Source organism: Chinchilla lanigera, unplaced genomic scaffold, assembly GCF_000276665.1.
Source record: "Chinchilla lanigera isolate Chin_1 unplaced genomic scaffold, ChiLan1.0 scaffold00079, whole genome shotgun sequence".
NCBI lineage: Eukaryota > Metazoa > Chordata > Mammalia > Rodentia > Chinchillidae > Chinchilla > Chinchilla lanigera.
Genome location: NW_004955480.1, coordinates 2,307,102 through 2,451,280, shown reverse-complemented (window position 1 = coordinate 2,451,280; position 144,179 = coordinate 2,307,102). Strand labels below are relative to the sequence as shown.

Below are 144,179 nucleotides of genomic sequence, written 5' to 3'. Positions count from 1 at the left end.
ACCTGTCTCAGTCTTTTTTCTGTTGCTATAATAAAGTGCTTGAGACTGGGTTTGTGAAGATAGACATTCACATTCTGGAGACCTAAGAGCATGCTGCCTACACTGCTGAGCTTCGGGGTTCATGCTGTGTCAACTTATGGTGGGGAAGCAGAAGACAAGCAGTTGTGTGCAGCACACACACTGAGGGGAGGCTGACTTGCTTTGCAATAACCCACATCCACCCAGTCCCATACTCCCATGAGATCTAACTCACTCCAGTAGGAAAAACAATTACTCTTTCTTAACTACCTAGTCACCTCTTAGAAGGACCACCTTTCAGCACCACTAAACTGGAACCAAATCTCAACCTTATTTTTGGTGGAGACAAACTATATTTAAACCTTAGACAAACAACAGTAATATGTTAAAGGAAAAAAAGTTGGATGTGGGTATATAAGAACTCTCTGTACTATTTTGTAACTTTTCTGTAAATGTACGACTATTTTTAAAGTATACATATATAGAGAGAGATGTACAAAATAAAAAAGAAATGAAAGGTGAAGATTGCAGTAGACTTTGAAGATTATCTAGTTGATCCAATTGCCAAGTGTGAGAATCTTCTCATCAACATCAGCTAAAAGGGTCATCCAGGTTAGATATGCTGGAATTACACTTTTGTCAGAGAACTCTCTGAGCCATCACAGCCCAATGAGGATATTTTTGGAGGATTTCTTAGACAACGCTCTTCCCTTTATTGAGACCAAATCTATCTCTCTGTGAGTTCAGTTTTACAGCTATTTCTTGGAGTTCTAGCAGACTGTGAGCTCCTCAAAGCTTGTGTTATTCTGTTTTTACTGTCTCAGCCCAAAATATACAAAATATAAAAGAAATCTAACTCTATGTGCTAGTCTTCTCAGGCTGCTGTAACAAAATACCACAGACTCGGTGGCTTAAACAACAGAAACATATTTTTTCACAGTTATGGAGGCCACAGTCCCAGATCAAGCTTCTGGCAGTCTGGGTTTCCTGAGGCCTCCCTCCCATAGATGCCTGCCTGTTGGTTCACATGTATTTCCTCGGGTTTTGCAAATCCCTGGAGTTCGTCCTCTTCATAGAAGGCTACCAGTCCTGTTCGAACTAGCACCTCACTCTTTTTTCTCATTTTACCTTAATAACCCCTTCAAAGTCCTTATTTCCAAATATAGTCACAGTGAGTTTTAAGACTTCCAAGTGAGTTTTGAGGGGACAGGGTACATTGCATTGATGTGCAAGGTTGAATTGTGCCTCGTGTTCTTATTGTGCCTGAGCTGGGATTCAAACACAGGTGTACTCACCACTGTTCACACTCCCACCAGCACCTGTAATATCTCACTGTAGTTTTCTGATGATTGAAGGTATTAATCCATAAAAGAGGAGTTATGAACTGAACCCTGTCTCCTCAAATGACTGATCCTAACAACTATGTCACTGTAGCTAATGTAGTACAATCAACAATAACAATAGTATCAAGCATTGTTGAGAAAATGACAAACTGTGGTGACTGTTAGTTGGTCACTTTTACAACCAGTATGGAGATTGGTGCAATCAGAATGGAGACTGCGCAAGATACTAAAACTAGACGTTCCATTTGACCCAGTTATTCCCCCTCTTGGTATCTTCCCAAAGAGTTGAAAGCATCATACCACAGTAATATATACCACACTCATGTGTATAGCACTACAATTTATAACAACTAAATCTTGGAAACTGCCTAGATGCCCATCAGTGGACAAACGTATAAGAAAAGTGCGGTTTTCATATAATCTGCCAAAATGTAGGATACACTTGAAACATTTTTAGGTAAGTGAATGCACCTTGAGACTATACTTTTAAGTGAAATAAATCAGACACATATGTTTAAATGGCACGTTGTTTGTCTTGTGTAAGAAACCAAAAGTTTAAGTAAAGACCGAAATGGATGCTAGATATTGGGAAGTAGTAAGAAAACATTCAAATGGGAAGGGGAACAAGTGAGGGGAGAGACGGGAGGGAAAGATAGGAAAAGGTAAAAAAGAGAATAGAAGGAAAAAATGGAAACAAAGCTTTTGTAAGAGAGGAGGGGAAAAAGGATTGAAGGGAATGAAGGAGAATGGGAGAAAAAAGGAGACATACCATGTACAGGTACAAATTCTCTGTGATTGATGTAATCATTATGTATACCAAAAGAGTACTGATAAAATTAATTTAAATAAAGAAAGAAAATATTAGTTACTCATCTGATAGCAGTCAGGGAAATTCACTTCCCCCTGGCCTGCTTCCTCAGGTTAAAACATGTGTAATAACAGCACCCATCTTATATGGTTGTTTTTAGGATTAAATATAAATTAATAAAACAGGACAACATATATTAGAAATGTTTGCTCATCTCGTGCAATACTTGCAGAACATGTCACTCTCAATCTGATTTTACTGCACTGCCCTTGGCTGACTGGGACAGGTGAAACTGTGGGAGGTGAAACTTCACAATGGAGGGGACTACCATGTACAGTATAGAGATGGCAGTAATAGTGATTAGATGATCAATGTAAGGGTTTAATATCACAGTTTGCATAAAGCACTAAATATCTAGCACACAATCAAGCATATTTTAGGAATGATAATGATGGTAATCACTCTTGATTCTTCTCTAGATGAAGAAATATTTACCTTTCTTCTTTGTCATGGTTTTCTTTTTTGTTTTTGTTTTTGTTTTTGTTTTTGTTTTCTTGTCATTTTGAGACAGGGTCTCCCTATGCAGTTCAGGCCAGCCTTGAGCTCACCTTGTAGCACAGGCTGGTCTTGAACTTGCAACAATCCTCCTGCCTCAGCCTTGGCATGATTTTCTTCCCCTCAACCTGAGCTATATGTTCTTAGAGTACCGTGATGCCTATCCAGTATCTATGCTCTTGAATTATGAAAAGCCTATTACTCCTGTGGGGTTGGAAACATACATTCTAATAATTGTGTTGAATAGCGCATTTATTCTTTTGGTACTCACATTACAATAAATTCATAGAAAGCTGCTAAGTAAAACTCCTGAGTCTTATTAACTCTATTTTTTTTTCCTTAGGAGATTTCTTCTGAGCCAAGTCTCATTACCACCTATTTTGGAAGACCAGTTTCCTGTAACAAAGGTCATAATTATTCATTCATTCATGTTAAATTTTACCTTATTAGCATGTGCATTTTTGGCTCAGCCTCTCTTCAAAGTGGTCACAAATCACCTCATTTCTCATTAATTAGCTGTTTAGGACTTTTCTCTAGATCCACTCAGGTTTTCTGATTTGTGTAGGGGAACAGCTGTGGCCTGGTGCCCTGGCTACACTGCATAAATCAGAATAAACAAAGACCAAACTGCATCTTCTCTGAGTGTTGGCATATACCACCCTCAAAGGAAAGGATAGGAGGTTTCTAAGGAACGGCAATGATTCTATCTCCCACTCCCCTCTCTGCTTCCCTCAGACAGGTCGTGAGACAGTTTCTCAACACCTCCTGCATTCCTGGAAAGGATAGGTCTTCCCACCCCACCGACCCCACACCCCAGAATACTGCTGTGGAAAATGCAGGAGTCTACATTTGGCTCCTCTGAAATAAGATATCTCGCAACTTGTGTTGTAAACATCCTTTCTTTTTATTTTCCTGCCATTATTTTTGGTGTCTGGGACAAAAACTTAGGAACTGGATATTTTAGCTTCTTTTTCTGTCCATATAAACAATAGGCAGCCCAAATCTAAAACTGGCTCAGTGTATCTTTTCTAGCCTGTCAGACAGGTGTTGCCTTATTTGCAAATCTGGAGCAAACTTGATTTCAGAAGAAGGCCTGGGAGGCCAAAAAATGTGCCCTTGAATGAGAATGTAAAGTGTAGCCAAAACTGCTGTGCAGATCCCAGGAAGTTGGGGATAAAAGAATGCTGAAGGTCTTCTGTGGAAAACGGCAGGTAATGAGCAAAGCCAGCCCAAATTGCCATAAGGGTGACAATTTGCAAGGCCATAGGGGTGGGGCTGCCCGAGTCCTTTGAAGCTCATATTTCATCACAAATTGCCCCAGGTACTGGACATGGAGCTATGAGATTTTAACCTCTGCTGGGTTTGGGTCTTGCTTTTGTTCAGTTCCTCCATATCTGAGCCTATGCCTTCCAAGGGAATTGGGATATTTATCCTGTATCATTGTATGTAGGAAGCAAGTAACTTTCTTTTTTATTTTTACAGAGACTCACAGTTAAGACTTTTCCCAGAGGCTAAGAGGAGACTTTGGACTTGGACTTTCTAGCAACGCTGGAACTATTAATAACTTTGGTGACCCTTAGAGATAGATGAAATGCATATTCTTCCTTGGAGCCAGCTAACCATGGACTGAACCCACTGAAAATGTGTACCAAAATGAACCTCTTCTTTAAGTTGTGGGTGTCAGGTGTTTTGTACCAGAAACAGGAAAGCTGACTGATTAAATAAGTGTGGTTGAGCTTGACACTTATGGAGGCTTCCCATTTTTAATCAGGAATTTACATAATTATGATACTTCAATTTGTTACTTAGAATTCCTCAATTGTTCCCAGTCATGTGATGTTTTATTTGTAATTTCCCTTAGCATCTCGAATCAGAATTATCTGTAGTCAAGAGGTTGTACATCATAGCAGCTGTTTGTTGCTAGATGCTCTCTAAACTTTTCATCCATTTTAGTTATAATCATTTCATTCATTTCACTTTATTCAAGTTAGCTAAGAAGATTTTACCTTCCATTACTTTACTACATGGATGATTTAACGTTAGAATTTCCCAGTCTCTTGTCTTCTGGAAAACTAGTTTACCTTGAGGCATTCATTCATCCATCCACTCATTCATTCAGACATGAAGTAATGTCTCACAAGGTCTACAAAAGAATAAGTAAACGGTTAGTACTTATTTAAGTTCTTATTGGTTCCTTTATATAATGAATCCTTTTGATCCTTACTGAAGCCTTAGCAGGTATGTTCCATTATCACTGTGTCCAGATAACAAATTATTAAAACTGCCCCCAAAAGTAAATAACTTCTAATTATCACAAGATGAACTGGTTATGATTTCAACAGTTCAGGGGTTCATGTCCAGTCATTTCAGTCTATGAAGTCAGGTAAGTTGTCCTAACAACCTCAACTGATATAAAAATGAAGAGTTTTCTCAATTCAGGGATAACCAAAAGCAGACCAGATTGTGCAAAGTATCAGGAGGAACAAATACAAAAGCAAGCAGATAAAGGAAGATAATGAGAAATTTATCCATGAGCAAAGCACATCATTCTTTTTTATAGCTTGAATTGTGTTCTCCAGTAAGATATTTCATTGTCCTGACCTGTGGTACTTGGGAATGAAACCTCATTTAGAAATGTAAAAAGGTCTTAGCAGATGAAATCAAGATAAAATTAGGCCATAATAGGTGAAGTAGGTCCCTAATCCAATATGTTATGTATCTTTTTGTTTGTTTGTTCATTTTCTTTTTTGAGACAGGTTCTCAGTTTCCCAGAGTAGCCTCAAATTCAGCCTCCTGCCTCAGCCTCCCAAATACCTGGGAATACAGGAATGAGTCATCAAGCTCATGAATACCTCCCTATTGAGGATCACCTTGTGTTGCAGAACTACAGAGCATAATTTAAACCTAACTTGACATGTCTCTCTTATAGTGCGCACATTTATCCACCAGCTGGAAACTTCCTTTAGCTCTTGGCCCAACATACCAATTGCCTTATGTACAGCAGAAGCTCAATGAACATTTCTTGACCAGAATTATTGATCAGAACTACTCCAGAGAAGAAGGAAAAGAATTTATGGACTCAATATTTGTATCCAAAATTTATTTTTTTAAAAAAACTTTAAATTTATTATTCAATAGCCCAATCTTTTTAGGCTGCTATTTTATGAAGTAAATTTTAAATGCCTTTTTACCATGAATCTTATGAAATGTAATTTAATGCACCCACTTAAAATTCTGCAGAGGAAACTTGTGTACCACCAACATGGATGGAGTGGATTGACACAAGTATTTCTTGTACTGAAGAATTTCAGGAACTGTGAGGATTCTACTAATGCAGACATACTTCTCTTGAGAATGGTTTTTCACTTTCTCATAAAATCGAAGAGTTTTAGTGGTACCTTAATTACTTTACACATCATTTCATATTGACTAAGGCTTATTCTTGAATTGCAAAGTTTTGGTAAGAAAAGTTACAGTGAAATTCAATAACTGGACTCTGTTAACATAGGGACACTTTTTTCACACACTTTCACCCTCTGTCCTCAAGGTCATGTTTATATCCCTGTTTTGCACCACCTGAATGTTCCTAGGGTGAGAAATTATTTCACTGTGATCCTTTGAAAAACAATTTCATGCATTCCAAGGCCATAAAAGTAATAATTTTTGCATTGCAGTATTTTTTATTTGCCTCATGAAGCAATGCCCATTTCTCTCTAAAATTAATCATTACTTATATGTACTACTTTTATTGAAATTCCCATTTGGGAGAATTATAATTTTGAACCTTTCTCTCTCTCTCTCATTAAAATATTAACTCTCTAAGGAAAGAATCATATTACACAACTCTGTCTTCATCATCTAAGGCGTATTTTAGCTGCTTTATTAACATTGCTTGAATTGAATTTAGGATACTTGTGCCATGGCTTTATTCCATGATGCATACAAACTGAAAATTTTAAGTATATTCTCAATGAAGAGAAATCACAAGTCAAAAATTACAAGAATTATAAAAAAGAAAAAAATCTTCCCCTGAAGAAAAAGGTCTATGAATTACAGTTATAAACGGAGTGCTACATCAGGGTTGTCTTTACAAGTCTTCACACCTCTCCAGATGGGTTATAAAATTGTGCAGAGAGGCTTCCCATACATACCTACTATAACTGCCTGATTTATTTAGCAAAGATCTGGCATGAAAAGGAAGGAACTGAAGTGGCACAAATGAACACAGATTGACCTTTTGCTTGTAGCTAATGTAGCACTCTTTTAAAAATGTAGGCTTGGCAGCTGTAACAAACAGAATTAAACAGTGGTTTAAACAAGACAGAAGTTTACTGTCCTCTCAGATAAGTCCAGAGTGGAAAGCTGGTCCAGGCTATGTAGGAAGCTGCATTCTACAAGACCATATGGAGAGTTCAGGTCCTTCTGGTTAGGGGTCTTGCCATCCCTTAATGTGTTGATTTCATGACCTCATTTTCAAAACTGGTTCACCACTCCAGGCTATCATTTCAGTTCCTAGTAGAGGAAAAAGAATATGTTTTAAAGAATATGTCCAATATCACTCCTACTCCTTCTGTTTATATCCTACTGGCTAGAAACTGTGAATATGATCTAGAGGAAGATATAAGTTTTGTTGAGCCCAAATTTACATAGGAAATCAGGGAAAAGGAGGAGAGAGACTCTTCAGAAAAAAGAAATTACAGAATTATACTTTACCATCACCATAACACAGTATCTAAGATAAGCAATTTATAAAAATGAGGTTTATTTTTTTATTTTTATTTTTTTGGTTTTTCTCCGGTACCAGGAACTGAACTCACGACCTTGCACTTGCCAGGCAGGCGCTTTTGCCGCTGAGCTAAATCCCCAGCCCCAAATGAGGTTTATTTTAGATCCCAGTTTTGAAGTTGCTAGCCCGTGATTGGTTGCTAGCCCATGATTGGTTGCTAGCCCATGACTGGCTGGATTTATGGTGAGGCAGCAAATCATAACCAGGACGTCCAAAAGAAGAAAAGGAAGAGGTGAGGACCCGTATTTCCCTTCAAGCACATGCTTCAGTAATCTACGTGCCTCCCACCAGGACTCACCTCATAAAGTTTCCAACATCTAATAATGTCACCCTGAGGAGTAATCCTTTAAACAAATGGAACTTTGAAGCATGTCCAAGATCCACCCTATCCTTATATATAAAGGGTAACATTTACCAAGGATGCTAGCTATGCCATTTGTCCTAGATCTCCCACCCAAGCCTGTGCTGTGCTGTTTGGACTTTCAATCTCTAAATCTATGAACTAAATAAATATTTTTCATAAGTAGCTTGCCTTACTTCCATTATAGTAAAGAAAATTTCACTAATACAATGATTTACCAAAACTTATATTTTACTGTTGATGGTTTGGAAAGTTTCTTTCAGCTTCTCAATCTTTTACTGGTAATGCCAGTATCCGGCACTTAATGAAACTGACATTCTGCAATCTCCAAAACACTTAACTTAAAATATAGATAAATTATCTGTAAATGTTTATGCTATATTCATACAAGAATTATGACCAGTTCTATTGCATGTGATTCTCAACAAAAGGAGAATAATGTGCATTGTGTTTAATAGTATACTTGACCTAAGTATGTGTTTGATTGATACAAACTTCCATTTTTATGAGGCATCAGTGAGAACTAAAGTGTTTATTCCCAACTTGATAATCTAAAAGAAATTCCACAATCTAGCTTCTGGCACTATACACACCAGATCTTTTGTTTCCTTTATTATCCACACACTTTCAGGGCGAAACATTATGAGACACATTGATGTTGAAGGTATCTCTACCCTAGCAGCTTTGTGCAGTACAGGGGTTAAGATAACAGAGAGGAAAGTAAAAGTAACCCTAGAAGGGACTCCTTTCTATATTGGGATGATGTTAAATAATTGAACTCTACAAAAATGTAAGTGCAATCACAAATGTTTATCTCATGATACTTAAATCTAGAACAAATGTGATAGATAATTGTGATGTGTCAATTTGACTCGAGGAACAAACACCTAGCAGATTAGTAAAACTCTCGGTGTGTCTGTGTATGATTAACATGCAGGCCACAAATTGAGGAAGACCTACCCCAGTTGCGGGTGGCACCAACCAATCTGCTTGTAGCCTAAAAAAAATAAAAAGGGAAAGAAGAAGGAAGTCTTCCCTTTTCTTCTTCAGGGAAGCTCCAGCCTTCAACTTTGGATGTTTGTCTCCATTTTCTTCAGGCTTCCAGCTCAGACTCTTCAACCTCCAATGCAGAACCCTTGGCTTCACAACACAGACTCACACCAGAGTTTGTGGTGAGCCCCAGGCCTTCAACCTCGGAAAGTATCCTCCTGTTCTCCATTGTACAGATGGCCATTTTGCAATCTTCTACTCCTGATTCATAGGCAACCATTGTAAGCCTGTCTAGGACTTAGTAGATCCTTTATACAACTACACATATACATATTTTTTACTACATATTTGATGTTAAATCTGTTCCTCTAGCAAACTCTAACAAATCAACTCATCTTTCTAAGCTGTCCTGGAAAGCTCGGCATATTATGGCCCATCTACTATAAGCAACACAAAGAAAATTCTGATATTTATTGACAAGCTGGAAGAGAAAAGGATAGCAGTCTTGAATACTGAGACTGCAGTCTCTGACAAAGTTTCAAGACTTATGACTAAAAAAAGGAGGAAAAGGAAATAAAATTTAAATTCAGATAAACATATTAGAAGATCCCTCCTAGGGCTTTGAAATTGGCTCTTAAAATGATCTCAGTGATTAAACATCTGTGTAAATCCCCTTCTGACATGCTCTTCCTATCAGCAAAGAAGAAAATATAGTTTCTACTTAAGGGACCATGGATCCTGTTAACCTCTCAGGGTTCTACTTCTAAAAGAAATAATGACATAAAGGGTACTAGTGAACAATTAGAAATCTAATTAGGACTCAGTAATCTCTAGCTTATCACTAATTAGCTCCTTTCAGTGTTATTCCCTGCCTTGACAGTGAAGAGTACAGAAAGTAGACAAATATTTACTGATGCTAAAGTTATATTCCCAAAACTTACATCATGATTATAGAAAAACTTATACTAACAACTTATTCTTTCCATGTTAGGGAAAGTTTACAAATTTCTAGCAATCTTGTTTCTGGAACCAAGTTTTGAACGAGCTCGGTCTCATATTCATGTAGGGAAAAAATCCCAAGTATGTCAAATAATATCTCTACCCCAATCTTTCCATAACAAACCCACATCTACACATTTTCTCTCCTTCAAAGTTATTTTATCAGTTAATTTCTGCCACATAGCAACCCCCCCCATTAATAGCTGGAGGTAAGTGGTCTAGGATGGTCTCACTCATATTTATTCAGTTATTGGAGACGAGTTAGTACAGCAAGGACCCCACCTGGAGCAGCTTACCTCTGGCTCACACTCTCTCTCACCCTTCATATACTGGACCATGCTTCATTCCAGGATGGACACGGTTCTCAAAGGAAGTAAGAATCAGTAAACACCACTGACAACTAACTTTAAAACTCCTTGCTTATGTCACATTTGCTAATGTCCCATTGGCCAAAGCAAGTCTTTTGGTTAGGCTTAAATTTAAGAGGTAAGAATAGACTTCCTCTTTTGATGGGAAAAGCTTCAAAATATTATGACTATCTTTATAATCTATGGTTACCCACCCCTCAGTCACATTTACTTCAAATCTGCTCATATGGAGAAAAGGTAGGCCCACATCCAAGCATTCCTAAGAAGTCCCATGCAAACATATCATCAGGCTGAAACCCATGTTATCATGATTTATATCAGGTCCATGTGTGAATGGGGCTACTTTATCCAGAGCAACAGGAGCAAATCTTCTTAGTCCAGAGATCCAAGGATCTAAAAAGATGAATGATCTATTCCCTTAAAGAAAAGTACATTGGTTAGGGGCTGGGGATTGAACTCAATGGCACAGCACCTACCCGGCAAGCACAAGGTCGTGAGTTTGATTCCTGGTACCGGAAAAAAAAACAACAAAAAAAGAAATGTACATAGGTGAGACAACAAGGGTAAATCACAAAAGGCAATCGCTCGAAGAGAGAAAAAGTGAAAGGTACATAGTATTCACTGCTGTACGTAAGCTCTGAGATTCAGCCAACAATATTTTGCCAGGGAGCAGGAAATTTCCTTTTGTGAGGCCTAGTGCTTCTCCCAGGGAGTGCTCTGTTCGACATCCAATGCACTTGTCTTCTCCATCTGCAATATCTTTTCAATAAAAATTGTTCCCTATTTACAGCTATATTTCTCAGCCTTCCCCTGACCATACAAAATTGATCCCAGAGGCCTTCTTTTCTTTCCAAGCATCCATTCCCTTTTAATTCAAGCTGCAGTGCTTAGGCTAATTTGCTTTTTTTATAAAAGTAAGTGAGAGTGTTTTGTGAAAATTATTTGGGCCCATCCCAAAAGTCGCATCTACAAATCCTTCAGATAAGCCTCTGGTTCAGGCCACAAGTCAAGTAATAGAACAACTGAACAGGGTAAAATCTGACTCTTGGCTGAACTTGTTTTTAATTCTTATTGCAGTTGCTTTTGGCTGACTGTGTCCATACTAGAGGTATCATGTGGAAGGTGGGTTTTGATACAGTCAAAGAAAATTCTAAGAAACTTCTACTGAGCTTTAATGTCAGGAATGGGAATAACAGGAAGCAGAATGTAGTAAACTTATTGGATTTTTTCACTTGTACTCATTTCTTGAGGGATTTTTCTTTTTTTCTTTACTTTATCCCAAAATATGGCCTTTTATACACATACCAATTGGTGGTCTAATGTCAAAAATCTGAAAAATTCTATAGTAAAAATAAAAATAAACCAAATCTCAAGCAAGCTTTCTTTGTTTTTTCTAAATGAATGAATAATTCCAAAATAATGTCTCCAAAGGCCTCTTTATGTAATGCTAAAACAAGGAGAGAGAAATTTATATCATTCCAAATCAGACAAATTGATCCAGAAAAGTTCAGTTTCCAAAAGTCATGTAAACCAAGAATTTATGATTCCTCAAGATAAAACTAAATTCAATATTTTTAAAAAAGTATAGAAAAGACATTACTAGGTACGTGGTCAATAAAAAATGTGCTAAATTGAGAAGCGACTAACATTATATACACTTTCAATGATGTTTCTTTGACCAATCTAATGGTATTTAATTATATAGTTTTGTTTTGCTAAATGGAAAGCATTCTTAAAATCTACTGAGGCCTCTGTTTCTAAATAGAACAGTAAATTGCTCATAATTACCTCCTCTAATTTGCAAAAGTGATAAAATTTTCATTTTATGAATAGGAAATATATTTTAAGCAATCTTTTATATATCTTGATTATTTCTGCAGGGAATTAATAAACCATGTTATAAGTTGTCTTAAAATGTAAAGGAGTGGGAGGATTTCATTTCCAACTGTGCTGAATAACTGAAATGACACTTGTCCACCCTTCCTAAGGAATGAGAAAAATGTATTAAACGATGCAAAACAACTGTTTTGAACATTGGGGAATATACATCAAAGAACTACAAAGCCTAAGAGAAGAGAGACAATCAAAATGGGTAATGAAATCATCCTGTTTTTCTACCTGCTGGCACTTTATAGACCGTGCTAGAAGAGTGAACATAACCACAGCATGGGAGTGCCAATAAGTTCCTGGGGTAGGGGGACCTTGGTTTCAGGGAAAATCTTCTGGGAGTTTCAGGAATCTGAGAGGGATCTGCTTCAGACTAACTGAACACAAAATTGTGGTGTGAAATTTCACAGATAGGGGAAAAAACTATTTGAGAACTACAAGTGGAATAATTCTCAGAGCTCATACAGTACTGAAAGACAGTTGAATTCTAACTAGTCAGGGTAGACATGGTGTGCTGCCAACTGAAAGTAGAGACATGAGACTCATCATTGCTAAGTAGTAGGCGCCAACTGAATATCCAGTAAAGACTACTCTAGACACATCTTTAAGAACAAACAATTCCACAAATAACTTGTCCACCTTTCAGAAAACAGCAGCAGTAGCAGCAGCAACAACAAACCATTAGTGCTCCTTTAAAAAGACAATAATATTCAAAACTCAGGAAATTAAAAATCACAATGGAGTGAGGAGTTCAGGACTTCACTGTTGCTGAGGATGACTGTTGTTCTTTTCGGGGGACCTCTGGTCCTTACTTTGAAGGTCACTTCAGCATTAAAAAAAAAAATTTATAGACTGAAAATCTGGAAAATGTGACCTGTTAGGTTGAAAAAATAAAAAATTTTAAAAGTAACATGATATATGATGGAATAAATATACAAAGACTTAAATGAATTGTTATAAACATGATCAGTACTGTTAAGATTTATATCTAATATCTTCTCCAAAATTCTCATGTGTTTTGTGATGGGACTGGATCATGGTGGCTCTGTACTCATCACTGCAGCCAAGTATGCTATTAGGAGATAGGGCTGAGTCAGCATAGGTATGTCACTGGGGGTATGACTTGGAAGGATATATCTCCCTCCCTGGGTCCTTCCTTCACTACTTCCTAGCTGCTATGGGCTGAGCGCCTTTTCTCTCTGTCACACCTCTCTCCTATCCTGTTCCTGCCTTGGAGCCAGTGAACCAAGGACTGAAACTGTGAACCAAAATAAATCTCTCCTTCTTTAAATTGGGGATTTGGGGGATTTTGTCCTAATAACAAGGAAGTAACTTATATTATCATACCAATGAAGTGAGATCATTGCTGTGACTATACCTGACATATGGATCAGAAAATTTTGGAAGTGATTTATCGGAGGAGTTTGGAAAGATGAGAGAAGTGCTAGACTGAGGTAAGCTGAGCTTGATGGGACAGTCAGGGCAGAGCTCAGAAGACCAGAATGCTGATAGAAATGCAAACACTAATGGCAAGGCTCAGGAGGTTTTAGTTGGGAACAAAAACTCCAATTGGCATTTGGACTAGAGGTTATGTGTGTTATGTGCTAGCAGAAAATCTGTCTATATTTTGTCCATGTCTTGTGACTATTTTGGGAGACTGAGATTAAGAGTTGTAGGCTAATGAATTTGGAGGAGAAATTTCAAGGCAGCCAAACATTTAGGGTGGTAGTGGCACTACTGGCTGCTTTTAATCAACTCTACAGTGAGAATCAGTGCAAATGGTAGAGCTCAAGGTATAAAAAATTTGGAATTTTACCAAAAAAGGAAGCACTTTTAAATTTGGGGGAAAGGAGAGAGTACAGTTGCTGAAAAGATTGGTGTTAAGAATAAGCCAGGTACTTTTGACCAAAACAAAAATAGTTTGAGGGAAGCTAGGGTTCAGTAAGACTCCACCCCTTTGCAGGCTCAAGGGTATAAAACTACCCAGATTTTAGAAGAAAGCCAGGGAGGCCAGTTAGTGTATCCCCAAAAGGACAGTGGGTAAACCTGTGGGAGGAAGCCAAAACCACAGTGGACACCACTGGGAGTTGGAGATGCCAAGAATATCTGCTAAGAGAAGCTACAGGCAGTGAGTGGAGCCATACCAAGAAAGAAGCCATCGTGGCTGCAATAGGATTTAATATTTGCTCTGCTGGGTTTTGCCATTTCTTTGATCCCATTCCTTTCTATTCTCCTACTTCTCCGTTTTGGAATGGTAATGTTTATTCTGTGCCATTGTATTTGGTAGAGTTTATTTTTTATTTTGAAAGAGGCTCACAGTTAAGAGCTTCCCTTGAGTTTCAGAGGAGACTTTGGACTTGGACTTTTAAGTATTTTTGGAACTGTTGAATTTTTGGTGACTCTTAGAAGTAGACTAAATTAATTTTGCATAATGAGATAGATATGAGCATTTAGAGAAAAGCACGTAAAGTTATGGTTTAGGTGCAAAATATTCCCCAAATTTCTATGTTTTGGAGGGTGAGTGGATCATGGAAACTGTACTCATCAGTGTATGAATCCACTGATATTTACAGCCAAATGTGCTATTAGAAAGTGGACCTGGTTGGTGGAGCACAGTCACTGGAGTTGTGACCTGGAAAGGTGTCTTTCAATCCTTAGCTCTGCTTTTCACTTTCTACCTTCTGGCTGCCATGAGTTCAGCAGCTTTTCCACAGTTCTGCTACTGCCTTGGAACTGAAACTGTGAGTCATAATAAACTTATTTTCCTTTAAATTCTGGGTTCTGGCACTTTGTCCCAGCAATGAGATAGTGACTAAAACATATATTTTACCTTAAAGAAAAATGTATGCCTACCATGGTAGATTAACTAATGGTCAGCTTGTAACACCCAGCTGAACTGAATCAGCATGATGGCGGGTGTGGAAAGCCCACCTGAGGGTTGTTGCACACAGCATAAAAAAGAAAACTGGAGGGGAAGATGGTGTGCTGTTGATTCTCCTGGAGAAGCTTGTCGCACTGGCTTTCCTCATATGACCTTGACTATTCTCATCGTCAGAGGAGTTCAGGACTTCACTGTTGCTGAGGATGACTGTTGTTCTTTTCGGGGGACCTCTGGTCCTTACTTTGAAGGTCACTTCAAGGCTCCAGTGCAAATTCCTCAGCCAGCTGGTGCAGACTTTCTAGCTTCCATCATTGACCTTTCAGTCTTCCCACTGCAGATCCTTGAAACAGATTTGCACGAGACATTGTCATGGTCTCTAGGCCTCAAGTTGGACTTGTGTGGGGTGGGGTGTGCACTGCTGTGAGCTTCAGGTCTTCAGCTGGACTCATGCAGGACATTGCCTTGGGATCCAGGCCCTCAGCTCAATTCTTTGGGTCTCTGGTGTGTAGACAGATTTCCCACACTCTTTTGCATTTGACTCTTTGGGTGAATATTATAAAATAATCCTATAAATTATGTGTCCTGTATTAAATCCTTTTCCTGTAAACCCTGACTACAACACATATGGTAGTAGAAAATATAGGAAATCACAAAATTAAGTCCTGAAAATGAAAACTATAATATTGGATTTAAAATAGTCTTTATAGGAAAAGGAAAGAACAAAAGAAGGAAAGAAGGAAGGAAGGAAGGAAGGGAGGGAGGGAGGAAGGAAGGAAGGAAGGAAGGAAGGAAGGAAGGAAGGAAGGAAGGAAGGAAGGAAGGAAAGAAGAAAAAGGAAATGAGGGAAGAAATCAAAAGAGGGAGGGAGAACATGAGGGGGAGGAAGGAAGCAAGCCAGTAAGCAAGCATAGATGAGGTAGGATACAATGTGGACATCTACTGAATGTAGTTATATATTGGGACATTCATCTGCTTAAGCTGCTGTAACAAAATATCAAACACTGGATGGATTAAAAGCCAGAAATGTACTTTCTCACAGTTCTGGAGGCTGGAAGTATGAGAGTGCCAGTACAGTTGGATTCCAGTGAGGGTTTTCTTTTTGGCTTGCATACTGCTGCCTCCTCACTGTGCCCTCAGATGGCCTTTACCCTGAGTGTACAAGGGAGAAACAGAGATCTTGCTCTTTATCTTCTCAGAAAGCCACCAATTCTATTGGATTTGAACTCCACTCTAATAAACACATTTGATTTTTCTTCCTAAACACCTTATTTCCAAATTCAGTTGCATGGAGGGTTATGGCCTGGGGTCCAGACGTTTAGCTGGGAGGTAGAAGACTTGCCTAGGTGCATGAGTCCCTGGGTTAAATTTTCAGCACTGCAAAAAATAGTAATAAGGAAAAGAACCCAATTCATTTCCATAGGAGGGATTCATTGCACCAATATTTCTAATTTTTTACATATTAGTAAGTCTAGTTTAATGTAAGAAGGCTATAAACTAGGTTCAATAACATTTTTTCCTATTCCCTTCCAGGTTAGTGAAGATACTACAGTTTAAAGCCTACAATCAAAACGCGGTGGGAGCCAGCTTCCCCGTTTCCACACCTTTCTTTCACATCCTTCTAAAGATGGGCTTAGCCTATATTGGGACTGACATGCTAGGGAAACAGGATTTATCTGAAAGAGAACAAGACAAAAAAAGTCTTCCTTGAATTGGAGCTGTCAGAAGCTGGATTTGAGCTGTCTGGGCCCTGCTCTTCTACAGTTCCCCTGACACAGATGAATGTACACGGTCATTTGAAACTCCTGCCCTAACAGGAAGTCACTCCAGCCTCTTCCTGCTGAGACACCTCTTTGCTCCTACAGAGGGCACTACTGGGTAGGCTCCATGAAAGTTCCTTGCCGGCTCACTTCTGTGAGGTCTATTTCTGGTCTATGGAAAGAACTCACACTTTTTCCTCCTCACATTCAGGACTTGGCTTGTGTCACAGCCCTCTTTGAAACAAGTGCATCAGCCTGTGTATTAGTTTTCCATCAGTTCACTAACAAACTTACTTTTTAATTTTGGAGATCAGATATTTGCAGTCAGTTTAATTGGACTAAAATATAATTAAACAAGTAACTTTACATTTTTTGATACAATTTTTCATGGTATTTTTACTCCTTTTTGTGGCCTGACAGTCATTGAATTGGCATCTCGGTTAACAGTGAAGCAAGAAGAATTCCAATCTAAAATCCTACACATAACTTGCTCACTAAAGTAGAAATATGAAATTATAAATGGATCTTCATGAATTGCTAAATGCTGGAAACATGTCTTCTATGTCATAACAGAATGTATTGAATGAATCAAGAAGAATTTCAGTATTCAAAGGTGAATATTAAGTTAATAACATTTTATAGAACACAAAATATTTTTAGGAGAATATTTCTGCTTTTCAGAATAGCTTTTCAGTTTGATACTGTTTCTATTTGAATTAAGAGCTATCATTAAGAGTGTTCATACAAAGAAGAAAAATTTTAGCTGGAAAGCAAATTTCACCTGCAAAATAATAAATGCAGATATATGACAATGGCATACTGTATTTTGCCTAAAGAAATGTATTTATTCATTCTTACATCCCTCTCTTGTAGTACAATGGTTAAGATCATGTATTTATCATCTACTCAATTATGAGGCAATAATTATATTCACATCATTAGTAGATATTTTTACTCAATGATGAGAACTAATTAGTGTTTATCCAAAAAAATAAATTACCACTTAATTATCACATTTAGAGTATTTGTTCCATCAAACATTGAAATCAGATATTTCTGAGAATACTCCAAAAAATATGATGGAGGTAATATTAGTCCATTGGCTTAAATTCTTCTTGGATGTAATTTAACAAATTAATCCTACTTTCACCTCCAAAAAAATGGGGATGAAGAATTCAATGTATGCACCAGAATCCACAGTAAAACATGCCGCAAGACTTTAGAAACTTTCTAAATTTAAACACTAAAATCATCTTGGGATTCTATTTATTGCTTCTGTTCATTCTGATTTCTTTTTTTTCACATGATTCTCTCTGGCTGCAGTTATATGGCAGGATATGTTACAGCAAAGTGATTCTAAGCATGATAGCTAACTCACTGTCAACTTGAGTAAGAAACACCCAACTGGATGTGCCTGACCCATCCCCCTACACCATGGGAAGACCAGCCAGTGTGCAAAGTACTGGGGACTTGGTGACCAGCTTGGCCAGAGGAACCTAGGTCCCTGATCCATACCTCTACACCATGGGAAGCACCAGGGACTTGGCAACTAGCTTGGCCAGAGGAATGTAGGTGTCTGACCCATGCCCCTACACTGCAAGAAGGACAGCCAGCATGGGAAGTACCTGGGACTTGGCAACCAAAGAGCTTGGCCAGAGGAACCCACGTATCTGACCCTTTTCCCATCATAGCAGGAAGTACCAGGGATCAGGCATCCAGCTCAGCCAGAGGAACCCAGGGTAAATCCACTCTACCAAGGGGAACACTTGGCATACAAACTCATAATTTATGATTGGTTCTGTTACATAACTATAGACTTTGCACCTATGCTCTAAAGTACAAAATACTTACCACAATTTGTCAATTTCTAAATTTTGCTTTATGCTATCATTATTGCTAATTGTACCACTGTAGCTAGGATGTCATAACTGTTGCAATCATTTGTTCTCTCTTGGGTAAAAATATTGGGAAGCTCTGGAGTAATAACCACACCACAGCTCCATACCTAAATACTGAGGACAGAGCCACACAAAAACCAATATCCCACTTTCAATTAATTGGGAAGGTAGGACCTTGGGACAGACACAAACCAAGAATCTCTGATACACAGAAGATATCCGTGAAGAACAGACTTCTTAGACAAGCTTTGATACTAGTGATATAGCTACCTACTACCAAAACTCACAAGGATCATCACAGAAAACAAAATAAAAATTTCTTTGGAAATAGAAAATGTCAAGACAAAGGAGAAAAACAATCGCAGACCTCCAACCCACCCAGAACAAGTCCAGGAGATATCCACATAGAAAAAACTGGAAGAGGGGCTGGGAATTTAGCTCAGCGGCACAGTGCCTGTCTGGCAAGCACAAGGTCATGAGTTCGATTCCCGGTACCAGAGAAAAAACAAAACAAAAAAAGAAAAAACGGGAATTCACATATCTGAAGTTTCTGAAATGATAGCAACTGAAGTAAAGAAACAATGCCAGGAGGCTATAGAGGAAATCAAATCAGAAATAATCTCTCAGATTAAAAAAAAGACAACAATAATAAAGTAATTGCTGAGCATATCTAAAGAAGACAGATATAAAAAATAGAGCAGCATACAAAAAGGATGGAAAACTTGAATAAACAATATAGGAGAGAATTAGAATGCATGAAACAGATTCAGAGAAATACCTAGGAAATTAAAAATTTCACTGAAACTTAGCAAAACCACTTGAAAAAAACTGAAGATACACTATCAGACCTTGAAGACAGCATTGCAGTTAGTGATCATGAAGGAAAAATCTCTTAAAAATGACAAGGACCCAGGAAATAAGAATTCAACAGCTGCAAGATGCGGCAACAAAAAACAATATAAGACTGATAGGTATCAAGGAAAGAGCAGGAGGCCACACAAATGACATAGAAACTATATGCAGATAATAGAGAATTTCCCAAGTATGGAAAAAGAATCTGACATACACTTGGTGAGGCACAGAACTCAAATTAACCATAAGCAAAATAAATCTACACCCAGACATACAATAATCAAGATCCCAGAAATTCAGCAAAAGACCAGAATATTAAAACCTGTTAAAGAAAAGAAAAAGATCACCTGTGAAGGAAAACCCATCATAATCATGGCAGATTTCTCAACACAAACCATCAAATCAAACTTTTAAATAATTGAATATCAATTATTAAATAATTTATTCAATTATTATTTATTTATTCAAATAATTTAATCAATTATTAAATAATTGAATATCAATTATTAAAACTTTTAAATAATTGAATATCACTCAGCTATAAAGATAGATAAACTCAAGACTTTTATAGGTAAAAGGTCACAACTAGAGACCATACTCATAAGTGAAATAAATCAGACCTGCACGTGCAAGCACCACATTGTCTCACTAATGTAAAACCTGAAAGAGCTAATAAAAACTCAGAGGTATGATAGACATTGTGAAATGATAGGAAAATGCTCATGGGTAAAGGGCAACTGGGATGTGGGAAAAGAAAAGGGAAAGAAGGAGAAATTTTGTATGTATGTATATACATGATAGTTAACATAATTGGTCTACTGTCTTCTATTTCTTTGCTGAAACTGTTAATGAGTCCTTGATTGATCAATATTGCATGTCTCTATTTGTTCTCATGAGAAATCACTCTGAAGATATCAATATGTAACAGAATAAGCATTGTTAATTTCCTACCACTTTGTTTGTAACTCTGTATTGTTTGTACTGTTCTTTTGCTACTTTGTAAAAGGTTGTCTGTCTGTTAATGTTTTCCTTTTATTTTTAAAATTAAAAAAAAAAAGAACTTGGAGTGAAGTATTTCAGGTCTGGAAAGAAAACAACTTCCAAATCAGACTGATGGACCCTGCAAAACTATCTTTCTTAATGAACAATAAAATACTTCCACAACAAAAGACAGAAGAAATTCCTGACAACAAAACCAACCCTATAAAGAGTACTGAAAGATATTCTAGAAAGATACAGAAAAAGACCACAATTCCAAGAACAACAATAGAAAAGAACTACCAAGCAGGGCAAACAATTAAACAGAGGGGGAAAGTAGGTAACCAATATCGGGAAAATACCATGACCAAGATAAGCCAGTACATAGCAGTAGTAACCATTAATGCAAATGGCCTCAATTCACCAATCAAAAGAAACAGACTGACAGAGTGGATCAAAAAACAAAATCCAACAATATACTGTATACAAGAAACACATTTAACTGAAGGAAATTCATAGACAGTCAAAGGATGGAAAACAATACCCCATTTGACAGGAACCCAGAAAAAAAACAAGGGGTAGCTATTCTGTTTGCAGACAATGTGAACTTCAAACCAACAATAATCCAAAGATACAAAGAAAGTCACTACATACTTAGGGGAAAACTGCAAGAGGAAGAGAGAGCAATCACAAATCTCTATGCACCAAATGTAGGAGGACACAACTATGTAAGACAAATTTTAACAGACAACAAAAATCAAATAAGCAATACCACAATTGTAACAGGTATTTAACACCCCATTGTCACAAAGAGATAGATTAACTAGACAAAAAATCAGCCAAGAAATAACAGAACTAAACAAAGCTTGTGAACAAATGGACTTAGTAGACCTTTACAGAGTCTTCCAGCCAACAAATTAGAATACACATTCTTCTCAGCTGCATACAGGAAGTTCTCTAAAATAGACCATATACTAGCACAAAGAACATGTTTAAGTAAGTGCAAAGAAACTGAAATTATCCCATGCATATTGTTGGGCCATAGTGCAATGAAATTGGAAATCATTGACAAAGGAAATTGCAAAAACTCCATATACACATGGACATTAAATAACAATCAATGGGTCACAGACAAAATTAAAGAAGAAATTAAACAATTCTTACAATCAAATGGAAATGCAGATACAATCTACTGGAACCTGTGGTACACAATCAAAGCAGTCCTCAGAGGGAAAATAATAGTGGTGAATTCCCACATCAGGAAAACAGAACAAGCACAAATAAGCAAACTTTTGCTACAGCTCAAGCTTCCAGAAAAGAGGAAGTCAAGCCCAATGCCCAAAGAAGGCAGGAAATTATAAAGATCAGAGCAGAAATTAATGCAATTGAGATTAAGAAAACAACACAAAGAATTAATGAAACAAAGAGTTGGTTCTTTGAAAAAATAAACAAAATTCATAAGCCCCTAGCCAGCCTTATCAAAAAAGGAAAGAAAACACAAATGCATGCAATAAGGAATGAAATGGGTGAAATCACTAGACATCCTGTAGAAATTCAGAAGATCTTCAATACCTACCTTAAAAGTCTTTACTTTCATAGGATGGAAAACATAGAAGAAATGGACAGTTTCCTAGATATATATGAATTTCCAAAACTGAATCAAGAAGATATAAAAATTCTGGATAACCCAAAACCAGTTAGTGAAACTGAAAATGTAATTAAAAACTTACCAACAAAAAAAAAAGCCCAGGTCCTCATGGATTTACAGCTGAATTCTACATGAAATTTAGTGAAGATTTAATGTCAGTACTCCTCAAACTCCTCAATAATATTGAAAGGGAAGCAATTTTCCCTAACTAATTTCTGGAGAAAAGTATTATCCTGATACCAAAACCAGAGAAAGACCGAACCAAAAAAGAACTACAGGTCAATCTCCCTAATGAACATAGATGCAAAAATTCTCAATAAAATACTAGCAAACAGAATGTAGCAAATCATCAAGAAGATTATACACCATGATTCATCCCAGGGATGCAGGGATGGTTCAACATATGCAAATCAATAAATGTAATACATCATCTCAACAGAGCCAAAGACAAAAACTACATGATCATCTCAATGGATGCCAATAAAGCTTTTGACAGTGTCCAACACTCACTCATGATAAACTCATTTAGATGCAGGTATGATGAAGGGGTACAAGAGAAACAACTATAACAGTTCATTCCAAAAGTGCTTGGGTAGAGCAGTGCTGAATACCTGAGACACTGTTCACATATGGCCATATAAATTCCATAGGGCATTGGAAGTACATATTTTCAAGATTTATTCAATTTGCTTCATTCAAGCCCAGAAGTGGTTCTTTACAAGAGTAGTTTTTATGTTGCTATCTTTGGTTATGGATAACCACAGAAGGATGTAAGAAGTCACCCACCAAATCTATGTAGTCATAAACTTGCAGAGGAGAGAAACTAGAATCCAGAGTGTAACTGATAAACTTCTCTCCTCTCTAACTTTCATGTGGATGGATTTATTCCTATAGCTGTAGCCTTTTAGAGGACTCAACATTTTGGTTGCAACTTATTACCTGTTTGGCTACCTTCTGTCTACTTCCTTTAGGGATAAGAGATAAGGACTTTAGTAAATGAAAAGAAAAAATCAGCAACTTCTAGGCCTGCTATGATGTCAGTTTGCCAATTTAAACCTGAATTCAGTAAAATTTATAGACATCGCATATAAATATCACTTATCAAACATGATTTGCATTTAATGTTAGGAACTTTAAATTGTACAGATTAAATTTATCTGATGGAAACTATTTCCTCTCATACTTTGCTTCTGTTGTTGATTACAGTAATTCTACACTTACAGGCATTTCTTCAGCTTTTCATAAAGCTAAACTATTTCTGGGATCATTTTATGTGAGAAGATTATCTAAATCACATCTTCAGACATAGTTAGAATTGTTCAGCAGAAAGATATTCTCAGTGTTTTGTCTACATTGAGGTAAATGTACGTTATGCAATGTATCCTCAAATGGGAGCACATTCAAGGATCTTTCCCACATGGAATTCACTTTGGAAATTTCCAGTAGCTTAAAGGAGAAAGAAAATAACTATCCAAATGGAGACTTATGCAAGGTAAGCAGTTAAAATGATCCTCACTAGAAGGGTAAAAGTTTTAAAAATACTCAATGCACCTTAGGGCAAACAGAAGTACCTAATATTGTCTTAAAAAATAAATGAAAAAGAAAATGACATAAAGGGGGTATTAGTCAGTTTTCTGCTGCTAGTAATGCAATACCACAGACTGAGTAAGTTTACAGAAGGGAGGTTATTTTGGCTCAGTTTTGGAAGTTTGAGGCCAGGGGCTGCATCTAGCAATGGCCTTTAGACTGGCAATGTCAAGGCAAGGGTGTTAACACACAGTAAGAGACAGGGATTGTGCATATGTCTCTCTTTTGGACTCCACTTCTTCTTACAAAGCCATGAGAATTTACTCATGGAGAGTCCCCACTAATGATTTTACCTAATCCTAATCGTCTCCCACTGTCCCCACCTTGAAATACCATAGATAGTTTAGGGTTCCACCCAGAAGGTGGACACAGTGGCACACGCCTGTGACCCCAGCAGTCATTGAGGCAGAACACTTGCAAGTTGGAGCCTATCCTGAGCAATTTAGCAAGATATGGTCTCCAAATAAAAAACTAAAAATGGCCTGATGTTGTAGCTCAACGTGATGGCTTGGATTCAATCTGCAGTATGGCTAGCTAAATAAATACATAAATACATAAATTCAACTTCTTAATACTTGACAATGGAGATTACATTTTAACATATGAATTCCTAGAGGAAATCACTGAAACCATATTCAAACCACAGCAAAGGGTATCTGTATACACTTTCCAAATTTTGGAGCTATTCAAGGGGGGGATGATATTACAGTCTGTGTTATTTTGAAATAGTGTTCAGAGAGAAATGGGAAATGTACAGCTCTAAATGTATCATTAGAAAAGAGAAATGATTAAAACCCCATTTTAAGAAGCTTGGCTCAGCCTCTGAGTCCTCAGGCTACTGTCCCACTCTAATGGGGGGTGGGAAATCCACTCATGTTCACAGAGATAGCTGCAGAGCTGGAAATTCAATTTCTCTATGGGGTTCTGGGTTCAGAGCTTAGTTTCAGCACTGATTAGTTATGTGATGTTGAACAAATCCCATTACTTCTCTGAGTCTCAGTTACCCAGTCTGTAAAAAAAGAAGGGGGTCAAAGTTATCTACCTCAAAGAACTACTGAGACCTCAGATGAGATGCTGTATGTGAAAACACTCTGTACGCTTGGTTCAAATGTGAAGTATTATTACGATTATTACAGCATTATTACTGGTGTTGTTACTGCTATTGTCGTTAACAATCTTGGGTGGATGGGCAGGTAGAATGTGAGAAAAATGTGTACATGGAACTGACCTGAGAAATCTAAGCACTTACTAAAAATGGGTCTTTTGTAAAGAATTTGAATGAAAGCATAGAATTGAGTCATTAGCTTCTGGGTTGAAGCCTCAATGTCCTGGTTTCCCCAGGCCTCCCATCAAGGACTCTGAAGGAGGGGAGGTTTGCAGGCTCTATGCGGAGACAGACTGAGCTCTGTGCTTTCCAACAGGTGGGGTTGGACATCTGTCTTTGCATGAAAATGTGTAAACAGAAGTGTCCCCTTCCCCCTAAAACAACGTAAACTCCAAAAACCATGGAAAAATGAACAGCAAAATGTCAGGGCTGGTTTCTTACAAAAATTAATGAAAGTAAGAAATCATTAATGGTACTGATTTTTTTTAAATGGAAAAAACATAGACTAGTATTATTAGGAATACAAAAAATGGTGACAGTAGTACACACCTTTAAAAGATGAGAGGATATTATGAAAAATTTATTATGAAGAACTTAATAACAATAAACTAAATTGATTAAAACCTATACCTTAAGAAAATAATACAGCTTACTACAACTTAATGATAAGATACAGAAAAGCTTTAACAGCAGTATTTATCAGAAAATTGAATCTTTAAGGAAAAAATATTCATGAAAAGAAACTTTAAACTCAGATGAGTTTACCTGCAAACTTCTAAATATTTAAAAATGATGTAATTCCAATCTTATGTAAACTCTATCAGAAGATAGGGAATGACTAAAGCATCACAATTCATTTTATGGAACCAGTACAATATTGATCTAAAACCTAATAAAGACATTAGAAATTTAAATGAAAAAATTACCCACAAATGTAGATGTAATAATCCAAAAAGAACATAAGCAAATTGAATAGAGATCTATAAGAAAGACAATATTGTACAACTAAATAGTTCCTCCAAAATCAGGAACAAGACAAAGGGTACCCCCTTGTATCACTTCCTATTGTACTAGAAATGTAGGGTTCCTTTACCATTTAAGTTACACTCATGGTCTTTACTACAGTAACAGAACAAAGGAGACATTTACTGTATTAGTGATCTTTCTGCCACTTTAACAAATACCTGAGGCAATCAACTTACAAAGGAAAAGGTTTATTTTGGCTCAATGTTAGACCTTCCAGCCCATGAGGAATTGGCCCCATTACTTTCAGAACTGTTACAAGGTTGGGGTGGGGCAGGAGCAAAGCTGCTCACCTCTGGCTGAGAAGTGAAAGAGAAAAAGAAAAAGAGGCCAGGGGATCCCTCAGCACTCAATGGACACTGCCAATCATGGGAAGTGTCTCAAAACCTCACCTCTTCTCCTTTCCACCAACTCAGGAGGGTGCCAAATGGGGCCAAGCTCCAATACTCAGGTCTTTGGGAGACATTCCAGATGCAAATTTAAGCATTCAATAAATACAAAGGTAGTCAATAAAATCCAAATTCCATTTATAGCAAAAACTCAGTAAAGTAAGGATAAGAAAACATTTTTAATTAACCTAAAAGGTGTACAAAATAACACTAAAGTTTAAAATGAGGAAAATGGATGCCTACTGATTAAATAATTCAATAAAATACAAGCAAAAACAAACACATGAAAACAATTTTTTAAAAAACCAGTATCACTTCAAAAGGAGTTCAAGCTTTGCACAGTGGCAGCATCATAGCCAATGAGGTTTATCCGAGGCACAATTATTGCTAATTAAAAGGAGTACACACCATAACCAAGTGGAATTGATTTCTAAATTCAAGATGGTTCAACTGATGTAAATCAGTGTAATATACCACTTAGAAGACACATCATTTAAATTGACACAGAAAAAGGTTTTGACATAATTCATCATCCTTTTTAACAAATATTTCAACAAAGTTATAGAAATTACTTCAACATACTAAAGATCACACATGAAACACTCACATCTAGTATCATACTAAATGGTAAAAAACTGAAAACTCTTCCTCTAAAATCAGGAAGAAGACAAAGTTGCCTGTTCTGTTTTCACCACTATTTTTTAACACAGTACTGGAAGCCCTAGCCAAAGCAAATTAGAAAGTAGGTAAATAATATAATAACAGGCATCAAAATTTAAAAAAAAAACTATGACATATTTCCTTTGACCATGACATGATCATGTATTGCAAAAACCATAAATATAATATTAAGCACACATACACACACATACATAGTCAGAACTACAACACAAAGAAATCAGTTTGATATAGGGGAAAGAAACTCCCAACCTGCTAGATATCTGGTATGAGTCCATGGTCTCTAAAATCAAAGAATGAATTTTAGAAAAAAGAAGGTTAAGGACAGAATATATTTATTGGGGGAAAGAGAGAGACAGAAGGGGTTTGAATGGGTTGCCAAGAAACCTGCTTTCTTTAGGGATTTTTATAGAGCAAATCCATGAACAAACCCAAGGTGGGAAAAATGGAAAGTCACAAGGTGGGACAAAACTATGGTCAACCGATAAGATTATAATTGCTTTGGTAAATTTGGTAAATTGGGATCAAATGGGGAAGTGAATCATATAGCAAGCAGGCATGAATATAGGACAGGGGCTTTCCTGTAGGGTGTTGGGTTAGCGGCTCTTCCTGGCTTTTTCAAGGTGATGGATACCTATTTAGAATAGCAATCCCTGATGTCCATCCCTAGGCAGGTATGTGGGTGCATTTATTTCATCTTTTGTGTTGAGGTCTGATCCACAGCAAAGATGCCTGTTTCTCCCATAGTTTCAAAGTATCTTGTCTTCCAGCTGGTTCCTTTGAGGATCTAGCCTCCAATATTTCTATCTAACTCAGCTGCCTACAACAAATTGAGAGACTGGGGTTCAACCCAGGACTCAGTAGGCAGCCAGCGAAGTCAGGCAAGGATGTTTTCAGTCCTCTGAGTCACCACCTAGACCTAGGGTCTCTGCAGTACAAAGCCTTGCTTGACAATTCTGTACATGTCTAAAGAAAATGCATGTGTATAGAACATATTTGAACATATACTAAAATCTGGGAATGTGTGCATGTTAAGCATATTGAAAATGATTCCAAGCATGGTGGCACACACCTATAATCCCAGCCATTAGGGAGGCTGAAGCAGGAGGACTGTAAATCCAGGTAAGTCTTGGCAAATTAGCAAAACTCTGTTTCCCAAACAGCAACCCACAAAAAAGGGGAAAGGGTGCACTGGGGATGCCTCGCATGTAGGAAGCCCTGGGTTGAATCTCCAGTACCAGCACCAAAAATTAAAAAGTCAATTGTGTTTCGGTACTGTAATGGTGAACAATTTAAAAATGAATTTGTAAATGCATTTCCAGTTACAATAACATCAAAAGGGAAGTGAAAAGATTTTTATACTGAAAGCTTAATACACAGATGAAAGAAACTAAAGATGACACAAATGGAAAGACTTCTTATGCTAATGAACTAGAAGAGTTAATATTAAGATCTCCCTAATACCCAAAATGATCCATGGATGTAATGTTTAACAATATCTCAATAGCATTTTTTTTCAGAAATAGAAAATTTCACCATAAAACACATATGGGATGTGTCGTAGTTACTCTCTCATTGCTGGGACAAAATGGATTATTTCAGTTCACAGTTTCAGCCTGTACTTTTTTGTTGTTGTTGTTTTGAGGCAGGGTCTCTCTATGCAGTTCAGGCTGGCCTTGAGCTCACTTTGTAGACCAGGCTGGCCTCGAACTTGCAATGATCCTCCTGCCTCAGCCTCCCAAATGCTGAGATTACAGGGGTGCGCCACCACACCTGGAAAGTTCACAGTTTCAGAGGTTTCAGACAAGAGTTGGCTGGCTCCAAGACAGGGCAGTACAGCAGGGCTGCATAGCAGAGGAGAAACAGTTCATGGTGTGGCAGGCAGGAGGCAGTAGCCTTCTTCCCACTTTCCCTTTATATTCCACACAGGCTGCAAACCTGTTGGCTGCTGCCACCCATACCTCGGGTGGGGATGGGGTCCTTCCCTCTTTGGTAAATCCATTCAATCACACCCAGAACTATGCTAATCCAATCAGTGGACTAATCCATTATTACACTTTCATGATTCAGTCACTCCCCGAAGCCCCACCTATGAACGTATAGGTGAACGTATAGATATAAGCCATAACAAAATTTCAAACAACCCCACACAGCCAAAACTATTGCTATGAGCTGAGTTATACTCCCCTACTATTCACATAGTAGTGCTGTAAGTCCTGTTACCTGTCTATGAGGATAAAACCTTTACAATGATGCCTTTAGGATGGGCCCTAGTATAATCTAAATGGTACTCTTATAAAAAGAGGAATTTGGACAGCTACAGAGAGCTTTCAGGAGAAACCAAGGCAGCTGACACCTGATACTGGATTTTTGGTCTCTAGAACCATGGAAAATAAATGGTTGCCTTTTGTTATGACAGCCATGGCATATTAATATAATAATCATAAAAAAGGATAAAGTTGTACATCTCACATTTTCCAATTTCTAAATTGCCTACAAAACAAAAATAATAGAGGGTGGTACTGGCATAAAGACAGACATAGAACCTCATTTCCTATTTCACTCAAACCATAAAAATTAAACTGAGGTGGATCATGGGGCTAAATAGGAGTGCTCAAACAATCTTCTAAAATAAAATATAAGAGAATATCTTTATAACTCTATGGTTGGCAATGATTTCTGAAATAGAAGACATACAGTGCTAATCATAAAATTCAAAAAATTGCTACACTGTCCTTGACCAGAGTTAAGACCTTTTATTCAAGAAAAGAGAATACTAGAATGACAAAGGCAAGACAGAAACTGGGAGAATACATAGGAAGACATATGACTGATAGATAGATAGATAGATAGATAGATAGACAGATAGATAGGTAAGTAGATAGATAGATGTTTTGTATGAGAATAAAGGCTGATAATCCAGTTTTTTAAACAAGTCTTGAACACCTACCTAACAAGGGAATACCTATCTAACCAGTAAGAATACACAAAGGTATACACTGCATTATTAGGGAGTAGGGAAATGAAAATTGTAACCCATCAGTTATCACTTTCACCTCTGACAGACAAACAGACAGCTAACATTGGTGAGGATATTGGGTACCCAGAACTCTCCCACATTGCTGGTGGGAGTGGTTTAATCATTTCAAGTAAATATATGCACAATATCAGTATATATCCAAGAAAAGTGAGTTCTTAAATCCACTGAAAGACCAATGTAAGTATGTTCAATAGAGGAAAATGGAAAGTATGATAGTCATACTATGATATACACAAGAATGCACAAAAGAGGCAGCCCTGTACACAAAATATGAATAAATCTCATAATATTGAATAAACACATTCAAAATTGACAAACAAAATTAATATATGTTAACAGAGATTAGAATCATGGTTAGCTCTGTGAGATACATTGACTAGAAGGGGTAAAAGGGAGCTTTGCTTTAGTGCTCCCAATATTACATATCTTCCTTTAGGTGGCACTTAAATGATTCTTTATACATATGATCGATCATTATACCATCTGTGTGATATTTGTATTTGTAACTATAAAGTTGCAAACAGTAAAAACCATTTAAAAACAGCTCCAAGGCAATCCATTGGCAATCCATGAATTACAGAGTACAAGTCAAACCTTCAGGAACTGGGATTAACCCCAGAACAGTCACACTAAGCTGAACACTTAAGCCTTTTACTTTTTAAAATCAATCATTCATTATTCTTTTGTTTGAAATAGGGTCTTGGCAAGACCCCATGCTCAGCCTACTGCTGCCAGCACAGGAACGAACCTGAGTCTGGGGAAACCTAGGGAGCCTTGGTAAACTGCCTGAGAGGGATGAGAAACCTAAGGAGCTTCGAAAATGAAAAAACAAAGGAGCAAAATGCAATCTCAGACCTCCACCCCTCCCAGAACAAATCTAGGAGACATTAACAAAGAAGAACTTGGAAGTCACACACTTGAAGTTTCTGAAATGATAGTAACTGAAGTAAAGAAACAACTACATCAGGCTATAGAAGAAATCAGATCAGAAATAATCTCTCAGTAGAAAAAAAGAAATGAAAACCATAATGAAAGAATTGCTCAGCATATCAAAAGAAAACATAGATAAAAAATAGAGGAGCCTGAAAAATGACGGAAACTTTAAATGAACAACATAGGAAAGAATTAGAATGCACAAAACAGAATCAAATATCCAGAATATCAGATATCCAGAAAATTAAAATTTTAAATTTGCCAGATTAAATCTGGCAAAACCCCTTCAAGAAAACTGAAGACAGATTTCAAGACCTTGAAGACAGAATTGCAGCTAGTGACCATGAAAGGAAAGATCTCTCAAAAGTAACAAGGACCCAGGAAATAACAAATCAGTAAGTGCAAGATGAGGCAAGGAAAAACAATATAAGACTGATAAGTGTCAACAAAAGAGCAGGAGGCAACATGAATGGCATAAAAAGACTATTTTCAAAAGTAATAGCACAAAATTTCCCAAGCATGGGAAAGGAATTTCACATACAGTAAAGTGAGGCATATAGAACTCCAATTAGCCATAACCAAAATAAGTCTACACCCAGACACATAATAATCAAGATCCCAGAAATTCAGCAAAAGAACAGAATATTAAAAGCTGTTAGAGAAAAGAAACAGATCACCTATAAAGGAAAACCAATCAGAATCACAGAAGATTTCTCAACACAAATCATCAAGTCAAGAAGAGCTTGGAGGGAAGTATTTCAGGTCTGGAAAGAAAACAACTTCCACACCAGACTGATGGACCCTGCAAAATTAATGTAGAAATAAGATATTTCCATGACAAAGAATAACTGAAGAAATTCATGACAACCACACCAATGCTACAAAAAAGAAAGGTATTCTAGAAAGACATAAAAAAGACCACAATTCCAAGAATAACAATAAAAAAAAAAAAAATCACCTAGCAGGCCAAGCAACTAAACAGAGGGGGAAAGTAGGGAACCAACATTGGGAAAATACCGAGGTAAGCCAATACATAGCAATAATAACCATTAAGGTAAATGGCCTCAATTCACCAACCAAAAGACTGGCAGAGTAGATCAAGAAACAAAATCCAACAATATGCTGTATACAAGATAAGCACTCAACTCAAAAGGAAATTCACAGACTGAAAGTCATAGGATAGAAAATAATACTCCTGGTGACAGGAACTCAGAAAATAGCAAAGGTAGCTATTCTGGTTGCAGACAAAGTGAACTTCAAACTAAGAACAATCAAATGACATAAAGAAGGCCACTACATACTTGTTAGGGGAAAACTGCAAGATGAAGAGGTAACAATCATAAATATATATGCAACAAATGTAGGAGCACACAACTATATAAACAAATTTTAACAGACATGAAAATCAAATAAGCAATAACACAATTGTAACAGAGGAGTTTAATAGCCCATTAGATAGATCAACTAGACAAAAAATCAGCAAAAAAATAACAGAACTCAACAAAACTTGTGAATAAGTGGATTTAGTGGACTTTAACAGAGTATTTCACCCAACATTAGAAAAAACATTATTCTCAGCTGCATATGGGACATTCTCTAAAAGAGACCATGTGCTAGCACATAGAACATGCTTCAGGAAGTGCAAAGGAATTGAAATTCTCCCATACATATTATTGGTCTATAGTGCAATGAAATTGGAAATTATTGACAAAAGAAATTGCAAAAACTCCATAAATTAAATAACACCCTCTGAACAATCAATGGGTCACAGATGAAATTAAGGAAGAAATTAAACAATATTTACAATGAAATGAAAATGCAAATATAATCTACCAGATCCTGTGGAACACAATGAAAGCAGTTCCCAGAGGGGAAATTATAGTGGTGAATTCCCACATCAGGAAAACAGAACAAGCACAAATAAACAACCTTCTGCTGCAGTTCAAGTTTCTAGAAAAAGAAGAGCAAGTCAAGCCCAAAGACCAAGAAGGAAGTAAATTATAAAGATCAGAGTACAAATTAACACAATAGAGACTAAGAGAACAATACAAACAATTAATGAATTAAAGAGTTGGTTTTTTGAAAAATAAATAAAGTTGATAAACACATGGCCAACCTTATCAAAAAAAGGGAAGAAAAAACTCAAGTCTATGCAATAAGGTATAAAAAGGGTGAAGTCACTATAGATCTTGTAAAAATCCAGAAGATAATCAATACTTCAAAAATTTTACACTCATTTCATTGAAAAATAAAGAAGAAATAGACAGATTCCTAGATACATATGAATTTCCAAAGCTGAACCAAGAAGATACAAAAATCTTGAATAACCCCGTATCTGTCATATGTCAACTGAAAACATAATGAAAAACCTACCAGCAAAATAAAGCCCAGGGCCTGATGGATTCACAGCTGAATCCTAAAAGAAATTTATAGGAGATTTAATGCCAATTTTTCACAAATTCTTTAATGAAATTTAAAGGGAAGGAATTCTCCCTATCTCACTCCTGGGAGCAAGTTGTACCCTGATACCAAAACCAGAGAAAGACTCAACCAAAAAAGACAATTACAGGACAATTTCCCTAATGAACACAGACACAAAAATCCCCAATAAAATACTAGCAGATAGAATGGAGCAAATCATCAAAAAGACTATACACTATGACCAGGTAGGATCCATCCCAGGATTGCAGGGATGGTTCAAATATATGCAAGTCAATAAATATAATACATCATATAAATAGAACCAAAGATAACAATCACATGATCATCCAATAGATGCAGAAAAAGTTTTTGATAAAGTCTAACACTCATTTATGGTAAAAACCCTACAGAAAATTGGAATATATGGAATTTACCTCAGTCTGATAAAAGCCATCTATGACAAACCAAAGGTCAATACTTTACTAAATGGACAAAAACTGAAAACTTTCACTCTAAAATTAGGAAGAAGACAAGGATGTCCACTGTCACACTCTAATTCAACATAGTTCTCAAAACATTAGCCAGAGCAGTTAGACAAGAGAGACAAATAAAAGGAGCAAGGATAGGAAAGGAAGAAGTGAAATTATCATTATTTGCAGATGACATGATACTCTACATGGAAGACACCACAAACTCCACCAAAAGATTCCTAAAATTAATAACCAAATTCAGTAACATAGCTATATACAAAATCAACACTCAAAAATCAATAGTGTTCCTATACACAAACAACAAAAACACTGAGAAAGAAATTAAGGAAACCAGATCTTGCACGGTAGCATCCAAAAAACTGAAGTACTTAGGAATCAATGTAACAAAAGAAGTAAAAGATCTATATGGTGAAAATTACAGTACTCTGAAAAGGACAGGAGAGGATTTAAGGAAATGGAAAGATATTATTTGCTCATGGATAAGAAGAACCAACATTGTGAAAATGGTCATACTCTCAAAACTGTTATAAATATTCAATGTAATCCTGATCAAAATACTAGTAGTATATCTCACAGATGTAGAGAAAACATTTCTAAAATTCATTTGGATCAGAAGTGACCCAAAGTAGTAAAAGCAATCCTGGGCAACAAAGGCAAGGCAGGAGGCATCACAATCTCTGATTTGATATTATACTACAAAGCTAGTGTGATAAAATCAGTGAGGTATTGGCAAAAAAACAGACCTGAGGATCAGTGGAGCAGACTGGAAGATGCAGACATAACTGCAAACACACTCAGCCACTTTATCTTTGACAAAAGGGCCAAACATGTTTACTGGAAGAAAGATAGCCTCTTTAATAAATGGTGCTGGAAAAACTGGCTCTCACATGCCAAAGACTAAAACTATACCCATGTCTATCACCATATACTAAACTAAAGTCAAAATGGATCAAAGATCTAACTATTAAAACAGAAACACTAAACCTACTGGAAGAAAAACTAGGTAGAAATCTTGAACTCACAGGGGTAGGCAGAGGGTTCTTGAACAAAAACCAAACTGCATGGGAAATACTTTAAAGAATCAACAACTGGGATCTCACCTTATTAAAAAGTTTTTGCACATCAAAAGAAATCACCAACAGAGTGAAAAAACTCCCCACAAACTGGGAAAAAATTTTAGCCAACTGTCCCTCAGACAAAGGACTTCTATCTAGAACATGTAAAGAAAAAAAAATCAGGACCCCCAAATTCAAATACCCAATCCAAAAATGAGCATCTGAGATGAATACACACTTCTCAGATGAAGAAATAAGAATGTCAAATAAATATATGAAAAAATGTTCCAACATCATTGGTCGAGAAATGCAAATTAAAACAACACTATCTTATCTCACAAAGGATGGCTATCATCAAGAAGTCAACCAATAACAAATGCTGGAGGGGCTGTGGGGAAAAAGGAACACTTCTCCACTGTTGGTGGGAGTGTAGGCTGGTACAACCACTGTGGAAATCAGTGTGGAGATTCGTCAAAAAACTAGGATTAGATGTCCCATTTGACCCAACTATTCCCCTTCTGGGTTATTTTTCCTGAAGTGAAAACATCATATCAGAGCAATATTTGTGCACCCATGTTTATTGCAGCATAATTTATAATAGCTAAATCTTAGAAACAACCCGAATGCCCATCAACTGAGGAATGGATAAAAAAACTGGTATTTTTATATAATAGAGTACTACTCAGCTATAAAAAAGATAAACTCAAGGCTTTTATCGGTAAATGGATGCAACTAGAGACCATACCCATAAGTGAACTAAGTCAGACCCACATGTGTAAATATCATATTTTCTCCCCAATGTAAGAACCAGAAAGAGTAAAAAAATCTGAAAGGTACAATAGATATTGTGAAAGTGAAAGAAACTGCTCAAAAGGAAAGAACAATTGGGATGATGGAAAGGAGGAAAGAAGCAATATATAAATGAAGCTATATATATATATATATATATATATATATGTACAAGATAGCTAAGATAATTGTACTACTAATTTCTACTGCTTTACTGAAAGGAACAGTTAATGTTTAATTGTTTGGTCAATCTTACATGTGTATATCTGGTTATCTGAGCAACTACTTTGAAGATGATGATATACTATGACAACCATTGTGAATTTCCTATCACCTTGTTTTGAAATTCTGTATCGTTTTTGTTTTTCTGTTGCTTTGTTTTTGTTTTTTTTTTTTTCTTTTCTCCTTAAAATAAATTTTAAGAAAAAGAAAAGGTAGAAACAGGGTCTCGCCAAGGTAACAAATTGCCTGGCTTGGCTGGAGCTTACAATTCTCCTGCCTTAGCCTCCCTTAGTGTGGGGATTTCAGGCATACACCACCACACTCGGCTAGGAAGACAGCTTTCTAATACATTCTTGGGAGAATTTTTTTTTGTACCAGGAATCGAACTCAAGACCTTGCACTTTCCAGGCAGGCACTGTGCCACTGAGCTATGTCAATCCTTGGAGTGAGTATTAAAGATAGAGACTACTAGAATACTGACTTTCATGACTCACTGAGTCCTTTCCAGTAATAACCAAAATGTTTACTGTATAGTCAGTGTTCTCCAAAGGAACAGGAGATACAGGTTTACAAGAAACTAGCTCAAATGAGAAGTCCTATAATGTGAGAAACTTACAAATCTGATGATGGAAGGCCTAGCTGAGTGCAGAAGACAGATGTAGGAGCTCACCAGTCAAGAAGAGAGATGAAAGGTCCTCCAGCCTTTGTTCAGTTCAAACCCTCAGTGGACGAGATGATGCAGAACCCATCTCCAGCTAGTAAGGCAATCTGCTTTAGTGTCTCCCGATCCAAACACTGATGTCATCTGCAAACACCTTCACAAACACACCAGGAAATCTCCAAATAAAGTCAACAGGATCATAATCCTGCCTGCCATCACAATCCACCCAGCATGTAACCCAGCTCTCCTTCCTCACAAGACGTAAAGCCCTTGGGTGATATTTACTCTTATCTGCTAACCTAATGACTATAATGTAAAACTAATAACCTAGTGACTACAATATAAAGACAGTATCTTAGGTTAAATAAAGGAATGAGGGAAAGAAAACAAAGATATAAGCTCTCTATGCATACAGAACCATTCACAACAAAATGAAGAAATATTCCCAACTATGCTCTTCATTTCTGTAACTGGTCACATGGTTGTTGCTAATAATTTGTAACTGTCATCTTCTAATACCCTTTCTGTGTTTTGATTTCAGCAGACATCTCAGCTCACTGTGGTTATCTAGTGGGTTTGACTCAAACCTTCATCATCAGAGGGTCTTGACCATAAGCATTCCTCCTTGGATTGGGTTGTAGTTTACTACTGACCACAATGCAGAGACTAGAGCTGTACTAAGAAATGCTTTAAGGATATCCTAGACAAGTTGGGGATGGCGGCGCACATCTGTAATCCCAGCACTTTGGAGGCTGAGGCAGGAACATCACAGTTGAGTTCAAGGCCAGCCTGGGTTACACAGCAAGTACAACGCCACCCTGAACTACACAGCAAAACCCTGTCTCAACACATACATGTGCACGCACACATGGGCATGCATGCGCACATACACAGTCTTCCTTATTTCCATTGTGGAATAGCCCAATTTCCCTGTCGGCCATCACTTGAGCCAGCTCAGTAACTCCCCTCTTTGCCAGCAGACTAAATGGCACAAGGGTGCCAAAATGGCCAGGGCGCATCCCATCTCACAGTTCCACAGAATCGGTGTTGCATCTCTTGGTGCAGGTATTCCTTTCTTTAAAAGATATCCAGCCCATCCAAGTATAAGATCACAGAACAGGAAGTAGTAATTTATTAGTGAGTCACTAGGGTTAATAGCAAATAGTGCCAGTCCCATTTGAAGGCAAAACATCAAACCAGGGGATTATTTTCAGTTCTTAAAGTCTAATGGGATTATCCTTGATAGTGTGTAGATTTACTTTAGACTCTCACCCTTTCCTATTTCATCTGGAATGATAATTCCTATTCTATAGCTACTCCATCAGTTTTATGGAACCACACAACGTGCATGGTCTCACCATTTGACTGCTAGAACTTTACCTCACGATAAATCACACCTTGAGTTTTAACCCTATCTAATTTTGACGACAGATGACACTTTAGACTTTAGAAAAATGATGTTGGAATTAAGACTTTTGAGGTTGCTGGGAATAAACAGAACATGAACTTCAGGGGGAGGAAAAGCACAGAATGCTATAGACAATAGGTGTGAGTCTGTCCCCAGATTCCAAAGTTGAAACCCTAATCATGAATGTGGTAATATTTATTACCAAATATTAGGTCATTCTCCTTAGGTGAGGAAAAAGGAGCTCTCGTGAATGGAATTAGTACCCTCGTAAGAAGAGACCTGAGAGAGAAGTCTCTCTCCATGTGTGGATACAGCAAGGCAGGTTCCAGGGCCAGGAAGAGCCCTCATCACAAATAGTCTTGTTGGCACTGACCTCTTCACTTTCAGCCTCCAGAATAGAGACAAATGAATCCTCCCAATCAATGATCCTTTTGCTACAGCAGACCAAGGGTGCTAAGACATTGACCATCATATAATTTTCAAACTGATTCCAACACTAATATTTCTGCCTGGCACTCATAGTGGGTCAATGCTTAAGATTTTTAAAGTGGCATGGAAGACTAGATGGGAATAAAACTCAGTTGTACATGCCTGGAATCTATCCCTGCGGCAACACTCTCCAAACTGTCCACCTTTCCCTCCTGGACATATGGAAGACTACATTTGCAGTTAAATATGACCACAATGGTATTCAAGCCGTGGACTGTATGTAGAAATGCCACGTGATCTTCAGTTCTGAGTCATAAAAATCCCCAGATGTGCTTGCTATCCTCCCTTATCTGAGGGAAAATCAGAAAATGGGCAAAGGCACAGAAGGAAGAAGCCTTGGTGAGGTGAGCCGTCAGCTTAATAACATATATGCCAAGCAATTCCTTTAGTGAGCAGCTTTTACCATCTTTAACCCTGAGATGCATTCTCATTTTAAACAGCCGTTCACCCGGATTGAACACGAAAATTAAAAAGAAAACAAAACTTCCCACTAAAAGCCAGTAAAAACTGTCAATAGCTGACTTTTAAATGAATGTTTTAAATCAGTTTTATTACAAAGAAATGGACATTGACACAAAACATCCTATTTAGTACTGGATCTCCGTTCTTATTTTTTTAATAGACTGGGTAGCTGGACATAATCTTCAACCTGGGTTAGTACTCATGACTATCAGCTTTGCAGCCAGTCATACCTTGCATATTTACTTATTTGAGCAATCTAAATTCCTCTGTAGAAGCCAACCTTCATCAGGACTACCTGCCGAAACAGAATGAAAAAAATGGCTGGAAAATTGAAGATTTGCCGGAATTCATTTGGGAAAAGCGCAGTTAGACGTGCAACTGAAGAGTCCTCTGGAAATATTGTAAACTTTTTGAGGATATGTGGAATACTCTGATGAAGGTCTTCAGTATCTTCCCAAGCCAGATGGCATCAGTAGGTAGTGGATTGAAGCAGATGGAAGCAGCAAGTAATGAATTAAACAATACAAACACATTCTCTGCTTTCTTCTACCATTTTAGGGCACAATCTATCAATTGTGTCCTAACAAGCAGGACACAGAAGGTCAATATGCGTTTCAAACAGCACGAAGGAGGAGTCTGTTGAACAACAGTCTGAGGCAGTTTGGGTGAGGAGTTAATCCTAAACATTCAACTCCACAGGAGAAGAGTGATCAGTCGTTTCCTGCATAAGGGAGACCTTCTTAGTATTACTGTCCTCTAAATTCATGCTCAGAATCTACCTCCGAGCCTCTTGTACGTCTGGTGAAAAAAGGTTCAAAAAGTAAATCGTTGAGCAAAGGCTGCCTGGACCTTCATTTTATGGGGAGCTATGTACAGAAAGAAGGGTGGAAAGATCAGGATTCAACAGCCTACAGAGACTAAATCAATATACATTACAAAGACTAAGAATGTGTTGATCAACTAATGTCCCTATATCCTATTATCATACTCCAATGGCCAATAAAAGTCATGGCTGTAAAATGGAGGCCTAAGTAATGTAGAAATCACTATCAATATTACAGAGTCACTACCAATATTTTTTTAAAAATAGAATCTTCTTGCTGTTTACAGTCGGCTAAGACCAAGCAACATGTACTCAGATTTATATTTTTAGTACCAACAGACTGAAAACAGGTATAAATTTTTCCTTGAGGAATTTGCTTTGTTTATAAAAATAAATCTACCGAGTTTATTGTTACCTATGTTTTAGTAAAAACGAAGTGAACTGATCCACATGACCATATTAACATAAATATTAAGGACAATATGGTAACTAATAAAAGCAATGCACTGATTTAAGTTTAGGAAATATCAGAAGTAATGACAAATAACCAAACTATCTCACAAATAACGATGTTGGAGAAAATAATGTCATGCACTGGTATCTCGTGGTAGACTGGTTCTAGGACTCCTTATGAACACAAAAATCCAGAGATGGCCCCAGTCATGTATGTAAAATGCATAGTATTTGCATCTAATCTACACACACATCTCCATACTTTAAATCATCTGCAGATTACTTATAATACCTAATTCAATATAAAAGCTACATAAGTACTTATCACATTGTATTTTTTAGGGAGTAATGTGAAGGAAAAAAACTCTTTGCATGTTCAATACATACATGATTTTTTAACACATACACAATCCATAGTTGAATCCATGGATGTAGAACTCACAGATATAGAGGGATGACTATTTTAAATTAAATGAGCTTTACAGTCTAAGAAGAAAAGCAAAATTGACATATTTTGGATTGCTGTTATTTTCACTGATGATTTATTTAGCCTAATTCCTACATTAGATGCTTTCAGTTAATTTACTTCCTCACTTTTTATGTTCTCATCCAAATTCATTTTGGGCAATCTACACCAATGCCTGAAGCATACAGGTCTATTTTAATACTGTTTTCTTTCTTTATAATGAGCCTGATCAGCATCTACACACAATTGGGCATCTATATTGTTTATATGCATGTACTGAACATAGACGTTGCTATACTGGTACATCTACATCAAAAAAACCCTGAGATTTAGAAATCATTTACTACAAAAGACCCAAAATACTAATAGGTATTTATAAATATAAATCTATTCATAAAAGTATTAACACACAAACCAATTTGCTACCTTGCAACCATTTCTATTTGTTATGTAAAAAATTTAGTATAAAATCAAGTTACATCAAATTATGGCATATATATATGAATATATATACATATATTCATAGACTTTACATGGCATAATTAAAAAATAACTTCCATGAAATTAAAAAAACAAGTCATGTGTGGTTCGCTAAGTAGAATAAAAACCATTATACCTCATTGCGAAACTAAAACACAAAACAACGTGGGTAAGAACTAAGTGTGATGAAATGATAGATAAGATGCACTGCAGAAGCAGCGAACTGTGGTATCAAGCACAGTGACCTCCGTATCAGGAAACATAGTCATAGTCCTGGATGGCATAACTTGCAGCACGTCTAACAACTCTTAAATTCTTTGGGACTTGTTTGTCACTTTTTTAAATTAAGGAAAATAAATGTATGTATGTATAAGGAAACAGAAATATCTGTTAAGTTTACAATTCTATGGAAAATATAGCCATCTAGCCAGCAACAAGCTATAAGTCAGGAAAGATAAAGGGGAGGAGGGGGGCACACAATGTTATTCACATCCCATACACAAACATCAAACTTTAATTCAACCAAATGGGGAAGATGCACAAAGTCCTCCCTCACCATCCACCCTTCCCCATCCCTAGCTCCTGTTCTGCTTTTAAAATAAGTTACGATGAAATTAATAAATGCTTACTGAATGAAGAACATTTCCAAGAAAAGAAAATTTTCAATTTCAATGGAAAGGTGGGAAAAAGAAAGCACCATAATTTTTCCCATGTGTAAAGTTGATCAACAGGAGAGGCAAACAGGTCAAGCCCTAAAAGAATGAACTGCAAAACAAAGTAAAGTAAAAACAGCAGTAAGGAAGGAAGAACTACGCACTTCACTTATTAGCTTACCTTTGTCATTTCCTAACACCATCTGCACAGAGTAAATTACCACAAAAGCCTGGGCTAGGAAGTCGTATTAATTGTGCAGATGGTTTAATCTATTGCTTGGCATGCAGGTAACCCCATCAATATCTCTAAGTTATCCTACAGTCTTCAGTAGAAATACTACACGGCAATGGGTGGTCCTTCAGCGTCTCTAAGAATGACTCTCTGAAAGCTGGCAGTTACTCTCAGAATTTGAGGTTTATCAGGCTAACCTACCTGCCTCTTTTAGCACTTCTTCAATATGTAACTTTTGCCTGATTTGATTCATATCTTGAGACTTCTGCTGAAAATGTGTAAGCTGTGAACTTTTCCAGGCATGGTCTTGCAGATGAGAGGGAACTGGGGACCCAAGGAGATTCAGGCAACAGAGGGAAAGGACTGCAGTGCACTGCCAACACCTAATGAACACTGTTGCATCAGCTGGAATGGAATGTGAAGGTCATTACTTTAGCGTGGACCTAAGGAACTGTACCCGTTCAAGTACCAAACAAGAACTGACATAAAGGCTAGCAGTGAAGAACCCAGAGAGAGCCAAAGTGAACCTTATGTGGAAGCTCTTCATTTACACCCAAGGGAAGCACACGTGCAGGACTCACCACACCAGAAATACAGACCACGAAACTAAACCCAAATAGAAACCACAGGAAAGCTACAAAGGTGTTAAAAATAGTATTAAAATGGCTGAAGTGATATGGCAAAATTATGCAACTTAAAGTTTTTAGCCACATCCACTTATAAAAGCCATTCTTTGAGATTTTTTTCTAAAACCCGTAACATTTTAAAACTACATTGAAGTAGCCAGTGATACAGCTCAGCAGCAAAGTGCCTGCCTGGCAAGTGCAAGGTCCTGAGTTCGATTCCCGAATAAAACAAAAATAACTACATTTATAAAACACATCAATTCAAAAATCAAATGATTTAAATGTCAGTCAACAGTTAATGACATTAATAGGTCTGAAACTCCTTTACATATAATTTTCACTAAAATATCTCACTGTGTAAGTTTCACAGAAGGACTTAAAAGTGACAAACACCTATTCATTTTAAAACGGAAGGACTACAAAGTGACAAACACCTATTCATTTTATTAAATACAATCCTGAAATGTTAAGTAGGCATTACAGATTCTAAGAAATTACATTTCAGAGTCCCCAAATGTCCTGTTGGTGTTCTGACAAGTAAACTGATGTTTTAAAGGACTTACTTTAATTTTTTAAAAAAGGCAACAATTTGGGAATACAAAATAAGTAAAATCCAAAACTTCAAAATGTACTGAAAGTTGTTCTGAATTCCTAAGGTGGCTGTAAACTGTGTTTAAAAGTTCGTAGCTTAAAGGAATGTGAGGATCACAGTTTATGTCAGTTTCCGCTGAAGAAGCCCAGCAATGCTACACAGTAGTTTCATGTTTCCATAACCCGGTCCTAACATTGCCAGTGCTATCGGTACTGAGCAGGGTCCCCTCCTGCCCATTGCTTTTCATTGGTCCGTTCTGAATGGCCAAGTTGAGGCCGTAAGACTTCTGCTGACTTTCAAGTTCAACTACAGTTGGCTTCCTTACTGCATCTTTCTTACTACTCGTTGAAGGAGGCTTTTCGAAATTCCGGCTGCTTTTGGGAAGTGTGTTACAAGCATCACTGCTGTCCTGTTGGGGTGGGTTGTACTGCCTCTCTCTGTAGGCTAAGTAAGCCCTCCGACTCCTAGAATGTCCCTCATTATTGCCCAGCCGACTCTTGGGTAAGCCATTCTGCACACTGCCCTCCACACTCGTGGGAACATCGTAGGCATATTCTCGGAGGACGGTGAGTCGGCTAGCCCGGTGCCCTTTGCTCCGGTTTTTATGATGGCGGCCTGAGTGCACATTTGTTCGAAACTGCACGTCTAACGGCGCCACATGCATTTTGATATCATTGTCCACTGAATGTTCTGTGAGACTGTTATCAAGCTGAGGGTTGGAGTTCAAAGGTAAGGAATTGGTGTGGCACTGTGCTGCCGCAGCCTGCAAGTTTGTTAGCTTACAGCCCTGGGAGGAATTTTTGAAGCTCGAGGCACTCTTGTTTGTACATGAGGACTCCGCACTGCTGTTGGTGCACTTTGCTGCATCTCCATTTGTCCCACTGGAGTTGGGGGGCTGGACGTTGACTTGCACTGAGTACGAACTCCGTCCAGGGCAGCAGGTCATGATCCACGCAAGTCTGACGTCCTCCCTGCTCACACAATGGTGAACCATGATGAATGCACTGAAGGTTAAACATGTGGCTCCAAAAAAGAAGCTAAAAACCAGGTCCAAAGGGTGATACAAAGACACAGCCAAGGCCCCAAACATCCACAAAGCGATGTATAAGAGCAGAGTCAGACTGGCTCCCACGAGCTGAGACTGAAAAGTGTGCTCGTTCTCCAGTGCTGATGTAGAAATCAGGGACAAAGACATTGAATCCTGATGATTTATTTCACCATTTTCATTGACTGCCAATCTCTGTTGCTCCTCCGTAGGCTCCTTGAGCTCATATTTGCGCTCCGGGTGTCTTTTCAGCTGAATAAATATGCTTAGGAAGTACATACAGTTTACAAAAGTAATGAAGCTGGCAGGTCCATAGAAGGCTCCCAAAGAGGGTTCCCAGGCCATCCAGCAACTAGAACAGAACATGGTGCACCAGATCAGACGCTATGCACTTCACCCAACTAAGGAATTTCAATAAAATGCAGTGTCTAGAAAATACTTAAAGAGAAGCAACTGGGTCGAGTACACGGAGAATACAAAATACTCACTAGGGCGCACTTGGCCGGCTGCCGTAATTCTTGATGTTTGCTGCGGCTGTTATGCCGCAAACTATAATGGGGATCCCACCACCAATCAAATAGAACCTACAAGGAGGAAAAATGCGAACAACTGCTCATTATTCTACATTTTTTGAGGTATATGAATTGCAGCATTTCAATATATCAGAATGTATTCCTTGAAGATTATTTTTTTAAGCAGTAACGTATTTCTGTTTTGCTTTGCTTTTTAGATTTCTTTTTTAAAACTATAAGGCCCAGGAAATTTCTGAGCTGAGGAAACCTGGTCAGCTCCTGCCACCTTGTGGCTATGTAGAAGAACACTCAGCATGTAGAAGTCTAGCTTCATTTTAGTTTTGGAGGCTTTTAGATTCAGCTGGTGAACTGGAAATTTGGTCCATTATGAAACAGACATTAACATTTCACTGTGCTGGAGTTCATACGCAAAAACGTAGTAATATATGAGTACTATTAATGTTTAGCTAAGCCTGTATATTCCAGGCCATCTGTGTGTATTGTATCCCCCACCTCCACAGAATTAAACTGGGGGGTATCTGGACCTCAAAAGTTTCAGACTCCTTTCCTGTGGATAAGCTGAGACAGCCAAGAACACAGAGGTGCAGTAGAAGTGTGAGTGGCAAGGCAGTGACTGGTCCTACCAAGATAACTTTGTGGCTTGAATATCGCTGAGCTCTCTGAAAAGAGCTTTCTGCCCTGGCTGGATACGCCTGGGTACAGTCAGAATCTTACCCTGTCTGAGAAACAGCCCTGAATCTTGAATGGTTGGATAAAGGCGATGTTTATGACATGTTACTCCACGTAGCATGGCTTGTCCATCATACGCTTACCAAAATCCTTAAAGGTGATGTTAGTATTGCTGAAGACACCATGTAAAACCAGAACCATGCCTTCTACGTCAGGACAAAGGGAAACCAAGTGTGCAAACTTCCTTCCTCTTACCTCTTAGTAATTCCCATCTGCTTTTTACCTGGAACATAAGCATCCTTTCCAAATGCATCTAGGCTTCTGTCATCTTCACAGTTCTTTCTGTGCTCAGAAACTCCAATACCAATGAACTCTTATTGTACTACTTAAAAATCTCCTGCAGTACTCCCTTTTACTTTTAGTTTAAATTCATTTAAAGTTTCCCTCATCTTCTAAGACTTTTCTTGAACTATCACCTTCTTTTGCTCTACCCTCTGTTTCCAACTCCTAAAAACAGGTAGTTAACACCTGCCTTGCTTCCACCCCACACTGTGATGCCACGGCTGCCTCCGAGGATCAAGAGAAACTCTCAAGCTGCCCTTGCCAACCTTCACAAAGCAGTGTTGCTTGGTATCATAGTTAACTAGGGTGTCGACCCGAATAAGAAACACCTAGCAGATTGGTTTAGCACAGTTCTGCATGTGTCTGGACGATCGACTTACTGAAGACAGAAGGTCCACCCTCAGTGTAGGTGCCACCAACCAATAGGCTTATAGCCTGGAGGTAATAAAAAGGGCAAGAAGGAAGCCTGGCTTCTGCTTCTTTGGAGGAACTCCTGTCTTTGCAGTCACCTTTGACAACTGTGTCCAGGCTTGCAGGCTCTTCAGCCTTGCAGTGCAGATGCCCCCTACCCCACCTCCCAGCTTTCTGACAGCCTCGAATGCAGTCTTTGACCTCTGACTGGATCTTCCAGCTCTTTAGCACACAGACTGCCTTTCTGCATCCTTCCACACCTGACTCTACAGGTGGCCACTGTAAGCCTACCTTGTAAATCCTTATGTATTTGGGCTTCCTTAAGCTCCACACCCTGGGAAAGGAGGGGACCAGTCCTAGTGGGTGGAGCTGGCTAAAGCAAAGGGGTCCATGCTGAGGTAGGCCATTCCGGGGATGCATAGGGTTTGGAGCTGCTCTTTATGTTTCTTCTCAGAACTGATCAATGATGAATAGTTGCTAAATGATGGGATTCTCAGGCCCCTTAGTCAAACACTCTCTTGCACGCATCTTTAACACTAGTGACATCTTTAACACTAGTGACAAAGGTGTCACATATCATCCTACCACGTAACTCTGCAGAGGCCGAGCACCCCTGCAGCTCCTTATCCTCCATGGAACCACTCTCCCCTAGAATCCTCTACATCATCAGGTGTTCTCCGTCGTTTCTGCCAACGACTGTTTTCCACAGCCTATGAAACACAGACGTGGCCCAAGCTTCACTCTTTTCTTAACTCACTTCTCTCCAGGGGATCTTGTTCCTTATCCTGGCTTCCATTACAGCACATGGAACTGCCTTTTTTGTCTACACACTGTCAAGCTGCTGAGGGCTGGACTTCCCAAAAATGCACATGTTCCAAAAGAAGGCACTGGTAAGCTCCAGGACCCTGGCGAAAAGGGTACTAGCCCTAGTGGGGACCTTGCCTGGGCTTACCTCCATGCCCCTCACCCTTTCTCTTTTTCTTACAGTGTTTTCCAAGTTGATGGAAATAATATCTTTCAAGAAACTTTATCTTCAGTTTCTCATCTTAAGTCCAACTGGTCATCTATCCTAGAGAAAGTAACCCACACCTCTTAAATGTGTCTTCCTCTCTATTCTCCGTGATACTCTTCTGGCTTCAGTTCTCACAGGGAGAATCCTAATGATCTCTGAGGAATACCTTGTTTCTGGGGCAGTGGTGGTGAACCTATGGCACGTGTGCCGCAGCAGGCAGTTTGTTATCACTAAAAGCTCTAAAAGGTTCGCCATCACTATTCTATGGCATTCCAATTTCTGCACCACACCAATGCCATTCCACCTCTCTAAAATGACACCATGGCTGCACACATTCTAATAAGGTCCAGTTTTCCCCCTGAAATTCCTGCTCCTCAATCCTATACATCCTAGGATCCCGCCAGGCTGCACCTCGCAGGTTTCTCAGCTTGCTTTCCTCTAGGGTGCCCCTCCACCCTTTGCTTTCATCACAAAGCAATGTCCTAGTGGCTCAAACTCATAGCTCCTTTCTCAGTGCTTCCAAGGACTTCCTGTAGTTCTCCTTCTGGACCTTAAACTCCTTAAGGGCAGGGAGAACACTTTCACTCCCTAGCCCAGGGCCAGGTAAAGACCAGGCATTTGAAATTCTGCCACTGCAGATGTGGCTTTTACACCTCTAGCAAGATTTTTAATCTATTTACATTTTTTTTATTATAATGGGTAAGAGGGCCATGATTCCAAATCCACTTTATCTTGTGTAGAGAATAATTAAGTAGATTCTCTCCTGAAGAAATTAAAAACATGACATATGACCTCAAGGAACTAGAAGGTTAACTTCTCAGATAGCCTGCTACAGAGGCAGTATCATCTTAGGTGTTTTGCACGTTAATGCATTCATTCTTCCCAAAAGCTCTACAAATGGAGTTATCCTTTGTAGAGAGGAGCTCAGAGACACAGCGAGGGTAGAGAAGCAGGCGAAGACTTACAGCAGGGAGGATGGGTAACCCCCAGTCAAAACCAAGCAGTATGGCTTACAGGTCCATCTTTTTACTACTCAAAGGACACTTGCCAATTTTTGTGTTGTAATTTACAACTATGCTTCAACTAAAGTAAAGCAAACAGTTAATGAACACTGAACACAACGAAGATATTACATACCTGAGCATTGGTCTTGGAGGAGGGGGAGGTTCGTCAGGATCCTGGCATCTTTTAGCTTTTTTAGTGACTTGTTTATAGATATTTCGAGCAGTCACTCCCACCCACAGTACAGTGGCAAGGGTGGAATAATGAAGAATTATTCCAACCTACAAGGAAGATTGACGAATGTATATAAATTAATGAAAATATATTTTAACAAGTTTGATTAAAGCACAATGCAAAGGCTATTTCAATGATCAACTTTTTTACCTGCTAATACAATAAAGCACTTTTAACAAATGATCGCAATACACAAACCAACAGCTAGATCTGGCAGGTCCACAGACTACCAGGCACACTCAAGACGACCTGTAACGCAGCACAGCACTGGCTTCTCAACAGCACGAACCCAACGGCATGCTTTCCACAGATGTAACGGCACAAATACAGTTCAGTTTCTAGCAACCACTTTACGGGAAAACGCAGAGAGAAAGGGTAACTACAAGCTGAGAGCCACAGCACACAGAGAGTATGTGGATTAACTCTGCACTGCTGATAAGGCTTTTACTCCCCTAGCAGGATTCTTGATCTACTTACAGTTTTCTTTATTATACTGGGTACGAAGGCCATGACCCCAAATCCACTTCACCTTGTGTAAAGAATAATTAAGTGGATTCTTAACAGAGAGTATGTTTTAGGTAAGAGACCTGAGTTCTGACTCAGACTTCCATTCTGGTAAGAAAGCAACACAATGTAATGATGATTAAAATGATGAACTCAGGAATAAAAATTTGCCTGATTTTAAAACTGTATCTACCTCTTATCTGCTGTGTGATCTACACAAAGTCATACAGTATCTTAAGCACTAACCTCCTCATTTGGAGAATGTCATATTGCAAAAATAATGTGATCTCTCTAGAATTGAGTTTCCTCAATATGACAGTGGGATTACTCTCAAGAGACCGCTCTAGGGGGTTTGTAGGGAATGAACAGTAATGGAATCTGGGATACACTAAACGTTCAATAGAGGACATGTGAAATGTACATAAATGATTATGCTAATTGAGTTTTTTTCCAAGAGATGATAGCAGGAATGCTTATCATATGATCTGTATATAAAGCAATGCTAGTTGAGGACCAAATTCCAGCTAAAAATATGAGAGGTGATAAAAGCAATTTAAAAAATAATTTTAAGTCTCTAGGCATGGGGGTGCATGCCTGTAACCCCAGCACTAGGGAGGCTGAGGCAGGAGGATCGCCATGAATTCAAGGACAGCTCTGGGCTACACAGTGAGTTCAAGGACAGCCAGAGCTACATAGTGAGACCCTGACTAAAAATGAAAAGTAAAAGTTAAAAAAAATTTAAGGAAAATAGATGTCATGTTTCAGAAATGTATCAAGAACATAACCCAGTTTTCTTAACTGATGACTTACTGTTGTTTTGGATATTCTTTTTCTTATGCAAATATTACAAGTAAAATTCTAGTAATGAAAGTCTTCAGGCAAAAAGTTCTTTTTTTTTTTGTTTGTTTGTTTTTTTGTTGTTGTTTTGTTTTTCTCCGGTACCGGGAACCCAGGCAAAAAGTTCTTATTTTAAAGAGATGGTTCTCCAATCCTAAGAAAATCAAATGAGCTGACCTTATCAGACCTACGTCAAAAACAAAAGCATGTATGCCATTCTCCAGAGTTTAATGAGAATCCCTCTACAGCTAAACCTTGGTGAGATAAAGCTTTATCAGCAGAGGAAACAATAAGGGTAGCCACTGTCCAGGGTAAATGTCACTAGACTGGTAGTCGGGAGGGTGGATCCAGCTTGCCCAAACGACAAAAGCCGGAAGTCATCTTCTGCCTAAAGAGATAAGCCACTCCATGGTCTCCATTAGTTTTGCTGACTGTAGTATAAAAGTAAAATTTATAGACAGAAGTGGAACAAAAAGCATAAAATAGCCCTTTGAGCTATCTGAAGTCACACCAGACACTGTAAGTAAAAATAGTATAAATGAATTTGGTGCACAGAAACCAGTAAATTCAAGACAACTCATTGATTTGGATTCTACCATCGCTGGAGTTTTCTTTGATACAGAGGTGAAAAGAATGAGACAGAACTTTAAAATACATTAAACTACATATGTTTGAAACATAGCAGGGGCAAGATGGAGAGCTTCCTAAGTGCAGTAACTGATATTTTAGGGTCTGAAGTGCTTTCTATAGCACTTCTATATTTTTCAAAAAACATTCTCCCCTTTTTTTCTTCAACAGTGAGGTTTAAACTCAGGGTCTTTACACTGAGCTTCACCCCCAGTTCTGTTTTATTTTTTGTTTAGAGGTAGGATCTTGCTAAGTTGCCCCAATGGACTTAAACCTGCAATCCTCCTGCCTCAGTTTTCCAGAGTGCCGGGACTACAGAGAATCACTCTTCAGATTACGGAAGCCTTTCTGTTAAATGCTTATAACCAACAGAGAATTTTAGGAGTCTGATGACCTCTGCTAAGACAGTCATATAAGCAAATCACTCAACATTTTATAAGAACTAGAAAAATGAAGGAATTAAGATGCAGTAATGAGGACTTCTTATGGTACTTTCCACCACGTGAGCTATGTATGAAATACAATCTCCCTGTCACAAATAAATCAGATCCATGTGGAAAAGTAAATATTTTGGAAGCAATCTAATACACAGGGTAAGAAAACTACTACTTAGATGCAATGGATTATTGCTTAAGAAAGCCACCTTACCTCCAGACAATAATTTAGATATAAAGTAATTATCCTAAATAGAGCTGCACTTACTTATTTTTTTTAGATAGGGTCTCACTGTGTAGTACAAGTTGGCCTTGAGTTCACTATGTAGCTCAGGCTGGCCTCAAACTCAGGGAGCTCCTCCTGCTTCAGCCTCTCAAGTTCTGAGATTAGAGGCATAAGCCACCATGCCCAGCAAACTGCACTTTAGATATGTATTTCCTCAGCATAAATAACTCATATCCTGAAGTTTTTTAAGCTATCAATAATCTAAGACAGGGCAGCACGCCCAGCAATTATTTGTGAGAAAGACCTTTACAACAAGTTATATATAAACATACAAAAACTAAAATAATTACAGCTTGCATTAGTGAATGACTATGAGATGTACAAATATACAGTTTTGTGTGTGAATTTACTCTGTCTTCTTAAGCATCACTGGTTGGTCAGCATTATTAACCTTGAGCTACATATAGACCCACAGGCTGAGGCTAAGAGAGTTCTCTGAATAACAGATGTAAGAGGATACCTGAGGAGGGCAGCTGGCAGTACGTTTAACAGATAAATCACTGAGTTGGCAGAGCAACAGCCAAATCCCTTTACTGCGTAGCTGTGAAAATCAAGGACCAGGAAATGAACAATTAGTTGGCAGCACACCGTGACCAGGAACTCAGATCCCTCCCGGTCTGGAGCCAACGGCCTCCTCTACTCCTTCACCCAGCCTGTGAGCTCTCCTCCAGCTCCTCCTGCAAGAGTCAAAGCCCGTGGAGAGCACGGGAACTGAATGCGGAAAGGGTGTGGGGCTGTTTGATTTAGCCAGGCTGACCCATTACTGTGTAGGAAAGACTTCTGGCCCCAACAGAACAAGGCATTCTTGGTGCCCACCTACTAGGATCTGAAATCCTCAACCAGTCCTTTTTGCATTCCACCCCTCTGCTCTCAGCTGACTATTAACTCAATTAAATGTCTTAACTAAGGTTTGAGTCAAAAGCAATGTTATGTCTTTCAAAGAAGGGGAGGGTATTGTAAAAAAGGAAGAAAATTAACAGGTAGAACCATCTAGAGACAGGTCTTTTCCTTTTCTTACGTAAACCTTTAACTAATGGGCATTTGTTCTCCAGGCCCTAAGAAGTCCATGCAATTCCTTTCCTTTTCACTTTAGAAATGGTATAAAACAGCACTCCGCACAATGAAACGCAGTCATCTTTACAATGGCCTCTTCCTATTCATTTCCTTAATGAAATAAATTAATGTGTCTGCTTCAAGAAATCAATGAATATTTTTAGACCTAATTGAGACCATTAGTACCCATGTGTGCTGTATATTCTTCTAACAGAGCCTAGGCTCACAACAGCTCTCAGGGTGAATGATTTCTACTATCTGCAAACTTGGGCTTCTTTGTACTCATAGATAAAATCTGCTGAGCGCCTACGAGGGGTCAAGTCCTGCGGTGGTCCCTGCATAAATGTGGGTCAACCAAATTGACATAATTATTGTTTGAGAGAGTTTAGAGTCCAGAGATAATAAGTAGGAAGGTGTAGAGTTTTGAAGGTACCATGGAATTTTAGTAAGCGCCAGAACAGTGGGAAGTGATGGACAGTATTCCTGAAATCTTAACAAATGACACTTTCAAGGTTAATGAGAAGCAGCCATATGAGGATGAAAAATCTAAGTGCACAGAAGTTAGGTCTGTATCCACGCGTTAAGTTGATCTGAGAACGCTTATCTGACTTCTTGTAGGCTCTAAGTCAAAATTTGCTTTCCAAATGTATAGTAATGGGGGCAAACAAAGGAACACACAAAATTACTGCACAACTGAGAGATGACTGTGGCAGTGAAGAATAGTACCACAGTACTGTACGCTTGCTACTACTCAGACCATGGAATCGTTTACTCCTCTCAACAATTCCTAGAAAACTACACACATTTGAAACCGGCTCTCAGGTATATGATGCCGGATTACTCATAAGCATCAGGCTCATGACACATGTAATGACTGGCTGGGTGAAGCATGGCCTGCCTTTATTTAGTTATCTAATTACAGTGGTTGCTAATAATATAGTACGCATCCAAGAATTTACCAGCAAGACAAAAGTTACCATCTTGTAAACAACCTATACCTAACCATATGCCCTCCACATTCAAGAAAATCCTCATCCTCTATTCTGTGTTCTTCTTGGTCTTTTTCATACAGATTAGTGCACTTATTGTTAAAGGTATGCTGCCTATTTTAGTTATTTTTATTTTTTAAAAAAAAGGTATCAGGGTAAATGCGATTTTTGAGACTTGCATTTTTTACCTGAGACTCATTGGTGCTATTCTACATTGCTATAATTTACTTGTTTTGACCCCGCTATGCAGTCTTTGTTTATTCTCTGTGATGGGCATCTGAGTTGCTTCCAGGTTTTAGCCACGGTACATACTGACATGATGAATACTCACATCCATGCACAAGGGAAAGGTTACTCATAGGGTCTGCGAGGGGGACTGCTGAGCTCCAGGGTATGTGAGTGGTTTACCTTAGAAGGTACAGACTCCCACAATACACAACGTACAACCACTAACATCTCCACCAACACCATATCCAACAGCCACATTTTTGTCAATACTTGGTGCTACCAGGCTTAGTTTCTGCCATCACGAAAAGCATTAAGGTGGTAATCACTTGTTACATTGGCAGTGTTAACACCACCAACAGCGCTGGACCTCTCTGCCTGCACTTTCTGGCCCTGTGTGCTTCCTCTTCCGTGCAATGCCTGTCCACTCTCTTGCCACTTCTGCTGGGCACCCATGGCTCACACTCATGATTACAATGATCAATTTAGTATTTATCCCAACGCTCTTCTCAGCTGTTTGATATCTTCTTCCAATTTGTAACCTGCCTTCTCACAGCCTTTAAGGACTCTTCATAAATAAAAGTTCTTTTTCTTAGTCAAATTCATTTCTTTTCTAGTGAATGCCTTTTACAGTTTTATTTTTAAAAAATCTTTCCTTATTCCAAGATGTGTGACATTTACTCTAAAAAAAATTTAAGATTTTGTTGTGGACATGTAAGTTTTTAATCCACCCAGAACTGACTTTTTGTTTTGCTTTCAACACAAAATGAGATATAGATCCTTTAAATCTCTTTCCAAGTTCGTCTTCCCCAAATCCATTTGGTCATAGTGCTCTGCACAGCCGATGATGTTTGTGTGCCATCTCTTCCAGAGCCCAAGTTCCGCCAGGGTCTGTGTCTGGACTCTACACCACCATGCTGGTCAGTTCAGCTACGGGCACCTGAGCTAAGCATCACCCAGCACCTTAAGCCGGGGTGACGCGTAGTACGCTTCCCGCTCTCCTCCTCCTTCTCAGCAGTATCTGGGCTTTCTTTCACCCTTCACTTTCAGATAAACTTAAAAGTCATCAAGGTTCATGAAAAATTCTTTTTATGGATGAATTAATTGAGGAAGATCTGCCTGGCTTCTGATAATAAGTCTTTCTATCTTTGGATCTGGAATTTCTTTCCATGTATGTAGGTCTTTTGACCTGAAAATCTCAAACATATTATCTCCAGGTACTTGATAGTCTTTGATATTGTGGAAATGGTCTCATCTTATCCATTGTGCTTTCTCAGGGCTGCATTTCAGCAAACTTTTGTATGTTACACTTTCATGCAATCTCCGAACTTTTTTGTGCAAACTCCTTAGGGTGTTTTCATGTAAATAACTGAATTATCCAACAACAATTCAATTATTCTCAATGGACAAGGGAGGACACTCAGATTTAAACAGATTAAATAATAAAATGAGGATCTTGGAGAAATATCTACACTCCAAGTTCATTACAGTGTTCTTCATAATGGCCAAGTGGTAAAAACAATCTGTAATAAGGAAAGTAACATGGAATACTATTCAGCCATTAATAGGAAATCTTGTCATATGCTACAACACACATAAATCTTCAGGATTTCTAAGTTAAAAGAGCCAATCACTTATGTGCAGTGCCCACAGTACTCAAATTCACAGGAGCACAGAGCTGTTAGGGCCTTGAGGGAGAAGAAAATGAGAAGCTGTGATTCAGGGGGTATGAAGTTGATACATGGTCATACAAGATAAAAAAGTTCTACACATCCTGTGCCCAATAGTGTGTTTATAATTACTATAGTACTGTACACTGACCAATTTCCAAAGAGAGTAAATCTAATGTGTTTTCTGCTACAATTTGAAAAGAAAAAGGTTAAACTTCTCATAAAGACACAACCAGTAAATGGAAGATCTGCGAGGTAAATCCAGGCGGTCAGAACTCTTAATTTTTATGTCATACTGTATTTATTCATACAGAAAACAACACACAAATATGGAAATAAAATTCTATGTACTTCTTACTCATATTACAGTGTTTTAATGTTTTATGTCTGTATTGCAGGAATATTGTTCAGTAACAGTGTGTATATAAGGGTTTATGTGAAAACACGATTGAAGACTTAATTCTTTGTATTTATTGAGCCTCATGTTTATCTTTCCATAATTCCTTTTCATCGCTGAATGAAGTAATTTTGAAAACCCCACTGTCAGAAAATGTCACTACTCTTTCAGTTAAAGTCAGAATTGTACAAATGTTTCAATTAACTGTTAGGCACTGCAGCAGACATGACAACTAATGCTCCATTTCCAGGGATAAAGAGACAAGCCAGTACAGTTAGGTATTCAGCTGTGAAATGATAATTTAAAACTTGAAGCACAAAACTGTTTAAGGGACAGGCATTAGGCTTAACTTTAATTAAAGAAAAGACTTTAAAAAAACATTTCTGCTTTTGTATTTAATGAGACACGAAGTTATATTGTAATATTATTTTTTTTTTTCATTTCATTTTTTTGCTTTCACTTACTGCCTGGCAGACACTGGCATTTCTGGTCTGGGTTATTCCTCCCACGAAGACCACACAGGTCAGAAAAATATGGAAGCACAAGTTCACAAGCATGTGCCAGCTCTTGAGACTGATCCTAATCAAACTGGTAAAAATGAGACAATATTAATATTTAGTCTGGTGCATGTGAAAGAAGACATTATGATGTTCACCTACAGGTTAACTCTAACTACGAAAAGGAGAAACTTGTATTTTTATATTTAAACATTTTACTAATCAAACATACACACAGTATTGGAGAAGTCACTCAATACAGTTTAACATTTCACTTTAATATATTAAAAGAAAAATCATTTACAGAATCACTATATCTACTAAAGAATTTAACACATTTCAAGATGTGAGAGTACATACATCAATTCCCCATGATGAATCTATGTATTATATATTACTGCAAACATATACTATTGACCAGGAAAAAATGAAAACCAACAAAAAGTTAAAAAAAGATGTCTTGGTCTCCTTCCCTAGAGATGGAGGGAGGGAGGAGAGAGAGGAGGGAAGGGATGAAATCAACTGAGGTGTATTAGGTACACGCACCAACTTCCACAGGTGTTTGATATTCATTATGTACTAGGAACATATACTAAAGAACTCTTTACATACATTTTTTTTAAATCTTCCTACTAAAAAACATGTGCATTTTTGTTACTGATGCTGTCTTAAGACAACTGGATTACCTGAATGACTACCTAGAAATTTCTGCAGTGTGCCAATGGGTCTTTTTCCTGACTGCTAGAATAGCATGGTCTAAATGCCCAATGCATGTCTTCCTGGCATTTCATAATGAAATGTTGAAGTCTTTCTCTTTTTTAAAATATCAAAATCTCCTTTTGTTTCTTAACTAAATGTCAAGAAATGCCATATATGTCCAGTTTAAATAAGAAAATATGTTCTGGCAAAACCTTTTGTACAATGAATTCCTGCTCAGCAAATCCTTTCAGTTCATTATTTCCAGCCATAAAATAAAAGTTATGTAATTTTGCCTCCAATGAACAAAAACCATATCCCACACTTAACTGCCACAAACCTTCTTAAAAATGCTACTTATAAAATAAAGAATATCACAACTGGTAAAAAGTCAAAAAATAAAAGTCCTGCCACAGATTGCCACCTAGACATGGTTCTGTAGGTCCAACACGGTCCAAAACCTTCCTTCACACCCCCTTGCTCTGTGCACACCACCATCCTAGCCTCCAACACACACCTCTGTACCCTTCTCTAGACATAAGCCCAGAAAATGACTGGATCTGTGAAAGACGAGCTTATCACTTATATACTAATCATTCAAGTTTCTAATGGCATGAAATGAAGAAGGCTTTTATGTACTCCACTAGATGCACTGCTACTTTGGAAGCCTAGTATGGTATCAAACTTGGTTTTACTATAATTAAAGATAAAATGAAGTCCTCCACATCCAAACCCAGAGGTCTGCATGTGTCACACGTTCTCTCTTACCTGTGGTGGTACATGTAACTCACAATGATGGCCAAGAGACATAAGAGGAGAATGACAGCAGTAGTGTAAACCACTGGATGCAAAAGACTGGCGACCTGGGTATACAGTTCAGATCCTGTCAAATCCTGAGGGAGAAAACAAAGCAGTCATGCTAGCAGCACTTTTATCAACCGGAAGGATTTCCGTGAGTGACTGAAACACACTATTCAACAAAAACTCTGGTACTGACGCCTCTCTTTTATTTGAGAACTGATGTTTCTTGTTATCATCTTCATGCATAACTTTCTAGCTTCTCTTATTCATCAGAGGACTATCTTCTTTACAAGTCTGAATACTGTGCTGTCCAAGAGAAAGGGAATAGCAGGCCACATGTGGGTGACACAGAACAGCAACCAAAGCCACGTCCCTTCATGCCTTAAGAGTCTAATTATCAGGCTGCTTAGTCACCAATAGAGCAGGTACAACGGAAAGCGGTGTCTCCACGTCAGCAAAGCCAAACAAACCTCCCTCGTCACTGTACTTGTCAAGCCAGCTCCAAGTTCTCTAAACACAAAAGGGTCCCACAGGGTAAGGTACTGCAGGCATAATGTAAGTCATGGGTCCTCACCTTGCAGAGCTCAAAGCCACAGAGAAAACAGACTTACAATCAGATCCCCACAATGTATGATGAAGATACAAACAGTACAGTATGGAAGCAAAAGACATAGAATCATATATAGTTAAAAAAAAAAAAAAGCAACACCCACAAACAAAAACACCAAGTCATTTACATAGCACTGACTACACTGTAGGCAGTGACTATGTCCTGCAATTGACAGAGTAACCTTGGGAGGTAGGTGTATTACTGGCCTCATTTTATAGTTTGGAAAACAGAGACATAGGGAAGTGAAATGCTACAATGAGATCCAGAGGAGCTCGGCTGACGAGGCTGCGTTCTCAAACACAATGCAAAAACTGTTTCACTAAAATGAAAACAGTAGACATCGTAAGGCTACCTTTCATAGAAATGAACAGAGCAGACCAGGAAGACACTGCCACCACGCTTGCCATGGTGGCCAGGCCAGAAAATGGGTTGCGGGAGTCAAAGCTTTGGATCTGCCAGATCCCTTAATGACATTCTCTTTCTGCACTAACTTCTAATGCTGAAAAATGATGGCCGGATGTAGGGAGGAGTTCTTAGCAATGTACCTCTAATGAGAAAGCTCTTGACATGTATGAAACAGTAAAAGCTAAATGAAAAGGGAAGGAAACAGGTGACCAACAGGCCAGGAAAAGGAAGACAGCTTCAACGGAGTAGGGAGAGAAGGAGCCATGTTCCCAACGTTGACAACATGAAATTACAGATCAAAAAAAGATCACATCAGAACACCTTACAAATCCCTCACCTTAGTGAGAGATAAATAGTTAATGACAAAAATCTGACAGAAATCAAGTTAGGGGGAAGTGGAAGACAGGAGACCAGAAACTGAATTGCAACTTGAGCGTTCCCGTATACCACGGTAAGTCTCCAACTTGTAGTTCACCTGTTTAGATAAGAAACTTTACCTGGGTGCCCAAGCTACTATGCTAAGCACCAGATATACTAGAACAGGCGGAACACATTCCCATTGACTGGGGGAGCGCACAAACTAAGTACACAAAGGGGAAAACACAAGAGAAAGCCAGGGTGCCCACCATATTAGTCTATGCCACATGGCCTCAAGACATGCACATTCTGTTAAAATTCTAGAGTATTAGTATGAAAAGTTTTAAAATGTTGAAGCAATAAAAGCAGTGAGATACCATTAAAAATAGATATATTTTCCCTCGACTTCTATGAAAAGCTACCATGATGGTGCAGAATTAATATTTGAGGATAAACTTCCAATATCTAGGCTTTAGCCTCCAGACTCCTTTCATGCACTGCCTGCTTTAGATTCCTGGAGGAAATGTTCAATAGCACATTGCACTGGATAGCTGTACGAGAGGGCCATTACCTCGCCATAAAACAAGAGACCCACCAATCATCTCACAGGGTTTGAGGAAGGGGTGGGAGGAGGGTGTGTAAAGATGCCTTCCACAGCCCTTAGCAGATGGTAACAAAACACAGGGAGCAGAATGGTAGCTAATAAAGCATCAGACAGCATTCTGATTTAGTTCGCAGAATGTATCGTGCCTAACATTCAAGTTTAAAAGAAATCAGTATGTTTTCCAAAAACCAAATGCATGTGACCCAGAATGAGAAAGAAAGCAGGTATTAAAATAGGAGACAAGGCTTACAATTCCTCTGAACAAGTGGAAAATGTTATAAGCAAGCCCCTCTGTCCAGATCACTGAGGGCAATGATGCCACAGGTGTCCTGAGAGCTGCGCAGATGCGAAGACAGCCCTGTGGAAAAGCCTCAGGGAAATGTACGGAGAGCCAGACCGTAAATCTTTTAGGTTGTGTGAGCCATAAGGCTAATTTGAGCTATTATGCAAGTAGTTATTAACCATTCAGAACATCGCCATTAGAAAACATAAAAACCACTCTTGGCTCCCAGAATTCAAAGAAAGGAGTAAAAACATGAGAAATAAACCACAGTGCAGCTGGTAAGATTAAGCAGTACAAGAGAATACAAGAAGGTGGGTGGGACGGCACATGCGTACAATCCCAGCACTCTGAGAGGCTGAGGCACAAGAATCGCAAGTTTAAGCCCTGCCTAGGCAATATGGTGACTTAGTGAAAACTTGTCTAAAAAAAAGGAAAGACTATTTGAGACATTTGCAAAGATTAAGATAGCAACCACGTTAGATTTATAATGAATGATGAAGCAAAACCTGAGTCAAATTATGTACAATAATATTAGTAAATAATTACTGTCTGTGTTAAAATAAAACATTACTAAATGCATTGCATAAAAATGACAGAAGGAGATTCTTTGAAGAGGAAAAAGTAAAACTACGGCTCACATTTGCAACACAGGGACTAGTAAGACGGGCGTCCCCACCCGGGCTCTCGTAACATCGCAGCCTGGGGCTCGTGGTGACGATGGTATCTTTTACATGGCACCAAGCTGAAGAAGAAAACTAAGCAGGAAGTGAAAAATAACACTGAGCACAGAAGTGAACTACACAGATGCAGAGGAAAGCAGGACACCTGCAGTGTGGGAAAAGTCATGGAGATGATCATTAAGAAGGCTCCAAATAAAGGAGAAAGAGTCTCTAGAACACTTTACTTGACAGAGTAGCAAGAGGTACTTATAAGAGGTAATTCAAGCCCAAGGACTGCTAAATATAGAATAATGAAATTATTAAATAATTCATGACCATCGCACCAATAACAAGAATAATTAAAGTGAGCAATTATCTAAATTCACAGGGATCTGAACAAGAACAATCCAAAGAAAACATCTCCAGCCACTATTCTGTGTGTAAGAACACCCAAGAATTTTAAGAGTTTAGCAATAAGATTTTAAGGTAGATCTGAAATCAGAAATACAAGAAAAAAAATAACAATTATGACTGACTTCTGTGTTACTTTATGATCTCATTTTTGGGAGTAAAGAACAATAAATAAGGATTTTGATCTCCTTACCTCAAACTACAGATAAAATCAGCACTAGTCAAACTGTTGCCTACATGTGAAAACACATTAGGCCTACTCGAAGGAAACAAGATCCTCATGCGCCTAGGAGAGACTAAGGTTTCTTAGAGGAGGTAAGGAGAACTACAGAAAACAAAACACAAACCAAGATCAGATATTAGAAAATTATAAAACCATTCACGAAAAGATTAACAGAAACAGGACAAAGGCACAGGCTGAAAAAGACTATCTGCAATGCAGAAATCCAGCAAAGAGTAGATATTCAGAACTCATGTGCATTTGTAAGACTTTCATAAAAGGGAACACTAAACTATCAATAAGAAAATACAGAGATGCTTAACATTTTTAGGCACCAGAGAAGTGCAAACTAAAACCACAATGATGTATCACAGTACAGCCACAAAATCATGAATAGAAGTTGACTAAGGGTCTCAAGGAATTCTCATTACTGGGAGACTGTAAGGCAGTAAGACCACTGGGTGTACTGTGTGGCACTAACTCTAAAGGTGAGCACCTGGTCTACAACCTGGGTATTTTACTTCTGAGCACACATGTCCACCAAAAACATGTATGTGAATATTCAGAGCACATTTTTCTTGATAACCAAATGTCTGCACAACAAAATGGACAGATTGTGGTGTATTTGTTCAATGCATTAATATGAAGAGAAAAAGAATAAATTGTTGCTATGTGTAAAGACAAAGATAAGTCTCATCAATGTAATAAGAAAGAAACCAGACATAGCACAGACTGTACATTCCAATTATGTAAAGATTAAGAACATGCAAAATTTACCTATGGGGACAGGATCACAGGGGTATGCGGGAGGACATCTAAAACAGTGATGGCAACCAAACAGAAAGAAAACATGGGAGCTCATGGCTGCTCTAATACAAACTTTGATTTTGGTGGTAGCCAAATTTGTGTATCACATGTGAAAATACCAATAACCCATGCATGTAAGATCTGTGTCCTTTACTGAGCATCTCAGTTTAATGAAAGAGGAAAGAAGAGATGTTTCTTCCAAGTATCAGTTTCATTTTAGAGAAATTTATCCTGTAGCAATCCTATTAAGTATGCAAAATGGTATCACACAAGCAAGCACTATAGAGAAATATTTAAGCAAATTATGGTAGGGACATGAAGTAATATTCATAGGTAGGAAAGGAAAATGAGGAGCCTCTTTTACATCAGTATAGATTTTCAGAAAGGAGATTCCGCGAGGTGTTTAGGAACACAGATTCTGGAAACAGACTTCTGACTTTAAACCCTAATTTCAACATGTGTTTTGTGGGTGTGATGGTTAATCTTGATTGCTTGACTGGACTGGGAAACACCTAGGAAATTAGAAAAGCACACTTCTTGGTACCTCTGCGAGGGAATCTCCAGAGACAGTTGTCACGTGGGACAACACACCGATGGGGGAGACCTCCTTGACGTAGGCGGCACTATCCAGTAGTCTGTAGGCCCAGAGGGAACGAAACAGAAAGGAAGAAGCCCACAAACGCATGTTCTCGTCCCATGCTCTGCTTCCAGGCTCCCATAAGGTGAGCAGCTTTCCTCCCCCACATTCTTCTGCCTCTCCCAAAGCCTAAAAGCAGGGAGAGTCCGGCTGACCGCACACTCAAGCCCATGCATCTATGAGCCAAAACAAACCTTCCCTCCCGTAAGTTGTTATTCTCGGGTATTTTGTCACAGCGGTAGAGAGTTGAATGACATGCAGTTTGATCTCTCATCTCATTTTCCACATCTGTCACTTGGGGTGATAATAGCACTATTCCTCTTGAGGTTATTTTGACAACCAAGTATGTTAATGCACATAAAGACATCAGAGGAAAGCCTGACGTGTCAGTGCTTAATAAAGATTAGCCACCACTTCTACCAGGAACTCCTTTAAGATATATCATCCTCGAAGTTAAGATACATTCTTCCACGGAAAAATCATGGTTCAGAATAAAACATTATATGCAGCATACAACCCTTGTGTAAAAACTGGAGAAAGTAGGCCTTTATTATATTCACTATTTCAATATAAATGAAAATCTCTTTAACAATGTGCATGATGTTACTAATCACAATTACTGACAACCCTGATGGGAGACCAGGGGATTCAAGTTTCCACTGTACTTTAATGGGCAAAAACATCTGTGCTTGTGAATGTGCTATTCTAAAGCGGTTTAAACCAAAACATTAGTAGCTTTCATGGTCAATTATAGAGTAAATGAAACTGAAGTTTACTTTCATCCAGCAAGTTCTACATAAACAAATTTAAAAGCATCACCAAACAGAGAAGAAGAAATAAGTCTTCTTTAGTCTCTATTTCTAGGTGAATGCAATAACAGTGGGGAAACCAAAGTACAGAGATTATTTTACTTTCAACACTATTACCAGTTAAAACAGAGTTTTATGTAGTTTAGCTTTAATTAGATTACCCTGCTTTCTCTTTAGCCTCTATACAGAAACACACACACATAAACACACTGATCCAAGCCTCTGTGAATCTTCCTGCCCCAAATGACTGTTTCTGATCATACTATTCAAACCAACCCAATTTCTACCTAACTTTTTTCCCTAACTCCCACTGAGGGCTTAGGACATAATTGGTTATAAAAGGATACACACTGAACCAACCATGTATCCGATCTAGAATTAAACCAAATATACCCTTTCAATCTCATTTGTAATACAAAATTTCCTAAGACCAGATCAGGGAAAGTTATACGAACTCTATCCCTAGATAGGAATTTAAACTTCTATATAAAATGATACATTAATATGGTATTCAAAACCAACAGAATTTTATTCATCATTTTAAAAAGTTTAGGAAAAAAGATGGCTTTACAATTTTAAAAGACATTTACTTTTAGGTATGCATAGTTTAATTAACTTTGTCTTTATGGTTAAAATTCCCATATACTAACTTTATTTTAAAAATAAAATTCCCATGTATTAACTATTTTAACTTTGTCAATAATTTCAGACACATTTCAGTTGCTGCCTCTAGGTGGCAGAGTTACATTTAAGAAAAGCAAAAATATTCTTTGGAAACAGAATAAAAATCTTAGTACTGTATTTTAAAGAATTATGTGTTACATTTTTTAAAAGATTAAAACTCTGAAAGATAAAAGAATAGCTTATTCCTTCTAGAAAAGGATTATACTAATTTAAATAGTTAAGAAGAACAGCTAAGAAGTTAAAAAAAATAGATGCTTAAAACCGGTACTAGATTAAATAAAAATAGTTTCACACGGTGCGATATCACAGCGAAGGTTATAAAATGCCTTTTTTGTGTTTCGCGGTTTTTTTACTTTGTTCAACTCTTTCTGGTTAACCATTATACACATTTCAAAATGGCATTTCTATTGTTTCTCCTTTAGCACATCAGTTTTAGGATTAAAAATCTGAATGAGAAAACTTTTAAAGTGAAAGCAAAAATGTTCCCAACACTTTAATTAATGCTTTGTGCTTTAATTCAAAAGGCAACTGCAGACTAACAAATATGAACTTAGAAAATGTGAACACCAAACTCACGGAAATCAGACACCTTTCATTTGTGAAGAGAATGATGAACGTTAAGCCCAAAAGGATAAATACCTTAAGCAAATACAACCGGGTCTAACTAATATGGAATTGAGCCACCACCAAGTAGAGTGGCTAACACCCATGCTCGAGAACACTGTGTGCAGCTGTACAAAATGCTTAGAAGGACATTAGTAAAACAATAACCTTGAATCCCTACTAAAGAATCAATACTCTTTGCTCCCTGCTTGGCCAATGTACCAGGTAAGATACAGAAAACTGAAAGCAAAGAAAACTAGAAAAACAGTTGAGGAAAATTTATTATAACCCAGACTCACTTTAAAATCATTTCTAGTGGCAAGACCATCTCAAGATAATTTCTTGTTCTTTCAAGAAAAGAAAAATCCACAAAATATAAAATACTATATACTGCTTCAAGACTATGTGGTACTCTGACAAAATATTGTCTAGACACCAGATTCACAGCTGGAACGAAATAAAAATGTGGGAGTTCTCATCTTCAGGCTAACCTCAAACCATTTCTGAGAAATGTCTTCCAGACTCCTAATTCCTTCCACTGTAGCCTAAATACACTTCATGGTGTTAGTAACATGTAATTACAATATAAAGTAACACCTTATGGCTAACTTCATAATTATCATCTCAGGAATCAGATCCATTTAAATGTGTCGTTATTAAAAAGACCTGTTCCTATACATTAAAAACAAGTTCATTTACCAAAAAGATTAATAGCAGGCAACAAAGGTAAATAGAAAACAACCTTAGATTGATTGGCATTAAAATTAAAGACACCATGTAGGTCAGTACTGTCATGCGCAGTCACAAAACTGAAACTATCACCATTAATTCTGAATTTAAAAGGAGTTTAATGATAGTGTGTAGTGGGAAAAGGCAACATCGAAGAAAACTATCTTTCCCCAGGTACTGAGCATCCTCGGGTAAATGAATGACTCTAGGTTGACAAAACAGGGCTGTAAAAGCCCATGATCTCCTATTTTAAGAAGACTAAAGTCTAGCTGAACTGACTTATAAAATTTACTGAAAATTCCTATATGAAATACAATCGCATACATTTCACTTGGTAATAACTCAATTTCCCTTTAAAATGAGAATTATACCAAACATCACCCCTTACATAATTACAGGGAGCAATTTCTGTCAAAAGTTTAAAAAAAGAAATCTTCATTTAAGTTTAATTATGCAAAGGGAAAAATTAGAATATTTAGTATTTATGCATAAAGTTAACAACTGTCATACCATTAAAACTGCATAGTTGCTTAGGGAGTAGCACTGAATTGTAGTGATATTTTCATCTGAGTAGAGTATACGGCACCCATCTGACTTCCAGCCTCCTTGTCCATTCAGCAAATCAAAATCCCACTGGGCTGCGACTGCATCTGCTCCATGCGCAATTCGACGCAGTGTCACATTAATAGGGATGTGGTGGGTATCTACATTCACACCATCTGGAGAAAATGAGAAATAACAGTATTTCTGAAACAAACTTCTTAAAGAATTAAATGTCAACTTATACACTAATGGGTACTCTGCTAGATCTTTTTTCACTAGTGACTCATTAAAATGAGAAGGAACAAGAATAAGCATTTTCAGGAACCGTGGACCATAAACGACACTGTCCAGTGAGTACAGAGGAACATATGCCGCATACGAACCTAACTTGGTGAGAATCACAGGGGTAACCACTGTACGCCGCTTTCCGTCATCAGCCAAGTTTGTTGAATTTCCAGTGGCTGGAAAAAGTTTCCCATTACGGAATGCAATGAGTTGAAGCTTGTAAAGAGAGTCTTCAGTTAGTCTGACTTCTCTTTTTTGCTTTGGTGAGAAAAGGGAAGGGGGAAGCTGAATAGAAGCCTCAATGACAGTGTTCTGAAAATATACATTAAAGAAAAGGTTAGCATATTAGTAGACAGAAACCAGAAAAATATCAGATGCTTATGTTTTTTATACTTACACATCAAATACATTTTTAAGAAATATACATACAAAATTTAATACTCGAAACAATTGATAAATTAACTAAAATATCCAAACAATACACGACTGCGTAGATCAGTCATGGCAAACCTTCTAGAGCTTTCAATGATAATGAAAAGCCAGCCGTGGCACTTGAGCCGCAGGTTTACCACCACTGACATAGATCAAAGAAGTATAAAGTATGGAGTGATAAAAATTTTATTAAATTTCATTGCTTCTATTAAGAAGTAAACAAAGGAATTATTTCAAAGTTAAATTTCCCATGATACCATATAATGCTGAAGTGCATAGTAGAATTAAACAGATCACGGACCGTAGTGATCATTCTTCATATCCACTTTACAGTGACAAAATATAGTAAAAATAAGGCCAAGTGTAGCGGATCAGAAATGTGAGGTTAATTTAGGCTTATAGAGCTTTAAGGTGGTTTACAATGGATTCAAATAGTCGAATAACACAAAACTGATATTATACAAACGTAGTATAAGTTTAAATTCAGCAGACTCTTAATTGAGCATCAATTTTCTTGAGACCGAGAAATATATGTTCGGAAAACATAGTCATATACAGGAAAAACTAAAAATGCTAACTGATCATTGAATCTTTTTCTGATTTCATTATTGGAGATTTTATATTCAGCATTAAATTTAGCATTCAAAAAAAAAAGGCTATATACTAAGTAGGCTAAAAATTAACTAAATTTATAAAGATTCTCTATTATAGGAATTTATTATAAAGTCTTTCTCTTGGCTACTAAGCCTCTTCCCTCCAAACCAGTGTTCATGTGGCCAATAGAATTTCCTCTCGAGAATCAAAGGCCATCATGTTATTCCAGTTGAAATAGCACCTTGGTTCTGCACTGTCTGAAGAACACTGTCCCTGAATCCTAAGTATACCATATAATTTGACTAAAACCTACTGCTCAAATGTATTGCCTATTCTAACTCTACCACAGCCACATGAGCTTCTCCGAGTTCTCCTCTGCCCTCCTCAGACTGCCCTGTATGGTGCACAGGCCACTGTCCCTCAATGGTCTTCAGCCTGACAAACTCTTCAACTCATCTGACTTGACTTTTGGCAAGATAATCCTGTTGGCAATGAAAAGGACAGGCCATAATGCGAAAGCAGGCAGCAGGAAACTTTTCCCTGAGTCCTAGGTTAACAGGGCTTCTTGGGACTATGAATCCCATCTTAAAATAGTTTGTTTGCATAGCTGGCTGGCTGGCCCCTCTTCTGGACTCACAGAGGGCTCTGTATATACCTGCATCCCAAGCAATCTTACAGTCTCAGCATGTAACTCACTCCTGCTCCCCTACTAGACGGGATTTCTGGCTGCAGACAATCTCATTCACGTTTTGGAACCCCTACATGCCTGGCACATGTACTTCATAAGAACAGTTCAGTTTATGAAATTAACAGGTCTCCATGGCATGTTTATTGATAAATACAAAATTCCACAGAAGTAAATACTTGATTTTAGAATTATTTAACTGACATGCTTGCATCAATCTGCAGACACAGGAGATACCTGTAAATACCTGTTGAATGCATTTTAGAAATTTAAATTTAACTTTATATTAAAGATTTGTAGGAAAACATCTAGTAGAACCAATTTGCCTAAGAACAAGCATTAAAAGGTTTCTGCTACTGTCACAAATATAACCTGATGCAGAAACAAAGTTCACTACAAGTTCATTTCTATGCAGTATATAAATTTCTCAAGTATACAATGAGGCACACAAGACGAAAAAACACAAAATACAGATGGACCAAAAAAGAAAAAGATCTAATTAGCTAAAAGTTCAAAATCCTGATAAAATGTTCCATGAGGGACATCTATTAAAACTTAAACACTACAAAATTCATAGAATAATTTATTACGAAAACAAAACAAACACAAAACAGATCTCTGGAAAGTACTTAAATCAAATTTATGTTTTAAAAATTCATTCCTAGTATGTTCTAGAAGAGAGCTAAAAAAGGAAACATTTGTACTGTGTAGAAATCAAAGCTCTGCTAGACAACTGTAAACTTACAAAATAACCAAAAACACAACAACAAGAAGCTCTAGATCACTGACAGGCCAGTGCAACACACCTATAGCTATTATATACTTATGGCTTCAAAATAGCTTCTCAAGTCCAATGAAGAATATTACTAAATAATTATAGATTCCTTGCAATGAGAGAGGGTGCCCTGGATGTTTTGTTAAGGCAAATTTCACTGTATCAACAACGTTTAGATTTTTATAGTAAGAACACAGTATAAACTTTCATGTTTCATTTCTTGAAAAGAAGTGTTAACCATTATTTATGGGAAGGTTGTAAATCTAACAAAAAAAATCAGTGAAGAGCATTTATTTGCTACATTTATCATAATTATACCTTGTGTCTCTTGGCCTAGAGGCAGGGAATATAGTTGTAACTTCATTTAACCATGTATTTATTTTAGAATGTATGGCTTATAGCAATGAGAAATATAAACACACTAATTATAGCTAATAAATTGGAAAGTTCTCCCTTAAGATTTTTGGGAAAATACATCCTCTTCATTTCTAATGTGAGATCTGAAATAAGAAAGCAAGACCCAGGGCCCACCCTGACGATTCGGGAGCTAGTTAACACTGCCCAAGTTTGTTTCATGTCTCTGGCTTTCACCTGTGAAACACAGCTAATGATTTTCCTAACAAATGGTGGTGAAGACCACATGGGATTATGGTCATGAGGTCATCATCAGCACCCAAGGCATTGAGTGGTGGGTGGTATTTTTATTATCATTACTATGGCAACATGGAAGGTGGATCTCTGGGTGCTGGGAAGAGAAAAAATGCCTGGAAGTAACTGACACACCAACAATAAGCTAAGCTTCATCATGCTTTGATACCTTCAATTCAGTGTTACCGTTAATTTTACTAATAAAGATTGATGAAGTCTGAACACACATGCAATGAAGTTTAGCTGTATAGCTCACTAGAACAACATTAAGCTAAAAAGAAAGTAAGTGTATAACGGATGTTAACCGCAAGGTGAAAGCACTACTATACCTTGACTTTAACATCTTTCCTTAGGAACTGGGCTTTCTCCATCATATAATTAATATACCTTAAAATTTTCAAAAAGAATGAGCGAACAGTACATTCAGAATGAGTCACAATCATCAGATTAAAAATAAAATATTAATTTATGTTTTCTTATCTGCTTACTGGATTTTAAACAGAGAGGTACCATGATATACCCTAATTATTTTCTCTAATATTATTAGTTACTAACTATATCCCACCATTTGATGATTTCATGGCTACCTATTAGAAAGGATATTTGCCTTTAGAATTACTGAGCTAATTTTCATTATAAAGTTTGACTACTATATCTATTTAAGAACAGTGATTGGCGATGAGGTTTGGAATATAAAACTATATTCCCTGCCTGTAGCCCAAGAGACATAACGTTAATTCTATTTAAGAACAGCGATGTTTCTCTGTGCTTGGTGCTGTGTAGGACCTGAAGACAGAGTGAAAGAAGCTGTATTCCTTGTCTTCAAACATTCAGATCTAAAAGGAGAGGGGGACAAGAACAACATAAAGCATTTACAGTGTGCTTATGGGGCGCCACATACCATTGTGAATGTCTACCTGTTTCCCTCATTAACCTCTGCAGTGAGCCTTTAAGTACTATTTCATGATCCCCCATGTAACAGACTAGGAAGTGACATCCAAGGAGGTTAAAATACTTGCCCAAGTTTGCATAGCCGTTAACTGGAGAGGAAAACATAGCCTAGGATGTCAAGGCGGGGGACATTCTTAGGCACCACATCTGATGACCTCACGGTGAATCAAGTCACCACTGTATTGTCTCGTAACTATGGTGGAGGGTGAGCACAGCAGCATAGGATGAACAGACAATGATTAATTCTGTCTGAGGAAGGAAGAGGGGAAAGATGCTGTGTACATGGAGACCCAGAGAGAGAACAGCAGGGATTCCACCAAGCAGGGATGGACTAAAGCACGCAGAAAGGGCAGAAATCAGGGTAGGAAACATGAAGACAATGCTGCTCTGGCAAACTGAATGGCTTCAGCTGTGGAAAGGTCTGGAGAAGGATGCGCAGGGCTGGGGAGGTGTTCACAAGCAGGGGAGCAGCTTTGTGCTGAACGGTGAATAACCGGCAGGGCTGCATTGGTGAGGGCTGGCTGATTACCAGGAGCCTACGGCAGGCCAATCTACATACAAAGGCGTAGCCTAAAGACTCGAAGATGAAATCGGAATTTACAGTGCTCTGGACAACACATGAAGTTTCTCTCTTAGCAGAGTTCAACAGAGAGAACACGTTCCACAGAGAGAAACACGTTCAGTAGAAACTGTGCTTTAACTTTTGATCTTTTCCTGGTCTGAACAGATACAGTATGACATTCTATACTCCCACAATGCCGAGCAGCAGGCCAGCCCCAGCACCCACTCAGGCACGAGATCCCAGCGTTAAACAACCAACCTTATAGCACTCTGTTGGCAATGAGGTTTGGTAGATCAGCTACCATATGTTCAATGCATTTTTGACTTAAAATAGTTTCAGTTTACAATGGGTTGGTTTATCAGGATGTTCAACCACTGTTAATTCAAAATGCATCTGTCTAGCATGGTACGTTGTCCAAACCAGGCAATGGTGGTCGTGTGGGAGAAGTACCAAGACTGTAAAAGTACTGCTAAATAAAGATGCTGTGCTCCCATGTGAGGATAATGCAATCAATTATTGAATGCTCAAGTTGATTATCTCACTAGTACTTGGCAATAGTATAGTCAATGGATTTAAAAAAAAAAAAAATGCACTAAGTAAAAATTACCCTGGCATTCAGTTTAAAATGGGAAGCAAGTCCTCTGTTAAAGTGCTAATGCTTAAGTATATTTTACACTGTTGGTGTTAAAATTTTTTTAACTAATTTTGTGTCATAGAAGATGTGTTCCTTTTTCATTCAGGTGATCAAGTCTATCTATGAAGCATGGGTAATAACGGGATGAATTCTTGCTCTCTGGTCACAGGATGATCTTAAAAAGACAGAATCGTATGAAATTAGAAAATCTGAGTGTTCATTCAGTGCATTCTACCTTAGCAGGTAGAAACTCCCGACACAGGGGAAAGTGGTGAGATTGATGAAATATATAAGGGGTCATCATTTTTAATCTCTTTACTCACTCTGATCATCTAAGACAGAAGGGTTCATCAATTTTAAGTGTTCCTCAAAACTACAGGCCCTTCTCTCACAGGTTTGTGTATTGCTGTTTCTAGGCCTTTCAGGGTACACTGTTATCAATAAAAGAAACAATAAGAAAAGTTGAGCAGATCTATAGCTGCAAGGCTGGGTACAAGTACTCTCGGGGCCTAGAGTAACACAAATTTTGCCTATTTTTGTCTGAGTATATGACATCAAGTAAGTATACCACTGGACATTAAATTCAGCAAATTAGCTCTCCTTATGGAGGTCACCAGGGTAAAGTATGACTAGACACATTAATAATTCATTCGCCCACTGGATACTTATTGGGTACCTGTGGCGTAAAAGAACATTTAACAGTCATTTGAGCAATTATTATGCAGCCATTAAAATGGCTAGAATTCTGTTTGTAAAACCATTTGGGGACAAGCTACAAACAAAGTTCTGTGTAATTAAAAACCACAGAGAACACAACAGCCAAATGAAAAACCCAAAGCTAAATGAAAAAATGTGGCTTCATTAGGGCATTGGGCGTCTGCCTTCAACCATTTCGATGTGATTTAGTGAAGCACATCTATACCTCCAATTATAAAAATCAATGAGAATGCTCTCCTTCTGCTGGCTACCATAAAACATACTTTTTTTAAAAACACATACAACACATTTCCACTTCCTTGCCAAAAAAGCCTGACACCCTATTTGCTTGATTAAATGTCCGGCCTCAGGGCTGGCTGCTGCATTAGGTAGAGTGGGCGCAGTATCAAGGGCCCATGAGATTTCTGGGGGCCAGGAAAATGTTTTTAACCTCTTAAAATCAAGAGAAAAAAGACGGCGGAGAAGGTTTGTGTCAAAAAAGAGATTACTTTTCTTTGTATCAGTGCAATCATAATTTTTGGGTGTTGACAAACAGGACCCCAATGCAAAACTGCCAAATGCCCACAAAAATCAGTAAGGGGGTCCTCCTAGGCTAAATCCCCAAATTTTACACAACAGCACAACATCCCCGCACCTCTCACAGCCACCCTTAAGCAACAAAACAACCTTTAATGGGGTTATTTTGCAAACCAAAAGCTTCAAATACTCTAACTACAAATAGTGTTAAGTGACTAAGGGATGTTAAATACCTTTAGTGCCAGACTTGAAAATGTGCCGGAAACGTTGCACTTAAAGCTCAGCTGCTTGTCCAGGTTTCCATCTGGATCCCGCCGCCCATAATCGGAAATACCTGTGCGGTCAGAGGCAGCCACTTTCTGGAACACAGTGCAGGTCATCCCCGTGAAGCCCGCGGCCTTGATGACATACGCTTCCAGAGCAATGTTGGGCGAATACTTCAAAAGTCAAGCAAACAAGAGTTAGGAAAGATGTTTAATCTGTAGGGAAAATGCTATCACAGACTTCTCAAACACAAAACACTATACATACAAGTCAAAGCACAAAGCACAGGTTCTTACTAAAACTGTGTAGGTACCTGAATAGAAAAAAAAAAAAAAAAGAACCTAGAATGAAAACATTCTGACGAAGGGAAAAAAAAAAAAAAAAAAAGAGTGCTAAAGTACTGAAAGCCAGGTATAAATTAGAAGTCAACCAAAAATAATTTTAGGGCTGGGGATACAACTCAGTGGTAGGGCACTGGCTAGCATGCACAGGGTTCTGGGTCTCAGCACACTGCTGCAGAAAACATAAAATAAGAAAAAACCTTATTACAGGAAGCTTCAAGGTAAAAATGGAAGCTTCTTATTAAAAAAATCCGCTAGATAAAAAAATGAGCAAATCCCCTTAATGACCACTCTACAGAAATAAATGAAAGGTAATTATCAGGGTTTGAAAGTTCAATACTTCAGCCACTTTTTCCCTTTACAGAGAGATCAAATTAGCTCTCTGTATCAGTTTCACATATAAAAGCTTTGGATAGACACTCCTCGGCTATTTCTTTGAAAAAGGGACATGTTAGATCAAATAATAGAAAATAAACAGACTTAAGTAAATTCGGTTAAAAAAAAAAAAAAAAAACTGAAGAAAACAGTATCTGCCCCAGGGTTTTAAATACATTCAAGAGTAAGCTGAACTCAAAAGACTTGCCACCAGCTGTCAACTCCAACAGCCACCAGCCAGAGGGTGCAAGACCGCCAGCAACACCCCCACCGCCAGGACCTCAGCAGAGCAGGCGCAAGAAGTAACGACCTGACAAACCTCACTTCCAAACCAACCAAGGTGACAGGGTTTACTGTAAATTCTAAGGACAACATGGTGTCTCTCCTTGGGTTTTTTCCTTTTCTTTTTTTCAAATTTTAAAGATAACTTAAAAAAAAGGATACAGATTTTCAAAGCAATAGGAAATTAACAATGGTTATTATATTGCAGATTGTCATCGAATTAGTTGCTCAGATTACCAGATATAGGCATGTAAGTTTGATCAGACAACATAAACACTAACTGTTCCTTTCAAAGAACTAACAGAAATTAGTAGTACAATCATTTTAGCTATCTTACCTATATCTATCTATCTATCTATCTATCTATATATATTCCTTCTTTCTTTTCTTCTTTCTCCCTTCCCAGTTCTTTCCTTTTGAGCTGTTTCTTTCCCTTTCACAATTGTACACCTTCTGGATCTTATTTACTCTTTCAGTTTCTTACACTAGGGAGACAATTCAATGTTTACACATGTGAATGTGGTTTATTTCACTTATGAGTATGGTCTCTAGTTGCAATCATTTACCTTTAAAACTCTTGAGTTTATCCTTCTTTATAGCTGAGCAGTATTCCATTGCACAAACATACCACATCTTTTTTATCAATTCCTCAGTTCATGGGCATTTGGGTTGTTTCCAAGATTTAGCTATTACTCTGCAATAAACACGGGTGCACATATATCGCTGTGGTATGATGTTTTTAATTCTTCTGGGAAAATATCCAGAAGGGGAATAGCTGGGTCAAATGGGACCTCTAATCCTCGTTTTTTGAGGAATCTCCACACTGATTTCCACAGTGGTTGTACCAATCTACATTTTCACTGACAGTGGAGAAGGGTTCCTTTTTACCCACAGCCCTGCCAGCATTTGTTATTGGTTGATTTCTTGATGCTAGCCATTCTTTCTGGGGTGAAATGGAATCTCAGCTTTGTTTTAATTTACATCTCTTAAAAGACCAACGATGCTGAACATTTTTTCAAATATTTATTTGCCATTTGTATTTCTTCATCTGAGAAGTGTGTATTTATCTCAGATGCCCATTTCTGAATTACCTCTTTGAATTTTAGGGGTCTGATTTTTTTTTTTTTTTAATTCTTTATATGTTTTAGAAAGAAGTCCTTTACCGGAGGGACAGTTGGCTAAAATTTTTCCCATTTATTTATTTTTTTTTTTCACTCTGTTGGTGATTTCTTTTGATGTGCAAAAACTTTTTAAGATGGGATTCCAGTTGTTGATCCTTTGAAGTATTTCCCATGCAGTTTAGTTTTTGTTCAGGAACTTTCTGCCTACCCCTGTGTCTTCAAGACTTCTACCTACTTTCTCTTCTAGTAGATTTAGTGTTTTTGTTTTAATATTTAGAACTTTCCCAAAAATATGAGCAAGGCAACATCCCAAAAACCACATACAGAACATCTCCTTTGAAAACCAGTGCAAGATGCTAAAATTCTATTTGGGAGACAAGACACAAATTAAAAATATGAGAGGTAAAGTAGCATTTCATAAGTATCAGACATAGGACAGACAATAATTAGTGGTTCCTGAACTTTTCAAGAGTAAACAATGTTCATGTGCGCTTTTGCCTTGCAGACTACACATTATGAACTTTTACTAAATTGTACTCATTGACTAATAATATAGGGTTTGATGCTCTAGCCCTAGTTTCAGGTATCCACTGGGATCTGGAGCTCTTCCCCAGGGATAGGGTGAACCGCTGAAGTATGCACGCAACTCCTAGAACTATCTATATGCTGAAATGAGTTTTCAAAGGAACCACTGAGGTTCAGAGGTAGGAAGTCAGTTCTTCAAGGTGAGTAATAAGCAACAGTAAAGGATGGGACTTAAACTGGGTCTCAATAAATTACAGGGGAGGACTTAAAATAACCACCAAGTCTCAAATAAGGTCCTGCACCTGAGCAGGAAGTACCCCAAACTATATTATAAAAATGTAGCCATGCAAGGCTTCTATTTTATTTATTACTCAGGAAGGCAACCCTAAACTTAATTGGGCAATAGTTACAATAAAACACAGTATCATTAAAAGAGGCCCAGAAATCAATGGAAAAATGATAATCTTGCATTGTACAAAACCACAAGTGGAGGTGCAGAATATTCAACACTACATGAACCCATTAAAATAATCAGGAAATGAAAAACATGGATGAGAATATAACTGTTACGGGAACACACGTATTTACTATGTTTCACATTTATAGAACAAAGAGTAAGCAATACATAAAGAAGTTTAGAACAGTTCAGTTTGGCACACTGTTTAAGTGAGTAATTATTATGCCAACCATTTTGCAACTGTTGGTGCACATTCCCGTTCTCTCTTCAGATTAAAACCTGGGTAAAACAATCAAGCATTCTCTAAAATATCCTTCAAGGCCCAGGACTGAATATCAGCTCTTCCCGACTATGGGTAACTGTCAGGAGGGCAATATAACAGTGCTCTTATTCTTGGTGCTCAAAGTTTCAGTGGGTCAGTGGATGACAACCATTCAAATTACACATTGGGAAAGTATTTTCCAGTTACCAAAAAACCGTTATTACTCAAAAGCAAAATTAATTTGCAAAATGTCTCAGAAAAGGAAATTTTGTAGTTCAGTAATGAAAAATATCTACGCCATCATAAGGAAGAGCTGTCGTTTTTGGGCTATAGTGGCCCGTCATGGTTATCTGTCTCAGAGGCCTATGATCATATCACACTGTCTTGATTACTCTTCTCTCGTTGCTGAGACAAAATACTTGACACTCAGAATTAAGGAAGGAAAGGTTTATTTAGCTCACAGTTTGTGGAGGTTTCAGTCCATACTCGACTGGCTCCAAGGCAGAATGGCAGATGGCAGAGGGCAACAGCTCATGGCAGCGGAACACAGCAAAGGCAACAAGCACAAAAGGGAGGAGGGGTGGCAAGCAGCCTCTTTCCCTCCCTTACATTATATGCAAACTATCTGGCCCAGGGTGGGGACAGCACTCACACCCATAATCTCAGCATTGGATCCTGGATCAATCATAAACTCTAAAAGCCTGCCCCATGACTGCATGAGGCTTTGGGGAGACACCCAGACACAAACCGTAACACACACTTACTGTTGAATACACATGAGCCCCGCTGGCGAGCCGGTACGTTGCGATGCACTGCAGACACTGCACAATTCTGCTGCAGGCCTTTGCTTCCCTCTGTGCCAGCCACAGAACACGCTCATCAGCCAACATGATGTTGCTTGCGATGTCTACCATCACATCCCCCAGCTGTGGCACGCGTGGGAAAAAGAAGAAAGGTGCTTTAGGCCGAGGGAAGCTGTTTGCTAGACTCCAAATCCTAGAGATATGCCTTTAGTCTAAAATCGTCCATGAAATCCCCATGGGCACTTTATTTTTCACTCATTAAAATATCTTCAGATATGAACAGCACAATCAATTATGATCATCTGGCAATATTTAGCTCCAAACAGTATACTTAAGCAGTCATCGCTAGCGGAAAGACTGCCATGCAGTACCTCAAACACAGGAAAAGAAAGGCAATTAGATTAGTTAAGGAGAAGGAAAAAGTCACTCAATCCCAGAATAAAAAGACTGCAACTCTTCCTCTGGAAAAGCATTATACACACTTCTTTTTGTATAGGCATTAGCTTAAGTCAAACCCTATTATCAATGAAAAATATATACTGTCTACTTTAATCTCCTGCCATGTTTAAAATACCAGGCACTTCCAACTACTGAATTTCCTGCTTGGGCTGTACAATCCCACACCTCTCTACCCTGCTGCATGTGGAATCCTGCACCTTGAATGCATGCCTTCTACCCTTCCTCCAGACTCAGTGAAATGCTTTAGGATCCATGGCCATGAAAGAAATGGACTCAAAGAGGTATTCATGTCTCCCAAGTTGGTTTTACTTGTTTCATTTATACTCAGTTCTTTTTAGTAGCTCACTTTGTACCTTTCAGATGTAAATACCTATCAGGTGGTGCCAGGGAAAACTGTGACTTGTGTAACCCACCACCAAGAAATGCACTGAACAGTCCAGTTAGTAAGACATACTGGTGTCAAGGGCACTTGGCACTGAGCAAACGTTCATGAGAGGGAGCTGTGTGGCAGAGAGAACAGCAAAAGCGTTCCAGAGGCAGGAGCAGAGCATTTAGAAGGCAGCTGGTCCTTTCATCACGAAGGAAGCATCAAAGGCGCTAAGCTCCAGTGCCAAGCCAGAAAGCTGCGGCTGTTCTAACAGATGTGTTTTGATCATCCCAGAAGATCCCAGCTATGATTTCCAACCCTGTTCCACACCTAATACTCTTCACAGGATTTCCAGTTAGGAAGGCTGAGGTGTTACTGGAATGAGTTCTGTCCACCCCAATATGGTTTACTTTACAAAGACAGGCCTATGGAAATCCACCGGACCCCAATCCTAGACACACAGCTGAAGGAAGCCCAGCAAGCAGAGGTAAAGACTCGCCTTTCATACGTTCAGCACTATTGCCTGGGGTGGATACTTCACCTCTCCACACTTCCAGCCTCCTCATTTGTACATGGGGTAAAAGTAGTCCTGTCTGTTGAATGCTGTGCTCACCAAGTTCCAGTAATAAATATAAGCTTTCTGAAACCATGGTACATGGCAAGCACTTAAAAAATTTTGGCTTCTTTTGTTATTTTCTTGTTCCCCTTTTTTTCAACCATTTCAGTACCTTATCAATAACATGTATGGCTGGAGAGGAAGGGATTTCTAAAGTGTGTGCTCATATATAAATGGAACCACCAGATTGTCCCCTATAAGTCCCAACCCCAATCTTCATTCTTCATTTTTAAGAAACTCGATCCTGACTTTATGTCCAAGGTAAACATGCAAGGGAGGAATATCACAATACACTTGTATCTACACCTTTATGCACTACTACACAAGACTTACTATAGAAGCCAATAGCTATCAATGTACATTTACTTCATGTTTATCATGTTCATTATTATTGTTCATTTATAATGTCCACTGATGAATATTTAAGGGTCAATATGAGACAGTCATTGCCCTGAGCAGCAGTGATAAGTAGTAAAACAACCATACATGCTCTACATTCCAGCTTACAATCTGAAGAAAATAACAAGTAATTCCACTTTTAAAAAATGATGCAGACTGTGACAACTGCTCTGAAGCAGCAAGCAAAATAATATATGATGGTGAATAATTAAATTTAACCCATTCACACATCCTGAAGATGTACTTCTCCCAAACCCAAGACAGTAACGAAATGAACTGCCAAAGAAGGAACAAGATTCCCCAAGGTGACAACGCATGCCTCTGGTCCCAGCACTTTGGTGGCTGAGCAGAAGGATCACTTGAGCCCAAAAAAAGAGGCCCCCCTGGACAACACAGTAAGGCCCGATCTCAAAATTAAAAAGATGAAAGAAAAAAAAAACACCCTAACATCAAGCTTTGTAGAATTTCATCTAGTTCATTTTATATAACCCCTAGGAATATCAGCATCCTGGTACATTTCCTTCAACTAAGAACAGGTGTGGCGGTAAATGCTGTTCTACCACAAGCCTTTACTTCTGGAATTACGAACGCAGGTACTGACTCTGCTACATCGATTACTGAATACATCAATCAGCCGATTATACAGAGGTCAGATTAATCAACCCCAACTTTAAGTGGGAATTCAGAGTAGCTGGAATAGCTAGGTTTTTGTCCACTATTCTGATTTGTTATTTCAAGTTTTTACATAAAAATGAAACCAGTCAAAAAGATGAAGCAGCCAAATGTGCTCTATGACTATCAGAAATGAAATTCCTACTGGTGAAAAACATCAGAGATAAAGTACACAAAAATGTTCATTCTACTCTAAGGAACTGCTACTACAATATAAGCTCTCTATAGGTCTGTACAATGATAACTTAAATATTTTTTTGCAGATTTAAACACAGGGACTTGATGAGGCTATGAAGGGACCTGATAGATTTATGATTCATCTGTCCTGCAGAATTATGATCATGACAGGACCGAGGAACGACTACTGCGCCCTGTAAACAATGCCTGTGCAGGAACGCAACTTGTGCTGCTCGCTGTAAAGCACCTCCTCTGGGAAGGCAGATCGAACACAGAGAGCTGCCTTCCAATGAGAGCAGGCCATTTTTCTCACAATTTGACACAAAACAGCTAAGAACTGAGGAAAGGGATTTGTTGCCAAAATATTCCCTAGAGCAGATAATCATAAAATGCTACACGCTGCTGTGGCTTGGTTAGAGAAGTAGCTCTGAATCTGTCATAGAAGCCAAGAAAGAAAGAAAAAGGACACAAGAGGGATCACAATGCACGAAAAGGGACACTGGATTAAAAAGGTATTCCTGAAATGTGACACAGGAAGATAGCTGAAAAGGGACAAACAGCGTGAAAAAGCATTGCATTTCTCCTTGGCCTCCTTCCCCTGAGGGCTGTTGCAGCACAAAGGGGTCAGAAGGAGTCAGGCACCTGTGCTTGCCCCTGGCACACTGCCCTGTGAGGACCCACCGAAGGCAGGTGTGCATGCACTCTACCAAAGATGAAATAGTAAAGAGACGACAATGCCACATGGATAACAATGAAAGCATTCAATGCCACAGGTTTTAGGAGACAGGCTTTTTTTTTCCATTGGAATTGGGACCGAAATTAGGTCAAAATCACCTGCATATCCAAGAATGAACTTCTGATATGTTATCATATTAAACAGATTAAATATAAACTCAGTATTTAATTTTAAGGTGGTAGGCACACAGTGTTCCATACTGAAAATAGAGTGTTTATGTTGCTGGGAATTAAATACTCCTGGGTCTAGAGTTCAAGTCTCTCAAAAGCTAGATGTCTCTGAGCAAATCTATTAGCCTTTCTGAGATCCAGTTTTCTCGTCTGTAAAATAGTGAGGCTAGGAACCCTATGAGAAGTGTTCAGAATGTCTCATCTCATACTAAAATTAAAAGCAACAAAACCCTGAGGAAAAATATTCTCTGAAACACCTAACAGATATATAACAGGTACATGCAGATTTTAAAGAAGGTCAGTGATTTTGGCCCTTCACCACTTAAGCAGAGGAGCAAGGGATACTTCAATCAATTCTGATAACCAGCAAAGCAAGAATTTCAGATTTGTATACAGCTGGGGCAGACAGTGGGGCAACTGTTGGGGGACAGATCCAACTTCACTATGACCACACCAGCAGCAACACAACCAATATTATCAATTTTTGAGCTCAAGCAGCCACGATTTTTTCTGAATTACAAATAAAGTACAATATTAAGGCCTTAGCAGTCTTAAGGTATGTTGGGACTGCGATTACTTTTAATAAAGGAACCGCTCAGTTTTGGAAGTCAGACTTTTACAGGGATATTTATATCACTGCATATGAAGTATTGAGGGATCCTACTAAAGGTGTCTCAGCAGCTAGCTGAGTTAAGACTCGATACTCAACAAGACGGCCCCACAGGCAGGGAAAAAGCAGAGAGGTGGACGACAGTGAAAGAGGGGAGAGGGGGATGTCAGTGCTGCATGGAACAGATATTCCATGTGTTCTCCCTTTACTTAGAGAAAGGACTTGTGGTTCAAACAAAAAGTAATAGTTCTTTTTTAACTAACAGAATGTAAATAATACAGAGTGGAAACATAAGACTTCTGAGGAAAGAGGCAGGGCAGACAAGGTGCAAATATGAGCCAGCAGCAGAGTAGCTAAAACTGGGGAAAAGTGGATTCTTGATATATTTCTAGTCAAGGCAACAAGGACAATTTTGCAATTATCAACACGAAAAAATATTCCCTCAAGGCAAAGTGGCTTTTAAGAAAAATAAATAAATAAAAAGTTCCAGGAACATGGGAAGAAGGCTCCTGAACAGAGGTGTGATTTAATGGGCCACACACTAGGCCGCACTTTCACAACAAAGAGAAATGTTTAACTTGGAGGCCTCCTCCAAGCCTCTCAAGGAAAGCAGTTTTGGTTTTGACCTTTTTTGATTACAAAAATGTACCTGCGCTTTCCTTTCTGGAAATACGGAGGACTGGGAACTCTACATGACTGTCCTGAGACAAATGAAAATGCCAGAGGAAATCAGTTAACTTTGTACCTGGGTAGCAGAAATGCAAGACTCCTCCAGGGCCCAATAGCAATGTGACAGCAGGGATGGAGCAGCGTGAATTCTGGCGACAGTGAGGCTGGATTTGCATACAGAGCGAGGTCAAGCCACAGGAGCACATCGGAAGGCCACCTACCAAAGAGCTGACGACACAAAGGGGAATGGCACATCCAGCCTTGGGCCAACAGGAATAACCCAGCCTCACAGACAGGAACAGCAAGGAAACGCCCCTGCCTGCACCTGGGCTCATGGGAGGAGGACCCAACATGTCTTCTCTGACTATTCCCAAGCACAAGTCAACCTTTACACAGGGCAGGCTCCAGGTCCTACTGTTGTCTGAAAAACATCAAGCTAAGGACTGATCTCAAAGTGAGTTCCTACCTTGGTATGGACCCTGGGCAATTGGCAGAAGCAAATAAAGCACACTTAATGGTATGTTAGACCATTCTTATTAATGTCTCCCATCACCAACATTTGTCACACTGTTCTGGAGGACTCAACAATGTATAACCAGGAAAAAATGGATGTGTTTCATGTGTGAGTAGATAAACTAATTATTATTTGCTGATGAGCTGTCTAGAAAATTGCAGCTTACAAACTGCAAAATGGTATGAATAAATTTAGTAAGGTAATCAGACATGAGGTCCATAGTTTCAAGAAACTTTAATTAAGGAAAATAGAATATGGTCAACATATTTGATGCCGTTAAGAAAGCTTGGCTAGTTCTCATGATATAACAGCAATTTTTAAAGTTCCCTTTGTTTCCAAAAAACTGTGGGTGGAATATAATTGCTACAATTTGCTTTTAAATGCTCCAGCATTAAAAAAGAAAATCTGTACATAAAGATATACTAAATGAATTTGGTAGCAAACTAGCCTAGGGTACAGGCATGTCTCATATTCAAAATGAAAGGACAATAAAGGCATTATAAAGCATAACCAAATGTACTTTTTATGTACTTTCTCATCTTTTGAAATGGAGATATATTGGTTTCATAAGATAAATCACTATAGTAAATGTGGAATAGACTCTTGTGTTGCCTGACAGACGACCTCTAGCTGTTTTTAAAAGACCACTAAATACATTACTTTGATAGCATTTAGTAAGCATTTTGAGAAAGTAAGGGTACTGACTAAACGCAATCACAGTTTCAAAAGCAAGTGCCTCACAATATTTTAGCTACAAAATTATTTGTAGCAGAATTAATTTTGGACATAGCACAATAATTAATTTAATTAATGATTCTTCCACCAAGTATATGAATTTTAGGATATCTTAGCATAATTTTATGCTGTGTTAATTAACTTAAAATGAAGTCTGAAACCTCGTAATTTATTTTTACCATCCTTATGAATAGTTGAAAGCTATAGCCTGCACTTTGAGTTCCCAAAGAAGTGTACAGGATGTCAGTCAGCACATCACAGATACTACTGTATTTATATCTGGATGATTCAGTATTTTCCCTCTCTTATTTACACTTAATAAGCTGTTGTCACTTGTTTCCATATATAACAATTAACTTTATGACTATGATAACAAGTCAAAATGACAGCAACCTTCTTCAAATTAAATTTTTAGTAACTAACTAAAGTACTCATGACCTTTTTTTTGTTTTTCTGTTTGTTGGTTAGGTTTGGCTTTTATTTTTGCCTTTTTTCTTTTTTTTTTTTTTTTGAGATAGAGTCTCACTATATAGTTCAGGCTGGCCTTGAACTCACTATGTAATCCAGGCTGGACTGGAACTTACGGTAATCTGCCTCAGTCTCTCCTGGGCTGAGATCACAGGCATGCATGCACTATCACGTCATCAATCATGAACTTTTGAAAGAATCACTTTCTTTGATTCTGAGATCACAAGAATGTTAGTTTCATAACCCTATAAACCTAGACCCCAACACTGCAACTGTTTTGCACCTGAATTTCCTCACTTGTGCATATACAGTCCGGAAGTTAAATTGGGTCAGTGTCATCCTAATTTTAAAAACAACAAAGAGCACATGGTTAATTAATAACTCATTGTTATGGCTTGTGTCTAGATGTCCCACTAAAGCCTCCTGCGGTCACAGGCGGCGCTTTTTCAGAGGTGGCTGGATCTGTAGTGTGTGGTGCTGGAATTGATTCACGGTGCAGTGTTACACTCAAAAACACTAGGATTAAGGGTACGGGTGCTACCTGCCCTGAGTTCCTAGGTAAGATAAAAAGGATACAAAGAGCTTCGGTCATCCCTTACTAAGCAGCTTGCTTTGCTACCTTCTGCCCACCATGAACTGTTTTTCTTCTGTGATGTCTGTCTGCCACGTCACCCTGCTTTGGAGTCAGGTGACTGTTGACTGAAACTTCTACAAACTGTGAGCAACATAAACCTTTTCTCCTTTACCTTTGGGTACTGGGTATTTCGTCTCATCAACGAGAAAAGTAACTAAGACAACATGAAACCGTATCTATTTCCAGTTCCACAGAATGCTTCCACCTAAGAACATATCAAAGCAGCAGGTAGTTTATTCCACACATTACAGAAGCGATAACCTTAAACCTCTGGGCACCACATTCCTCTTTCAAGTTGAGAAGTGAACAAGAGCCCCTCACATCAAACACAGCAGACAGTAAAGAAACGTGTATTATAACGAGGTAAGATCTTTTTCAATGCTAACATCCCAAATGTCACTGCAATTATTCTAGTAAGTCAAAATAGTCCACTTCCAGAAACAACCAATCACGAGGGTAGCTAACCTGTGATTAAAAGTGATGAGGAAGAACAATAGCACCAGAGTTAGAACCCAAAGTGCTTCTCCCAGGGCTAAGAAAACTTACCACAGGGAAGTGGCTATGGCCCAGAATGCAATCAGGTAGGACAGTTTGTTAGAAAATTGTGCGATTAATGGTCCTTACAGTTCAGTATCAAAGCTATGACCTTTTCTCATAATCCAGTAGAAAACCTGATTGCCTGGGTACTGCCATATGCACATTATCTACTTTGCTCCCTTTCTTAACTACATCCCAAACATACTAGTTATGGTTCCAAAACTTATCATCAAAATATAAGATCGTAAGTAATACTTGACCAAAACTTTCTTAAAAGCCTTGGTTAAATGACTTAGGGATACATGGTGTATTATTTACTTTTCAGCAGTATCGAAGGATCTGAGATACCCCTACATAAAGAAATACAGCTTTGTTTAGCTGGTGGGGGAATAGTTCAGCAACACAGTGCCTGCTTGGCAAAAGCAAGGTCCTGAGTTCAATTTCCAGTACCAAAACAAAGAAAAAACCAGAGGCTTTGTTTAGCCAATTCCCCAAAACTATGGAAGAGAGGGCAACAGTATACTAAAAGTGAATGTAATATTACAGAAAACACTTCTAGACAGTCAGGGAAGGATCTGTTTTTCAGCCCTGCTTACCTGAACTGCACACCCAAAGATGAATCAATTAATTTTCACTTGGCTTCAGTTTATGACTTTGACCTAGGTTCTTCCCAACTTTAAAATTAATTTTGGTGTGATTACCTCATTTTGTCTTTAAATCTTTTATTTGTTGCTCATTCATTCTGAAATCCCTGGTTCTCCATTTTTCCCCTAATACATACTATGTTGACAAGCGTATCCTAGTTAACATTTAACTGGTATTTATAAAGTATACATATCTGTGTGGTATCATGATGTTCCACTATATGCATATATTGTATAATGCTCAAATCATGGTAAACATATCTATTTCCTCGAACAATTAATATTTCATTAAATTTTTTATCATTTGTACATTCCAATCATTTGGGACTTCAATAGCCTCTCATTTCCCCAGGACATTACAAAAGTAATGAGGTGGTTCCCAAGATGTGGACGACGAAAACATGTATGAAGAAAGATGGACACATGGCTGTACAGATGTGGGAAATTCCAGGGCCAAAATAAGTAGCCCCAGCTCCCCCACAATGAGAAAGCAGAGGCTGCTTTCTACCAGACTTCTCTCTACTGTACTATGGTACCTTATAATGCTCAAGAACTGATAAATCACCTCTATTCCCAACAACTCATAGGTCACTCTAACAACTGCAGCTTAACTTGCTCAAAGGAAACTGGAAAGCGTATGTAGTTCAAATATGGCAAAGCTTTGAAAACACAGAGCTGAGTCCACTCTACTAACACGTGTTGACACTACGCTACAGATCTGAAGCTAGGAGAATACCTCCTTTGATTTTTCCTCTTTGGTAAATCTTCCAAATTTTTCTATCATTTCAGCCACGAATATAACATCCATTTTGTCAGAGAAGTTGGCTGCTTCCACGGTGTAAGCCAGCAACTGCCGAGCTGTTGCCACGGCATTTGTGAGGTTGAGGGGCATCTACAGCAAAGAGGCAAAGGGAAGCGGTTTGAAAAACGGCAAGACATCTTCGACATTTTAACTCTGCATTTCAAGACACGGCAATGAACTGAAAGTACTATTTACTCATCATAATCCTAAAATGATTTTTCAAATTTTAATAGAAACTACCCTGAGGAAAATGTTTTCAGAATTTGAAATATAATGATAGCAAAAAACATATCTGGTAAACATGCTGCATTATTTCCTCCCCTCTGCCTACCCAGTCTAGACACACCTCCTCCCAGGGCTCAGGAAAGCCTTTCCCCAGGACTCCAGCAGGGCGCGATCAACAGCTCCCCTGGAACTCCTTCCCCACAACAGTGCGAAGCACTTATTTCACAGATGGTGTTCATTTCTACTGCTAGCCACGCTTTACATTTGCTTATTTACTGACTTCAACACTCAGCCCTAACCACTGCAAAACGCGTAACTTCATGCTAAGGAGCAAATCAGTGAGCAGCACAGAAGCTACCTCCCAGCTGCTACTGTCTGGCAAAGTTTTAAAAAGATGAGTAGAGGCAGAGAGAGCACGGGGCACCTGCGTCATACAACACTGGAAGGGCTCATCGGTGACAAACAGAACATAAAAGGAACCCCACATGTGGCTTTCCACGTGGGATGGAAGAGTGGCTGGGTTTCTGCCCGGTGGATGGATATGATAAAAGAATTTTAAAAAGGTGTAAAGTCAGGCAGTGACTGGAAAGGAAGAGGGACATCGTACATAGCGTGATTCCAAAGAGAGCGCGATTCCAAAGGCAGATCAATCGGTGGAAATATTTCTATCGAAGCCTTACTTTGCTTAGTATTTACTTAAACAATGAATACCACATTTATTCACAATGTAAAACAAATCTGAAGATTTGCTAGTTACCTGATTAAACATATAAAGAACTCTAGTGACATCATTTGCATACTGGCAGCGAGAATAATCATCATCTGCCCAGAAACCACCTCTGTCACATCTGCGCCAAGCCTTTTTCTCATCCTGTGGGTTCCCGGGATAGATCCCGCTGCCGTGGGTGTTCCGGGTGCACTGCAGATATGCCGTAATGCCCGCCAAGGTCCTGGGCCACCTAGAGGCGAGGACGAAACAGTGTAAGAAAACCTAGAGAGATGGCGTTAAATCAGGAATGGCAACAATGGAGGAACAACTAAGGATTTAGCATACACTGTATAGAATCACAGAGAAAAAGAAAGTAGCACAAAAGTCACTTAAGAATAAAGGCCAAATTTAATTTTAAAGTTACCATGAACGATCCTGTGTTAGTCTACCAGCTGAGTGTATTTCAATACTGGATATAGCACATTTTTCCAGAACAAAACTCTAAAACTTTCTAAATATCACCATGAAGACAGGTTAACTTCACTGTAACCAGCAGAATAAACAATAAAATTTAGTCATTTGTAGGAATATGGATGCATCTTGAGACCATAATGGTGACAGAAATCAGACACAGAAGGTTAAATACTGCATTGTTTCTTATGAGTTCAAAGTACAATAACTGAAGGAGAAAAATAAAAGGTAGATGATAGGAAACAACAGAGTCAGAGACCTGTAAAGGTGAGAAGCGGGTCTGGAAATGAGGGAAGATGGGAAGAAGGGGAGCAGAAGGGGAACTAAAAAGAATCACGATGGGATAGATAAGCGCCCATTCCCCAGGATGGGGATGAAGGCATTTCTTAGGTATTACAAACATACACTAGTAAAAACAATTTATAAAAACAAAATTGATGGTCATCTTATGTTTTTGCTTACTAGCTGTTGGTCTACAGTTGGCTTATGAAACCATTTGGCATGTAAGGGAAAACTTTTCCTCAATATGAACAGCTGGGCTTCTGCAGAAGTAGGGTTAGTACATCTATGGAAAAGAGGCACCAGGGCAGGCTCAGGAGTGCCATTGTTAAGAGGTCCTACTTGCCTGCTTCCAAACCTGGCTCTTCAGTGGTTGTTTGGGACCATGAGGAGAATTCTGGTATTCCCAGAGACAGTTAACTGGTAAAGGCAGTGTAATAGTTGTATATTGTGTCAACTTGACAAGTTTAGAAGTTAACTAAGTGATCCAGCAGGGGATCAGAGTCCTTACTTTATAAACATCCTGAGCCTGTGCAAGAGGAGGGCACGGGTGGCCTGCATACAATACAAGGGAGAAAAAGAGCCTTGCTCTCCCCTCTTTCTTGCTCTGGCTATTTTTGCTGTCTTCTACCATCTTGAGCTGTTGCCCCTATGCCATGCCACCCTGCCTTGGAGCCAGCCAAGTGAGGAATGAAACCCCTACAAACTGAGAGCTAAAGAAACCTTTCCTCCCTAACTCTGAGTGTTGGGTATTTTGTCTCAGCAACAAGAGAAAAGTAACTAAGACAGATAGTTTACTCTGTTACTCTGCTAGGGTAAGCAATATGGTTTATGCTGAAGACTTACTTTCCTCTAGAGAAACTGGAATTTGGGTGCATGATAAGTGGAGGCGCCGCATAACCAGCCCCAAGCAAAAGCTTTAGGTGTCAAGTCTCCAGGGGGATTCCCTTGGCAGAATCACAGTACAAGGACTGCTGTCCTTACACTGCTGCTGGAAAAATGCTGTCTGCCCCCTTCCAGCACAAAGAAGCCAATCCTGAATTTTTCTAGAGCCTACCTATTTCCCATATGATACAGCTACATATTATACCACACTGACATGTATTTTAGCTCAGAGTACAACTCTATGCTGACTCCCAGGAGTCCTTCTAGCAAGTTTCTGGATGTGGACTTGGTCTTAAAGACATCAAAATACAGCATCATATAACAAAATGTATCAGGGAGGAGCTATTCACTATACCAGAGACAACACAAACCTGTTGACATAGGTTATCACCCTTTGGAGGTAAGAGAAAGCTTTGTGTTCTAATTCTTCAAAAGTAGAGATTAAGTGTATTTCAATACAAGTTATGGCTGATTCACAGCACGGGAACCACTAAATTATAGTATCAGTCACATCAAAATAAAATTATCAAAACCATATTAGATCAAGCAACACAATTCAATCTTATTAATGCAGTGTGAGTTTAATTGTATAATATTTTAAGGCATGCCAAAAGATAAATAATGCATAAATCAGCTAAATATTTAGATTTTTCTTCTATTTTTAAAAACTTAATAGCAGAAAATCCACCATAAACAAATAACGTATCATGATTATTTAATAGAAGATGCTAAATATAACAGAATTAACCGATATTACCTATGTTTAAAGTAGGCAATACAAGTATAGCTTAGTATTTGGTGCACATAAAGGCCATCCCTTGGCAATAATAAATGCTGATTTCCACATGCACATGTCAGGAATAATATTTTGTAAATTTTTTATTAAAAGAACAACAGAAAAGCAATAGATACAGGTGAATTAATGATGTTATTATTGCTTCTCCCCTTTGGATTGCAAAGATTAATACCACAGGGTTTTCTTACTCTTAAAAACACTGGGGTTACTGCACAGAAGTGGCAACAGAATCCACCAGAGACCATGCCACCTCAGCAGTAAGTAATCTTTACACTGCCTAACAAAGCAATGCGTTCCCCTCTGTTTATGTAAACTATAAACTCACTATTAAAATCTCTGAATATAAAGAATATCAAGGTAATAATATAAGTAAAGCAGTGTTAAGAAACAGTATTTGAGCAGTCTAAAGTAAAAATTATTATTTCTCACTAGTTCTAAACTTTCCACTAAAATTAAAATTGACTCATTTGTTTACCTTAATATAATTCCAACAAATCCCCCTGGGATTCTAATGATTCCCCAAGTGTCAAGTTAGCCAGTGGCTTTCATTTCCCAAACTCCTTGTCACTTAATTGCCAGAAGAACAGAAGAAACTTAAGGAAGTGTATTTCCTAATTATGATATCACAACTTTAATTGCCAGAAGAACAGAAGAACCTTAAGGAAATGTATTTCCTAATTATGATATCACAACTGCCAATAATTTAGTGATTAGCAACAGAAAACCTTCCATGGTTCATCCATCAAAAAATCTTTGAAAAACAAGATGGTACCGGGGCTGGGGATTTAGCTCAGCGGCAAAGCGCCTGCCTGGCAAGTGCAAGGTCATGAGTTCGGTTCCCGGTACCGGAGAAAAACAAAAAAAAAACAAACAAACAAAAACAAGATGGTACCATTAGCCTGTCTAAATTTTATACTATCTTCACCAAAATGTTTCCCTTAAAGTAGTGGCTTGTTTTTAGCTTATATAACAAAACCATTTGTTAAAAATAATTTACTTTCCAAAGACTCTTCACCAAGAGGTTTGAAATAAAGTTCAAGCTTTATTTTTAAAAAATCTCCATAAAGGATTCTGAAACTTCCCTTTTTTTTTTTTTTTTGTCTTTTTAAAACAGGATTTACTATGTAGTTCAGGCTGGCCTTGAACTCACTTTATAGCCTAAGCTGGCCTCAAACTCAAAGTAATCCTCCTGCCTCTGCCTCCTGAGTGCTGGGATTACAGGCCTGTGTCACTATGCCCAGCCTGAAACTTTCCTTCTAAAGGATAGTCTTTACACAGACGTTAGGGTTAGGATATGTGTTTGGTTTTTTCTCCAATTTTGTTACTAAGGATGGGCATCTAATTAAATGCCTCAGGATAAAAAGAGTTTGAACAAATCAGACTTTTTGAGTACTATATATCACTGACCTGAAATCACCTTTGTTGTTTACCACTCTCTCTGGAGGACAGTACTGTGCAGAGCTCTCTAATACCACAATATCAACAGTCCTTGTATTGTTCCCACGTTTGGTCTGGACATGACAGCCCCAGTTTCCAGTAGATCCAGCCTGAATATTAGAAATGGTTAGGGCGCTGCATGAAAAAAAGATTTTAAAAAGAGAAAAACATGATTAGGCAAAAAGGAAGACTATGGGTTTCAATCATTCATTTAGCAAGTATGTCTGAATGCTCACTGTGAGCCACGTCTTAAAAAACTGGGACCCTCCCTTTCAAATCCTCTGTGCCAAGTCAAGCCAAGGAGAAAGATCCTTAAAATACAGTACGAGCGGTGAGAGGAGTGTGAGTAAAGTGCAATGGTAACACAATCTGTGAGGATTCTGCTAGCAAAACAACAGAGCATGCAAGGCCCGGAACGGCCGGTCCAATCCAGAACTATCTCAGCACTTGCTGCAGCAAAGCTTGCAGAAGTTTCCATATCACCTCTACCTTTCCAAAGATTCTCAGCAAAATATTCAAGCGTGAAGAAAGGATGGCACTATTCTGAATTACGTAACTGAGAAAACATTTAAAGTAAAAACATTTCTGGGAAAGGAAAACAACCTGTAAAATCTCTACAAGATGTAGTAATGACCAACTAATGCTTTCATAAAAAAAGTTCCCATATAAAGGTGTATTTCCATTTATAAAACAGCTGTGTTTCTAAAGAGCTCCCCGTAAATCCCATTTTTGAGATGAAGTCGTAATTCTCTGATATAAAACCTACTAAGTAAAGAGCAAGTGTTAGAACCTTCAATTAAAGTTTATTCCCCCATAGGACCCCCTACACTTTCCTGTTATATAGACACAAATGATAAGAAATAATTAGAAATCAAGCACGTATCATTTTAATTAACTTATAAAATTATGTCTTGAAGTTAATACACATTTGGTCTCCTAAATCATTGATGACCACACCAAATGTTCTAACAGACTGAGGCTCTGTTATATTCTAAATCACTAAAGAAAAAGTTTATTATCTTTATTAAGTTAGAAAAATAAGCCAATAACTATGATAAATATTTTCAAGATCAAGTGATAAAAAGAATTTGATACTAATTTAAATAACCCAAAAGTGTACAAACGTTCTTCTGTAGCTTTAGAATCAAAGAGAAAGGAAAATTACTTGGCTGTAACAAGTTAGGAAGAAATGCATAGAAGTTTTGCCAATGAAAATCATTCATGGGCTGGGGATACAGCTCAGTGGCACAGCGACTACCTGGCAAATGCAAGGTCCTGAGTTCAATTCCAGGTCCCCAAATGAACAAACAAAAAAACCAAAAAGAAAATCATTTATTAGGCCACAGGTTCCCAAGAGTCTTCACTGACCAGGTAACTTTTTTCCACTGTGTTTTGAACCACTAAACTGAACCTCAAAATTGTGTATTTCTGTCTCAATAACTTACCAACCATTTGAAAAAGTAACATACATGTGAAATAAAATTTTATTGTAAAATAAATTCTATTTTTATACAACCATGGCTTCTCAATGGGTTGGAAGCGTCTGTTTGGAACTTCAGAAATTATCAAACCTCAGATTTAGATCAGACAGTGTCAGTCATTCTTCCTCCATGATGATTTTCACGCAACAGTCACTTTCAGCCACAGTAACTATCAAAAGCCCACATCGCACAGTATGATGCCGTAAAAAGGGACGCGGGCTGATCTAGTTGGCACTGCACACTGAGGACCACAAGGTGCAAGGTCTCCAACAATGTCGCACTGCCAAGCTTTCCCCAAATACTTGAAGCACCCTACACAGCACTCGCATGGGCGCAGTGCGCTGCGCTAGGGCACGTGAGCTCCCTCCTTGTAAGTTCAGCCCGCTTAAATTTTGCAAACTTCTGTGCATAACTTTTAGCAATGTTTTCAATGTCTAAAAGCAAACACTGAAACAGAATTTCCAGGAATTCTCCAGGCAGCAGATCTGAAGATTTAAGGACATTTAGGGAGGAAGAAGAAGCTTCAGCTTCATCTTCTAAGAAAACTACAACCATTGAAGCTTACTGATGAAGAAGATTAAAGACACGAGAAAACCGATAAGGAATCAGTAAGTATCTCACATTACCCAATTCAATAACAACGTATTTCCTTCTCCTACAATTTCTGTATCATTCTGGACTTTGGGCAAAGAATTTCAGTCTTTATATGAAAGATTTTTACCTCAGTCAAGCATTTCTACTGAGAAAAATGTTGATTTAAACTGCTCTCCTCGGAACTGACTGTTTTGTGGTGCTATAAAGAATTCAGATTAAGCATGACCTGCAAAAATAGACTTATAAAGTAAACTTATGTACTTTGTGGTCACACAACTTATTTTCATCTAAAAATAATTAGGGTTCTTTCATCGAGAAAATGGTTTATTCTTTTTCTAAAGGTTTATTTTTATAACAATTTGTTGAGTTTTGACATATGTACATGCCTATAAAATTATCACCACAATAAAAACAGTGTAATAATAATGAATACAGCATTTCTAACAATTATTCTTATTGCATACTAAGGGAATTCTGCTTCTGGTACTGGCTGAGTAGCTCATCACAAGCCATCCTTCCTTAAGTTAGCAATTATATACTTTGAAGAGAGACCAAAAGCAGAGAAACACTAAAAAGGAATTGATACTACGAAGAGATTAGCACCTGGAAACAACTTTACTGGCTTTTGCTCAAGGGTAGTCCCCACACAAACAGAAAATCACAATCCTACTAGTTTGAAAAACCTGCGGGCAGAGGTAGGAAGGAACCTTGCTAGAAACCCGAACTTGTGTACGTAACATCTACCCAGATCGCTTAGTGATCCCTGAACTATGCGCACAAGCAGGGCAGGCACTGAGATTTCTGCTGCCAACAACCGGAGCTCAAGTTTTGCCAAGCTATCTCCCTGATCAAACCAAAATCAGCTGTTCTCAGAAGCAAAGAGAATCTAGAGTTAGGAGTCAACATACTTTTTATTAAAAGGTCAGACAGTAAATATTTTAGGCCAAGAAGAAACATCAAGTTTCTTACAGTACTGTACAAAATATACTCCAACATTACTAGAAAAACATGTTTAAAAATATGGAAAATATAAGCCATACTCTAAAGGAAAATAGAATTAATGAGCCTAAGGGGACACAGATGTTGGAAATACCAGGCAAAGATTTAAAAGTATTTATTCTGTTAGAATGAATGAATGGATGAATGTTAGAAGATATAAAAATATGCCTGTAACAGACAGAAAGTCTCAGGAAAAGTTACAAAATAGAAAATCCTATCCAAGAAATACCTACACTTAAATCTCAAGTGAGAGAAGCCTTAGTTTCTTCGCAATTTTTTTCACAGCATCTCTGTCCTGGCAGTTTAAAAACTACAGCTCTAACCCTAACAGAAATTCAGGCCAACATCTAGGTAGGTAGGTAGATTGGCTGGTCAAAGAGAAGGAAGGGAGGGACGAGGAGAAGGAGGAGAAAAGACATTCAGTGACTTTAAGTAAAGGATCTACCGAAATAAAGTAAGTGGTATATGTAACATCATATATATTCTAAGCCTATTTTCTACACTTTATAAAATTGATTCAGATTAACTACTTTGGTGCTGACACCAATCAGGAGTGAACATTCAGATACTACATTCTTTTATCCTAAAACCTAGTATTATCCTAAAACATAATATTAATCACAAAACTAAACAGCAAAAATCAGTTAATTCCTAAGAGTTAGAATAACTTAGCAGCAGGAAATAGAAATTAAGCTAAAATTTAATTTTTCTTCTAAAAGCATTAAACATTCCAATTTTTTAAGTATTTCCATTTTATAATAAGCTTTTTCTTCTAAAACCAGATGGAAAGATGAGTGACAATTAGGAAAGAGAAATGCTAGATGTCTTCACTTCTAAATGCAAGAAGGTAAACTATTAATCTAAATTCCAACTAAATACAACTCCAAAAGTATAAGTAAAATCCAGACAGAATTCTTCATCTAAAAAAATTTACCTTGCAATCAACGAACAGTTGTGAATCATGTTCTTTTCAACAAAGATACCTTGGGATTCATCAGTTTCAACTATTCGCCCATCCTGGTACCATAACACCTGCATGTCCTGATCGATGTACGAAGCCATGCACTGGAAGGGCAGGCTGTCCCCTTCAAACACAACCTGGCGGTGGGACGGAGTCATGTAGAAGGACGGCAACTCAAGGGGAGGATCTAGAGATAGTGAAATAAAGACTCGGTAAGCAGGTGCATTTTCACATGTTGTAATTTAAAGATTATACAAGTCCTATGCAAAATTATAAAAACAGCAGCAAATACTCTTCGGGAACCAGCATTCCAGTGCCAGTACTAACGAAGCCGTTACTAAGTCACGTAGGGTGATGGTTTGGGTTGAACCCTCAAGGGCTTGGGCTGGAGCTCCACTCCTAGTGTGCAGTGTGAAAGGTGATGCAAGTAAGAGGTGAGGCCTGGTGGAAGGCCCTGGATTCACTGGGGCCTTGTCCTCAGCGGGGCAAGCTAATCTCCTAGGTATGATGTCATGATAGCAAGCTGTTATTAACCTGAGCCTGACTCCCAAATCGCTCTCTCACTGCCAGTCCTGCTTGACTCTTGTTCCCATCCATGTCCCTACCATGAGGCTTCCTCCAAAAGTCAAGCAAACAAGGCAACTTGACCTTGAACCTTCAGCCTCTAAAACTGTGAGTTAAAAGTGCCTGTTTTTGTTATAAAGTAACCCAGCTTCAGGTATTTTGTTACAGTAAAACCAAAACTAATCTATCGGTAACAGATAAAAACAAGATTAAGTAAAATTAAAATGAAACCATTTCATATTCAGTTCTACCATGTAGAGTTCTTCCTTTTTGATGGTACCATTACCACTATGAAATGATCACAGAAGCAAACTAAATGGGCAAGCTGTGTAACAATAGTTTAATCTAGAAAATGGAACCAGTGATAAATGCTGACATTTTAAAATACATTTTTGAAAACAAATTACAGTACTTTTGATTAAAACACTGGTTTCTGGATGTAAAGGTAATGCATATTCAATGTAGAAAATTTAAAACATTAACAAAAGCAAAAAAAAAAAAACTTTTAAAATCTCATCTTTTATAATCACTTAGTAAAAGATGACATATTTCCTTCATCAGAAAATTAAGAGGCAAAGATTTTAAATATACCTATATGCAAAAATGTACAGCTACCTCAATAAAGCCTTTAAATTATTCAGTTCATTTGCATAACACAAAATTCTATTTTTAACAGTAGTGTATCTTAAAGAATAATAGCAAACATGCAAAAATATACACAAAGAAATTAATTACTGCATTATTTACAGGGTGAGAATTTATTAACAAGCTAAATATGTAGTAATAAATTCCTAAATTATGGCTACAACTATACAATACATTGTTATGTATGTACTTCGTGATAAGGAAATAAGTTTACATAATTTTACCTTTTAAAAGGTCACAAAATATCATAGATATGATGATATTTTTGTCAGACTATAAGAAAAAGGTGCAAAAGATAACATCAAGGTCTTAACACTAGCTGTTTATGAGTGATAAGAACATACATATGAACTTTCTCTGCTTCTTCTAATTTTCTCTATTTCCCTTCCTAAACCTTAATTTTTATTCAGTAAACATATTTTACTTGTGAAACAACAATAATGAGAAAGAAAGAGGGAAAAATAATTGTTTATGTCCAAACACAAATACTACGCTGAAATTCCCTCTGCCATTTTACAGATTTGGTTACAGATTGTGTTTTGTTTTGCTTTTTTATTGAACATTTGGTAAATATGTTATTTTTCTCACACCTTCAGATATTCTTCAAAATCATTATTTTCAAGAGCTGCATATTACTTCATTAAATGGAAGTATCAAAAGTAATTAGAATAATACTCTATTTTTGAGAACTTAGGATATCCTTATACATAAATTTTCAACAATTTACATATACACGTGATCATTTTCAAAGAAATAATTCCAAGACACTGAGTTACTGGATCTAACTGTATCAGTCTTCTAACAACACTGACACATACTGCTGAACTATATTTCAAAAAAATTGAATTACGGGGAGTGGAGGTATATCTCAGTGATACAGTGCTTGCCTCACACACTTTGGGGCCCTTGGTTTGATCCCTAGGAGCACAAAACAAAACAAAACAACACAGATTACATCAACCCACACTTCTATCAACAAATATGTATTTTGAGATTTTATTACTATGAACAAATCCTGATTTTTCCCAACTAATAGAAAATCTTAATACCTATGCTATTCTTTAAAATCACTTTTCATAAAGCTGTTCAGGATCTAGGAATAGCTATATTAAAGGCCAATTGAAAACATAATGCTTTCTAATCCAGGTGGCTTAATTGTTGGCATAAACTCAGTATTATTAAATCCTCTAAGAGTAACAGTTGTATTTCAGGCCCATCAAAAGAATTTTACAGTTTGTCAAGAAAAACGCGCTAGGAGCCAAAATATGGTACACACTTCCCCAGCTTTGATTTCTTCCTTACCGCATGTCAGCAGCTCCTGCTTCACCCCTGTGACTGGCTGAGCCTGCAGCGACTTAGGGTAAACACACCTGGTGTCTCGTACGGTGATGTTCCTCTCCTTTACCCAGCGATGCATCCACAGTATGTTACAGTCACACAAAAGATATTCGGTCTGAAACTCTCTGTAACACACACATTAGAGAGTAGAGTGCAGGACATTACGTAGCACTGTTATTTTACATTGGTTTACCTGTCCGTTGTCGTGAACAGTGCTCATCTCTACCACACCTGTACCATTACACCATCAACTGGTTATGGCCTTCTAGCCAAGGACCCATCACTGGAGTGCTGGACCCCAACCCTCTTCCCTACTGATGTACTTTAGCCCAAGTTGGTAAGAAAAGAAAAACGTCATCAGATATTCCTCTTCTGTGCAGCAAGTTCCATAATCCCAAGGTTCTAGAATACCAAATCCCCATTCTCTCTGTCCATCAAACCCGTATCTATTTATCATAATAAAGCACACGGCGATAGTTTTAAATCGTGAAGCCTCCCCCAACTTTTCAGTATGGTTGCCGCATTCGTGGTCCAAATGCCCACAGTCTTTCCTGTTGATTTTGGCAGTGGAATAGCAACATGCAGCAATACAAGGACTATTTTGTGTGGCTATATTCTGGACATCTGACAAGACTGGAGGGTTCTCAAGGGTGGAAACTAATTCTGACATTCTTTTCCTGGGTAGCAGGTGACACCACAGATATTTACAAATTTAAGGAGTAAAGACTCAGCAGATCAAAAATACAAAAAAAAAAAAAAAAAAAAAAAAAAGAGTATTTCATGCTTAATATGAAAGAAAACAGAGAACTATTTTTAGACGAGACAGAAAACCCTGTAACAGCCTGTGAAGGGGTACACACACAGAGTTTGGATGTATGTATGGTATATACAATACTTCCCTGAACTCTCTTTTCACTAAGCATCCGTTATGTATGTCACCTATTATGCTAAATCCAGCTAGTAAAAATAACAAGTTGCTGCCCCCTGCCAGTATGGAGTATATTACATAACAGGAGGAACAAAACACAAATATACCTGAAACAGAATGTAAAACATTCCATAAAAATGAATCAACGCAGTGCAAACAGCAAACCTAAGAGTTCATGTGTCTAACAGCCATAGCACATTTGAACAGGGAGCAACTCACTAGTCTGGGGGTAGAAAAAAGCAAAGAGAAAACAAATTTTAAAAATAACACCAACAGAGTAACCCGACTTCTATTCCTAAGCATCATCTTCTGATTAGTTTGTAACACTGCCAGGTAAAAGCCCTGGCAGTGTTTCCCATCTTCTGGATGCAAATACTTTCCATATTCCTGCTACACCTGACCTTAAAAAGTCAAGATTATCCTTTGCGATTTTATTGCTTAAACTTCACAGAAGTGATGAGGATGGAAGCACCTGCCTGGCATTGCAACACCCTGGGTTCAATTCCCAGCACCAATAAAAAACGAAAGCACAGGCTGAGCCACGCCAAGCGTGCCTGCAGTTTCAACACTCTGCCACACTGTTGCAGGAGGACCTCACATTTGAACCCAGCCTGGGCAAGTGAGACCCTGTTTCAAAAGAAACAAAAATAAAAAGGGCTGGGGATGTAACTAAGTGCAAAAGGCCTGCAGGTTTAACCCCCAGGACTGCAATCAAGCAATCAATATCAAAACCCAGAGCAATGAGCCCACTCAGGGTGTCAAAAAGAGCTGTTTCCACTCACAAGCAGCCCTCTCCACAGAAAAATAGTGGCACTGGAAACAGAGACCACACAAATCTGACCAGATGGGACGCTAGAAGCACATACTTAACCGCAACACGGTGGGGCAGCCAGATAAGAGCCCCGACTGCTGACTCCAGCTACCTGCCAGGAGAAACTGCTAAAGAGGCTGAAGCAATACATTTGCAGAAGGAAGGGAGAGGGTGGGGACAAGGCACGGCCAGGCCTTGGGTTTGACTCCCCAATACCACACAAAAGGGGAAAAGAGGGAGGGAAGAAGTCAACATATACTGAACAAAGGCATCTGGTAGATGAAAAATTTTTCCTTGGGAAATGACTCTATCTTATCAATCCCCTAACCCAGAAGAAAACTGGAAAAAAAAAAAAAAAATTAACTAATTCCAACAGAACTAACTTACAGTTTGACAGGGATCAAGGTTTACCTGGAAACACAGTCACTTTCAAAAGCCATTTAACAAAATTGTGTCTGGGGACAATAATTAACCAATCCTTATAAAGTTAATCAGAGCTGTGTGAACAAGATCTTACACCAACTTCATAAAGCAGGCCCTCAATGAACATCCCTAAAAACATCAGTAGTAAATTGTGAATTCAGTATGGACAGGGATTACAGGATAAAATTAAATCCTTAAAGTATAAAATACTCTTCACCATAAATTCTTCTCCAGAAGGATAGTTTACACTTTAGGGACTCAATTAGTGAAACAACAAAAATACTTACTGATTTGAAAACACAGTCAAAGAGAAACAATTAGAATTTATATACTCAGAACCTAGATTAGAGTGATAAAGGATTCTGAGAAGAAAACGGCCATCCTAGTCTGAAATGCATTACTGAGTTTTACTGTATATTTTTCAGTGTGAATGTGGGTTCCTAAGTAAGCGTCTCATTTTTGCAAATTCACAAGATGTCCCTCATGAAATCTCTTGAACTACATAATGAGCACTGTAAATTTTCAGAAATGAATATATGCTGAGTAATACAAAAACTTCTTACTTACAAAGACCGCAATGAGCCAAGATAATCAAAAGTTCCTTGAGACAAGGAAGAAAACAAATTCCCCGAAAGGTTTCTGGAAAAACAAGGAAATAATTTTACTTTGAAAATACTTACAGTTATATCAACTTTCAACTTTTTCAAATGCCTAGCAATCACTACAGAATGTTACAAAGAATTAAAGTGTTTTGTAAAGAGTGAGTAATTAGTACACTTCCTCCAGGATTTGGGGAGGAAAGGCATTCTTAACCCTATACAAAGCAGCTATGTGTGAACGTTTTCTTTAAATATCAATGCTAGATAAGCATTTTTCTGTGGAGTATCAAGTGATCCTAAAAGGGGCTTTACTGAATTTGTCCAAAATAACTCTTCATATGTTCACTCTCCATCACTTGAAAAGTAGGGGATGGGAGGGGATTAAAATCTTAAAAAAATAAGAGAAAAGACTGGTGTCCTGATCAGCAGTAGACACACCTGAAACTGAGTGAAAAACCTGAGAACAGTATTGAGTCCAGGGGCTCAAATGACTTAAACACAATGTAACCTTGGTGTTGAGCAAATGACACCATCTCTCCGGTTCCCACTTGTACCAGATGGCTTTGATATCCTACACCAATGCTGCAACTGGAATACTCTGCAACACCCACGTGATTGGAGAACAGCATTTCCTCCAAGTCTGACACTCAGCCCAGGGGGACTGGAGCACAGCCAGTACTCCCGATAGCTAGAAGCTGGAGCAGACAGCAGAGAGAGGTAGCCGGCTGCTAAGGATGTGCACCTCGCCTTTGCGGGACTTCTGACAGTAAAATGGGACTGAGAGCTCTGGGAAAATGGCAACATGATCCAACTGCCACAAGATCTGTCCTGTGCCTGTACTATTATCAAAAACAGCTAGAATTTAGAACTAGAGCTCTCAAGGGGTGAGGTGGGACAGGGCACAGCAGAAGCCCGGAGAGAGCTCCAGGAGCTTGCAAGGTGCAGCGAGGCTCTCCTCTGACTCTGAGAGGAATCCCTCAGGTATAGGAGAGTGATTCTCTTGCAGATGGACTCCCCAGTGTGGCCAAAGGAGAGAAAGATCCGGAGGAGAGGAGTAGATCCTGTTACACCTGCAGCCAGGAGTTCCTGCACTGGAACCCCAGCTCAGACCAACTAACTAGTCTTCACCAATCAGTACCCAGCTAAGTTCTGTAACAACAGCCCAGATTTGTTTTTATATATGTTTATAATGGTGACTGTGTCAACTTGAGAAGTAAAGAGAAGCTTAATGAATCACCCCAGCAAGTCTACACCCTAAGATGTAGAAGACCCAGCCTAGGGCGGTTTGTCGCCTGATGGCATGAAGGGGAGATGAGGAAAGACTGATCTGCTTCTGTTCTTCGGAGAAGCTCCCGTTTTCACCTTCAGCTTGGACGTCATCTCCTGGCTTCCAGCACAGGTTATCTGGCTTCTGCCTTGGGTCCTTCAGTCTTCCAGCATAGACTCTTCAGCTTTCCATCGCAGACCCATCGGCCTCTTGATACAGACTTGCACAGACACCGTGGTGAGCTCCAGGCCTTGGACGGAAACCTTCAACCCTCGGTGTCCAGTGTGCAGACACTCTCTGCACTTTCTCATCTGATTCTGAGGGTGCCTGCTGTAAGCCAATTTCTTATGCATTTGTGTATCTTGTGTCATACGTTTCTCTAGTAAAGCACTGATTGATACAATGCTTAAGAATTTTTTTTCTTCCACATCCAGAAAGTCTGGATGAACTGTTGCTGATGCTCATGGGAGAAGTGTCTAAAATCTTTAAAAGTGCAAGCAAAAATGTACACATGCAGATTGTAAGAAGAGTAAAAGATGCCTTTCTCCTTCCTAGCCTGGCAGAGTAGGAACCAAATGCCAATTCTGAAAAAGACACTTGACTGATGGGAGTGTAAATCACTGTAACATTTTAAGAAAACAATACTCATTCCACTAAAATGAATAAATGCGCTTTTATGATGCTCTTCTAGATGAAATTATTTGAATATTGTTATTGTTTATAATGGAGCAGCATGAAGAAATGGGATGTATAACCACATCAAGAAGGCCTATGAGTTGCAAAGCATTGAAACTATCCAATGGGTACACAGTAATTTCTCTATAGAGCTACCTTTAATTTTTGTTTAGATGGTCTCAAGATTCATAACGGTAAGTTGGAAACCAAAAAAATCCATCCTACAAAAGTAGGACTTAAATATAAATATAACAACTTCATTTTACAAAAACTAGTGGATTTAAATATAGTTATTATTAGATATTTTCCCTTGGAAATCACAGGAGAAGGAAAAGGAACAACACTAGAGAAGTAAGTCCCAGCCACAAACTAATTTTCCTTCAGTAGTTGAGGGGGAAAAATACCCATTGTTTGGCTGCACATCAAGTAAAGTCATTGGTCTGCAGCTGGGGGCCAGAAAAATTACACATACTTTACAACGCTAGAACCATAGTCCAACACCAAAATGCTTACAAAGACAGCCAAAGGGAACTGAAAATGACACAGAAAAGAACGAAAATTAAGATCCACAACAGTAAAGCCACCGTTTCCAGTGTCACAGTGAGCTCCCTGCATGTGTGGCAAGACAGTTATCCACCTGTCCTCCCTTCCTCCACTTTACATTGCCATGTTTACTGTTTCAATTTTTCAAATTCACATGCTTCTTGCCAACAGACACTTGGAGTTACACGTGTATGACACATCGCCTGTGTGCATATAAAGGGGTGTTTACCAAGGCGTATTTTTAAAGGAGGAGAAATACTCTGTAGCTAGGAAAAAGCATGAACTGAATCAGCAAATACTCTCTAACTCATACATTTTTTTAAAGTAGGTTGCCAAGTAATGTGCATTTCCAAAGTCCTATATATGTAGCTATCCATATGTGAAGGCAACAGAAAAGAAAATGTGAAAATATATATGTATCAGATCACCGACAGGGCCTATCTCAAAGTGGTCTGAGTGGTCTGACTAAAATGACACAGGAAGTGTAAATTTCATATTTTTACATGATTACTCCATAATGTGTATAATTTCCACATATTTTTGTATGTCTGTGCAAAGGGAGTTCTTTACACAAACACTTTATATACATATAATTTTCTTCATAAATAAAATTGTATGGGAAGTTGTGACTCAAAGATTTTTGATAAAGAAATACTGTGGACAGAAGGCTTGGAGAAAAAATACAGGTTTTAAACTCACTTCCTAAGCAAAGGACAGAGAACACGTGTTGTATCTGTGGTCAGCTAGCTGTCCCCTGTCAGAGCAGCACAGCGTGGACACCCTTAGGCGTGCAGCGCCATTTATCAGGGAGTCTTCTCGAGAACAGCTCCATCTGTGAGAGCAGAGATCAATATGGAGAAGTCATCGATTTTACACCACCAACCCCAACCCTGTCCGCTGAGGCCTCAGATTCACCTTGAGAGAGTTATTTTTCAATGTGTAACTAAATCCCAATGCTAGGGCTTGTTTCAGAATGATAAGAAGCGTGTGCCAGAGCACTCTGGCCTGTCTGCCATGGTCTCTCCAGGGCCTCGGAGTCCAGCTCTCTTGGCTGAGAGGTCCAATGGCTCTCAGGTCCCTGCTGACAAGGTGACCCGGAGAGTTTGCTGAAGAACTGGTAGAGGAAAGAGCAGAACAGGGATCCATTCAAGACTCGCTTTCAGACACCTTCTGGGACCTCTCTGACTCCTACAGGAGACTTCTGCATGCCCTATTACTTTTTCCACTTGCTGGATTGACAGAATGCTCTTTTCATCCCTGAAATACAAACTGCTGTTCGCTTCAGAAGCAGCACGTGGCCTGGCTCACAGAGCCCAGAAATCTAAGTGCGAGGGAATTCTACACAAGGTGCTTCCCCAGAGTGTCCAGAGACCCAGCACTAGACCAGCGATGGCGAACCTTTTAGAGGTTTCAATGATAACAAACAGCCGGTTGTGGCACACATGCCATCGATTCGTCACCGCTGCTGCAGACCTACCTGGACACAAATTATGATGAGCAATTTCACAGAAACACAGTCTTGAATGCTAAGAAACTACCTCAAAAGTCATTTGCTCTTTAAAAAACATTAAACAATGTAAGCCAGATGTCATTTTGCACACCTGCAATCATAGCTACTTAGCAGGCTGAGGCAGGAGAATTACAAATTTAAGTCAAGCCTGATAAACTAATACTGAGACCTTGTTTTAAAATAAAAAATATAAAGGACTCGGGATGTAACTCAGTGTGTAGGCCATGGCTTCAATATCCAGCATTGCAAAAAAGGGGAAAGTGGTGCTTCAAGCCTTTAAAACTGGTCTATTTCTGAATATCACACAGATCAATCTACTTAAAAGAGTCCTAGTAATCTCTTATGACATGGGCTATAAAATCACCTCAATCAACTCTCAAAGCAGGAAGCCTGACAGTGTTATCTCTATGTTTTAATGACTCACCTGGACAAATACCTTCACTGTGTCCCATGCCCTGTAAACTCTCACAACTGGTATCAGATGAAATTGGTAAAAATGTACTGATATGACCTAAGTTGTGCCAGAACTACCAAAACATTGAACTTTTGAGACAGGAAGAAAAGGAAATAATAAAAAAATAGTAACTTGCCCTAACCAAGCTCTGCTCCACAGAGCTCTTCCTACATGACGTTTATTGATGGTTCAAATCACAGGGCCAAAGCCAGAAATCAATCTAATAAAAAACAACACAATAGTAAACTCTGGATTCTTGCCCTGAGTCAAAGCTATCTAAAGATACAGTAAAAATTCCCCTCCTAACAGTATAAATACCGAAAATATAAAGCAGTCCTCAAAGCTAAAATTCCATGGGGATGGGATGTAGGGAATTAGAGGGTACAGAACAGAGGGGAGGAGAAGGGGAAGTAAAGAAGATGGAGCCAGGCACACGTAGGTACAAATCCCCCAACATGGATGTCTTCATGATGTATGACAAACATATACTAATAAACAAGGGGAATAAAGATACATATATCTCAAGAATAAGACTAAAACCACTGGAAAGGAAAGGCTTGCAGTTCAGTTACAAAACAGTTAAAATAAGATTGATTTAATTGATTTCAACTCATGAGTAAAGCATAACAAATCAGTTCTGTAATACTGAAGATTGATGACAGGGGCATCTACATTCCCAGCCCTTTTTATTTCATGAGATAGACTCTCACTAAATTGTCTAAAGTAGCCTTTAATTTTTGATCCTCCTGCCTCAGCCTCCCAAATAGCTGGGATTATAGGCATGCACCACTAGTACACCTGGTCAAAATCAATCTTTTATTTAGAAACATAAATTAGGCCATGTATTTTCCCCCCAAAGTAAAGGACACTATGAAAGAAAACATCTGCAAGTCTCTTGATTAAAGAAGCAGGAGTACTTGGTCCTATAATGATTAAAAGTCTCTTCCCTTAGAATATACATGAAATAATCTCTCTATTTGAACTTCTAATTGCTTTTTCAACGTTAATTTAAACCAGGCGTGGTGGCGCACATGTGTAATCCCAGCACTTGGGAGGCTGAGGTAGGAGTATGGCTGTGAGTTTGAGGCCAGCCTGGGCTACACAGTGAGTTCAAGGCCAGTCTGAAATACACAGTGAGACCCTGTCTTAATAAAACAAACAAAAAGAAGTTAACTTGAATGAAATAAAGGAACATTTCTAAAAAGCACCAAGGAGAAGGCACAGGAGTGGACCACTGTGTATTAGATCTTCCTCTGCAAATATGACATTTCCTGCTGAACCCTACTCCCAGTCTGCTCATCTAAAACATTGTTCTATGCCATTTGCTCATACTCATGCTGCTCAGTCCTAAGCCCCTGTCTGCTTTTCATACATTTCTAACATAAAACCTTATAGGTAACCAGCCTCATTTCTAATTACTCCCCAAAGGAATATCTTTACTTCAACAACTGAGGGGTTACACAAAGCTTTCACATTTATATTATACATAAATTACAGATAGAAAGCTACAAATAATTTAAGCCTTTAAATAACTTTGACCATAAACAAACAATGTTAAACAACTCACCAGGAATCACAGGGCCAGAGGCTCGATGTAAGCAGTTCCTTTACTCAAGCCCACCGGCCTCCCCTTGAAAAACTGCTGTTGTTCTCATTTCCCCCCCGCCGAGCAGCCCCAATTCAGCTTCTTTCCCTTCCAAACATTTGCAAATCTTCTACAGGGCCAGCTCACTTTTTTTACCTCTTCCAAAAAATTTCCCCGGATTAGCAAAGCTTTCAGTCATATCCCTTAACGTGAATGTGTCAGTGCCGCATTGAATGTGTGTGCGCCTGTGTGTGCACGTATATGTGTGTGGTGTGCTACTGTGTTACAGGTTGAGGACCCTAATCAGAAAATCTAAAATCCCTAATGCTCCAAAACCCAGCACTTTTTGAACAATGACATGACGGCTCTGGTGGAAAATTTCATACTATAACACTTTGTTTCATGAATGTACAAAAAATTTCTACTCTTTTAAAAAAATGTTTTTATTATTTATTAGCACATGTTTGTAGCACATAATGATCACATTCATGGCAGGAAGTTGATACATGAACACCACACATTTTAATTCTTTTCATGTCCCCTTCTCCTCCTCGCCCTCCTTCCATTTCCGGGACCCCTTCCCATTTCTACTAGATTCAGTTCCCTATTTCCTAATATGCACAAAATCCTGTAGCTACTCACACACAAATTTTTTTTAAAACACTATACAAAGTTGTCTTCAGGGTCTGTGTACAAGGTGTCTATGTAACATAAATCTCATGCTTAGATTCAGGTCTCTCCCCAAGATCATCTCACTACACATATGCAAACATTCCAGTAACTGAAAGAATTCAAAATCTGAAATACTTCTGGTCCCAAATAGTTTTGGTAAGGGACAGTCAACCTGTAAATTACACTGAGGGCAGTACATCTCCATGATTAATTGTGAGCTCCTTGTCCCTTACCGCTTTTACAATCAGTGCAATTGCTTTTTAACATTACACGTATCTGAGGTGTTCACAAACACTTGGATTCTGGTTCCAATAACACCTTATATCTTAATGGGAAAGAAAAGGTACTTACAGCCGAACCAGATTGGTGAGTCCTCGAAATATGTCTGCATTCAGACACCCTATTCGATTGTTGGTCAGGTCCCTAAGGAGAAAGAACCGGAAGTGTGTGCAGTTAGTTCTCTTAAATAATAAAGGCCTTACACATTCAATATTCAAGAATGGCCCCCAAGGATCACACCGCTCCTTCCTTCTCTCTATCTCAGACACTTGCCCACCTCCAGTGAGAAAAGAACGGCACTCAGAGAAAACGATTCTTGCTCTCACTTAGTTCTGGTACACACACACTAAATGCTACTTAATTATATTTCAAGCACTGACTCCTACAAAATTAGTCCAGATAAAGCCGGAGAGTAAGACTCGATCTATCTTACTGTCCGTGACACAATTCCTGGGGTGACCTACGGGGTTAATTATGCCAGGGCAGCTGGAGAACTGAGTCCAATCTCAGCCAGCAAATAACAGATAATGGATAAAAGGGTAAATTATCAAAATGATGGAACTTTTATTTCCTCAGGAACATTTGAGACTTAATGCTTTTCCTTAACTTTATAATGCTTCTTCATTATAGTCAAAACTTCTGAGTTTTGACTATAATGAAAAAACTGAGTCAGCTTTTACTTTACAGATCTATCATTCAGTCTCAAGCCAAATTACGTTAGCAGCACTAGGTAATGGCCCAATTATTTTTTCAGTCAGGCCTAATTTCTATTTCCTGATAAATATTATTTTCTAAATATTTTTCTCTTTTCACTCTATGGAGTATTTTTCTCTTCTCACTCTATGGCATATTTTTCTTTTCATGTATACTCAATTTTTGGTTAGTATTGTGCTCTCTGCAATCCCTGCACTTTGTGGGGCTGAGGCAGGAGTTTGGAGGGTTGTAAGCTGGTGCCCAGCCTGGGTAATGTGGTGACTTAGTGAGATCCTGTTTCTGAATGAATGAACAAATGAATGAATGGGGATGCAGTTCAGTGTAAAAAGACCTTGGGTTTAAACCTCAGTACTGCAAAAAAGAAAAAAAAAATTTTTTTTTCTTCACTTATTTTACTTTACACCAAGAACAATGAACACAATTTCAATTTTGCATTAAATCAGAGACCTACATGGGTTATAAGCAAAAAGTTCAAGCTGCAAGATAACAATTTACAATTTCTTTAACTTTCAAATTGAAATGCCTTGCCTTTCACTGCTGTTCACGGGAGGACTTGGTACACTCTATGCAAGAAACTCCTCCAATGAAGAATCTTAATTTTTAGTTGTTAGGTTTTGAATAATTCAGTATATTTTGAATTTCAATAAAATTATTAGAAAAAGCTCCCTCAACCAAACTTCCAAAAATTCTTTATCATATCGCCCTCAATGTCTGTGTTATTCTCTGTCATGGAAAAGTATGCATTCTTTCAACAACACTCTTGAATTATTCTAGAAGAATCATTTAAGGCACCATTTCCAAATAAAAACTGCTGCATTCAATCTGTATAATTGCTAATAAAGGAAAACATCTTAGTTTGACTATAAACACAGCACTTGAATCCAGTATCTACTAGTTTATGTTTTCTGCTATACATTCTAAAAGCTACCTTACATCAGCCTGATTTTCAGTAACTTCATGACTTTCCCTAACTTTTGCTAAAAGAATCTTGAGTAGTACAAATCTTCATCTGTGTGTGTGATGCATCCCTCAATCCCCTCTGAATATTAAATTTAAGTATTTAATGGCAGGGGACTTCTCTTTTTTAATTCCAGTAGATTTGCCTTTTACTTCTGGGTTTTACTGTTTAAGAAAATAAGGCATCATCTTGTGAATTGTTGCTTAAACAAGCATTTCTGGATGCAATTCATTATCCTGTCTCAGTTCTGAGCTTTGAATGGTGTAATTACCATTGATTCTTTGGGAAACAATTTCATTATAGCTATACCTACTTAAAATGGAATTTAGGTATTGACAATGGGTTTTCATTTGGGTTGAGAATCGGCTTCAATTTGTTGATAAAGCAGAAGAGCAACTGAATGGGACTAAGTTTCACCTATTTCTGGTAGTTAATTTTTCAGGAAGCTGCTTAATCTTCCTGATTCAAATTATCTTTAAACTAAAGGCAAAGGCATACGACACTTACAGGAATGCTTTATGTGTGGCTGTTGAGAAGGATGTACAATTGAGAAGAATGATTTAAGGGCTCATAAGAAAAAGTGCCTGTCTCTATAAGCAACTGCAGAGTATCTTTACATCCCATTTAGTTTATACAAAGGACTCCTTCAGCTTGCAAGTTGTATACCGTAAGTTCAATTACAAGTCAGCTATTTGGAATTAAGAATGTATTTTCTACTGGGAAGAACATTACAAATGGCAATTACCTTCCTAGGCAAGAACACAAGAGACCACTTAATGTGTAATGCAATGAAAAAATGCTAAGGCAATGCCTAGTACAATATCAGTAATTAAATTAAATGCTACCGAATATGAAATTTTAAAATTTATTTTAGATGGCACTACTTAAGAAATTATTTAGGGTAAAGAACTAGATGGAGAACCTCTGCAATATCTTTAAAACATCCCAATAAAACTGCTTTTTATTATGAGTCAAGTTTCCTCCAACCTGTATCTCAGCATAGGGTTATCATTCACGTTAACCTCTGTATTACCGAAAAAGCTGGGAATACAGTGGTACTGTAGATCAGAGAGAAGGAATAAGTAGCTCTAAGATATGATGGTGTCAGAACTCCTCCCACAAAGAAAAAGCAAGACAGAAAATATCCTAGGAGGTCTCAAACTCAAGCATCAACATCAATGGGAAGGACAGTCACAACACAGATGTTCCCCTCCTGGTTTTTGACAGAACAGGTCTAGCCTTACTTCAGGTTCCTGCTGGAAGACTTGGGCAGAGGTGCAAACTGACCCAGTATGGCTGTCACTGTCCTAAATCAAGCTACTTGCTGCTGCCCTCTCCTCCCGAATGACACCTACCTGAGTTTGCACAGCTGAGCCCTAACAACCTCCAGACTCCTAGCAGCTAAACCCTAGCCAGTGCTTCACCCTTCCATATGACCAGATGCCCATTCTGGAGCCAGGCTCTTGGCTGGTGCACACCAGCCTCTCTCAGGGATCCTGGGTTTCCTGGTGTCTCTGGAGCCCCACCCAGCACACAAAACACATATGCTGAATTTTCACTGAAGTCAGCTGACATAGGTCTCTGCCTTGCCGCTCTGCTCTGATGACACTGCTACACCTAGTTGATGCTAACTTTAATGGACTCAACACCTGGCTTGACTGGCTGCAACTCTGACACCACCTAACGCTCAGGCTGCCCCAACTCTTATCTCCTTGTCTAGAGATCCAATCTCCACTAACACCAGCCAGATTCTGAGCTGTTTCATTAAGTAAAAGTGCAAAGTGAGTGGAAGAGAAGAAAACTGATTGGTAGCAAGCTTTCCTCCACCAGTCCCTGGGCTTCCACTGAATGTAGCGCAGAATGAAAACCACAGGGCTCACCACTCAGACCTCGGCAAAAGCTCTGATACTAAAAGGTCATGGTCTACAGGCCCAGACTAAAATTAAAATAACTTTACAGGAGGAAGCAAATTCTCTAAATACTATTACTGTCCAGCTTACAGAATTCTGACCCCTAAGGCTGCCCAGAGAGAAATGAGAAGATGTTAAACATCAGATAAAAGATATTTTACTTGGAAAAGCAGTAATGGGATGAGGGTGGCTCAGTGGTAGAGCTCTTGCTCCAGCGGTATGTACAAGGCCCTGGGGCTCAATCTCCATGCTCAAACAATGAAAATATAGCAGCAATAATTTTTAAAACCCTGTGAAAATAGCATGAGGGTGATTTTGAACTGAAAGCAACTGAGCAGAAATAGACACAAGAACAAGTTTTCTGTCTTCTCCTTTGTCAAACAGGGCTTACATTTAAAAAGGGGTCCCTCCTCCTCTCTCTAGCAGGGAGGACAAAAGTCCTCCCCCAACAGGACTTGCTAGACCCTTATCAGCCCAGAGCGCTCACCAAAGGAATGCACAAAGCAAACATTACAAATTAGGCTTTAACTACTATTAGTTTCTCCTTTATTTGCTTTCCCACAATCTGTGGCCCACAGAGACCCAAGGTCCTTTTCCTTTGTCCTTCTCTAACTCTTGGTAATCTGTCTTCTGTTATCAGGGTCCTAGCCAAGAACTTCAAAGGGGAAAGGGAAAATTATTGTTCCTTCCCTACATTACCTACTTCCCCTCAAGAGTCTATGAGCACAGTAAGGGACAGTGCTCAACAGTGTCTTTGGAAGGAATGAGGAGGGTGAGTCAGTCTGCTTGTCTTGCATGGAGAATCATTTCTCAAATGTGAAAAACTGTGCAAAGAGCATGGGGCAGGGTGAGGGATTACCTTTGGAAGCAATAAAAACTGGCCCTTTAGATTTCAAAATAAAAAAGCATTGATAAAATACACGTGAAAATGGCAGGACTTTCACATCATTAATAGAAAGGCACTCTATGTCACTTACAACAGATACAGTTTCACTGGAGTCAGAACTCACAAATCATCCACAGATTAGCTTGGCCTGCAGAGCCAACATGGTAATCATTTTATTAGCCTAAGAGGGACACAATAATCCAGCAGGAAACAAATCACATTTATGCAAATTAACTGTACTCTAAGCTACTTATATTAAATTCTCTCTGTTCTTCTGTAAGATATTAGGCCAGGTGAACATCTAGAAATTATTAAATATTTCTTGTCATGCTAAAGTAAGTTAATAACTACTTCTGAAAGAAACTGTTCAAAATTCATAAGCAATTCAAACACTCACAATCTTTTTAGCGATGACAGTCCCCAAAAGGCACCTGGATCTATACTACTAATAAGATTGTTCCGGAGGTCCCTGTTAAAAATAAAATAAGAGTTACTTGCATATCAGCACTGCAGCAAATACCAGGCATACTACACTTACCCGCTATACAGAAAACAGCAGTAACAATGACGATGGGAACCGATGGAAGCTAGGGATCACCTGAGAAGGAACTGACAGAACTAACATTTGAGAAACGTGGCTCCAAAACCTTTTGCTTTGCAGTATAAGAACAAAGGCATGTCATAAAGTGTACATGTGTTCTAATACGCTTCAAATCCAAGTTGTCACTTAACTACATAGACGTTATTTCTCCAGTTTCTTACTCAGCAGGCTGTACTTGGGTTATCAAAGTACATCTGTGGTTGTATTTATCACAAACACCATAACACTGAATTTTTTTTTTAAATCTTTGAAAACACACACTCTAATATTCACATCATTTGGGTTTTTGTTGCTGTCGTTATTTTTTCTTCCCTGGGCTTCTGTGATCGGGTTTACTATAAAGTGAGAATACAAATAAATATATGATGACTCGCATGATGGCTCAAAGCAAGGATGTACAAGCCCTCTCGTGGCACCTGAGAGCAGTCACATTTTACTGTCCTTAAACACACCGGCAACTCCATGCCAGTGCCCTACCGTGGGGACAGCCGTGCACGCCTACAGACTTCCCTCTGCACCTACAGGGTTTGGGAAAGCCGGCTGAGCTGTTGCCGTCCCCAGTGCCGGAGCGGGTGCGGGGACTGTGACCATGCTCCACAAAGTGCGGAGCCGAGAGTCACAGACCAGCCTCTTCTGGGGCCGGCAGTCTACATGCCGACTGGCCCACACTTCTGCTGTGCCTGGCATCCTAAGGTGAATCTGTCCGTCAGGCAGATGGGATTGCTCTCTGAGTAATTCAAGCTTGCCCCTTCCTTCTGCAGCCACACGTGAGCCTCCTACACCCGTCTTCATGACTATCCACAGCCCAGGGATGGGGACACTGCAGGTGGCACTACACTGGCACACAGAGGAATGCTCAGTATGAGGCAGGACAGCAGGAGCCTCTCATTCTTGATTTTACTTGAGATGTTCGAGGCCACACTGGAAGTAGACGCTGGACCTGGTGCCACCTGTTACATAACAATGAGGTGACTTGCATCACAGGGTACTTTAAGGACTATTTCTCCCTTACGGACACTGTAGCCCATGCCTGGGCAGTCTGAATGACTGTTCTCTGACAGCAACCCTGGTCTGCCTTTTCAGACCTCTCCAACTCAGGCAGCACCAGGCAAGAAAAGGCCTCCCAGAAACTCCTACTGCAGTGAGTGCAGACTCCGTGTCTCTTCTTCCACCTCCTTTGCAAGAACATTCAACTGTGCTGCCCCACCCATAGACAAAACTACCTGCTGCGTGGCCCGATTCATACCATGTCATTTTCTTTCTAACAGCTTAGCCTAACTATCGGTAGAACAAAATCGCAGCAGTGGGGTTGGCCTCTGGAGAGGTTTCCTGGAAAACACACGGAACTTTCTGATGAGGTCACCCATTGCTCATCAGCAGAGACGCTCATTTACTCCAAGCCCAGCACTCTGGACGCGTCACTGGCACTGTGGCTTCCCACACTGCCCCTGATGTTTAATACATGGTGACAGAGACCGACTAACAATTCTCAAAGCCAATTCTCGGGAAGTGAAACCTCTGAATCCTGTAAATACCGCAGCGTCCAGCTTTCCGGTGTCTCCCACTCTCCTCACACACCACGGGCTCCTCTGGACTGAGACTCGGGGCTGCGGGTCCACAGCCTCCTTGCCAATTAGGTGGGATTTTCTAAACAAAACTGAACACCCTCTCTCCATACTTCACAATACTTTTATTAAAAAAAAAAGAAATAACTAAACATAGATATAAAACTTATGTGCTGATGACATTACTAAATAAGCACTTCGCTGATCAGAATTCAGAGTTATACACTACAGGAAGTAAACAGCTTTGTGAACACTGGCAATCACCCCGACTTTTGGGGAATCTGTAAGCTAGCTTCTAAAGTATTTTCTAACTAAAGTAACTAAAAACACCAGGCAGAGTTCGGAAGCTTCCCTATACACACTCAGATGGCAATAAAAAGTCTTAAAAGATCCTCAGGTAAACTCAATTCCTAGCCTTCTCTCTGGACTTAAAAAGCTCTTCAGTTCTTTTAACTATGAGTAAAGCGATCGTTCTTAGTGTAGAAGTTTGAATAAAAGTGGAAAAGCGTGCAGAGAGTACGTTCCTTGCTTGGAATACCACATTCCTGTCCCCCGGTCACCTGCCTCAGGTCCCAAATGGGCATTGCACCCTCCTGTGTGGTTTTCCGCTGGCCACCTCCACAGTCAGTGCATGAAGATCAGAGGGCAGGGACAGCCCTGGAAGAGCCCTTGCCCCTTGAGAGAGGTGAAAAGCCAACTATCCCAGCTACGGAGGATGGGAGTTCTGAGACGTGTTTCTCACCAGCTCCCAAAGTCCCGAACAGGCTGCAGCAGGAACTGCTCTGCGACCATGACACACTTGCTGGCCTCCTGCCCTTCCTTCTCAGGGTGTCACTCCCAAGGACAGAGCCTTCTGGGACTCCTCCCAACACGTCGGCTGACCTCACATCTTTCTCAGGGCCTCTTCTAGGGAAAAGCAGGTTCTTATATTCACTGGTAAATGTGATCCCGCTAATGCCTGGACCAAGCATTAACACCCAACTGCTGTAGAGACCTAAGAGGACTGTCCATTCCATTCTGAGGGAAACAGAAGAAACAGACCAGTAGTCATTCAAAAATTCAAAACTGTTAGGATAAGGGGAGAGAGGAAAGGGCAGCAGCTATGAGACATTCCAGAATCCAGTAATGTCAACACCGATGACCGCTCTCAATAACTTCAGGTTTAGGCACTGTGCCTGGCACAGGTTTGGGGTTGTGTGCATGCAAACTTCTCCCTTGACCTGAGGGGGACAAACAGTATACACAGTACCTGAACATTCTCCATACCATCCCTCCAAATATGGCAACTGATCAGCCCTGCTCAAATCTCTCAAATACACTGGATTTGGAAGCTGTCGTGATCACGTGACCCACCAAGAGCAGGGCTGCCGTTTCCACTCATCCGTTGAGAGGTCACAAAGTGAGCTTGGAGGTGTTAGCGGCCCTTCGTTACAAAGGCAGCAAAGCTCATCTGATTCGCCAAACAGAAAGAAAAAAAATAACAACTGGTGAATCCGGGATCTGAAATCTAGCCCTAACTCTGGGATCCTCACTAAATCCAGTGAGCTGGAGTCTGTCCCTTACCAGCCCATTAGGACCTAGGACACAGTATCAGGACTGCAGATGAAAAAATTTGTGTGCGAAAAGATTAAGAAATTCGGCCAAGTTCTTGATGTTCACAACTGGCCAGGATTTAATCATTTCTTACTGATATCACGAAATATACTAAAGCAACTAAGTAAATTTTTATCTAGAGCAACAGGAAGATAAAAGCAAACATGCAAACACCTGGCCGGGTTAAATTAAGATGCTGAAGGTCATATTCTCCAAATTCCCCTGCACACTGGAAAAATTAAATCGAAGAAGAAATGGTTACACACAGTAATAATATCTCGATGTCATCCACCGCTCTTTCATCCCCTCCAACATTCCCCTGGCCCAGGTTACACACCACACAGTTCCCGCTTACATCCTGGCTTCTCTCAGCCACTCTCCACTTTCACTGATCTTTTTAAACATGAACCTGGTCTTGTCTCTGCTCTAATTAAAACCCAGAGAGGCTCCAGACTTCTCAGGACAGAGTTCAGCCTTTATGTCCAAAGCGCTCAGCTTTCTTAGCCTTGCCCCTAGTTCCTACCTTAGCTCTTCCCATTTTGACTCAGCACCTTCCTTCAGACCCACTCCCTGTCTCTCTCTTCATATATACTCATCATTCAAGGCATTTCTACAAAAGGGGCATTTTTAGGCTGGGAGTGTAGCTCTGTGGTGGAGCGTTTCTCTAGCATGGTCAAGGTCCTGGGATCCATTCCCAGTACCACAAAAAGTTTTAAAAGGAGAAAGAATACCTTTCTTTTACTTCTAACCTTGGCGCATGGGTCTCCCTGCCTTCCACCCTGGTCTCAATCCTCTTCTGTTGCCTGGCCAATTCCTACTCATTTACAGAAGTTTGGATTAAACATTATTCCTTCCTCCAGAAACAGTTCTCTCAGTAACAGTGTTCCAAGCCTGCTGTGTCCTGTCTCTCATCACATTAAGGTCTCTGGGTGCTTAAACTGTCTTTACCAAGAGACCACAAGATTCACAAGACCAGGGTCTGCTGCGCCCACTCAACAGACACCCAACATATAGCAGATGGAGGGGCAGAGAAATAGATGAAAAAAATTAAGCCAAGACTGAGACACAGGATTACACTAACTAACCTTCATTATAAAAATATTTTAGAGAATTACTGTTAACCACAAAATCACTAGGATGTTCATAATGTCAGACAGTGTGCCATTTTATTCAGAATCATTTTCATTTCTCAGTAAAACTGTAGCACGATGCCTGCAATTGACCTTCCAGTAACTCAGCAAATGTGTGCATGTGTGGGCGTATTCCAGTAAAGGAGAGAAACGAGGGCAAAATGTGAACAATTACTGAATTGTTAAATTTAAATAAGTTTGCTGATACAGGGATGATGGCATCCTTATTAATTTTGTTATATTTTAAAAGATTCATAATAAAATTTACTTTTGACCCCAACATAAAACATCCCTGCTTTTTGAGTTTGTGCGCTCTTAAGTCCCAGGAGATACAATGAATCACCACCCCAAACTTCCTAGCTCCCCTCTCCCACCTCAACTAACTCCGACCTTATACCTCAAAAAGAGAGGACAATTTTACAAGAAAATTCAATCCATATATTTTAACTTATTTTGCATAAACCAAAAATCTCTGCAAATAGAAATATATAATGTCAGTTTCATTTTTTTAAAACATAAGTTTCTCTTTTCAGATTTTAAACAGCATCTACAAGAGGAACTGATTTAACTAGAGCGGGCCATAAATCTGTGGCCCATGATGAACTGCATGTGTTTCTACAAAATACCTCTCATGAATAACTAAGTATAGTAATATGATTTAAAGATATACTCTTGCTTTAATAATAAATTCTTGACATATTACATAATATTTAATAATAGCCATATTAATCAGGCATTGCCAAAAGATATTTATAGTCAGACTCTCTCATTTAACATCCTCTTTCCCCTACAAACCCACAGCATCCCTAGTAAACATGAGACTACCTTTCAAATGTAGAGCTGAATTTAATACAGTGGATCACTAAAACCTCAGTGAAAAGTATACAAACTGCTTTAACAAAATTAAAGGAATATTTTAACAGTTCTTGGTAAAAGAACTCAATCCTTTTAGGAAAGCACAGTGTATGAGGAGAGATGCCATTACATGCCAGTATCAGAATGCCTGACTCAAAAGAGTTCAATGGTTAAGGAAACATTTCTCTGATATCACAAGAAATCAGAAGCAGAGCAGCCTTGTGGTTAGTGCCATCTACCTCTCAGATCGCCATTCTCCATGTGTAACTGCCAGGTTAGCCTCAGTCACGGTACAGTATCCCAGGCCCCAAAACCCTTCGAAGTACAATGTTGTGAAAAAGAATGAGGAGTTCTTCTTGTGCCTCCTTGGAAGGAATGAAATTCTTCTCCAAAGCCCACTTCAAGCTGCTCCTTATCTCTAGTTAGATGGGGCAGGCCCTAGCAATAGTCAGAAAGACACTAAATTACCTTCATGGCCTTGACCCATCACTCAGGGTAAAATTAACACTGAGGAGTCAAACACTGATCAGTAGGCAATTCCAGTGTAGAGTGACAGCATATAACAATACAAGAAGAACATCACTCCATAAGGGAAAAAGGAGGGAGGAAGGAAAGAGAGAAAGGAGTAAGAGAAGAAAGGGAAGGAGATGACCGATGGGTATATGAATACATAGCAAATATTATGACTTATATCTAAAATGCTCCTCCCCTGCAAAATCTCAGGCACTCATAGGTGGGGCTTCAGGGAGGTGACTGGATCATGGGTGTGTAACACTGGATCATGATCTGCGATACTGGATCATGGGTGTGTAATACTGATTTAGTCCACGGATGGACTTAGGAGAGTTCTGGATGAGGACAGTGGGCTTACTGAAGAGAGAGAACCCACCCTGGGTGTGTCCTGCACCAACCAATGGGCTTTTACCCTGGAAAGAATAAAATTGGAAAGAAAAAGGAAATCTCAGTGCTTTTAGCGTGCCTTGCCATGGACTGTTTCCCCTCCACCAGGCAGCCCTGCCTTGGAGCCAGTCAACTACGGACTGAAACCTCTACAAATTATGAGCTAAGAAAAACATTTCTACCATTAACCTATGGGTGTTGGGTATTTTGTCCCATCAATGAGCAAGTTAGACAGTGAATAAAACATCAATTATAAAAAATCTAAAAAGAGAGACAGGGAAGGAGGGACAGAAAGAGGAGAGAGAGAGAGAGAAAGAGGAGAGAGAGAGAGAGAGAGGAGAGAGAGAGAAAGAGGAGAGAGAGAGAGAGAGGAGAGAGAGAGAAAGAGGAGAGAGAGAGAGAAAGAGGAGAGAGAGAGAGAGAGAAAGAGGAGAGAGAGAGAGAAAGAGGAGAGAGAAAGAGGAGAGAGAGAGAGAGAAAGAGGAGAGAGAGAGAGAGAGAAAGAGGAGAGAGAGAGAGAGAAAGAGGAGAGAGAGAGAGAGAGAGAAAGAGGAGAGAGAGAGAGAGAGAGAAAGAGGAGAGAGAGAGAGAGAGAGAGAAAGAGGGGAGAGAGAGAGAGAGAGAGAAAGAGAGAGAGAGAGAAATTGCCCAGGATGACTTAGTCTTCCTATTACTGCAATCTCTAAGGCACGTTTGCTAGCTCAACTCAGCCAGACCTCAATATTTTACCTCACCACTTCATACACTACCCCACCAAATGCTACCCTTTACTGCAGGACTTGCTCCAGTAACTTTAAGACCCTAACTTTACGAAGTCTGCTTTCAGGAACTTATTGTTCTACCAAACACTGTTTCCTTCTTACAACATATCCATATTCTGCCATATTTTCAAGTTGTGTTCTGTTCATTTACGGGTATCTAGCCAAATCTGACTCAAACATTGCATGTGGTTGGCTGTATCTCTTAGGGAAATTTTCCAGACAAAGTTGCAAATCCAAGTGGCTTTACTTTGAAGGGGACCCCATGATGTGCCATAGGAAAGTGGAAAATGAGTGAAGAAAGAGTAGCCAGCAGAGGTGTGCTGCTGAAGAGGTCCACACTGTGGTCAGAGACTCAAACCAGTCTAGTGCACATATGAGGACAGCCTAGTGCACATATGAGGCTGGTCACACCCTAGAGGAGAGGGGGTCAGGGTCGTCATCCAGCGCTTGCCTGCAGGTGAGGGCTGAGGGTTGCTAGAGGCGCCAAAGTCAGCACTGGGGGATTGGGCCAGTAAGACAGACCTCCAAAATTCTCTGAGTGTGTGTGTGTCCTATCACAAGAGACAGAGGCGCTATTCTGGGATTCAGGTATAAACAGACCACTAACGAAAACGTACTCTGCACTTTAATATCACCCTGCGGCAGTGTAACAGTTATCACCCTAACTTGCAGTGTTTCTACCAAATGCATGAGATTTATTATCAGTAAAAGGGTTAAATACAAAGGAAATTTAAAGCCCGAATTTAAGAAGGGTAGTAATTCACACCACAGCGTAGAACATTAACTAAGCTGGCTACATTTTTATGTGGGTACATGATCACATCAAGCCTAAACATCAAGAATAAATTGTGTTTTTAAACCCAACAGATGTCATCTACAACTTCCAAGGACCCAGCACACTTTCTTCCTTCTGAAAAAGATTTCTTCAGTACCACCTGAGCACCTACTAAGAGCCAATCACAATCATCTTTCTTTGCAAGAATGGAACACACACGATGGCAACCAACTGCTTCCCACACTCTAAGGGTCCAGAGGTGCATGCTTCAGCAGAGTCCTCCTGGGACACACACACACACACACACATACACACATACACACACACACTCTGCTAACATGTCAATCGTCTCTCCAGCCTCCTTAGCATGCTGGCCCCAGCCTAAACTGGCAGCAGAATGGCTTCTGGGCCAGAGGTACAACCATCGTTTCTGCTGACAGTGAGGAAATCCCCTCCTCACAAATCCCAAGCACATCCTGACTCAATCAAATCAATTCCAAAGCAGCCACAGAATGTGTATAAAGGACTATTCTTAGCACAGCCACGACTGGAGCTGAGGGTAGGGCCAGCATCTGCTGACACCCATGAACTGCGTGGAATAGGGCAGAAGGACCTGAACAAAAATAGAGAAGAACATTCTGAGAATGAAGTTCCAGTGTGCCAAGAATGTTTCTGTGTATTTACGTATGTGTTTATAACATATCAGAAACCAAAGCAACTGAACTCCTGAAAGCTGAACTGCCAAAGACACAAGATGAAATGGTCAAGGGAACGCATGCAGCAAAGCAGAGAAAGTGAAGCCGAGCAGAGAAATGAGAAAAGCAAGGACAGTTTGTTGCTGCCCAGAAAAGAAGATGCTCAATGTGACTCTCCTGCGTATTTTGAAATTTAATCCTACATGCATGAGTAACAGGGAAATCTGAAACAGGATCCTGGAAAAGTATTCAGAAAACAAGCAAATGTACCATCCTTTCCTAAATGTACCTACACAGAAAAACAGGCACCACATGAAACCCATCACATCAGAAGCAAAACTAAATTTCCAAGCAAAAAGATATTAAACTCAGATATTTGAATAAAATACCAGTTCACCAAAAACTTTTCCCCCTTGATGTGCTTTTTAAAAAGTTCTACTTATAAAACATACATAATTCATGACATAAAATTTCAAAACATATATATATTTTAAGCCAGTGGTCAGCATTGGTTCATGGCTTATAACGCTGTACTGGACACATCCAGCTTATTATGGCACCGTCTCATGCAATACTTCTGCAGTATTGACTTCTCTACTGTCTGTGACTGCTTTCACACTGACGACACAGCGGAGCCGACCTGTGTTTTCAAAGCCTAAATGTGCTTAGTCACTGGCCCGTGACAGGAAGTTTACCAACCTCTGCTTTAAGAAATGATGTGCTTTTTAAAGATTCAATTCCTGAAATTTTGCATAACAGAACAATGGGAAAATATATTCATTAGTTATATTGAATAGTTGGGATTTTAGCAAAGGTTTACAATGAAAATGCACTGTACTTAATATGTATCACAAACATATCAATAAAAAACTTTTAAAAACACTGAGCTCTTGATTCAGAAATCAGAAAAACTTTAAAACCTCCCCCACAAAAAAAAATGAAAATGAAAATGCATTAAATACAACAAGAAATAATAGTGAAAGAATACTCACAATCTTTCAAGAAGACTTAACCCAGAAAATGAGCCATTCTTCAGCTCGGATATTTTATTATTACTCAGAATCCTAAAAACGACAGAAAAAAAATATATATGTAAGTAGTCTAGTATACAGCATCAATACCAAAGTATCTGTGTTCATTATGTTGAAGCCTATGAGGAATTCTCAAAATTATTACCCAGAATTTTTCAGATGGCTGAAAACAAAGGAGCTTTTTTCCCCAAATAACTCACTCAAACATCTTATCACATCGTAAATCATCCTCGTCACACTTAACCAAAACCTCAAAGACAAAAGGGAGAAAGACAACACCCAACTGCTCTAAATTCAATGGACTTCTGTAAGTTGAACGCTTATTTTAAAACTGAAAATGTAATAGAAAATCCCTAACAATTGATCCATAAAATACTGACCTCACAAAGAAAAGCATTTTCTAGGTATCATTTCAATAAGGCTGGATACACTTGTAATTTAATAACATGCAGCTCTACTGTCCATATGAGTGAAAATGCAGTTTTTACCAGCACTCCAAAAACATGACTGCTGAAAAAGCTGAAAACAAAAACTCATTTTTAAAGTCAGCGGAGCCTAGGCTCTAGAACATTATGAAGGTTTGGCAACATACACAGGTAATAAAATTTCCGTGAGTGAGATGTAAATGCCAAAGGTGTGGGAACACGCTAAAACAGCAAAGCAGCAGAGCAAAGAAAATGACGAACAGCCCAGGTTACACAAGCAAACGAACGGCAGAGCCAGGATTTGAACCCAAGCAGTTTCTACTTCAAATGCACTGATCATCAAGGTGCACCCGTGCTGGTAACAAGGCACCCCCTGGCATGTGGGTCAGCATGCTCTCCATCACCATGGTGTTGTGTAACTTTCAGGAGCAGCCTTCAGGAGGGGCTCAAAAACAGCAGTTCTGTGCATACGCAAAGGCAAATGGGACTTTGAGTCTAGATACTAACATTTATTTTGTCTTTTTAAAAGATTATAATTTTTTATATTAACGTAATTTAAATGGCCAGCTGACATTCCATTTGTATAAATGAGATTTTTTTAAAACTCCTTGCTATGAGACTAATATGTCACAGCCTTGAGGTGGGGGATGATGATGAATTCCTAAAGTCACCCCACCTGGGTTTGGACCCCAGCTTTGTCGCTTTTGAATTACACAGATGTGAGGCAAATCACGCCAGCTCTCTGTAATAGAGTTCCCTCAGTTATAAGATGCAAAAAGTATCTATCTCACCAACACTAGAAAGAAATTAGAAAAAAAATGACACGCCTGATGAGGAGCCATTATGTTTCATATTATGTTTCCTTGGGTCAAAGACACACATCCTCCCTCTGTTCAGAGACAAGATGCATCTCCCGAAGGATGCAACTATGCAGGGTCCCTCCCCAAAGCTGTTACTGAGACCAGGATAAGCCTTCAACCATTTTAACAGGAAAATGTGGCAATCGGGAACATTCAAATTAAAATACAATAGCGTTTTCTCCAATCAAAACCACAAAGGTTAAGGTAGTTGGCACAACAGGAAAAAGCAAACTGAGACTTGTATGCGGCCACCTCAACCACTTCGAAGCAGGTGTCTCCAGCACCTGGCACTGCACACATTGAGCCTCTGACCCTTCCAGACCAAACAGACATGGATCCCAAGCCAGCAAATACCAAATGTGACAAAAAGGATGTGCGATGAATTTATTTAAGCAGGATTTAGAACAGAGACCATACACTACTGAAAGAGGTCAGAAATCAAGAGGAGTTAAATCACAGTATATCCAAGCAACAAAACTTCATACATCCATTAAAAATGAGTCTTTCAAAGGAAACCTGGGGAAGAGGAAAACGCTTATCATCAACTACAAAATAAACAGTACAATTGGTACCAAAGTTTGAAAACTATACAAAAACCAAAGAGACAGAGAGAATAGATCAAATGATCACTATATTACAGAGGAAGTATTTACGATTTTCTTTTATTCCTTCTAATCTTGTAGTAACTTTTGAAATCTGGACTAAGATTCTTAGCTTTAAAATGTTTTGGGCTAATGATAGACATAAGAATCTTGCTTAAAACTGAGTTAATCTGGAGTTTAATTAATTTTAGAAATAAAAACTGAAGGAAGGAATAATTTGCATTTTGAGGTTAAATATTCAATTTACTTATTTGCATTTTAAAATGTTCACACAGAGACTGATGCCGGCAACTTAACTGGCACCAAAGGAAGTACAAAGAACAATTAAGTTCATATTCAGAGCCTGGTTTTTATTGGAGGCCCTGCCAGGATAAACGACTCTCTGTGACAGTTACTGCACTTTTCTAGGTAGAGTTTAACCTCATCTTTAAGGAAAAATTAAATTAAGACTAGAGTGATTACCAAGATCCTTTTCAGCTTTTAATTTTCTGACTGTTCATATTTAATGAGCAAAGCTGCAGAGTGACTGAGAATTTATAACCAATAAGCCAAAAGCAAAGGAATAAAAGAAAAAAACCAGAAACTCCCAGCTCAGTAGCATTAGGAGCCCACTTGGAAGGAGAATGAAGAATGAAACCCCAATATGGCAGCAGCTTATAAGTAACTGCCAGGGTGCAGACCGATTTACATTGCTGCTTTAGAAAAGGGACTGTCATTTGCTCAGCCATAAAGGCTTTTATACAATAAATGATAGATTTTATCGAGGAGAGTAAAAGGAAGACATTTCATCACACTTAAAAAGTTATAACTGTAACCCTAAAAATATAGTTTACAACCTCAAGTTAATATACTCCGTCTACACATTACCGGATGTGTTTAAGGACTGTGTGCAGGAAAACAGGATCAGTGTGAATAAATCTACTCTGCAGACAGCTTTTATACTCAATTTTCAAATGGGGGACTGTGGAACTAGGAAATGCATACTATCGTATATCGTTATAAACCTAAAACCCATTCATAATCAATATTTTTGCTGACAGGTTTGAAATTCCAAACTTTCTAGGAGGTAACTAAATGAAAAATATAAAACTTGACCAAGTTATAAAGCTTATATACACCCACTTCTGTTCTGTACTGATGATGCTCACACTACATGATCTACAGACAATGCGTAGGGACGCCACCCTGGCTCACGGCCCTTGAATCACAAACGATAAGGAAGAGCTTGGTATCCACTGTGATTACCTAGCACAGTATCAAGTTAGTTCAAGGCATCATGTGTACTGAAAATATGAACAAAAAAAGGACTGAGGCAATGTTGAAACTTCAAAAAGGAGCAAAAGCTGATGGAACAGAAAAAATAAAAATTAAGTATTAGATGTGGTTAGATGCTTGCTACTACAGATCCCAGGATGGAATCAAACTCTGAAAGTTGGTAAGAGAACCTACACCCACTATGACCAAAATTACTATATAAATTCCCTTTTGAGAGGAATATGATCATCTATTTCAAGAGCACTAAGGATTCAAGTCAACATTGGGAATATAATTCTTTTTTTTTTTTTTTTTGGGAATATAATTCTTGATCTCAACTGGTAAAAGGAAATATCAGATCTACAAATTAGCTTATTGGAGTGGGCTGAATGGCTGTGCAGGGTGAAAGATACGTTTTCAGCTATCGTGCTGACCTGATTTAGCACTGGTAAACATTTGCAGCTTAAGTGAGGATCTGGCGACAGAGCACACTGCATTACAGCAGGTCCTACGCCCAGTGACAGGTCAAGGAGGACAGATGAGAAGACGTAGAGAAGGTCACATGATGATCACAGAAATGGGACTCAGAGAAACTGGAAAATGGAAGGAAGGTAGACACAGAAGGAACAGCAATGAAGGATTTTTCAGAACTATGGTAAGGAGGAAATGAGACATTTTAAAACATGTCCTATGTTTAAAACTTTTCCTTGATTTCCTAAATAAGCAACGTTAACAGGTAAATGATAAATTTACCTGTTAACATTTACCTTTATAAATGATAAATTTGCAATACCTATCAAAGGCACAAAGAATAACAGCCTAAATACAGCGTGAACTTCACAATAAATGATGACAAAATAGTGCTGAATAAAAAAGGTGACAAAGACCCTAAGCAGATAGTTCAATGGAAGTAACCACCACACTGGGAATGGCACATTTGTAGTGCCAGCTACTCAGGAGGATGAGGCAAAAGGAGCACTTGAGTTCAAGGGTCTGAGGCTGGCCTGGGCAATCCAATGAGATCTTATCTCTTTAAAAACAGATAAATAAACACCAATGGGTGGTAGTCATATGAAGGAATGTACATGCTTAAAATATGAAAGAATGTAAATTAAAACTAAAACAAGATCCTATGGGAAGACAGAATGGGAAAAATATGCTAATATTTGATATTCTAAAGGAAATAGCCACTCACATTTGACATGAACTAACACAATCACTGTGGATGGTAAAAGGACCAATGAATATACAGTATTTGCTCCATTAATTATACTTCTGGAAATTCATCCTAAACACATACTCACTTGTGCAAAACATGTCACAGATTACATATTATGAAATTATACAATGAAATTATTCATTGGGCTCCAGCTGGTAAAAGCTAATAGTTAAACGTGTAGGTTAGTCCAGTAACAGAGGAGGTTTTATGGGACTGTTTTTCTGCCTACAGAATGGAACACAACGAAGATGGGAGGCTGTGGATGCAAGGAGAGGAGACTCCCTAGACTTCCCATAGTGAGCTTCTTGTACTTCTACGTCTACCATGACCTCACTCTCGCAGAGCACCCAACTGACGAGCTGCTCCAACATCTGTCCAATAAAGGAATGGGACAAAAATACAGCTAGGTTTAAGTTTCTGTGTTCCAAGATCCTTCCCACAGGACACAGTGATACAGTCTCTGTCATTTACTGGCCTCCAGCGGTAGAGAAATATAAATCTCAGTCCACTCGCATTTCTGCCTCTCTCTCAGGCTTATAGGGCCTTTTCTGAAAAACTACCAGAACACGTCGTTTCCTGTCTTCTTTTAACATTGCCATGAGAAGTGTCCGATGATAATTTTTCCACATTTTATCCCTCCTGAAAGTAGGACCATCTCAAAAGTTGATACCAAAAGAAATATGCAGCTGTCAGGAAAAGGAAGAAGTCGCGAATTGATCAGTAGTTGTCACTGTTGGCACACACACAAACTGTGGCTGACTTTCAAGTGTGGATCGTTAATTATGATTTAATGTTTACACACTGAGGTTTCACTACAATACAGAGCTGAAGTAAAAAGCTACGTAATACAAGATGGCACACTGTATGGCAGTCAGTGCAGTTAAAGGCTGAGAAATGTTTGGATCTTTCAGAATCAAACATTTCAAGAGGCGAGGATCCATTCGCATGTCACAAAGAACATCTCTCCTAAACTGCCAGCACACTAACCTACAAAAGCAACACTTCAACTTTCAGTGTTGTGCGATTATTTTAAGTTTGGGGGAGAATAAAAAAAAGAGGGAAGCTTGTTAAAGTAACCAAGTAAAACAAAAAATGCAAATAAAACCATAATGTTCTTTCCAGGGCCATCCAAATAATTTTATTATGACTAAAGATGCTAAAGGAAAGAATCAAGATCATTCTTACAGAAACACTCTGGAATCATGACGCATGCCAGATATTGTAGAAATTTTAATATGCATATATAAGAATATACTGCTAAAAGGGCAAAATGTAAGAGAAAAATTATGTAAATCAGGGTTAAAAAATATAAAGAGGGTTCTACTCATGATCTTCTTCTTAACTTTCATGTAAGTCTGAAACTATTTTCAAACCGTAATGGAAAGGAATGTGTGTTAAAATGACACTGCCCCGTTCACAAATGGCTAAGTGACTCACAAGAACTCGAAATGAGAGGGTTGGGGGTGGACAGAGGCACAGAAGTGGCACTTCATGCTACGGGAAAAAGAAAAGCCACTCTTTCAGAGAAACTAGCTTTGAAGAGTAATTATCATCTCTCCGGCTCCCTTGATAGCATCTGAGAATCAAAGACTATTTTAACCTGGCTTTTGCTACTCCATCTGCTTCTCAGTTGATACTCCGTCTCTTAGATCTATCCCGCACATTGCTTAATTCTGCTTCTTAATTCTCATCTTAATCCCTTGGCTTTGAATTTTCAAATAAATCCCCTGTTCAATTTTCCAGACCACTAATTTTCTAAGTCCTTAGTTGTTTCCATTTTGCCCTTCAGCACTTCTGCTGACCCCACGCCTGTGCTTTCTAATGTGACAATCCCGTGACTAACTTCTCGGCACTCCTTTTCTCAGTCTTTGCCATGAACTGCTCCTGCATTAGGATATGCTATTCAATTGGGCTTGGAACTACGAATTAGAATTTTCCTCGTTGTTTTTTTTTTTGGGTGAGATGGGGTCTTGCTAAATTGCTAGGTTGCCTGGGTTGGGCTTGAACTTGTATTCCTGCTGCCTCAGCTTCCCGCACTGTTAGGGTTATAGGTATGTAAAATTACACCTGGCTCCTGTGTTAACTTTCCGCCAACCATTCCGCTGGACTCAATTCTGATTTCTTCTCAAATGTCTACAGACCCTTTTTGGTTGTCTGCACATGTTTACAAACCTGGCGGCCGGAATAATCCATGTGAGACACTAAAGAGGTTTGCTTTAGATAGATGAACAGAATGGGGAATGAGCTGGGCAAAAATGAGCAACTTTTAGGTGAAGGCTCAGAAGTCCCATAACCCTGGAGTTGGAGACAAAAGAGAGCCTGGAACTCCAGCAACTTCTTCCGGCTACAGTCATCCAACTGCATTCTGCCTTGGTAAACTGCCCAGTTCCTTTAAAACTAAACTCTCTGACTCTGTTGCAGAGAAGAACTGACCACCAACCCCTTGGATCCCAACAGAGCAAAGCACAGCAGCTGTTCCAGTGTTATTAATTCCTGGCCTTGCACTCTTATTACCCACTTCTATTGCCACTCCCTACAGTTTTGATTCTTGGGAATCTTCCAGGATGCTAAGAAAATTCATTTTTCTAGTTGCTCTCGCTTTTGTCTCTATTGGGTTGTTAAGTTCCTCTGCCGTGCAGTCTCACCATCAATCTAATCCCATCTGCTTTATTTATTCCACAGTGTCCATCCCCGATACTTCTGGGTCACTGTAGCACCTTGCTCATTTTTCAGCCCATTATAGGGCTGTTCATATTTTCTGCTGCCTCTATTACTTTTAACAAAATTTTGGAAGGAGCAGAGAAAAAGTAAATAAACACAGCTCAATGCATATCCCCTTAGGGGGTTGTAAACAGGTCAGTCCCTAAAATAAGAGGTCTCTTTCCTCTCTGGAGGCTAAATGATTAGGAGGAAAGCTTGGCTTCCTCTCTCCTAACAGAATTATTACTTTTAATCACAAGAGTCCCTGTTAGAACAGGAATACCTCATCTGTGAACCAAAGCTAAGGCCCCAGATACCCTGTAAAACAGTCAGGTGTCCCTGAGCACATTTCTTAAGTGTCATTCTCATCCTGGCCAACATCCAACCACCAGATGCACAGGAGGCAGATGTTGTGATCTTCTGGGGAAGAAGATGTGGTTCTCCTCTCCCATTGCGTCACTTACCCTGCCCTGCCCTGCCCTCTCTCCATCAGTGCTCAGCGAGTAATGCCACAATAGGGAATAGTCTAGAATACAGAACACCTGAATCTGAATCTCAACGCCAGGATCTGGCTTCCTGATGTTAGACAAGGTCCTTAACGTGTCAGTTACTAAATGCCTCTCTATAAATCATCGCCACCTCCCTGCCCCAAAGGCAAAGCTTTGGGAAATGTGTATGGGAACATGTGCTAAAGGACTTACAGCAGGCCCGCAAGATTATTCTGTAAGAACCACACAATTGGTCAACATCGCAGCTAGGAAACCGTCACACTGACGGGCGACAATGGTTTCTACTCAGCTGTCTTACTGGTGACTGCCAACCAAATTAGTTACTTTGTTGCCTTCCGACCAGGCCAACAGCAACTGCTCCACCATGCCTGTCTCTGCCAGCTGCTACAAGGACAAATTTCTAATGTTTTGACACCATGCTATACACCTAACAGAACAAGTGGCATCCAGTAATAAATCAGGATGAAGGGGCACATGCATCCAAAAGTTTGGAAACATTACCATTTCTCATGAGAAGGAGTCTGAGGAAACAGCATGTCCTAAAACTCTTCAACCAAAAGGCACTCAGGAAGCAGTACTCGCTGGATGAATTTGCTTACTTGGATATTTCTCTAATTTAACCAAGAGATTCTCCATGACAATGCAATGACCTGCCAAACCCACTGTGCAGAAAACTGAAACATGGCGATCAGCTGCCCAAGAAGCAAGCAGTGTGGTGGGCAAAAGCCAACACTTGATGTTAGACATCTACATCTGAAGCGAGACCCTCAGCATCTGAATCCTTGAACAAGAGTAATTGTGCTTACCTGTTTAAGAAGGACTCAAAAAACTCTGTCCACAAACTGTTTATAAATAAAGTTTTATTGGAACACAGGTAACAGTCACTTGTGAACTCTCTTACAGCTGCTTTCACACATGAGAGTTGTACACAGCTGCAAGAGACCATGGCCTGCACAGCCAAATTATTTACTATCTATGCCTGAACAGTTTGCCTACAGCTGTGCAGAACACAAGTTCTCAGTTCTTGTTGTAAATTAAAAGTATTATAGAGTTTTAGTCTGGCATGGTGGCACATGTCTGTAATCCCAGAACTCTGGGAAGCTGAGAGAGGACTCCTAAATTCAAGCCCAGCCTGGGCAATGTAGTGAAAATTTGTCTCAAAATTTAGAAAGGCAGGGGGGTGGTAGATGAGTGCTGAAGAGCGGTTTATTGTGAAGGTTTGGGTTCAATCCCAATACCATAAAATAATAATAATTACTATTATTATTATTATTTATTATTATTTACGGCGCCAGACTTTCCCATGTATCAGTTAACTCACACTTTTAGTTGGGATTCCACACATTTAACTTCCCAAGTAGGCCTTCCTAGGACCCACATCTGCAGCCTCTAAATGACTGCCGCTTAAATGAGGCACAAAGGAAATCATGACCAATTATAAAGCCACAGAAGCCACAGAAAACAAGGGAGCAGCCTAGAAGTATGTTTTTAATGGCGTGGAATTATCAGAAGGACATAAGAAAACATTATACAAAAAGAGATAGACAGCCAGGGGCAGTGACACATGCCTGTAATCCTAGAAATCAGAGGAGGCTAAAGCAGGAGAATCACAAATTCAAGCTCAGCTGGGCAACTTAACAAGACCCTGTCTCAAAAAATAAAAAAAGACCTGGGGATGTAGCTTGTGGAAAGGCACTGGGTTTAATCATTCAGTTTCCAGTACAGAGAGAGAAAGACAAAAAGAGGGGGAGGGCAGGAGGGAAAGAGAGATGAGAGTCAACATAAGTTTTAATAAAGTACATAAAATTTAAAATTCTGAAAAAAATATGACTTGGCCTTTTAAATGCAGTAGGTAAAATAAAGATAGTCACTACTAAGAAGAAAATCATGAAAAGACCTGGAGTATATGCAAATGATAGGAACTCTGGGTGGCGGGGTATCAGTAGAAAAGTAGCAATAACTAGAAAAATAAAGGGAAATGGCTCTCAGTAAACAGAGGTGGGGGAGGGAACAGGCAACAGGGAACACACAGCTATTTAATGGATACAGAGAGTTCAGGTTGGGGTTGATGTAAAGACTTTCAATACAGACAACAAAAACAACCGTCGGTAAACCAACACTGCCAATGTCTTCAGTACCCCTCAACTGTTCACTTACAAGCAATTACAATGAGAAATATGTGTACTTTACCATAAAATAATATATACAACAAACATATGCACATTACTTTCAAAAAGAAAATAGGAAGTGTCTCCAGTTTGGAGAGAGATTTGTAAAGACTCTGTGTCAGGCAAACCAATGAAAACAGTATGTGTCTAGCAAGAGCTAGCGAAAAATTGCCGAATCCCATAATAAAGGAAGTCTCCAAACAAACACGAAGACTGGTGGCAATTTTGTTATTTGTTTTTAAAACCTCTTCCACAGATTTGGCAAACTGGAGTGACTTCAGCATACAGAACTTCGCCCGCTTCCTCAAAGCCCTAACAACAGTATGTCCAGCTTTAATCTTCGCAGGGTGAACAATTATTTACAGTGAGACAGCAACTCCAAGGTTCGGACAGGTAACATACTATTACTGAGCCCTGAGAACAAAGGCAATGCCACTAACCATTACACTAGCACAACAGACATCACCTGGGTATGTGGTGCCATTAACTCCTCTAACGGTTCATTAAATCATCCTTCAAATTCCCAGGCATTTTTATCAAAAACTAACATTTGTTTAAAAGCCAGTTATTTCCTTATTACTTTGTATTCTTTCTTTAGCAGTTTCATAAATGAAAAAGGAAATAACCATTTTTTTCTGCTTTAGCATTAAACACAGTGAAGGTACATGAGATTAAAAAAGCATTTGGGTGATTAAAAAATACTGAAGAGTTCTTAATGCCATACTAGGTATCTTTCAAAAATGCCTAAAAATGAAAAACTGCTTATTAAACAACACTTCACTTTATCTTATGAGCACACTCGCTCCGTGAGAAAAAAAAAGGCCATTTTTCAAGGTGTCTGCATATCATAAAGAACAACAGACACAATATTTATGAATATAATAAAAGTAAGCTTACTTGGCATTTTAATCAAATGCATGCTTTCTGAGACCACAGTAAGATTCTCAGGGATTTGAGCCTTTGATTTTTCAGCTGAAATTCCTGAAGATGTACCAATTACTCATTCATTCAGATTAGATCTGAGTAACTAGCAGTGTGCTGGCAATGACGCCAAGGATACAGAAACAGACCCAAGGACCAGCGCTACTCTTGAACCTAAGTCTGGAGTGCTATTAACTCACTGCATAACTGATTCAAAGGGCACAGAGGTTAAGTACTGCTAAAGGGGAAGCATTTCTGAACTATGGTATCAAACAAACCAAAACAAAGAGTAAGAGTTGTAAAAGGCACCCAAGGAGAAGAAAATCCTTTTAAGTGGAGATGACCTCGAAAAGGTTTGTGTTCATTTTCTACGGCTGCAGAAAAGTTCACCACAAAGTTAGCTCACAGTTCTGTGGGTCAGAAACCCAGGCAGGGAGTGAGGTGGGTCCTGTGATCAGGTGGAACTGGCCACACAGAAACCTGGAAAATGACACAGGCTCCCTCAGGCAAGCCCTTTCCGCCTGCAGCTCATCCTGAGAGCGAGGAGCACAAGGTCCATGTATCAATCTGAAATGTCTTGTTTAAGTGGAAGGCTGTTAAAATTCATGAGGGGCGTGCTCCAACTAGAGGTCAACGAACTTCCTGAAGCACCTGGTATTTCTGGCTTTGTGGGCCAAGAGGTGAGATTCATGATATTATGTAGGTATTTATAGAACAACCTAGGAAACAAATACACACTACTGAATGACAGCACTCAACAGTAACAGCGTAACTTTGTTGCAGCAGTTGGCAAAGAGCCCTTCTTACAAAGTTAATACTCAAAAATCGAGAGCATCCTTGTACACAAACAACAAACTCATTGAGAGAGAAATTAGGGAAACCACACTCACCAGAGTGGCATCAAAAAAAATGAAATACTTAGGAATCAGTCTAACAAAGGAAGTAAAGGATCTATACATTGAAAATTAAAGTTTTCTGAAAAAGGAGATTGAAGAGGATTTCAGAAAATGGAAAGATATCCCTTGCTCATGGATAGGAAGAAGCAACATAGTGAAAATGGCCATACTGCTAAAATGGTAATACAGATTTAATGCAATCCCGATCAGACTACCATTAACATAACTTACAGAATTAGTGAAAACATTTCTAAAATTCATCTGGAAGCAGAAGAGACCTAGAACTATAAAGGCAATCCCAGGCAACAAAGGCAAGACAGGAGGCATCACAATCCCTGACTTGAAATTATACTACAAAGCTGCTGTGATAAAATCAGCATGGTACTGGCAAAATACAGACCTGAGGACCGGTGGAACAGATTAGAAGGTGGAGACACAACTACAAACACACTCAGCCACCTTATCTTTGACAAAGGAGCCAAATATGTCACTTGAAGAAAGATAGCCTCTTTAATAAATGGTGCTGGAAAAACTGGCTTTCTATACACTAAAGACTAAAACTAGACCTATTTCTACCACCGTGCACTAAAGTCAAAATGGATTAAAGATCCAAATATTAAAACAGAAACACTAAATCTACTGGAAGTGAAAGTAGGTAGAAAACTTGAAGACATAGGGGTAGGCAGAGACTTCACAAACAAAACCCAAACTGCACAAGAAACACTTCAAAGAATCAACAACAGGGGTCTTATTCTATTAAAAAGTTTTTGCACATCCAAAGAAATCACTGACAGAGTAAAAAGACAACCCACCAAGTGGGAAAAATTTTAGTTCACTGCCCCTCAGACAAAGGACTTCTTTCTAAAACATACAAAGCACTGAAAAAAAAAAAAAATCAGACCCACCCCAAATTCAAAGACCCATTCCAAAAATGGGCATCTGATATGAACATACACTTCTCAGATGAAGAAATACAAAGAGCAAATAAATATATAAAAAAATGTTCAAAACGATTGGTCATTCAAGAGACACAATTTAAAACATCACTGAGATTCCATCTCACCCCAGAAAGAACGCTATCATCAAGAATTCCAACAACAAATGCTGACAGGGCTGTGGGGAAAAAAGAACTATTTTTCATTGTTGGTGGTAATGTAGACTGGTGTAAGCACTTTGGAAATCAGTGTGGCGATTCCTCAGAAAACTAGGATTAGAGGTACCATTCCATCCAGCTAGTCCCCTTCTGGGTATTTTCCCAGAAGAATTAAAAACATCATACCACAGCGATATATATGCACCTATATTTATAGCAGCACAATTTTTCATATCCAAATCTTGGAAACAATCCAAATGCCCATCTATCAAGGAATGCATAAAAAAATGTGGTATTTTTATACAATGGAGTACTACTCAGCTATAAAGAAGGACAGATTTCAGACATTTATAGAGAAATGGATGCAACTTGAGTCCATACTCACAAGTGAAATAAATCAGTCTCACATGTGTGAACATCCTATTGTTTCCCTAGTATACAATGCTGAAAGTAAATAAGGCCCAAAATGTACAACAGGTTTTGTGAAATGAGAAGAAACTGCTCAAAAGATTGAGAAACTGGATGGGGGAAAGGAGAAAAAAAGGAAGAGAAAAGGAAAAATATATATACACACACACACATATAAACACACATGCGATAGTTAAAATAGTTATACTACTAACCGCTACATTGATCAATTTTTCATGCCTGTATCTTGTAATAGGAGCAACTGCTTTGAAGATTACTAACCATCGTTACTCTCCTACAATTTTGTTTTGAAATTTTACACCGTAATTTTCATTACTTATTGACCAAGCTTCGGCCAAGCTCCCCTGCGCCCCCTTCTGGAGGAGGCCTCAATCCTGAGCTTCTCAGTCTGTAGAGTACAGTGTCAGCAAAAATCCTGCTAAGATAGAGAATCAACTCACCCTTGCTACCTAACCACTCCCCACATCTGATCAAATCTCCATCTCCCGACCCCCCAGGTGATATGTGACTTCACTAGTCTATCTCCAGCAAGAATCCTTTTAGGTACAGCAAGACTCTCCCTACTCTGATGCTTCCTCTCAGTAATTTTCCATCCACTTCACCCTTCCTGCCCAACCTCCCCAGCCATAAACCCTATTTGCTCTTACTATACTTGGAGTCGGGCCCAATCTCCCTTTCCTACTGCAATAGGGCTGACATCATGATTATCATGATAATCTTGAATAAAGTAAATTCCCTACTGTTTTACCAAATGTCATAATAATTCTGTCTTGCGCATACTGGTCAACTAATGAGAAGAATAGGTTTCTTTGTATCAAGAGAAGGGGAAGATAAAAACTTCACCTAATTGAAGTTCCCAATCATCAAATCAATTTCAACTGTAAAAACCCCTCCTTGGCTGGAAAGTTACATAGCAATGGGCAGAGCAGTAGTTTGTTGACCCTTGCTCTTGAGCGTGTACAACTTGGAGGAAATAAAAACTTGCTATGAAAACCTGACACACACGTCCCTCTAAGACAGTTCCCACAGTACAGCTTCTCAGAACCACTGGGAAATGCATTTAGTGTGTGGGGAGGGGATGCAGCAACTCAGAACTGGCCTTGCAAAAAACAAACAAACAAACAAAAAACCTTCCAACTTCTTTGAATCTAGCAGGGAGGAGGGAAACATAACTGCAGACAGCCAGATTAAGGAACAGAAATTCATCAGCTGTGTAACTTTAATCCCACTTGCAACTTTCAAGATGTTAAACAAGCATGGCTCAAATTTATCTTCATACTTGAGTGATAAAATTTGGCCCAAAGAGGCCTCTGTACATAGTGAACTGTGAGATAGCTTGATGTGCAATTAGTCTCAGCCAGTCACAGCAGCTGAACATCTAGCCAATCAGGGTGCTGAAACCTGCCCAAAAATGACCATGTAAGGCAAATGCCTACTGCATCCAATCACGTTGTTTCTATATGTCACCTCCTTTTCTCTGGCTCTAAGTACATACCTGCACACATGGTACGAATAGAGCATTCTGCACCATCAGTGGGTGTGCACTGTAAAGAATTACAGAACAAAGGCTAGCGAAAATAAATTAAAATTATATTGTCTCATCTAAAGATGACCACTTTAACACCTTGATAAAGCTTGTTCCAGACACTGTCACCCACATATATTGACAAGTGTTGTCATATATATATATAGTGATATCTTGGTTCACAAAATTCTTTCCATGATTCTGGTCGCAAACTGAATCAAATTTAATAGTAACTTCAATGCTAAGTTTATAGGGAAATTTGATTCAGCTGTGACCAGAATCATGGAAAGGGAGATAGATATCATAAATACCACTTACCAGCTTTTTTTGGTTATTGATCTCCACCTTTTCATTTCAGTATATTTTCATCTCACTTAACACCCAGACCATAATCAAATTTCTATTTCTTTCTAGAAGATCCTCCAGAGACAGTCCAAAGCTGTGTCTAACACCACACCTGTGCCTTGATTCTGCTCATCATGTCACAGGGACACCACCCAACCATCCTTTTTATAATGGCCGAATAATAATGAATGCTGTAGGTGATTTTTCCTGGCACTGCTTTGATAATTTGTCTGCCCTTCCTCCGCCCGCCCAATTCCTGCAGTCTATGTTTAGATCTCAAGGTTCCCGGTCTTTCCACACCCTGGAATACTCTGGAAGTTGGGTGAAGCATAAAGACCTCTGAGAGTAGGGGCTGGTCTCTATTCTAAAAAGCTCTCCCAGGAATCCCATATGCATTAGAGTTTCAGAACCTCCTGAATAGTGTAAGCCATACCCTACTACTAAAAAAAAATTTACCCTAAATAAAACTACTATGAATTACTATCAATAAGCCACTGGGCAGAGTTTAACATTGTTTTAGTTCTTTTTCTAAGAACACTAATGATATAACCAAAATACTAAAAACACCTGCTTCATTTTCAATTTAAAAGATTATTTTTAGTTAATTTTAACTTGATTAGGCATTTATATGAATCAATAATAAAAGCTATATAAGAGAACTAGTTATTTTGAAAATGGGTAAAAAGGAAACAAAAACTTATCTTGCTTTCCTTGAACAAAGTGACTTCCAAGAAGCCAAGTAACTGATTTAGGGGAAATTTCTTTTACAGATGTATCCAAACTGATAAATGAAAATGAATGATAAAATTGCAGTATCATCATTTTGGAAGCATTAACAACATCTTTGATTTAGGTAATGATACCAAAAGCTGCTAGAAGTTTTTTGCTTTGTTTTGTTTTTTGGTTTTTGTGGTACAGGAAATTGAACCCAGGACCTTCACACTGAGCTACATCCTTACCCCACTCCTAATTTGGAGACAGAGTCTTACTAGGTAGTTCAGGTTGGCCTTGAACTCACTATTGTAGCACACACCTCAAACTCACACTGTGATCTTCCTGCATCAGCTTCCTTGTCAGCCTCCACAACACCCCGCTTTATTTTTTGTTTTGAGACAAAGTCTTGTTGAATTGCCCAGAGTGGGCTCAAACATGTAGTCTTACTGGTTCAGCCTCCCAGAATGCTAGGATTACGTGTGCACCCCACACTGACTAAAGATTTTTTTTTAAAGATTCTGTGTCCCATTAATGTGAGCGTATAGCATATATCACCTGTTGAAGTCACACTGAAATCTAAGAAGTGAAAGTGGTATCACAGAAATTCAATTTACTTTTCTCATTCACAGTTTGTCCTTTGACCATACAACACAGTGGTCATGAGCATAGGTTCTAAAGTCCAGTTACCCCTTGGCTGGAATCCTGGTTCCATCACTTACTGCCTGGGTGACCTCAAGGAAGTTAACGACCTTCTAAGACTCATTTCCTCAGCTTGGAATCGGGATTATCAAAGTGACCCTATTGGGGAGCCATGGAAAGTAACTAACAGGCTTCAAACACTGCAGGATCTGGTACACTCAGCAAATATCACCCATTATTATCAGACTTTATTTCCAATGGATTATGTGTCTTTCCTTACTCAATAGAGGAGTTCTTAATTTTCAGGAACCTGCACTTCCCGCTGTAGAGTCCCCCAAACACCCTTCAGCATCTGGCACAAATGCTGGCAGACATTACCAGAATACACTCAGACAGTGCAATTTAGAAACTACGAAAAGTAAAATCAATATTTTTGACAAGAATAGAGCTTAATACTCAGTATAGAATCTAAATAATTCCACAAGTAAAAAATTCTTTTGAGATGTTTTATATATTTAGATGGATGAACAGCTCTTTTACAGTAGCTACTGAAATTTTATCTCAGTCAGTAAAGAATCTCAAATCTACAAAAGGCCAGTACAGACCTTCAACTATAAAGCCAGAGGAACAGTACAGTTACTAACAGTTTTGGGTTTCCCACTGGCATATAACGGCGCATGTGCCTTTGGCTCATACCCTGCCTGTGTCTGATCATTATGGAGCCCTGCACCTTCCTGATAAACTCACAAAGCACCCCGACATCTACTGCTAATTCACCAGAGTGAACATGCAAAAGACTCCATTGCCCCACTTTAATATGGTTCTATTGCAGAGACCAGATTAAAGGCAACCACGGCCCCAAAAGTACTTTTATACTTCATGGAGGGCTCATGACCAGGAACTGGCCTCCCCACTAGAAAGTGAGCGAGGTGTAGGGGTGGCCTAGGGGACCCTTGTGAAAGAGATGCAGCCAGAACATGGGCATCAAAGGATTCTGTAACAAATGCATGGTAATACCGGCAAAGCAGTAAAACTGGGAAAATGCAGGCAAAAACTAATCCTGTGATGCACAATCTGCAGGATGTATATGAAGTTTGAAAATAAAAAAATGGGTGTACAGGCAGTAAGGATACCTTCAATGCTTTTTCTTAAAAAAAAGGTCTTTTTCCATAAATTTATGGACACTTTGCAGATTCATCCGGTGCTTAAAAATTCAGACAAGCCGGCTCGTCTATTCACGGAGTTGGGTTTAAAAATCTGTATCCCAGTGGCGGAGACGAGAACAGGGACAGGCCAAGGGACCACCAGAGTTCCCGTGCTAAGTGGACTCCTCAAGTGTTCACGTCTTAAAGACAGGAACTCGGGGACAGGAAAGAAATCCAGTTGACACAATGAGTGCTCAAGGTCGATGCTGGGACGAGCCCCAGAGAAGGAGGACAGGTCTGAACTGGTAAGTGAGGGGCAATTAGCACTGCTAGGAGTGGTAAGAAAAGGCAAGCAAAACAAAACGAAGCTCAGGAACCAGACAAGCCAGACCCCAGTGAGAAGCTCAGTCATCCTCCCTGCCAAGAAGATGGTCCCCTGCTCTCACTGTTATCATGTCCCCACTCTCACTGTTACCATGCGAATCATGATGCAAGAATCAGTCCTGATACAACTACTGGGGCTTCATTAACGCCTGTGGCTTTTAACAAACACTTCAATGACCCTGTCTGCCGGGTTTGGTTTGTAGGATATGCAAAAGAACAGAATCTGCACTTAAGAATTGCTTACAGATAATCTACTTCAAAAATCCCATCTCACTAGTCAGAAAACTGAAGGCCAGCTATCCCGCGGTTAGCTAAGAGTCACAATTCTACTTGGTAACAAAGCCAGTGTGAGTCCCCCGACCCATTCACTCTCATGCTATTTCCTCTGCTCTCTCCTTTCTGGGCTCCAGTCATCCTGATCAAGTAAGGGTAGGAAGACCATTGCCTCTGTACCCTGCACAGTATAACGTGTGAATCTTTCCTAAAAGATAGCAAGTGTCATGATTTCCACTTTAGATGAAGACTTATCAAATAAGCAGCTTCCCTGCCCTGTACAATGTTCTTATTCCTTTCCCTTAACCCAGCAGCTATGTTGGACATAGGGTCACTTATGATGCCAGTATAAAATTCGTAATCTGAAGAATGCAGATAAGCAAAGAATGCCTGGATGAGTAAGAACTAATAATACCCCATTACAAACATAAACCTAAAGACCGCTGGTCACTTCTCCTTCAATAGTTAGATACTTAAACCTACCATGCCCTAGGTTACTCTGTTACTATTTTCCCATCAGTCAGCCTCCTCTAAAGAAACTGTCCAGTATACACCATCTTCTGTGTCCACCCTACCCTACTGCCAAAGACAGCATTTACATTGCCTGTGACTTTCCTGGACCTAACAATAGTTAGCACTGCAGGCCCAGAGTCACAGCCCTGGGCCAGAAGCCAGATTCTGAGGCCAAAGACCAACTCATACACAGTGTAACCGGAGACCAATTTACCTGTCTACACTTCAGTTGGCACACCTGTAAAATGTGGACTCTACCAGCCACAGAAAGCTGTGTTTTAACCACTGAGAAGGTACATGAAACACTGAGCATACTTTCTAGCAGATGATAAATACCCAAGGATTATTCTTAGAACTTTAATTAGGAATGCTGATGTTTTGAAAGTCAAAGAGCTCTATGGACATCATTTTCTAGTTGTGATAATGACTAAACCAGTTTCCAGCATTAGAAAAAAGTTTTTCATTGTTTTACGATGATTAATTTTATGTGGTAACTGCACAGAGCTTGGCGATGACTGGGTAGCTGCATCTGGAGCGGGGCTTACAAAAGAGATCAGCATCTGAATTAGAGATCTGAGTAGAGCTGATGGTCCTCTCCAAAGTCGGGCAGTATCAGCAGTCCACTGGGGCCTGAGCAGACAGTTGTAGACCAAATGTTCCCTAAACTGAAAGAGCAAAATGATACCAAATTTGGGCAATTCGGAGTCCTAGGCTCTCCGCACTCTGGGTTCTCAACCTTTCAAAATCCATGCTGAAGCTGACCATGGTGGCACATACTCTTCATGCCAGTACTCTGGGAGGCTGAGGCATGAGGATCATAAGTCAACCCCAGCTGGGGGAATTTGGAAACTTAGCAAGACCCCGTCTCAAAATATAAAAACAGGTATACGGAGGAAGGAGAGAGCCAGGGATGTCGCTCCATGTGAAGACCCTGGGTTCAATCCCCACTACTACACACACACTCAAGCAAAGAAAAAATCCAAACTGAAATCCAATCCAAACTGGCACCACTATCTGCGGCAAGCCTGACCTTCAGATTCTTGTTCTGTAGACTGAACCACAACACTGCATTTCCTGGTTCTTCAGGTTGCAGAACATGAGACGTGCCAATCTCTGTGACCCCGTAAGCCACCTCTTACAAGTCTTTTTCACCTATGCATCCATCTCTAGAAAACCTGTGTAGTAACCCAACTGTGGTTACACTGAAACTAGAACCAGCAGGTCTCCCAGACTCACTTCAATGGAAAGCTAAGGACAGCGGCTTTGGAAATCCCTCTCTTGGGAGAGAACAATGAGACAGAGAGGCCACAATCTTTAGTTTTACTTTTACTCTCCTGACACATCCCAACTAAAAAGTGAATACATCGCTGGAGAATAAACTCTAGGTCGGAATAAAACACAACCACTGAGGCTTACAGTTTATCAACACAATTTGCCTGAGGAACGTATCTATATACTTGCACTTAATCCAAGAGGAGCTGGAGCTCTAAGTGCCCTCATCTGGCCTTATTTTGGACCAGAGATAATGGGTAACCTTTGCCCAACCCCCTTACAGCAAAATATCCAATACTCACTCGGACAATAAATAGGCTTTTCATTACATACTTCATTCATTCACTATAATCATTCCAGACATGTGTGCAGTTTACTGATGACTTCCTGCCGATCCTACTTGAGTGGGGTGAAACACATGAAAAGGAACCTTGCATGACTACTCTGCTGAACATGAACAGGTTAATTCTTGTACCTGTGTCATCTTGGAGATTTTTCCCTTTTTCCATACCTATAAGGGTGGTTTCCGGGTTTGTGCCAATCCCCTCCCCAAATATCCTCTATTGTGATAATGTGCTTTCTGATCAGGACTATTAAAGTATTGATGTTGTTTATAGCATGTATTGTGATCCTTATAGTTATTTTCTTTCATACTGTTTTCTCGCACAACAGCACTGACATCTTTTCCAAAAACGGAAGTAGCATCAAAAAGCAAGTGTAAGATCTTTTCCTGGGTTTTCTGACTGAGAGATGTAGGTCGCAGCCAGGCCTCCCTTCTACAGTCTGACTACAGAGTTATGTCCCTAGTTGTACAAAGCTGCCAAAGGCCTGCACCCATACATCAGATATCATCCATATACCTTGCTTTTCCATGGTCAAACTGGGTTAGGAACTAAAGCCTCCATGTTCTCCCAGAGCTTACACTGATACTGAGTCCTACAGGCCATTCAGCTCTAGCTCAGGCTGCAGTGGAGGCAGCGTGCTAGAACCCACAACCCATGACCTCCATTTCTTTTGAAGTGGAATCTGGAGGAGATGTTGTGCTTCCCCTTTTGCTGTGCTCCAAGGTTTCTACCATGGGGCCCTCCGCTGGTGGGTTCAGATGGAAAGGAGCGGTGTCCTTGGACACAGGATATATCTTGTGTCCCATGAAAGAGGAAGGGTGACAATCAGCAGGATCCTTAAAAACCTCAGTGGTGGCAATTCTGAAAAGAGGATGCAACGGAGGAACTAAACATGTTCTAAGGCTTACAGAGTTTCATAAACTAGTACATCATGGAAATTAAAGAGCAAGGAAGAATGTGAGTCATGTTATGCTCACCTCCCGGCCAGGGAGGGAACTTGCTGCTCAGACTGCAGGGTGACTCCCAGGCTTCCTGCCCATTACAAGCTGCCCCCACCTCCTCTCTCGCTGGCCAAGTAAGACTAAGATGCAGGACAGGGGGCTGGGGATTTAGCTCAGCGGCACAGCGCCTGCCTGGCAAGCGCAAGCTTGTGAGTTTGATTTCTGGTACCGGAAAAAAAAACAAAAAAATAGAAAAAAAGATGCAGGACAGGTCTAATCCCGATTCCTTCCTCTCCTGCTTGCTGCACACAGAAACAGCAGGATGCTGCCAATTTAAAAGATTTTACGAGGGCTGGGGATATAGCTCACTGGTGCAGAGCCTGCCTGGCAAGCACAAGGTCATGAGTTCGATTCCCAGAAATAAAATAAAATAAAATGTTTGATGATGACTAAATGGAAAAAGATGGAAAAAACAACCACAGGGAACTGAGAACATGACAAAGCTTAAAAATGCATTTAAAAAAAAGAACGTCTTCAAATGTTCTTATGATCATCACTGTAACTTCCTAACTTAAAGCTAAGCCAATGGGCAAGTTTTACAAATTATCCCTGAGAAAAGAATTCAAGTATCTATTTTATTTTTCCAGAAAAAAGCTCTGAAAAATCAAATCCTGGTAGGACAACTAACTAGGGCTCCATAAAGCAAACAAGAATCTCAAGGAGACAACTACTTCTTACACGTTTCTACTGGATGACAACCATTCCCAGGTCTCACTTTGAAAAGCATCTCATCCCCCGCAGGTGCTGCACTTCCTGGGGCTCTCCACCCTTGCAGAGAAACCATGCAGGCAAATTCACCTGTTTTTCCTAGAAGCAGTCCAACCCAAAACATGGCCTGAAAGAACGGTTTTAATAGCCGACATAGTTGCCGAAATTCATCAGTTAGAGAGTGTGGTAACAGATGTGGTCATCAAACTAAAGGACCAGAATAAGAAGAAACACTCAGTGGTAAGTAGAAAATGGTTCTAATCCCTGTAGATTTTAGCAAGAACATGGGTCAAAAAGCAGACAGCAATGGGCTCAAACTGATACACACAGAAGGAAAATGAAGGGGATGGATTCAAAGGGCTCCCGTGCGGAGGAAGGCGTGATTACCCATCTTGCTCATGTAGGGGATAGTTGGGGGAGTTTCCAAACAGAAGAGAAACGCCACAAACTTGGAGAGAAGTTCAAA

At 39.0% G+C, this 144,179-nt stretch overlaps 1 protein-coding gene across 1 annotated transcript; it reads right to left on the bottom strand.

Moving 5' to 3' along the window:
• Window positions 1-43,039: 43,039 nt before the first annotated feature.
• Window positions 43,040-128,498, bottom strand: Adgra3 (adhesion G protein-coupled receptor A3). Its single transcript, XM_005402467.2, has 21 exons — window positions 128,307-128,498; window positions 126,364-126,505; window positions 122,367-122,421; window positions 121,736-121,807; window positions 112,266-112,337; window positions 107,473-107,544; window positions 100,384-100,455; window positions 97,619-97,779; window positions 95,081-95,294; window positions 91,043-91,207; window positions 87,253-87,454; window positions 86,205-86,360; window positions 77,023-77,184; window positions 72,865-73,068; window positions 66,216-66,429; window positions 65,800-66,008; window positions 57,439-57,563; window positions 55,942-56,065; window positions 48,357-48,502; window positions 44,741-44,836; window positions 43,040-44,604 (listed from the first exon to the last, which is right to left on the bottom strand). Exons 1-21 carry the CDS (start codon window positions 128,496-128,498, stop codon window positions 43,362-43,364), a joined length of 4,098 nt encoding a protein of 1,365 aa, XP_005402524.2. The 3' UTR covers window positions 43,040-43,361.
• Between the last annotated feature and the right edge of the window lie 15,681 nt (window positions 128,499-144,179).

Excerpts from the sequence above, each read along its gene's own strand:
- Adgra3 (XM_005402467.2), bottom strand. The coding sequence starts at position 128,498 with ATGCAGTTGGATGACTGTAGCCGGAAGAAGTTGCTGGAGTTCCAGGCT. Across the intron at positions 122,422-126,363 it reads TCTTCGTTGTGTTCCATTCT|CGTGTTCCCACACCTTTGGC; the intron begins GTAGGCAGAAAA and ends TTGCTGTTTTAG. Across the intron at positions 44,605-44,740 it reads AGCCGGCCAAGTGCGCCCTA|TTGCTGGATGGCCTGGGAAC; the intron begins GTGAGTATTTTG and ends GTTCTGTTCTAG.